General features: G+C 37.7%; 3 protein-coding genes across 6 annotated transcripts; all 3 read left to right on the top strand.

Annotated features, from left to right (window-relative positions):
- Positions 1-657: 657 nt before the first annotated feature.
- LOC129437982 (uncharacterized) lies at positions 658-31,483 on the top strand. The gene is made up of 60 exons (XM_055196431.2): positions 658-694; positions 889-1,122; positions 1,202-1,389; positions 1,490-1,598; positions 1,674-1,824; positions 1,939-2,078; positions 2,169-2,318; positions 3,550-3,678; positions 4,765-4,917; positions 5,120-5,236; positions 5,332-5,493; positions 5,571-5,789; positions 6,683-6,850; positions 6,930-7,061; positions 7,200-7,415; positions 9,154-9,332; positions 9,906-10,008; positions 10,085-10,243; positions 10,318-10,480; positions 10,578-10,681; positions 10,756-10,935; positions 12,028-12,222; positions 12,452-12,631; positions 12,803-12,994; positions 13,111-13,260; positions 13,370-13,473; positions 13,867-14,069; positions 14,464-14,684; positions 14,768-14,914; positions 15,204-15,368; positions 15,763-15,914; positions 16,009-16,177; positions 16,616-16,724; positions 17,102-17,241; positions 17,345-17,470; positions 17,635-17,814; positions 19,911-20,135; positions 20,300-20,426; positions 20,533-20,732; positions 20,955-21,167; positions 21,260-21,405; positions 21,480-21,607; positions 23,254-23,401; positions 23,576-23,708; positions 23,876-24,025; positions 24,253-24,379; positions 24,456-24,667; positions 25,524-25,686; positions 25,794-25,873; positions 25,948-26,108; positions 26,430-26,520; positions 26,598-26,743; positions 27,022-27,235; positions 28,998-29,318; positions 30,150-30,253; positions 30,324-30,430; positions 30,576-30,655; positions 30,747-30,775; positions 30,885-30,998; positions 31,089-31,483. Exons 1-60 carry the CDS (start codon positions 658-660, stop codon positions 31,350-31,352), a joined length of 9,309 nt encoding a protein of 3,102 aa, XP_055052406.2. The 3' UTR covers positions 31,353-31,483.
- A 927-nt stretch (positions 31,484-32,410) lies between these two features.
- scn3b (sodium channel, voltage-gated, type III, beta) lies at positions 32,411-55,599 on the top strand. 4 transcript variants are annotated; one of them, XM_055196428.2, is made up of 8 exons: positions 32,411-32,670; positions 38,351-38,449; positions 39,477-39,640; positions 39,961-40,195; positions 40,484-40,501; positions 43,187-43,325; positions 44,497-44,578; positions 54,813-55,599. In XM_055196428.2, exons 2-7 carry the CDS (start codon positions 38,395-38,397, stop codon positions 44,558-44,560), a joined length of 675 nt encoding a protein of 224 aa, XP_055052403.2. In that variant the 5' UTR covers positions 32,411-32,670; positions 38,351-38,394; the 3' UTR covers positions 44,561-44,578; positions 54,813-55,599. The 4 variants fall into 4 exon arrangements, with proteins under 4 accessions (XP_055052403.2, XP_055052402.2, XP_055052405.2 ...); XM_055196427.2 differs by lacking the exon at positions 32,411-32,670 and adding an exon at positions 37,568-37,864; XM_055196430.2 differs by lacking the exons at positions 32,411-32,670; positions 44,497-44,578 and adding an exon at positions 37,568-37,864.
- A 26,528-nt stretch (positions 55,600-82,127) lies between these two features.
- Positions 82,128-99,953, top strand: drd2a (dopamine receptor D2a). The gene is made up of 8 exons (XM_055196425.2): positions 82,128-82,487; positions 84,776-85,086; positions 86,910-87,019; positions 90,355-90,491; positions 92,330-92,529; positions 97,753-97,836; positions 98,117-98,465; positions 98,737-99,953. Exons 2-8 carry the CDS (start codon positions 84,808-84,810, stop codon positions 98,922-98,924), a joined length of 1,347 nt encoding a protein of 448 aa, XP_055052400.2. The 5' UTR covers positions 82,128-82,487; positions 84,776-84,807; the 3' UTR covers positions 98,925-99,953.
- Positions 99,954-108,385: the final 8,432 nt, after the last annotated feature.

Below are 108,385 nucleotides of genomic sequence, written 5' to 3'. Positions count from 1 at the left end.
AAACAGGAGCACTATTGACTTCAATAGTAGTGAATAAAAATACTATGTAAGTCAATGGTGCTCAAAAACGATTTGGTTACAAACATTGCTCAAAATATCATTCTTTGAAAAATGTATTCAGGTAAATAATGACAGAAGTTTCATTTTTGTCATCCACTTTAAGTCACCCATGCAGTAAAGTTGTCTCTTTCACTAATAAGGGTGTTATAGCTTATGTGTAAAATAAAATAACACATTTGTTACAGAAAGTGCCTGTGAAAATTCAGCTAAAGTAATTTTTTGTGATTTACTGTTTTCTACATAAAATCATCTTACATAACGTAAACAACATTCTGTGAAAATAAAACATTGATTTTTGTTATGTCAAAGATTGAAATTATTGTGAAATTAAACTGCTCCTAATCTCGTATTTGGACATTGAACATTGGTACACATGTGAATTAGTGAATGAGACCCATTATTAGTCATTTATAATAACATATGATCACCAAATTCTAATGTTGTAACATTTCTGTTTATCCGGCAAGTTACTACTGTCCTGCCAATGGTTCTTTCACCGAGGGCATTGCATGTCCAGTGGGTCATTATTGCCCCATAGGCACACATCAACCAAATCAGCACCCTTGCCCAGCAGGGACCTTTAATCCTCATACAAGAATGGCCAGTGATCAAGACTGTTTACCCTGCCCTCCAGGTATAGTTTCTACAAACAACTGAACTGCTATCAAGACTTTTTTTGCAGAGTTATGTATCTGTTATCCTCCAAGGGTGATACTGCCCTATTTTTCACAGCATTTTAGTCGCACCATTTCAGTTGTACTCCCCAGTGCTTTTAGCATCTGTCAAAACTCAGCTATAAAAATATCTGCCATACTTTCTGCCTTGCAGGGCTTTTCTGCGAGTCTCCTGGACAGAGTGCTGTGTCTGGACCATGTGTAGCTGGACACTTTTGTCTCTCAAGAGCTGTGTCCCCCGCACCTGTGGATGGAGAAACAGGTGGCAAATGTGCCCAGGGACACTATTGTCCGGTAGGGTCCTCATATCCAGAACCATGTCCACCGGGCTTTTATAGCAACAGCAGTGGGAACACTAAGCAGTCTGACTGTTTGCCCTGCCCTGCAGGTCAGTAGCTCTCTTTTAGAAACATCAAATGTCTTTTTAAATAATTTCTTTGCACATTTTATCATTTTCTCTCTTGTAGGATTTGCTTGTTCCAGCAGGGGGCTCTCCTCTCCTTCTCATGTGTGTCAGATGGGCTACTTTTGCCCATCGGGTCAAAATTCCAGCCAGCCTGCCCATTACATCTGCTCACCTGGGCATATGTGTCCACCTGGCAGCACCACACCCATCCCCTGTCCCATCGGGACTTATCAGAATTTAAAGGGACAGGTCAGTTGAAAAAGAAGCATGCACCTAAACTCTTTTGGGCAGTTTCCCGAACAGGGCTTAAGCTAATCCCAGACTAAAATCCTGTACTTTATTACCATAGGCAGAATGTTCTGTCTGCCCGGCTGGATTTTTTTGTGCTGGATCTGACACAGCGATAGGTGGAACCTCCACACCTGTTCCTTGTCCTGGGGGATATTACTGCCCTGCGGGTACTGGAAAACTTGCTTTAAAAACATGATGGGAAACCTCATATTATCACTAAATATTTAATGTATTTTTAACAGGTGCGGAGTCAGGATTGAGCTTCCCCTGCCCTGTGGGCACTTTTAATGGTCAGTTAGGCCTGTCCAATGTGGATCAGTGTGTCCCCTGCCCCCCTGGTAAATATTGCAGTTCATCTGGCTTGGACGCCCCAACGGGTAACTGCTCTCCAGGGTAAGTTCATTAGTTTCACTCAGCTGCTGCATCGTTGGCTCTCTAACTTCCTGTCAAATACGACAGGTCTGTTTTTTTAATGCTTTTTTCAAGCTAATCTCCACGATTTTGCAGTTTTGTGTGTCACCAGGGTGCATCTCTACCGGAGCCAGTTGGAGACTCCACTGGAAGCAGATGCACAGCTGGCTTATATTGCCCGGCGGGTGCCAAGCATACGGAGCCCTGTCCTCCAGGCACATTTGGTTCAATAGAAGGTCTTTTTTCAACTAAGGCAGCATATGTATCAGTATGCTCTTGCTGTTAAATATGGATGATTGACACTAACATCATGGGTGTTTTAATAGGAGCATCATCTGTACAGATGTGTCAGCCGTGTACACCGGGGCAGTACTGTGCTGAATCTGGCCTGAGTTCACCCTCTGGTCCCTGTAGTCCTGGATATTACTGTATTCAAGGGTCACACTCCCCTACACCTCAAAATTACAATGACTCTGGTAATTACCACAGTGATTGATCATTCACAAGGTCACGGATGTGAAAGCATTGTACCAGTACAACCCGCATTTTTGCGTGAACATGTGACATATTTCTGTTTATGTGTCATTAGCCTCTTTCACACAGTAATTCTGGTATATTACCATGAATTTACCAGTAAATACAAAAATTTGCTGTTCACACATGCAGTGACGTTCCATCTTTTTACCAGCAAGTCTTTTGATTCACACATCAGTATCAAAAGCCGGTAAACTCGGAAAGAAAGTGGAAGTTACCTGTGGCGCGCGGCCGGCGAGCTCAGTGTCGTATTTGTAAACAATGGCGGATTATGACTTAATATTGTCTGTCCGTATTTTGTTGTTTTCACATCTGTGGCAAACGGTCGCGAAGTTGCTCGTGACCAAACAAATTGAGTGAGGCGGCGTCAACCTGCGTGTGCACATTAGGCTTCACAGATGGTGTGCTAAGGACGTCGGCAATATGGCAAATAGATGGTAAGCTGTTTTAAACAACTTTGGTGAAGAAATGTGGATGTTAACTTCAGTTGTGCTCGACTTTAAGCAGCATGTGTGTGGAAACGTCCGTAAACAGTTCGAGGGTAAACGCGTCACCTGTATAAAAAACGTTCTGATTGGCCCGATCTGTCAGCGCTGTCTGACGTCGTCCGTTCTAAATGCCGGTAATCCTATATTTTTCGTTCACACATAGCGCTTACCTGTAAATTACTGGTAATCTTACAACCTGTCTTACTGGTAAATTGGGAGCACTGATTTACCGGAAAGGTTCTGTTCACACATGACATGTTAACGGCAATTTACCAGTAAATTACCAGTAAAGACTGTATGTGTGAAAGGGACTATTGTCATGTATTGGTTACTCAACTGTTTTGTCCTATTTTCTTATCATTGTCGCTTCAGTTTAGGGTTAGATTTACAAGGAATATATCCTTATACAAACCCAACTCTAACCCTAATGCCAGGCGCCAATGGTTTAAAAATCATAAAATATAAAAAAAATAAATCATGAGAAAAAGGTATAAACCAATACTTAAAGTGACATCCTAACGCAAACACCAAATCTAACCCTAAACCCCCAGTGATTTTAAAAACGGACAAAACAGTTGGAAAAACGTGTCAGTGTCACGGAAAAGTCATGTAAAGACAAATTTACGTGACTACAGGTACATCATTTTTATGATACAGGGTTGTTAATGTGCTGAATGTGTTCCAGAATGTAAAGTATCTGGGACGATTCGTTCAGTCGGGCAGGTCGATCCTGAGATTCGGTTCATTGGGGATGTCTGTCCTGCAGGCCACTACTGCCCGATGGGAAGTACACAACCAGAGCCCTGCCCACCAGGTAAAGTCTGAACAACAATTTGTAGTAGATGGGTGGTTTTATAAACATTTTGACCTTTTGCACTTTGTTTTTATTTTCTTGTAAACTTTTTTTAATATTTCAAATCAATAAACTTTTGAAGTATTTTGCATCATATGTTGGGTGTAAATGCAAAGTATTTTGAAATTGCCTTCCACAGACTGAGTTGGAACTTGGAAAGCAAATAGAGGTCCTAGCCTAAGAAAAATTTCACATTACATTAAAACATTTCACTATGTAAAAATGTATCTTATAATTTCTTTTATATATCTTATAATGTATTTCAGAGAAATTATTTCTTCAACGGGCTATACTGAAGTAAACTGACATTAGTCTAAATTTAACAAAATTCTACATTTATACTAAAATAATACATTAAAATTAATTAATTAATGTTTTTCACATTTACATACATTACTGTGCAAAAGTCTTAGGCCACCACCACCAGACTTGTTGTTTTAGAAGTTTTAATGTCCATACATTTTTATTTTTCAATCTATTTTATTAAGATACAAACAGAAAATACAGGAAATATGTACAAAAAATAAAAATATATTTTATTAGGACTAAATGTCTTCTTTAGGCATCTTCAGTGTTTAGTGTGACCTCTCTGGCACTAAACACATCTTGAGCATTTTTGAGCAGAATGAAGTAAAAATACTAATTTCTTAAAAAAATTTAATTATGATTTAATTTTATTTAGATTTAAGAGATCCTGCAGTTCCCCGCTATTGCTCAAGTGGAAGGGGAGTTTACCATAAAAACTTTTTACATTTTTATACAGTTTTTAATACTATATACACATTTTCTGGATGTATTCTATTAAAGAGACTGAGAAACGATTATATATGATCACTAACAACGAATCTAATTCTGGCATGGTGTCCTAAGACTTTTGCACAGTACTGTAGATTCGGAATGGTGCATTCAATCTGTCTATTTCATGAGATCCTGGCCATCAAACCCTTCACCTTGGTGGTGCTAGTACTGTACAATGCTTTACCAGTTGAGCTACAGGAATTCTCATTGGTGAATAACCAAATAAACTCGCATTGTTCTGTATTACAGGTACCTTCCTGGGCCGATGCGGTGCTATGTCTGAGACAGACTGCCATCCATGTACCCCTGGATTCTACTGTCCAGATTGGGGTGAGAGCTCTGTGATGCTCTGTCCTGAGGGTTGGTTCTGTCCAGCCGGTTCTGTAACAGGAGAACATCCTGGTAAGACTAACAAAGATGAAAAGCATATCGTCCACTGAGCATCAGTTAATCTAAGGTACAGAGTAGATATAAATAGACACAGTCCATTTATGTTTTAACTAGCCACAGCACCTCGACAGGGTTGCCCTACTGCTGTTTGATGTCTAGACATAGCCTATTTATATACTGCCAGTATTTTAACTTTATGATCCTGTCTGCTTAGACCGCCAGTGTCCGCCTGGCCACGCTTGTCCATATGGCAGTGTCGATCCCATCATATGTCCACCTGGTACTTATCAGCCTTTGCCTATCCAGCCTTACTGTCAACCATGCCCACCAGGTAAACATTATATTTAAAAGCAAGGTCACATCAGATACAGCTATAGTATGAATAGGATTTTTTTTGTACTATTGTACATTCTTTCTTTCTGATAGGATTTTACTGTTTGGAGGGTAGCTCTGCCCCTCTGCCCTGCCCTGCAGGTACTTTGAGTATGGTTGAAAGGTTGCGTTCTCGACTGGACTGCACTCCATGTCCACCAGGGTACTACTGTAACGTCAGCGCATTAACCCGCCCTTCAGGTCTCTGTTCTGCAGGTCAGTGGCACAGAGATCGCAAAGAGTCTCATAAGTCGGTGTATTTTCATTTAAAATCAGATTTTTTATTCTGAAAGGTCATTTCTGTTCATCTGGTGCAACTGAGCCTGCCCCCGTCTCACAGATGTTTGGAGATATTTGTCCAGCAGGATACTACTGCCCCGAACAGAGCAGCACTCCGTTACCCTGTCCTGTTGGGTTCATTCTTACAGACAAAGGGGGCACTTCTTTAAAAGACTGCACCCCTTGCCCTCCAAGCAGATATTGCATTGCACCAGGATCCTCTCAACCTTCAGGTTAGATCAGTCTTGAGCAATAAAGGCACACTCCTATTCACTCTTCAAACTAATTGGAAATATATGCAGGAACATTGTGTGTGTGAATTTGGCAAGCACGTTGAATAATAAATCATCTTTAAAGGGTCACTCCACTTTTTTTGAAAATATGCTAAATATGTTAAATATTTGATTTTTACCGTTTTGGAATCCATTCAGCTGATCTCCGGGTCTGGCGCTAGCACTTTTAGCATAGCTTAGCATAATCCATTGAATATGATTAGACCATTAGCATCACATTTAAAATTAACCAAAGAGTTTCGCTATTTTTCCTATTTAAAACTTGACTCTTCTGTAGTTACATTGTGTACTAAGACCAACGGAAAATTAAAATCTGCAATTTTCTAGACAGATATGACGAGGAACTATACTCTCAAACTTGTGTATTAGTCAAGGACTTTGCTAATGTAACATGGCCGCAGCAAGCGTAGTGATGTTGCGCACTGCCCGAAAATAGTCCCATGCTATTGAAAGTAACCAAGGGGACACAATGTAACTACAGGAGAGTCAAGTTTTAAATAGGAAAAATATTGAAACTCTTTGGTTATCTTTTAGCGCGATGCTAATTCAATGGATTGTGCTAAGCAATGCTAAAAGTGCTAGCGCCAGTGCTAAATAACTCTTTGGTTGTTTTTGGGCGCGATGCTGGTGGTCTAGTCAGATTCAGTGGATTGTGCTAAGCTATGCTAAAAGTGGTAGAGCCAGACCCGGAGTTAAGCTTAATGGATTCCAAAATGGTAAAAATCGGATGTTTGACTCTGGGGGAGCTGGAAAATGAGCACATTTTCAAAAAAAGTGGAATGTCCTTTTAAAGTGATAAGGAAAGATCCATGTGTTATTTTGGCCTTCAACAGGGTTTTGCGCACCTGGGTACTATTGCGTTGGAGGTGCGCACACTTCAGCACCCCAGGCAGTGCCCTCTCAGCAAACCTGCTTTTGTGACCTCACACCAGTGCCCCAACTTCAGAAGTATGATCTTTGCATGAAAAAGCACAACCTAACCTGCTCGGTTCACACTCGTGGTACGATTTTATTGTGGAGTCCAAACTGTACAAGATAACTAATAAGTCTGTTAAAACTAATTAACATTTTTTCAAGAAGATGCTGCTGAAATCTGGACTGCTCTGGATCTCAGGCTCGCATTGGATGAAGCCCAATCTGAGCTTTATAGGGAATCATCTCAGGATATTACAAATACATGCGCTGGCTTCAAAGGAGACATTTGTCCTATAGGTAAACAATGCGTTGTGTCAGTCTGCAGACTTGCCATGGCTCTTAACTTGGGTTATATTGGGTGTAATCTGACCACATACACCATCACACCACTTAGTAATTATACTGCATAATTGACTTAGTGAATCATCTCTGCAGGATCATATTGTCCTGTGGGTTCGATGCTACCTCAACCCTGTGATGCTGGCTCTTATTGCAATCAGACTGGACTACACACTCCTGTAGGTCTATGCTTTGCTGGATTCTACTGTCCCACAGGCTCCTCAGATCCAAACGCTGTGTTATGTCCCTCTGGACACTACTGTCCCCGTGGCACACCATTACCCCTGCCCTGCCCACAACGGACACTGAGAAGTAAGTTTACCTACGCTAACAAAGAAATACCAAAAAAAAAACATGCTGTACATTTGATCGAGCACACATACTGAAATAAAATATATATATACTGTACCTTGTAACACACTGTAAGTCACTTTAGATTCGCCAAATGCATGTAAATGTAATACTTTTTTAAGAGTACCTATTGCTTGTTCGATCCAAAGCCATCCAATACTTTTACAATATTCATTATTAAAGCAATAAGCCCCAAGAAGCAGTGGGTTACCAGTGCATTTTATAACAGCTAAGGGGCGTTGTTAGGCACGACGCGAAGCGGAGTTATAAAATGCACTGTAAACCCACTGCTTCGTGGGACTTATTGCTTTTATAAAACGGTTACTTCATATACATAGCAGGATTTCATAAAATAAAACACAAATAAGTTGTAATTATATCAGTACAAATTTTAGTCTTCCGCCAAACAAAGTAGTTCCTCAGAATCAAGTGTGGTTGCAACAGAGCAAAGTTCACAACCAACACAGACGCAGCAAAGACACAATGAAAATATGATTTACGACTGTGGTGTTTATTTTATAAATCAACATTCATCTAATTTAATTTATACATTAACATTTATATCGTGCAACTGTTGAAGTGATGATCAAATATGCTTGGAAGCATGCTGAACTCTTTCCCCGTCAGCGTTTTTTAAAAAGTTACCACCCAGTTTTAGTTTAATACCTTACAGAAAAAATATCTTCTTTAAATAAACATAAAATATCAAATGAAAGAACAGACCATTCGCTTTCAAACAACAACAACAACAAAAAACGTTTCATCCTACCTTCATTTGTTCTCTTATCTGTTATCACCTCTCAAATTTTCAGGAGATAATTCCATTTTTGTGAAAAACTTTTGTAAGAGATCAGATTCAGAGCCATCAAAACTTAAACGTCACGCTAAATCCACCACAACGCTGTTGTGTCGAGTGAATGCGTCTGTGTTTAAGTTGTGTAAGATTGCCATCTAGTGGACAATAGCGGAAACATCATTTTAAGACAAAAACAACTCAGAGAACATTTTCTCTTTATTGACGAAATGACTCAAAAATATTTATTGACATTTATCTGGATATCGCCATAATTGTGCAAATGTAGAAAAATTAAAAAATGATTAAAGACTGTAGTGTTTATTTTCATAAATCAGTATGTAGCAACACTGGCGCATTGATACTTCTGTAAAGCTGTCTGAACCGTGGGGTTACCGGGTATTTTATCACGGCTTAGAACCCGTTTCAACCAATCAGAATGAAGAACCAGAACGAGCCGTTTTATAATCTCTAATAATATGTGACCCTGTCTAATCAAATTATTGGAATTTTGATTTCAATCATTGATTTCACACGTTTCAGTAAGACTCAAATATCTACACTGTTAAAAAAATTATAAAAATTAAATTGAAATAACTTTAACTAATTCTGCTTATTTATTATAATTTATAGCAACTCATTAATTGTTATTCCAAGTTGATTAAAGTGCAACAAGATTTTTTTTACAGTGTTTCTGCCATTTATAATCATATTGCTCTCTAGTTAAGGTTTGGTGTCTATTGATCTCTAGTCTCTGTATTTATTGCCTATAAGCATTATGCTTCCCATTAAACAATTATAAAGCTTTCAGAGCTCTTTCTGTTGGTGTATTATCAATCATTCAATGACAGGGCAAGTGCTTTGACCTCTTCTGGAAGCTGTTTACTGTTTTATAATACTGAACAGGTTCTCCTGGGGGATCTAGTGTTGAAGACTGCCAACAGTGTCCACCTGGGTATTTCTGCGAGCATATAGGCCTAACAGAGCCATCGGGTTTGTGTTCAGAGGGATATTACTGCCCTGGAGGACAAAACTCATCCAGACCAGCAGAGTATCTGTGTGGTGCGGGTCACTTCTGTGAAAGGGTAAGAGTTGCAACCCTAAGAGAGATGTCATGTCAATTCAAATGAAGTTTTTTTATCGAAAAATTATAGCAATTTACAAAAAAAAAAAAACGTATTTTCATAAAATTGCACTTGCAATAGTCTTTTTCAAAGATTTCTGTTGGATAAATTGTACATTATTAATAAACATTTCCATGTCCAACATTATCTTTTCACAATTAATCTTAAAATACTTTCTGCCAATAATAACTGTAAAATTATAAACCAGTTAAAGGTATAGCGGAAGATTTTCCGTAATTTTAGAAAAGACCCGCCTTTTAAATTTTTGTATATTATTAAACTGTACCTGTCAAAATGATTTGCAGCAACCGGGTCACTGTGTGTTATTCGTTTTGAATGGTTGTTATCTGGGAATAACATACCTTGGAATGTCGCAAGTTGCCAATCAGAATCAAGCATTCCAACAAGCTGTGTAATAATCAAAACTAACAACTTTTACCTCCCCCAATATTTATGCAACGACTGCATAAAAAATGTATGATAATGGCAATGTGGCTATCGTGTGACATTGCCTTATGTCATTGCTGTTTTTAGGGAAGCGTTATTGAGAGACCATGTTTCCCTGGAAGCATTCAGCCCAGTGTAGGTCAGCACAGATGTGAGCTGTGCCCTGCCCGCTTCTTCTGCCCTGAGAGTGGTAGGCATAACATTTCAATAAATTAACATATAAACAGTCCTTTGTCTTTGCTTATGGATTTTTGATATTATACTAGGAATGATACACCCCACCCCATGTCAGCCTGGCTTTTATTGTTCAACTGGTTCAGCCAATCAACATCCATGTCCACCAGGGACATATGGAAACCAGTCTGAATTAGCAGAATCTTCTGAATGCTCTCTGTGTGACCCTGGAGCCTTTTGTATGGGGCCAGGTATGAATGTTGACTCCTGTGCACGTTTGGTTACCTGGGTTTTTATTGCGGTGACATTTTTTATTTCTATCCAGGCAATAACTTCCCAACTGGCCCTTGCAGTGCGGGATTCTTGTGTTTTGAAGGGGCCTCGGTTCCATCACCTACCGATAATAAAACTGGAATGACGTGCCCGTCTGGTTTTTATTGTCCTGCTGGTATTTTCGCACCTATACCTTGTCCCAAGGGCACATTTAGGTAACACATAAAAGCACAAAACAATGCTAAATGAATACTGTGCAACTTCTAAACAGTGCCCACTGCTGCTTTTTGTAACCTAAGCTTTATTTTACAGCAATCAGCTTCAACTGTCAGAGCTCGGTCAGTGCCAAAACTGTACACCAGGATTTTATTGCTCAGAGTCAGGTCTGAGAGCAGTCAGTGGACCCTGCTTGCCAGGTTAGAATCCTATTATCTACTGTTTGCATGACTTCTTGTTTGTTTAGTGTTTAATATGACATGTATTATTACAGGGTTTTATTGCAGTGAAGGATCTCCAACTGCAGCTCCTGTTTCGGCCGTGTTTGGAGATGTTTGCCCTCCAGGTCACTATTGTGAGATTGGGAGCCCTGTGCCAACTCCCTGTGCATTGGGCAGCCAGCGTTCTGATACTGGGGGAAAGGGTGCAGAGGACTGCATGCCTTGCCCTGCAGGTAATGGTCTGTTCTGGATATATAATGTGTGCCCCTCCATGCCTGGAAGATAATGCTCCAATAGGGGCGGTTCACATTTTGGGTCTAAAACTTCATGAAACACGCGACCGCACCACTTTCCTCCTTGTTTCCTACCCAGCATTCTAAAAAGTTGAAATATTTTCAACTCGCTGCAGCGCCTACGCCTATACCATGTCATCCAAAATGTTGATGTCTTTCTTTGTTCAGTCGAGAAGAAATTGTGTTTTTTTAAGAAAACGTTCCAGGATTTTTCTAATTTTAATGGACTTTAATGGACCCCAACACTTAACAGTTTTAATGCAGTTTATAATTGCAGTTTCAAAGGACTCTGAACGATCCCAAGCGAGGCATAGGGGTCTTGTCTAGCGAAGCGATTGTCATTTTTGACAATAAAAATAGAAATATGCGCTTTTGGACCACGGCTTCTCTTCTTCCTCCGGTCCTGCGGCGCGCCAGCACGACCTCACGTAATTGCGTAATGCCGTGGAAAGGTCACGTGTTACATATATGAAACGCACATTTGCGGACCATTTTATACAGTAAAATGACACAAAGACATTAATTGGTATCTTTCGACTTACAACAACGTCGGAACGGTCCTCTTTCTCCACACTTGTAAACACTGGGGCGTAGTTTCGATAGGTCATCAGTGACCTCTTGACGTGATGACGTATTACGCGAGGTCGCACTGGGGTGTCACATGACCGGAGGAAGACGAGAAGTCGTGGTTTAAAAGTGCATATTTTTTATTCTTCTTGCCAAACATGACAATCGTTTCTCTAGATAAGACCCTTATGCCGCGTTTGGGATCATTTAGAGTCCGTTGAAACTGCAATTTTAAGCTGCATTGGAACTGTTGGGTGTTGGGGTCCAATAAAGTCCATTGAAATGGGAAGAATCCTGGAATGTTTTTCTCAAAAAACATAATTTCTTCTCAGCTCAACAAAGAAAGACATTAACATTTTGGATGACATGGTGGTGAACATTTTTTTTAAGAAAATGGACTAATCCTTTAATAAAGCATTTCTCATGTGAGAATGGACCTTTTTATGTGTTGTTCTTTGACCACAGGGCAGTTCCAGGATCAGAGAGGGCAAAGAGAATGTAAACCTTGTCCCCCTGGGTTTCACTGCACCAACATCACTGGGGTCAGCACACCTCTCATCTGCCCCAAAGGCTACTACTGCCCCAATATGACTCAGACTGGACACCCAGTTCCATGTCCCAAAGGAACATACAGTGATTTTGTAGGCCTTGTGACAGCAGGTAATATACAAGTATTCTCTTTCGTGTTAAAATGTACATTCATAATTTGCATACACTGTATGCATTTGCTTATGCAGATGCTTATATCCAAAGTGACTTACAGTGCATTAAAACTACAAGAATATGGGCATTCGTTGGGAATCAAACCCATGACAATGATATTGCCAGCACTATGCTTTACTAGCAACATTTACTAGTTTTCTATCATGCATCTTCGATCTCTTTGCAGAGCAGTGTCTGGTGTGTCCCATGGGCCTTTTCTGTGGTTCAGATGGACTTTCTGAGCCTTCTGGGCCGTGCGCTCCTGGATTTATCTGTTTTATCCAGGCCACAGTTCCCAACCCCAATGACAATAGCACTGGTACTCTGTGTCCTCCGGGTGCATACTGCTTACTGGGAATAAGAGCAGGTGCTGTATGGAGGTGTTAAGCTACTCATTTTTAAATATTTTAAAAAATAATTTTATACGACTTTAGAGTAATAGCATAGCACTATCATTAAAACACTGGTAAATGCCAGAGATGCATGTACTATGTATGTAATTCAAGAGACATCTGTCTAATTGTGATATACTGTATAGGTGAATGTTCTGCAGGCTATTACTGTGACTGGGGCTCCAGCAGCCCGGAGCAGAGACTCTGTCCTGCCGGCTTTTATTGCCCCACAGGCACCCCAAAGCCCCTGGCCTGCATTTCAGGCACTTTTAGCTCAGTCATGGGCAACAGCCACAGAGAAAACTGTGAGCCATGTCCTGTAGGCTTCTACTGTCAGGGTGAGTTCATATTTTATTTCTGTAAGCTACGTATTATTCAAAAATAAAATATTTTTAGTGTGAATATGTGTATATTATAAATTTATTGTTATTGTTCCTATTCCTAAACAACGCAGGGGAAGGAGTGTCAGACCCTCTTCCCTGTCCACCAGGATATTTTTGCCCCTCGGGTACAACACAGGGCACTCAGTTCCCCTGCCCTCCAGGAACAGCGCAGCCCCGGTCTGGGGCAGCCAGTATAGATGAATGTTTACCATGTCCTCCAGGTCAGACTGACCACTGTACCCATTTTTGTTCAAACAAAATACCACACAAATTTGGAAAGACGTTGAATTTATTAATACCAGTCTGATTTGTATGATGTCAATCTACTAGGCAAGTTCTGCGCTCATCATGGTCTCTCAGAGCCCACGGGGAGCTGCCAGGATGGATATCACTGCCCTTCAGGTGCCACCAGTCCAAACGGCACTGGAAACATGGTATACTTTGTTATTTTTAGGGACATTCTTCATAGTTAGTTTAGGTTAACTTTATGAAGTGTCTATGAGTTTCAAAATTATTATAGTTTAGTTTTAATTCATAAAGTCTGATGATATATATTTTTGACATTTTATAATATTATAATTGTTTAATTTAATGAAAGGAGCAAGGGTTATGACAGATATTAGAAAAATTGGAAAAAAGGCATTACATTTTTACTATTATACTTTTTTTTTTGTCAAAACCATTAAATATTTAATACATTGCTACTATTTGCTAGATTATAAAAATGTGCTGTTCATATGAAAAATCTTTAAAATTAATTTCTTCATATTACTCTTGATTGATATGGTGTATGTAAGGGTTAAATCCATTAACACTGTAATTTGCAGATTACATCTACAGGCAACAGCATTTGCCCGGCTGGTCATTATTGCCCGACTGGTATCAGTACGCCCCTCCCATGTCCTATTGGAACATTCTCCAATGCCTTGGGGTTGAGCATGGTGAAGCAGTGCCAGCCGTGCCCTCCAGGGTTTTCCTGTGAGGAGCCTGCAATGGTCCATCTCTCAGAAGCATCTCTCTGTGATGCTGGGTAAAACACATAGTCATCCCCACTTGATCAATCTGGTTGCATTCATGTGCTGCTAATGGATCTTAGCGGATGCATTTGTAAGATTTTAGATGTTAGATATTAATGTTCCATTACATAAGGAAGTATTATTGATATTGCCTGTTACAGAAATGATATGTAAGTGCAAATGAGAAGTGAAATGGCATCGGAAGAGTTTTAAAATGACTCATGCATCTAATGTCTGTCCAGTTGTAGCATTAAAGTACAATGAGCTCTACTGACTCAAATATTAAACACAGACCTTATTTTTCTTATATATTGAAGAAACACTATTTAAAACCTTATTATATTCTCCAGATGGAATTCATGGCATTTAACATTTTGGCACTTAAATAGACTTTATTTCTCTATACAGATATGTGTGTATCAATGGCAGTCGTAGTACTAGACCAGTAGATGGACTACAAGGTTATATCTGCCCTAGCGGACACAGCTGCCCCATTGGGTCCCCACTTGAAGTACCATGTGAACCTGGGACATACAGTGCTAGTCCTGGGGCTACCCACTGTCTCACATGCCCAGCTGGTACAATGTGCCCCTCTACTGGCACAAAAGAGCCTTTGCCATGTCCTATAGGTGAGCCATTAGATAATAATGATAATGGGAAGATAATAAATAATGTTTTTTTTTATATTTCGCATTGCTATGTCGTCCATCAGGTCATTTTTGTCCTACTGGCACTGCTTTGGCTCCGCCCTGCCCCGTTGGCACACTGGGTCAGGTTACCAGGGCTCAGTCCGATGCAGCCTGTGTGCCATGTCCTACCGGCCTCTACTGCAGTTCACCTGGTTTATCTCAACCGCAAGGTCTGCTTTTTTTAAAGTTTAAAGGTGGGGTGCATGATCTCTGAAAGACAATGTTGATATTTGAAATCACCTAAACAAACACGCCACTACCCCAATAGAATCTGGACCTTCTTTTGATAGGCAATGATGTCGGTTAGTAGACACACCTCTTACTGTTGATTGGCTACAAGTGTGTTTTGGTAGTCGGCCCAACTCCCTTTTCCAAAGTGTTTTTCAAAAATCATGTACCCCACCTTTAATGTTATATAGTAAGGGAATACAGAATAACTAAATCGCTGTGATCTGATAGGCCAATGCCAGCAGGGTTATTTCTGCCATGGAGGTTCTGCGTATCCTGCACCCTTGATTTCGACTGGCTACCTTAGGAATGGGCCCTGCCCACGTGGTCACTTTTGCCCTACTGGAGCCCTGACGCCTCTTCCCTGCCCAGTAGGCAGCATTCGTAACCTCACTGGTATGTGCAGGCAGAAAACTTTATATAAATCTGCAATACATTAAGGAAAAATGTACATCTATTACTATAGGTGGTCCAACATTTAGACGCAGCTAAATAATTAATCAGTTTCAGCGCAGCATTAAAGTAAATGACCCATCAAATACAACTGAATGTATAACTTAAAGCACCAGCGCACATACACCGTAAACCAGTAATGCACATATTCCCTTTCAGTCTATCATCATATAAATTCAGTAGAAATACACTATTTAATTATTTACATGCCCTGTCATGCTGCTCTTCCATTCTTTGGAAAGTTGGACATTAATATTTTATTTTCCAGTATTTCTTTCTTTGTTTACTAGTATGTAATGCTGTTTTACAATGAACCCATCACTGACCTGTCCACCAGGGGGATACTCCATAGAAAGCTGTCTTCCCTGCCCAGCAGGGCACTATTGTGCCAGCGAGGGTCTGGATTCTCCAACTGGCCCCTGTGCTGCAGGCTTCTACTGCCCTGTCGACTTCTCCTCAACCACCCCACATGCATTCCTCTGCCCCAAGGTCAGTTTTATCTTCTTCATACCACCTACTGTATGTACTTTTATAAAATGAAACCAAACCAGCGGACCTGATTGAAAGGGTTATTCTTTCTCAGGGCCATTATTGTCCTTTGGCCTCACCTCTGGCCTTGCCCTGCCCCACGGGACAGTACCAGCCTAATCCAGGCTCTGACACGTGCATCCCCTGCCGTCCAGGCTTTTATTGCGAGGAGGCAATTATCGGAGACCCTCGGCGGTGCCCAGCACACTCCTACTGCCCTGCAGGTACCGAATTCTTGCTGTACTGTAGATATACACAGTTTCTGTTCATCACAAGAGATTGAAATTAAAGTTATGGCCAATGACAAAAAAACAATAAATGACAAATATAAAAAATGTATGCATTTAAAAACACATCAACTAGATTTATGCATCATAGCACATACTAAATATGTAAAAGTCTATTTTGAGGAAAAAGTCACATTTCAAAGTAACATTTAAATTTGAAAGTGATTTATTTTATACATGAATGTACAAAGCTCTGCTATATTATTACAGTACATGCACACATACTGTTGCAATAGTTTATGATGAAGATTTTTTATCTTAATTTAAAAAAAAATCACTAGTATTGGCCAGTAACTGGTCCTGATATGATCATTCATATTTTTTACACTAATAAATGTTTCATTATCTTTTCATGTTTCGATGGTTTGTTTACAGCCACCATGATTCCACAACCCTGTCCGAATGGCACATACACCCCTCCTGAGGCAAGGGGTCTGCAGGAGGAAAGAGAGTGCTTGCCATGCCCACCAGGAAGATTCTGCAGGTACATCTGGGAATCATGTGCATCATTATGTTTAATGTGTGTATAGTGTACACCAGGGGTGCCCAACCCTGTTCCTGGAGGGCTACCGTCCTGCAGATTTGAGCTCCAACCCCAATCAAACACAGCTGAAGCAGCTAATCAGGGTGTTCAGGGTTTCTTGATAATTACAAACAGGTGTTGGAGCTGGGATGGAACTGAAGTTTGCAGGATGGTAGCAGGGTTGGGCACCCCTAGTGTACACAATAAAGAGTATCTACTTCTCCAATGAGAGCATTGCAGAAAACTATTTAAAAGATGTTAAAGATTGGAAAAGACCTGACACTATGATGCCACTGTGGATTTGATGGCTTTACACTGTACGTCTGATAACTGCACAGGGCCGGCCAGGTGAAAGGTCTGTGTGCTGCTGGATTTTTGTGCATCTCTGGTAGTTCAGAGTTCACCCCACAGGGCTCTGTTCAGCTCAGTGAGGATCATTGTGAATGGGGGACGCCGTGTGCTGGACCCTGTCCTGCTGGTATGTTTGTTAGGGATGATAACAGATTTATTTAAGTGTGTAAATCTTTTTACGGTTATCAGACACTAGATTGTGTGGAGTTTACTCTTGTGTGTTTGGGCAGGATTTTATTGTCCTGAGGGTACAGAAAAGCCCCTACCTTGCCCTGCTAATACTGTAAGACAGACCCCTGGAGCAATTGCTGTACATGACTGTCTTGTCTGTCCTCCAGCACACTGGTGTAAAGAGGGTAAGTCTGCATAATCTTTATGCTTTATGTCATATATATATATATATATAGCTGTGGTGTTGCAGATTTAGTAGCATTGCAGCTTCTACACATCAGTCCAGGAAACTCTACATACATCCATACGTATGTAAAACAAGATAAACATTCTCTCTGTATTCATACAGGTGATTCGATCCTGCACATGTGTCCACCAGGCTATTACTGTGATGGCATAGCTGATTATGAGTCTAAGGGAAGGCCAGGGCCCAAAGAATGTCCCTTATTTACCTACAGACCTACACCTGGGGCGCGAAGCAAAGGGGACTGTCTCATCTGCCCACCTGGAACCTTCTGTAACACCACAGGTCTTTAAAATGCCCTCGTATACAGTATACCCATACAGCAAAAAATATATATATTTTCAAACATAATCTTAAATATATAACAAAATATACAAAAATGAAAAAATATATGTACTGAAATATATTTTGAAATATGTTTACAAAACTTTTTTTCCACAATAGTTTTATAAATATATATATTTATGTTAAAGCATTTATAATCATGTCACATTGAAATAAACACTTTGTATGTAAACATAACAGGTTTGCAAAGGTTAAAATTAAATATATTTTTAACTGCATACATTTTATACTTTATACATTTTATACACACTTTATATTCTGGCCAAGAAAAATACATTTTTATATATTGCTGTATGGGTTGCAAAATTAGAAATGTATTTGTTGCTCTGAAATACATTTTTAAATAAATGTTAAAGGTAGGGTAACACATTTTGAAAAATGCTAACGGTAGCCGCCTAGCAATGAAATCCTGATCCCACCCTAAAGTCAAATCGCCATCCAAAGTCACGCCTCTTTCAAAACGCATGAACACGCACAGATCAGACGGTCACATCTCATGTCTCATTCAGCAGTGAGAAAACTTTGCAGTACAAAGTCGAATAACACTTCCAAAATAACCAAACAACTGGTTAACATCTGAATTAGTTTAAGCATACGTTCGGTTGTGTAGACGTAACTGTTGCGCTAATCCGCAAACGAACACAAATTTCATAAGCAACACAATGTTTCATCAAAGAAGAATATCTGAATCCATCTCAATACAAACATATGACTCTTTCAGACCCTTTGCCTCCTGCAGCTGTTTGCATCTCGTGGTAAAGCAGTAAAGTTACCAATGTTAATTTGGGTTTTTGCTCTTTGCTGATCCAGTTTTTGCTGTTGTTGTTAGAAAAGATGCCTTTAGTTTTGTGCCTCCTGTGTAGGTTGTCGCTTGAGCAGAAAATTTTGCTGTTCTCGCTGTTTACAGGCAGGAGGTGAGCGCACGTGAACGCGCCGATGACGTATGGTCTCTGCGTGGACTCGCTGCGCGGTGGGCATTCAAATTATGCTTACATATGAGGGAGAAAAATGGAAACGTCCGTTCGGACCGAAATCTATGATTTGTTGCACATTTTTTGGTCCTACGCCTTTCACAGATAACATAAATTTCTACAAATACATTTAAACAACTTAACACAGTGATTGCTATCAGGATGTGAGGAGACTTTTAACCAGCATAACAAAAAATGTTTCAGGATCAAATCAGTTACCCTACCTTTAATATATAAAGGTTAAAACAAATAATATTTTTAAATTCAAAAATAATATTTAATTAAGCTTGACTTTCTACAACATGTATTTAGCATATATTAAAAAATAGTTTTGGCCAGAGAAATGTATTATTTTGCCGTGTGAGTATAAATACCAGTGGTGGCTTGTGACTGCTCTTCTGAGGGGCACAAATTCAAAATATGTGTTTGTTGCGTCATGTGAACCATGTGCATCATGTGTTTTGTCAAAATAAGCAAGACACTCCCTTAAAGGGACACAAGGCAGCATTTTTATGTTAATAAATCATCTTCGTAAGTCGGTATATGGTTAAATGACTCATTACATGACGAATGAAGACTCTCGCCCGCCCCTACCGTCTGTAGGAAGAATACCCCACTTGCAAGTTCGCTGTATCCGACCAGGTGTCCTTCAGTCTCATAAAGTCTCAGATATAGAAAGCATTTACTCCCAGACACTAGGTGGAGCTAGTAGAGAAATAATACTCAGACTTGCCTTTGTGCCTTTAATAGTAAACTTTGATTATGCATGAGATTATGCGAGTATCTGGCAAACGCGAGCGTCTCTTTTATCATAAACCCTTTACACATAGGATAGGACATAGGATCACTCGACGCTTCGAACAAATATTTTGAAATCATGAACCACACACATAATGGGCTACATGAGACGAACTTCGCATTGTGCACACTTTAAAAAAGAATTCACCGGCCGCCACTCATACATACCATTTACAGTATAACCATTACCATATAAAATGTCTTAATGGTCAAATGAATAAGATCTTATTTTTAATAAGCACACCTTTACTGTATTTATCTCTCCAGGGCTTACTAACTTTTCAAGCTTCCTGTGCCCTCCGGGTCACTGGTGTAGTGGGACAGGTTTCCCAGTGCTTTGCCCTGCAGGCACCTTCAGGGCACAGCCAGGGGCAGCTTCTGCCAGCCAGTGCAATCTTTGCCCTCCTGGTACCCACTGCCCAGACCCTCGCATCACAGGCCAGCCTAACACAGCAGGCATCTCTTGCCGAGCTTCTTACGAATGTCCTATAGGTGTGTATAACTTTCCATGGCGTATACAAAACCATTAAGTATTTTATTTGTACCATAAATTTGCATGGTACAGTACCAAAAAACCTTGTTGATGATAACAGAAGAGTTAAAACGGCCCAAAATACAGACCTAAAATATAATTAAATGAAATGATTGTGATTCAGGTTCAGTGATGGAGATTCCTTGCCGAGCTGGCTCATACTGCAGAGCTCAAACTGGTGTGCCCACGCCATGCCCTGCAGGTTACTACTGTCCTGAAAGATCTCACACCTACAACTCACCTCAGCAAATGTAAGTCCAACATTTCCCAACTTAACAAGCATTATTACATCAATACAGAGATCCAAATAAGGTACAGTAGCAACGTTGACTTTAATGTGATAATTTATGTTGGCAGATGTCATTTTCCATATTACTGTCCAGCCAACAGCTCTGCTATGCTGACTTGTGCTGATGGCTGGATGCCGTTGAACACCAGCGGGTTAAGGACATCTCAGGAGAGCAGTTGTGTAATCTGTGTCGCCGGCACCTACAGACCCAGCCTGTCCTCGCACCTTCACTGTCTCCTTTGCCCTCCAGGATATCACTGCCCACCAGGTCTTTTGCACCCCAGTGACCCCCGAATGTATTTATTATCAATATAAGCTGTTTGTAATCTTACAAGTCGTGATCTTATGTAATCTTTAAATGAAGTGATGTTTAAACACAAAGATGATTTGTATTATGATGTTTACATTTCTTAAGAATTACAGCATCGTACAATCATTATTTCCGTTTTGCATTGCTCTGTTTTAATCAGTGTAATGCTGTGTGTACTAGGCTCACACCATTATAGTGGCCAGTCATGTCCATTGGGGTACATTTGTCCGCAAGGCACATCCGATCCTATCCCTTGTCCACCTGGCTCATATGGAAACCACACTGGTGCCGAATCACTGCAGGATTGTCACAAATGCCCACCGGGCACCTACAATCACCTGTATGGCCAGAGAGCCTGTTTTCCCTGCGGGAGCTCATCCACCTCGGCTGCAGGTCAGACCACATAGTGGCAATTCAATTGAGTATTTTCTCAAGAACACAATTTAAAACCAACCAAGCATCTTAAATCATATTTGCTTTCATAGGGGCGTCCTCTTGCACCTGTGTTGGCAAGAACCGTGCGTTTCAGCACTCGGATGGGTCATGCTTGTGTAAAACAGGATTTGTTTTCTATAATGAACTGGACTTCAAAATCTCCACTGCGGACAGTGAGTTTAACTGTCAACCTGAGGTGAGGTTTGTTACTCAGTATCCCACTTAGCTCAATTTCTCCATAATGTGTGATGAGACAATGTGTGTTTTTAGGTAAAGAAGCGCTGTTGGGCTGGGCAAGTGAGATTGGCCTCTTCTTTGGACTGTGTTGTGCCATCTTCCTACTCTTGTAACGTGACATGCGGACCTCAGGGTGGGAGTTTGGATGTTGGGATGGGCATGTAAGTTTATGCATATGAATATACACAGTACACACTACTGTTCCCATTAGAAGTAAATCCTACATTTAAAACAACAATACACCCAAAAATGCAAAATTCTCTCATAATTCACATATGAATCACAGATTAATATTACTTTCATTTTATTAACGGGTCCATTGAATGCTTGAATCTGATTGGCTTATGAACATTCTGAGGTGTGCAATTATTTTCTGGGAATCGCATGGCGAACGCTAACTGCATTAGAATGCTATCAACGGCTCTAGCCTCCATTGTCAGCTTTAAAATGACGTTTTGGAGCAAGCAAAAGAGCCGTTGGATGAGACGCGGAAGAAATAGTCCTACTCACAATAGCGATTTAAGTACAAAAACTGGACGAATCCCTTTAAATATATCATCTTATCGATGTCTTGATATGTGGTAATAATTGACTCTGGGCAGTTGAATTATTGAAAAATAATGCACACCTCCTTCACGTCGTGGCTGCATCACCACCTCGGGTGTGCATACTATTATTATTTTTCTAATAATTCAACGGCCCGTCGTGAATTATTCCTTCCTTATATTAAAATGCTGTCGTGTTTTTCTGTCATATGGAAGTTTGCAAAACTCCGAAAGCAAAATACTTCCATCATTAAAGCAACACTATGTAGTTTTTTTACCTTTAAATAATGTCTCTAAAATTATTTCAGTGATAGAACAACTTTTAACTGGACAAATTGTACTGTTGCTGCAACCTGAGCAGCCTCCTAGCTGCTACAAGCACACTCTGAAAGTGGCGGTGAAGGGTAGGAAACACAGCCCCGCCCCTCCCCTACCTGCAGAAGAGTGTCTGATACCAGGCACTGTTGGGCTTTTCAACCACATGGGGGAGCTGTATGTAATTTTTACATGGAAACTACATAGTGTTGCTTTAAAAAAATCTAAATTACTCTAGCAGTTTAATATTGTAAGCTTGTTTATTTAAATTAAAGTGTAAACAAGCAGATATAAGTGCTGATTTCAAATATGGTAACTCATTGGTAACTTCAGATCTTATAGGTTTGTGTTTAGCTGAAGAAAGAAAGAGTTTTCAGATTTGCGTAAACTATTCCTTTAATAGTTTTAACTCATTCCCCGCCAGCAATTTTTTTAAAGGTTTACCGCCTAGCATTTTTTTTGTGATTTTCACAAAAGTTTTACAAAATGCCTTCCACGAAAATTTCTGCTAAAAATATATAAATATACAAATATATAAAATGAAAGAACAGACCATCTGCTTTTAAACAAACAATAAAAAAACAAAATAAGAAAAAAAGTTTCATTTTATCTATATTTTTTTCTGCTTATAAACTCTTAAATATGGCATTTTTGTAAAGGAATTTTGTTAGAGATCAGATTCAGAACGATTATCAAAACATACACAGAGTTTAAAATTAGTAAATACATTTTTTATAAATTGGTTAAGTGCGTCATCTAGTGGATAATCGCGGGATTACAGATTAACATAAAACCTCATCAGGAACACGTTTTTAATGCAATTTTTTTTTCTCTTAATTGACACGACAACTCGTCAATGGTGGGGAAAGAGTTAATGTCAACTCTTGTACCCATACACCTAATGTTGTCTGGTGTGTAAAGTTAAGGTGAAGTGTGTTTTTCTACAGATGTCATTGTGAGAGGTATGTGTCTGTAGAGGAGCTATGTGACTCCTCGTGTCTCTCTACACTGCCTGTGCTGTCAGCCAGGCTGCTTACTGATGGACAGCTGCTGTTGCGAATCAAAGCTTCAGATGAAAGCAGAACCTGGAGCAAGGTGAGCTCTGGTCCTCTTTATTTCATCAGCTGTGTAGATAGATGCATTTCTGTATATGCTAACTAAGCAACCATAATTTTAGTCTATCAGAACTTACAATAGATACCATTTCACTGCTCGGACCCCTAAACACATCCATGGGCTATATATTTCTTGTTTTCTTTTCTCAAACAGAATATGGTAAATGTACTAGGACCTGACATCCACATCAAGAACATCGGCAGGATCCACTTCGTCCAGTTCGCTCCCGATGGAGTATTTGGTTGGATTTTAAAAGACCCCGATCTCATTGAGTCTATACTGTCAGGTATTAGTTGTTGTTGCTTTGCTCTCTTTATATTGTCTGACCTTCACCGCCCATGCTTATCGAAGGTCAGTGTGAAACTGTCAAGGCTTATTTCTGTGATAACAATCGGCTATACTTTTTTCCTTACTTATTGTCCCAACTTTTAACATTGATATGTTTCTTTCTAGAAACAGTTGACATTCTGGAGAGAGATGTTAGGAGGAAAAGACATGTTGATCAAAATGAGATTTCCAATCATCTTCCACGAATTCCAAATCCGATAGCCTGTCTGTCTCCGAATGACATGCTCATCTTTCAACTCACTATCAACCACACTGGTATGTTACTGTCACATATAACATTATGAAGTCCCTCCTAAAAAGAACAGAATATGTTGTGGTTTGGTTGCTGGTGCCCCTATCATGCTTGTTAACCTTTACCAGAAAGCACACATTGCTCTAACCAAGTTTTCCAGCTAAGTTTGTCAGTGAAAAATATGCATTCTGGTCTGCCAGCTACACCAGATCCAGTCTAAAAAAACTGGTCTATTTTCTGATTCATTTAGATCGCCGCCACAGCCACTTTCCAGTGTACCTGAAGGATCATCTGTTCAGCAGCAACCCTGGTTGGGACTTTGGTGCCTTCAGACGTCTAGAGCATCTCCTCAAACACACACAGCTAAACTCCAGCAAGTATGAGCGTTGATGGTTAAATCGTATTCAGCTTCCAGCAAAAAAGATCGATAACTTTTTCCTTTGATCTCATCAGATTTGCACATGTGTTCATGGAACCTGGCAAGTATGTGTTCGTGGATAACGCAGTGACAGACTGGAGTCTTATAGTGGTGGTGAGTGAACCAGGCTCGGAGTGCAGTCCATCCACAGTCGCGTTTCATCCTGCGACCCCCGCGCAGCTAGTGCGACACGGCATCGTAAAACAACACAGCTTAAACCTGCTTCCAGACTGGGGGATCATCACAGGTAAGACAAATATTCACATGTGCATTTTCAGTTTTTTTAAGTGTTCCTGTACCCCCATTAGGAAAAAATGTACATGAAGGTACAAAAGTTGTCACTGGGGTGGTACCTTTTCAAAAAGTACACTTTTGTACCTAAAAGGTGCATATTGGTATCTCTAAGGTACATACTGGTACCTCAATGGTACATAGCTATACCGAAATGGAATATATTACGACCTTTATAAAAGAAAACACCACCGTTTTTCAATATTTTACTATGTTCTTACCTCAACTTAGATGAATTAATATTCCTGCATACCTATCTTTATTCAATGCGTGCACCTTTAATCTTTCTACAGCGCTTCGTGGATGCGTTAGCATTCAGCCCCATTCATTCCTATGGCTCCAAACAAAAGTTTTATTCTGTGCCACCATACCCACTCGTGCAACTACCCATGCAACAGTCCCCAAATAGGGAAAACATGGAAGTCTTTAGTGGCTTCTAAATGTATCCCTGTTTGGATCCTAAGGAATAAATGGGGCTAGGCTAAATGCTAACACATTCACAAGCGCTGTACAACGATTAAAATTGCACGCATTGAAAAAAGATAAGTATGTATTAATTTGTCTTGTTGAGGTAAGAACATAGTAAAACATTGAAAAACTGTGGTGTTTTCCTTTAAAAGGTACCATGCAAGTGACAACTTTTGTGCATTTTTTCTGAGAGAGAAGAGCATTGTGCAAAAAGTCATGCACTCCTATACTGATGAAATATGCACTATAAGTTCTTCTGGATAATAGCATCTGCCAAATGAATAAATGTAAGTGTATAAACAACATAATGGTGTAAACATACCGTACTATGTATTTCTCCGTAGGGGTTTTATCTCTTCTGATGTTGCTAATTATAGTGTTGACAACTTCTGCTCTCGTCCTGAGGCCTAATCGAGCAAACCTCATAGCTCAGGGGAGGCAGAAACCCAAGTGGCGCAGCTTGGGCGAACCGAGTGTTCCTATTGAATATGTTTGTAATACAGACTTGTAAGTCTAATGATAATGGTCCAGGCTGATAATAGCTTTTCCACTGTAACAGTCACATGTACTTCTGACCATTTTTGAGCACTTTGTGCATTTATATTGCTTTTTAGTGTGGACGGCTCTGAGCCTTTAGGTCTCAGAGGAGTGGGAGAGGGAGCTGAATCAGAGGAACCTGCTGTGTGCAAAGGAGGTAAATGGCATCATTCATTAAAGGATGCTCTTTTCTGGTGAATATTTTGAATCATATATATCCAACTTTTAAAGGTTTTAGAAATACACTGATGGAGCTTGAGGAGTTCAATGTGAAAACGTTGTACGACAAACTTGAAGATCAAAACTTACATCTGGCGTCCCAGCTGGCCAAGCATCGTAAAGACACGCAAGACTTCTACAGGAACATGTGCCAGCACGTTGATGCTCTGAGGGTCAGATAAAAGATAAAATGAAGATTGTATTATATATGTAAGGAATAATTGACGACGGGCCATTAAATTATAAGAAAATAAAGCACACCCAAGGCGCAATGCGGCACGACCGGAGTCAATTATTCCTCTTATACCACGGTTACCACAAACATTGCTCTGGTGCCTATTTTTAAGACATTTGACAAGTTAGGTGTGCGGTTATTAGAAATTAATGCATATACACGGAACATTTCTCAGCCAATCAGAATACAGCATTCAACAGACCCGTGGTATAAGTTTATATACTGTAGTTGTACTGTAATCATGGTTGCTTTTTTGTAGGACACACTAGAAAATATGGAACCCTCAAAGATGAACCAGCTGAAAAACATGCTAGAGAATGAAATGCTGGTGAGAAAAGAAACTACTCATGGTAAGATGACACATGCATTCTTAAAAGTCACATGTCTGTGACGTAGTAGTATGTGTATGACTGTAGTGTGATCGTAGCAGAGCCGTGGATGGGTCTGATGGGAGAAGTGCTGAAGTCTCTAGAGGCAGTGATGTGCAGGATGAATGCAGATGTCATGCAGCAACAAGACATCAACGCTACAAACATCCACAGAGAAAGTGAAAGTCACACTGGATACACTCAAGTTAGTCCTTAACAAAAACCGTTAATTGTACAGTTCATTAAAAAATAAAAGTGTTCATTAGTTGTGTAACTTCACACATATGTTAAACTTCAAAATGGATTTTAAAACAGTTATTTTAGATTGTGCCTTAATCCTTACTATTTTGAAGCACAGTAATAAATGTATAATCTTCCTCTTTAGCAGTGGCTCGGAAAAGAAGTCACGGGCTGCCACTGCTCTTTAGTGGATCAAAATTTGTTACCGATTAATTTAAGATGTTTTTTCTTATCATTTACTAGTTTGCAGACATGACAGAACTCAAAGTGAGGACGGACACAGGAGCAGATTCCTCAGATCAATGCTGTCGTGCATCAGGTCACCAGCAGAGCACCGTCCTGTGTGTTAGTGAAGAAGAATTGGAAACATTTGTGTCTGTGACACCTCTATCCAGAACACTGCAGGAGATCAAGGAGTCACTCCAGATGCTTGTTCACACACCCAATCCAGAGGAAGGTTAGCACTCATATGTGTACTTGGACAATACCTTTCATGTAGAAATACAGTTTAAAAATGTATCTGATACTGTAACTCGCTTACAAACAATGTAACACCTAAACCGAATGCCTTGTATAGGATTATTTAAAAAAGTATGTAAGTATTTCAAGTTCAGATATGTATTTTTTACACCATTGGCAAATAGCTACTCTTATTTTAAAAGTAAATCAGACAATTTGTATGTTTAAAGTCTGTGTTATGTACATTCAGATTAAGTATTTGAAATACAGAAAAGTTTATGGCAGTATTTGAAAGTAAGTGACGGCAGCTTTCCCACAAGTGGGCGTGGTTTTGGCAGCGCACACGCCCCCAGCATTTGAGAGCAGAAAATCCAGCCTTTTTCCAAGATTTTAATAACTTATTTTAATTAATTTTCCCATCATTTAAATTTGGGAATTTTTTTATGTGGTCCAATTTAATATTGGATTTTGCACAAACTTTAAAGGTCCACTGTGTAGATTTTTAGCTGCATCCAGTGGTGAGATTGTGAATTGCAACAAACGACTCAGTCCACAGCTCACCCCTACAAACCATAAAGAAGCTACGGTAGCCGCCACATGACTAATGTCATCGTCCGAGGCAACGTAGTGACAAATCACGTTCTGTAGAACAGTTTGTCCATTTAGGGCTACTGTTAAAAACATGACGCCGCGAAATGGCGACTTCCATGTAAGGAGACGCGCAGTGTATGTAGATAAAAACTCATCCCAAGGTAATAAAAACAATACAATTCATTTGTAAGGTCTTAACGCACCACTGATAATATAGTTATGTCAAGAGATTCTTCTAAAAGTTACACCCTTTTTTTAAGTTCTATTTTTGGGCCAGTTTTTACCTTTATTTAACTCTTTCGCCGCCATTGACGAGATATCTCGTCAATCAAGAGAAAACGCTTCCCTGCCAATGACGAGATTTCGGTCTTTCCGCAATACCGCTATTATCCACCAGGCAACTTTTCCGCAACTTTTTAACCCCGGAAGTAATGCCCTATGGCAAGCGGCTGCATGTCCGTGTTTGTTTTAAAGATCACTCTGAATGGGATCTCTATAAAAAGTCCGTCACAAAAATGAAATTATCTCTGCTTTTTGCTCAAAATGTGGTGTTTTTGCAGAAACCTACCCATATTTAAAAGCTGATTACAAAAGAACTACTGAATGTAGGATGAAACGGGGTTTTTTTTGTTTGTAAGCAGAGGGTCTGTTCTTTCATTTGATATATTGTATGTTTATATATTTAAAGAAGAACATTTTCTGGAAGGCATTAAACTTTGGTGAAAATAATGAAAAACGCTGGTGCTGGGTGGCAACTTAAAAAAAAACCTGGCGGTGAAAGAGTTAACAGTGAGTTTAGGAGAGGACAGGGCGGAGAGAGAGGGGTATGGGACCAGCAAATGACCTTGAGCCAGGAATCGAACTCTGGTCGCCAAAAGTGTGAAAGCACCACATGTCGAAGCGCTGCCCACTACACCATCGGCTCCGACACACAATGCACCTTTAAAGCAACCCATTAAAAGTGTTATTCTTTAAATTAGACAAAAATGAAAACATTGAACCTAAATGTTTTACTAAAAACACATTAGAAACACATTAGTCCTCTTATATTGTGTGCTTATCCCTCACCATCTTTATTCTTATTTTAGAAATGTTTTAATATTTTAACCAAGATAAATATACTCTTTAAATCTATAATAATCAGCATCTCTACTTTTTTTCTCCTCCAGTAATGTTCAGTCAAGTGGAGAGTGAGCAGACACACTTGATTCCTGTTGCCCTTGACAACCTTTCCCCACAGCATTTTGCAGTCTTCCTGTTCGGTTGCCATGTTGTGCGTCTGCTGCACAGAGACTGTGCTTTCCCCTCTGTTATTCTCCTATTGGCTAAGACTGTGCCAGTCTCTCACTGTGATCACCTACTCGACTACTGCAATAAAGACTTTTATTATGACACAGCCAATCAGATTCTGTACATCCTAGAGAATAAGCTTCAAAACGCTGGCCAGTTCATCTCTGTTATACTGCACACTATGGCCTATATAACCTCAGGTAAGACGGTGCCCACCAGCCTTCTCTATGTAATCGTTTTAAAAATATTTTTTTTTTAAATCTTAAAAACTTTAAAATACACTGTACAAATTAGCCTACAATCACATATAAGGGAAAAAAACAGGATTGACAAGTGCATATTACTATACAATCTAGACAAAAAGTACACAAAAAGTAACTATGTCACATGCAATATAATGCACAGTGTATTATTATATTAATGTATTTTATTACACGGCTCATTGGAATTCTTGATTCTGATTGGCCAGTCGCAACATTTGCAGGTTTATTATTCCCAGATCATACAACAACTGCTCAAAACTAATAACACGCCTATACATTATCCCTTACATATTGTACATGATCTTATGAAGCAATAGGATGGTGTGCATATGTGAAACTCTGCATATATTTATATATCATTAGTCCCCTTCAAAGTGGACATATCATACTTTTTCCATGTTTAAGTGCTATTTTTGGGTCCCCAAAGCCTTAGTTTCGGTAAACCATTCTCTGCAAGCATGTGAAAAACAGCTCATTGATGTTTGTCTCCCCTTGTGATGTCAGAAGGGGATGTTTTAATAATACTGCCCCATCCAACCAGAGCACTGCTATTTAGTGCAGACATCAGCTCATTGGCATTTTGAAGGACACACCCAAAAACAGCACATTTTTGCTTGCACCTACAAAGTGGCAGTTTTAACATGCTATAATAAATGATCTATATGGTATTTTGAGCTAGAGCTTCACATGCGTAGTCTAGGGACACCAAAGATTTATTTGACATCTAAAAAAGTGTCTTGTGAAATGTCCCCTTTAATACTTTTTCAGGTTCAAAACCTCATGACTTCATGAAAACCTTTCATTTGGCCATATCAGCATTAAGCATGCAGCTTTTTCATCACTCTTTCACTGAGGACCAGAGGATGCAGTCGGTGAGGCATGTTTGGAGTCTGACGTTCATATGAAGTCCAGACAAGTTATAACAGGATTTTATTGTGTTAGATGGATCAGGAGAACACAGAGAAGGCCTTCGGGACATTAGTGGAGGACTTTGTCAGTGTTAAAATTCCTGCTGAAACTCATTTCGCACAACATCTGCTGGCAGAGAGGTTATTATTACATTTTTATTAAGAAAGTTTTGTGTGCTTTTAAAGTCTTTTATGTGTCTTCGGAAGTCGATGTGATACAGTAACTTCTTGTATTTTATTTTTGGGTAAATTATACCAATGAACGTATCTTTGCAACTCATTATAGACTTCAAGCGTATAAATACTTCAAGATAGAGCAGCTCCTGCTGGATTTGAAACCAACATTAACAAACAGAAATGAAGAAGGTGAGAGATTACTTATTGACTCCATTATAAAATTATGCTTTTTATAAAAGCTTTAAACACTACAACTTTATCATGTACTGTATTGTTGCAGGACATGGGAAAACCAGACTCAAAACTGACGTGAGTTCTGTAAAATCGCCAGCGAAAACTTTATTTATTCTGAAGTAAAAAAGGTTGGATATACAGAAATATCTCCGCCATGCACTTGTTTTTTTTACATGTGCTGCAGGTTCTGTGTGAAGAAAGAGAAATAAACAAACTTAATGAAGTTCACCAGGAACTCTTATCGAAGCTCCAGAGCTCACCAGAGAAGAAACCGTCTAAGAAAGACCAACCACTGCAGGTAACAACCAGCCTGACTCTAAACGGTGCTTTTGGTCCTTTACAAACTTTATTCATGCACCAGATATGCTCATTCTTTCCACATCTGCAGGATCAAGAAATGAAGGTGGAGCTTCAGACGTCTACAGTGGAACAGAGACTGAAAGAGATGAAAGAAAGACTTTCTAAACTTACCTCGAGCCAGAAACTGAGTTTTAGTGAAGACACGGCAGCTCACACCAAAGTACAAGCTCGGGAAAACAGCAAGTCAGCAAGCAAACACAAAGCAGACAGCAATGGATTAGAAAAACAGACAGCAACAAAACACCAGGGCAAACATATGGACAATGATGAGGAAAGGGGGATGACTGCTTAAAAAGTAATATAGTAATCAATTTTCAATGCAATCTAACATACTGTTGACCTTTAACATGTTTTTAGACATGCAGTTTGTCTATAACACCAAATTTGAGCATTCTGCTTGACCAATATAATAATTGGATGACATTTAAGCAACATTTTACGGTAGGCATAGCATTCAGTATTTTGTTTCAAACATGCATGGTTGCATAAATGTCTTTTTGAATTTTTTTATTAATTTTGAAACTGACTTTTATCACTAAATAACAATCTGTATTTTAAGTTAAAATGTTGCTCATTAAACTTCTGAGCATAAGTATATCTGGCCTGTTTTATCTTTGCTTCATACTCTGGTGATTTCTCAATCTGTAATCTGCAGTTTATTCAAGCTCATGCACAGAGCAGCTTACATTCGTAAATTAAACAGACCGTGTACACACTGGGGAGGAGCTATATGGATATCATGACCCTCTATCAGTACTACAACTCCATGTCCTCGGGCTGATACGACGAAGAAAGTTCCATTGGCTGCGTGCCGTCTGCATCTATCTCTTAGATTAAACCAACCTGGTGTCTGTGCAGCCCATACGCAGGGTTAATCTATCCACTTAACATACCTGTCAGCCATAGTGTACTGAAGCTAAACTAGGTACAGTTTGAAATGCAGGTTCTGAATACAGACCTTGTTTTGCTATGTTTGGATTGCGCCTGCTATGCAGTATTTGCAGTGATCATAACCTTTAAACTTTTAAGACGTTTCACATTAAAATTCATACATCATCTAATGTCTAAAATAATAATAATGCCATTTAAAAACTTGCATACACTGGAAAAAAATTGTTACTTGTGCCTTAAAATATTGCGTTAAGTCATCTTATTTATTCAACAATATTTACGCTAACATTTTAAGTTGAATTAACTAAAAATTGTAAGGCAACTAGCTTACTTTTTAAGTTGAATTTTTTTTTACAATGTATTGATTTATTTTTAGCCTACCTATTAGCCTACTTTTCAGCATTGCAAGCCCATTTTCTTCAGGAAATTGAAATCTAATTGTTTTCTTTTCAGGGTTTCATTATTATGTGTATGTATATGAATAGGTTGTCGTTCAGTTTGAGGGAGGTTGCTGTGATTGTGTCTATTTCTGTCCTGGCTCTCTTCATTACACATGAACAGCTGCAATACCTGAGACGAGCTCACTTGTATAATAAACTCTGAATGTATTCGGGCAACTGTGTCATATATTGTGTTTCATTTGTAGAGATACTGGGCTGAGGATCTCTTTTTACAGCAGATCAATGATCAATTGTCCATTACGTTGGGCTCGTCCTCCTGTAAGTGTTGTTTTGTGTGAATTATATTTTTGAATGTAGATTATTCAGAATGTATGGCTGTTGGTAGATCTATAATATTCTAGAAAGATATGTTATGCTTGTTAGTAAACAATAAAAATGACTGATCTGTATACATCATTAAAGGCAGCAATGGGAAATATATTAGCAAAAGTCATTTATGAACAAACAAATAAAACCCAAAATGTCTTTATATAAATTGTAATCGTGGATTGATTGAATTAGTTCTCGGTTGAACCAGTCGTGACATAATCATGGTTGCCATAATATTACAGAGGTCTTACCGTCACAAATAATAATGTAATCTTGAAATCTCTTTAATCTCTTAACATCTGCCCTCATTTACGTCACTCCTCTCTCTAGTAAACAAAGGGTCTGATCCTCTAAAGATTTGAAGAAATTTCATTTAAAAGATTTATTCACAATACTTGCTATAAATAACAATGTGTAATGCAAGAGACTGCATTCGCATTAGGACTCTGCAGGAAACAAAGAATTATTGTTTTTTAATAGCAGATATTTATCCTTTTGCTTTGATATGAATATTGCATAAGAATTGCTTGTATTGATGCTACAGTATTGCTGTTAGTGTGTGTTTGTGTGTGCGCAAATCTTGTAAAGTTGCTTTGTAGCAATAAATACATTTAATTGACTCATTGAAAGGCAAAATCTATAGTTATGCACCATACACACACACATTCAGTACAAACTAGCAGAACTTATTCAGACCAACATTTTATTCTCCTTATTTTGATGACCTACAGTAGACAAGCTTCTCATGCAGAGAATCTCAAGCAGCTCTAGCCTGAAACAACAGCATGACCCATTTATGAGCTGAAAGATATGCAGGTCATGACTGGGGCTGTGTCCTAAAATGATCTTCTCCCACTGTGTGGTAAAATAATTACTTGATTTTTCCATCAAGGCACCCCCAATACGTATATAAGACCCTGCACCTCAAACCAGTCATTATTCGCGCAGGTATACTGTATTTGTCGCAATTATTGTATTAATATTGTATTGTATTATATTGTATTAGTTTATGTGCCAAAAGTCATCAGGATATTATAAATATGTATCTTCATCTGTTACAGGCTCAAACATAAGGTCTGTGCACACACACAGAGCAACTGAAATGAGCCGCTTTGAGAACAGCCAATCAGAGCAAAGCTCAATATTATTTTTCATTACCCTATCAAATAAGATAATAATTAGGGCTGGGCCGATACCACTTTTTTTCATGTCTGATACGATGTCGATACCACAACCTTGAGTATCTGTCGATACCGATCTCTAACGCCCTTTTAATTAATTAAGCTGCAAATAACACATTTGTTAGCCATAAAAATGTAAAGTAAATGTGTGAAGTAAATCATAACTTATATGATAAACATAAAAAGTACCTCCCAACCGGTCTCATCTATTGCTTACGCTTTAGCTACGGTTTCTACTTGCCGCGCTTTACAGCATGTTCCTTATGGCATGCTTTTGTTGCTCAGTAAGTCACCTTTATGGCAAGTTACCATGACAGTTACGGTCCGTGTTGGTATCGGATCGAATTGAACTCTACTACTATATTTGATTCAGCCATTTTCGCCAATATCGGACCAATATCGATACAAAATATCGGATCGGGCCACCCCTTGTAATAATAGACCATTTCATTCTAAGGGCAAAGTTGTAAATGGACATTTTTGGATAATATTTGCACTTAATAAGCCACATACTTTACATTTAAAGGCGATTTTCGAATGTTTTTATTTTTTGCATTCCTGATTTTTTAAATAGTTTCTCAGCCACATATTGTCCTATACTAACAAACCATACATCAATGAAATCTTATTTATTAGGTTCCAGATATTCTTTGGTTGAAATTAAGATGTCTTAATTGACCCTTATGACTAGTCCAGGGTCACATATTTGCTTAAAATAGCTCACAAGCCCTTAGGTACTCATGGGTTATTTATGTGAACTAAATAAAAACCAAAATAACAAAAAAATATCAGAAGCATTTGAAAGATGTCCTGATGATCTCACCCATCACACTACTGTAAACATACAGTATGCATTATAATTTACAATCTAAATTAAAACACGCAAACGTTTAGAAACACCCTTATGTGCAGTGTACAATAAATACACAATATTAAACATGTATATTTTAAATAACTACATAAAGTAATATTTTATACATGATAAATATGTATGATGATCTAAAACTAATAATCATTCTAGCAGGGTTTGCATCCTCCACTTGTAGATGAAGGCATTACTTGCAGCTCCTCTCACCATGCTGTCATTTTGCGTTGCTGTTGCTATGGTTTCCCTTCATCGTGGGTATAGCAACCACCAGGCCTGCCATTTTTAGTCTGTGCTGAGACAGAGCCTGCTGGCAGCATCACCCTTGCAACACAGAGCACTCTACAGTTGTTATTAGTGCTCTTTACAGACACACGCTTCAATCCCTCCAGAATTAAATGTTAAAATAGACTGAAACTTATCTGGAAAGGCGGAAACAAATGCTCTGCATGTTGTGGAAAAAGAATTCTAGGTCTGAGGGTCATATACTCTTTATTCCTGGTGAGGTCAGAATAATACAGCAGTCTCAGATCTAAAGTCATAATCCTAATCTGTAATCCTTTACTTAATCTTCACTGCATCTATACATTACTACTTTGCTAGATTAAATCAGGGACGTTCTCATTTTAAGATTAGACACAAATATTCTGTGTTGGAGATCAAGCAAAAATCTTATCCAAAGGAATAGTACAGTTTCCCTGACAGGGTTTAGATTAATCTAAGACTAAGCCCTGGTTAAATATTAGGACATTTAAGTAGTTTTCACAAAAAAACTTACAAAAACAATACTGGTGTGCATCTTTAGATAAAATAATAGCATTGATATGTTAAAGGTGCAGTGTGAAATTTTTAAAAGGATCTCTTGACAGAAATGCTAAATAATATTCAAAACAATCATATCAGGGGTTTATAAAGACCTTTCATAATGAACCGTTATGTGTTTATTACCTTAGAATGAGACGTTTTTATCTACATACACGGAAGTCGCCATTTTGGGACGCCATGTTTCTACAGAAGCCCTTAACGGACAACATTGTCTCCGACGATGACATGTTTGTCCGGTGGCGGCTATCATAGCTTCTCTATGTGTTTCAAAAGCGAGGGGTGAGCAGTGGACTGAGCCGTTGGTTGCAATTCGCAACCTCACCACTAGATGCCGCTAAAATTTACACACTGCACCTTTAAGATAGTCAGTGCAAGATGTTTTTAAATTAAAGCAGCTCAAACGTGCATTTTAGTCTGAGACTAGGATAAGCCCTGTTCGGGAAACCATCACTTATTTATTTAGCTTTTTTTAAGCAAGCAAACTGTGCGACAGCAGCAAAGAACCAAAACTTCACTTTAAGCCGTGGCGAAAAAATCTTGTTAGAAACCAAACAGTTCTCCGATGGCCTGGTACAGCTGTTGGTTAAAATGGAAGCTTTTAGGCGCAATTATTTCATTACTAAAAACAATGTTATTTTGTGTATTTGGTATAATATAATGTGTTTGCGTGGTTTATGGTTAAAAACACAATATTTTCCACATACCGTACATTTTTGTAGCCAGATTTCACTTTCTTCCTGAAACGCACGGATTTGAAAAGCTGTGTCCCTGATTTGCCAGCTAATCTGTACGTTGTGATTGACCTGAATACCTATGATGTCAGCCGGAAATGTGACGCTCCTTACCATGTTTGAAAGATTAGCTCAAAATCCAATGCTAACCGGAGTTAACTTACATGCTGTGAGTCTGAAGCGGGAGGAATTATGATAAAGTCGGTCTTGTCTACATCACCAATCCCAGGAAGTAAACTGTTGCCTACAATCCCTGTGTTTGTTGTAGTCCAAGAAAAGAGATTTACATTGGAGACGATAACTCGACAACTAATACACACTTACACCCCAAAGGAAATTTGAAAGCGTGAAACCGACAATTGGTGCTCTTTAATAATGATCATTAATTGTTTAAAACAGTCAGGCCTTTTTTGGTTGAATTTAAAAGGCATGGATTGAAGAGCCGTGTGACTAAAGGAACCTGCATTTCAGTGTTAAACATGTGGCACATATAAGCATAAAATGGCATTTTCTTGCAAAAAGCTTAAATCCAGTGTGAGTCATGTAATAATTGCATCCCGACCACGCACAGGTTAAGCAGGACCAGTACGTGGGTTTGAGCATTAGAATGACGAGACAACTGTGGATGGGTCATTAAATGTATTTTTTTTAGCACTGATGGATGTTGTTCATGAGAGCTGGATGGCAGAGCTTTTTGTGTTCAGGGACGTCATATTTGCTGTTGTTATAGAGAAGTTAATGACTGAAGGATGGACGCTAATGTAAAACTCACTTTCTTTCTCTGTTGCATAAATTGCTTGGATGTGGGAGTTGCATAATCTCCACTCCCACCTATGAACAAATCGCATATTATGAATTCGGGGCCTTACATAGAATAATCTGATATCACATAAAGAATCATATCAGGAATCCACCTTGTAAAAGTGGATTTTGCATGATATGAGCCCTTTAAAACAAACCAGCATAGGTTCGTTTAAACCCAACTGATGGGTTTGTCCATATTTTACCCTTCAGTGGTTTAAAACAACCCAGCATATTTAAGAGTGTTAAACCCAATTGATTATAATAAATGAATCAGTGGTTGTAAGGTACAAACAAAATGTTTTTAAAAGTGAAACCACTTTTAATTTAAAATAAAAAACAGTTTTGTTGTTTTAAGAATGTTTAATTATTAAATAAATCCCTTTCATAAAACCTTTAAATGACGCATGCGCACTAAAGGCGTGTGTCATAACGCGAGTAGGTGGCTACTTACTAGGAAAACAAAGACAGGCGGCTGTGCGTCTACAGCTACAGAGGGCGCAGGTTTGACGATGGACTATCTGTACTACTCATACAGAAAGCAAGTTAAACACTTAGAAATAACTATCTGACACCGACAGCTACTTAAAAAGTTTGATTTATAGGCGTTGGGTTTCTTTATTGTGAGACATTTTTATCAGGAATCCACAGGTCTTACATTCATGAATATCGCCATGAAAGAAAAGCCTCCACTTTCAATTTAAGAGACGGCGGTTATAATTCACAGTCTGGATGTTTCGGTAAGAAGTCTTTTTTCATGAATAGCAAGAAACCTTTAGTTAGTCCTGTTAGTTCCAATGCCAGTTTACGACCCTATAACAGTTTATTTTTAAACTCAGGAAATGTAATCGCTACTACAATCGGTGACTTTTATAAACAGCATGTATTACAGGTAACGGGCAGTGGCGCGATTGTCCACGTGCAGTTTTCTGTCATCGATTTATTTTCTTTATACTGCTTTCTTTGTCTCGCGATTGTTTGTTGTAAAATATATTTAGTTTAAAGCTGCTTTGCAACAAGGCAAAATTGCGAAAAGCGCTAATAAAGGTGAATTGAATTGTCTGGACGCTGTCCGTGGTGCTGATTTACTGATCTCACATCAGTTACGCGGGCTTTATATTTAAGTAATGTACATAATATACAGAGAGGTATCGTATTTAAAATAGGTTATTATGTGATTTACACTGAATTTTTATGTGTGTTTTTTTTTTTTTTTTTGATAACAGGAAGACTCAATCTGAGACGCCGCCCTATTATTAGAGTTCCCAGGATGGCAACTCAAGCGAGGGTTGCGTTGCATTTATTGTTGCTTTACTTATTTGCTGGTAAGTGTTTTACATTTTAAATGTCTAATTTAAATGAAACCACTTTTTGTTTATGAAGCTTTTCTTATACAGCGAAGAAATAAAGACAATACATTACACTTCAGAGGAAATAGTGATGTTAAGAAAAGATGGAGTTGTTAAGTTTTAAGATTCTTAAAGTGAAATGCATTTTTCATCATTACATTAAAATATATGATTACTGTATATTAAACTAATAATAGTAATATGCATAATGCTGTGCACTCCAAAACAATTTTAGGACTAAAATTACCCAGGTGTTGGTTGTTATTCTAATACGTATTCTTAATTATACACCAACATAATTGTACAGATCTACAGTTTTCATACACGTTCTTCATGCACATTAAGTCTCAAATACCAAGTACCACAAAAATGGCCAATCCTACAATCAAAGAATAAACCACACTGCCTCTCTTTACAGATTGTAGTCAAATTGGTTTACAGTCAGATTTTATCTGGCACTAAGTTCTACTATACATAAGTGGTGCTTATGTCATCATAATTGGCAAATCACATTAAGGGTTTCCATTGGACCATATGTGGCCCACATCAAAAGAAAAGACAAAATCATTGCTGACAGCTTGTGCTTGAGGCTGTAAGTTATATAAGGTGGCCTCTATTTCCACAGTGGCAGAGGTTGTGCTCATGGTTGAACACTGTTATAATATACACATCACTGACTCCTGAACCCAGTTCCTGTCAGTGTACTAAAAGGAGTAATGTTGTCTGACCAGTAGTCTGTAGTGTGAGCTGACCTCAAATGGAGATGGCTCTTTTTGGAATTGGAGCTTGTAATGGATAATGATCTCCTTCCTTTTCTCCCGTAGTCCCTTGACAGATCTCTGCCACAGATTTAATTGACCTCCATAAAATATGCGCAAATTGAAGCATGTTTTAGGAACAGTGTTAACTATTTACGACAAAGACCAATGTAACTTCACTTGTTCAGTAGTACAGTGTAAAGGTGTGTGATTGGATAATGATACACTTTGGGAATTGTGTGCAGTGCAGGACGGCATTCTGGTTTGTGTAGATGTGCCATCGGAGACGGAGGCTGTCAAAGGGGGTTTTATGAAGTTGACCTGCATCTTCTGCATGAAACGAGAGGAGATCAATGCCTGGACCACAGTGGATTGGTACTACATCGGTGCAGATAAAAGCAGCATGCTTGTGAGTTCATCTTTTACTGTAGATTCTTCTTTAAAACAAACTAAACCAAAAACAAAAAAACGTATGCATTTGGCATTTATGTTTGTTTGTATTGTATATGACCGATAACTGATGGATAATTCATGACGTGTTGACCTTCGACCCCATACACATAGTTCTACATGACTGACCACTTTATATGTGTTTACATTGTGTTCACTAGAATATAAATTTAAAATATATGTCTAACAAATGTGCTGCATGGACCAGTACTGTATTTAATATTATCTTCTTTTGTGATACTTACAAATTAAAAGTCAAATATAAAATACATATTTCAGATTTTTCAGTACAATGGTGAGCCGCGTGAGCCGAAGAACTTAAAGGACTATTGGAGGGGTCGTCTGGTGTGGAACGGCAGCAAGGACATGCAGGATATTTCTATCGGCATTCAAAATGTCAGTTTAAATGACACTGGCACTTATGAATGCAAGGCGTTCCGCCTATATAAGTATGAGTCATTCACACTGTTTGGCAATAAGACGATTACCATCGATCTACATGTTAAAGAAACTGGTGAGTGTACTTCCCAATGCTTTAACTACAGTACAATATCTCATCTAGCAATTATTTGATTTGATTACCTTATTTTGGCACTTCGCCTCTTACTGTATCTTACTTTACATTTAGATGATGTAGTCCATCTTTACATGTTTTCTGAATAACCTAAAATAATTTGTGATACATTTATCTTCCATCCAGCTTTGACCATCGCTATTCCTTTATATATGCCCTATCATATTCTTGTATTGTTTGTGTTGTTCTAGTAATTGTATGTTTTGTTCTGTTTTGCTGTTATTTAAGCTTACTTATTGGAAGGCAGTAAGTTGTTTTTAGGGAATTGGTTTAATCTATCCAAACACTTACTCTATGTGGTGTAAGGGGGTAATGTGAAAGATTCTGGTTTGTATGCTATTCTCTAGATGCCTGAGATTGCTGAATGCAGAGTGCTTTAACCGAATATACTTTATCTAATGTATATTTGTGTAGAATCACGCCACCACATTGCATTATCTCTCTAATTGCTCAAAGATTTTGCATATAGAAACAAACAATATTGTAAGTGATGGGTATAGAAGATGTTTAGACATACGACCGACCTGACATACAACCGTACAACCAGTGGCGGCCAGTGACTTCTGTTGCGAGGGGCGGGAATTCAAAATATGTGTTCGGTGTGTCATGTGAACCTATGTGGATCATGCGCCTTGTCAAGGTATGTGCCTGCTGCACACGCACCGGGGGGGTTTGTGGTGGGAGAGACGCTCGCGTTTGCAAAATACTTGCAAGACACTCACTTAACACTAATCTCTGATTGCACATGAGACTAAACGAGTATCTGGCAAACGCGAGCGTCACTTTTATCATAAACCCCTTCGAAGTATGTGCAGCGGGCATATGTTTTGACATGACGCGTGATGCACATTTTGATGAGCTTCGCATTGTGCGCCTTTGAAAAAGAATTCACAAGCCGCCACTGTTTACAACTGATCTCACAAATTTCCGTGTTATAGTCACAGAATCTTTTGCTGGTTTGTCCGTGTCATTGTCAGGGATCTCCGCATTTTTCCTTTTCCGTATACAACGGACTTTCTTTTCCGTGTCAGTTTCACCTATTGGTTGCTCAAATGTTTTTCCTATTTTTAAACCATTGTTGCTTTGGGGTTAGATTTGAGGTTTGGGTTAGGATGTCACTTTAACTATTGGTTTACTATTTTTTCCGGATTTTTAAACAATTGTCGCCTGACGTTAGGGTTAGAGTTGAGTTTGGGTTTGGATGTAATTTTATGTATCAGAAAGTCCAACCTAGTCTCACGGAGTTGCGTATGGGTGGCGCGAGGTGTGAAAATTGTGCACTACACATATGATGCGCCAGTCCTCCCCATTTCCTTAAACAGTGCATTGTCGTTTTATTTATTGGTTTCTCAGTTTGTTTTGCTGTTTTTTACCATTGTTGCTTGGGTTTAGGGTTAGAACTATATTTTGTTGTATAAAAATGACATCCTAACCCCAACTCCAAGCAACCATGGCTTAAAAATAGACAAAAACCTTTATATTAAATAAGCTCCTAAAGCAAATCTCAAATCTAACCCTAAACCCAAGTGAAAATGGTTTAAGAAACAGAAAAAAATTGAGAGGCCAGTGGGTGGAATGGCAAAGAAAGATTTGGGTGAATGGGGAGGACTGGCGTATCAAATTCCAATTTGGCTTATGTGTTGCGCGATTTTCGCACTTCGTGCTATTTGTATGAATCTACATGAGACTGGGTAGGAAAGTCGGCTTAACCCCAAACCCAAACCACAGTGGTTTAAAAATAGGAAAAACAATTGAGTAACCAATAAGTGAAACTGACACAGAGAAGAAGGTCCGTGTTACGGACACGGAAGATGCGGAGATCCGTGACAATGACACGGATAAATGAGCAAAATATTCCGTGACTATAACATGGAAATTCGTGAGTTCAGGCTAGGAATTCCATCCCATTATAGATGTGTTCACTTCAGTGCATGAGACATAAGGAGACTATTATTAATGTTATTTTTTGGTGACACTTCAATAAGTTTTCATTTGTCAACATTAGTTAACTGTATTGTTTAATATAAACTAAAGATGAACAATACTTGTTAAGCATCTATTCATTTTATTTATTGTTAACTTTAAAGGTCCAGTGTGGGTTTTGTGGGTTGAAATGCAAGTTTATGTTCTAAAAATATAATGATCGTTATTAGTTAAGGTTAGTTAATGTATTTAATAATGCTAACAAATAAGAACTTATGGTAAAGTGTTACCTATTTTTAAGCAAATACATTAAACACCTTGTTTTGGTTTCGTAAGATATCACATGCGAATGTCCCATTGACGTGGTACAGCGGTTCTCATCTTTTTCAGAAGGCAAAACTGACTGACCTAATTTTATTATTTTGATTATTAATTTGGCTAATTTTTTATGTTAGGGTCAGTGACCTTACAGATATCAGTCATCTGGTCTGAAGAGGGTAAAGCTGAGAACCTCAATATGCATTGACTTCTTTAAATGTCCAATTGTACATCATGGAAAAGTAGAAATATCTGAGCATGGTTGTTTTATTGGATTGTTATGTGTTTGCATGTGAATCATTTATAGAAATCTTTGGTTTACTGGGATATTTTAGGGACTGCCAGTATGAACTGTAAAGTTATCCAGTCATATATAGCACAACTAATAAACACAACTGAGTTTTACTGACCTAATTCCTGAATCATTTACTGTACAATAGTTTCTTTTTTTAAAAGATCATTTTTAATATTATTTGAATGCTTATTCTAAATTGCATTTATTATTTTTTAACTATTTAAAGTCCTGGTGACCTGCACTACAAGACTGTAGTGATATTGCACACTGCACTTCTGTTCTCATTCTTAGCACACTTGAGGATAAAACCCACTTTCATCAAAGACATTTTTAGTACTGCAGACCTCTTTTGATTGGACAAAGCTTCCTCTGATTGCAAGCTTTCCTTTTTTCAGCTACTACAGATATCACGGCCCTGTATTCAGAGATCATGATGTATGTTCTCCTGGTGTTCCTCACTTTCTGGTTGCTGGTGGAGATGATCTACTGCTACAGGAAGATCTCCAAATCCGATGAGCAGGCGCAGGATAACGCGTGAGTATTAGTGCATGTCTTGGGTCATGCTTCAAGTTCATAAGTGTTAATAAAACATATTTTACAATACATATAAACTAAAAGAGAATTTTCATGATGATTTAAGAAAATTAAACAGCTGTGTTTAAGGTATTAAAAATTGGTTTTATTCAAATATATTGAAATAAAATGCATAAAAAACAAAAACGTCACAGGAGGGCACTAATACAAAATAAAACTAAGCTTCAATATACTTCAAACACCAATTGTTGGGGAAGAGGCAATTTGGTATCTCCAATTGACCTAACTTGCATGGTTTTGGCTTGTGATTGGAAACTGGACCCACGCTGACACAGGGAGACCATGCAAACCCCACCCAGAAAGGCCACCTGACCTAGCCGTGGCTCGAACCGGGACCATGCTGTGCTACCCACTAAGTCACTGTAAGCCGTAACTGTTTTGCTGATTTCTATCAGTGTGTCTTCTACCTGACATATCAATAAGCTCTGCGCTTCAGGGTCTTTAGTCGCCCTTATAATGCAGTTGAGTCTGGGCTTAAAGAAAATGTTGGAGTATTGCTGTTTGACAGATGCATAAAGCATGCGTATGCTCAGCAATGGCGCTCGCCAGATGTGACATTCAATCATTATCGACTAACTTGAAAGTTAAATCATTAGTGATTAATTTTAAAGCTGTTTTCTGGGCTTTATTGAGTTGTGGGGGTGCATGATAGACTACCATGACACTCTATAGTGTGTGGTCCTTCAGGCTTACCTGTTGTAATCTGATACTCGTGGATCTCAAACTGTCGCAACGTTGAGACATATTAACCCTATTTTCTTTTATTTGCACCTTCTTTCACAGCTTCTGATTGTCATTTGTTGTTAATTTGTTTGTCAGTCATATGAATTTGTGATTCTGTTCACCACTGCCTGCAGAAGGAAACACAGAGATCCCCAAACTCACTGAATATGAAAACATATCTGAATATTATCACTGAATGTTACAAACTTTCTATTCACTCGCATGTCATTTCAAACTTGCCATACAGCTGGGACTATAAAGCTCTAAAGTTTGGAATGACATGAAGCTGAGGTAACGTTCCCTTTAATCTGGCAGATATAGGAACTGGTGCGCCCATGCACCTTCAACCTAGTTCTTGCTTTTTTCTTTTGTACCCATGTGTCTACAGGACAGACTACTTAGCCATTCCTTCTGAAAATAAAGAAAACCCGGGCCCTGCCGTAACGGAATAAAAGTCTCACGCCATTACGGTATTTTTTAATTTACCTCTCAGTTAGAAACATCAACAACAATTTCCCGCTCATCATGAGTGGCTTACTAAAACCCCATTACCATCTCATCTGGTTATCTCTTTCCTCGTCCACATCCTCTCTTATCATCGCATTAACGGATCTCCATTTCTATCTTCTCAACCACATGCTCCTCTGTTCACTGTAATATCTGTACGCCATTATTAACCCTTGCTAATCTTATGTGGTAACGTATGGAAGAATTAATGCTGAGCTCATGGATTTATCTCTACTGTCCTTTTTGCTTGAATGGATTTTGTATGATTTGTGGTTTGTAATATGAGATTTACCGTAAATGGAGTGATTTATAATATGTGACCCTGTTTGTAAAATCCAGGCTAAAGTCTTATACTGTAATCTAATTTTGAGATTATAGTAGCAATCAATTAACCATTGATTTCACATTATTTGAATCTGTAATCTCGATCATTATTAAAGGGATAGTTCACTTTAAGGTGAAAATTCTGTCATCATTTACTCATCCTCATGTTGTTCTGGACCTGTATGGGTTTGTTTTTTCTGATGAACACAAAAGAAGATTTTTTTGAGAAATGATGGAAAGCACACAGTTGTCGGTACCCATAAAATTCCATCATATTTCTTTTATTACTACTATGGAAGTCAATGGTCACTATCTGCTGTGTGTTTACCATCAAAATATCTTTGTGTTCATCAGAAAAAAGAAATTCATACAGGTTTGGAACACCACGGGGATGATTAGATGATGACAGGGTTTTCATTTTGAAGTGAACTATCCTTTTAAAGATAAAGGTTGTATTTTCACAGAATGGTCTGTACACTATGATTTCATGTAGAAAGCAGTAAATCACAAGCAAATTACTTTAGCTGGATTTACACAGACTAGGGCTGCGTCCGAAATCGCATACTGTGACAGTAGGTACTGAATTAGATGAAGTACCTACTCATCAACCGTTAAAACAGTATGTTCTATATAGTATGAATATTAATAGTATTAATGAATTTGGACGTACTACATTCGCAATGTTGAAACATCACTTGACATACGTTGTCATAACAATTTAGTCGTTTACTGGAATTATGTTAATCTAGTGCAATTTAACCACAAGGGAAAGCTGTTTAATATATGTATTTGCATTTGAATACACTGAAAAAACGAACTTTTTGGTGTAGTAATATTTATTAGATTAACTCTCATAATTTCTACATAATAATATTAACATTTATTGAGAACTAGATTTTCCTAAGTAAAATGATGATAAATACACAATTAATTCATGTAAAAAATGAACTGTGTGGGAATAGTAAGTCTTATTAGATATTTTCTTGTATTATTTAACTGTTTTATAGTCACTGCACATAGTCCTAAAATAATTAAGTAAATTTTAATCAAAAACTTTAGCTTATCTTAGTTCATTTTACTTAAAAATATTAAATCCATTACACTAAAAAAATCTAAGTAAAATTTACTTGCACATGTTGTAAGGAATACCCACAATTCTTTGCGCCTGAATATTTTTATTTTTTAAGCTTTATCACAGAATAAGAACTGATAAGAACTTTAACTACTTAAATATTTGTTAGCAAAATGTCATAAAGGTTTAAGCTCTTATATTATTGATGTAGTTTTGTTGTAAATAATAATTTTGTGAAGTCACCGTTCAGGTGATCAGTGTTTCTTTACATGAAGCCTGTTCAGAACAGTGTATTGTAATTCTTTCCACAGTGCTGATAATGCATGTCAGAAACACAGTTTGTGTGCGTTTCTGTTCCGAGTCAAGTTTATTCAATGACTGACTTCTTGTCAGTCATGAATTGTGTGTTATAATGCCATTTATAACACTTAAAAGAACTAGGTCCATATTAATATGGTAAAGAAAATAACAAACAGAAAATACGATTTATTTAATATTATTAGGACAGCAATGCTTCAATTTTTAAAAAAACCTAATAGACGTTACCTAAACAATTAAAATAAATCTGTATAAACGGTTTGCGTGGGCGGCCCCTTTAAGACCGTGCGCGTCCCCTTTAAGCCCGTGCGCGTCATGAAGAGACTCAGGTGAATGTGAAGGGAGCTGTGAGGAAGCGCTACGAGCCGTTTCAAGTTCAAGTGTGTGCGTACATCAAAGAAAGTGAGTTATTCATAATTAAAATATTATTCAGAGCATGTTTATGTTGCAGTTATGCGGGATATCACCGTTAGGTGATTTAAACTGGAGTTATTGAGCTCGTTTATCGAGTGTTAATGTATGCGCAATCCTCCGTGCATTTCCCGCCATATCGAGTTTATTGTTTGATTTATATTGCTATTTTGCTAAGTTTTAACACATTGTTAGTTGCTGTTTATATTAGTATGTGTATTTGTATTGCATATGATTGTAATATGAAGGTTTAAGTTGAGCATTTAGATAAGATTTGATATATTTTACAGTTATTACTTCATGCCCATATTGTTAATGCTTCTGTGTGGATAATATAATTTATTCCTAACTACATTTATAAGTACTGGGCTGTATTATTCTGTATTATTGTGTTTGTGTAATTTATCATATCTTATGTATATCTGTTTTGTGTTTTATTTGTACAGACCACACATATACAAACCCTCCTTTCTCCAGTAAAGTTTAATCAATATCTGAATGGTGCTTGACTCAATTCTTGGACTCTAATCGGTTCACCAGGATAAAGTGTACCTATCCAACAGTCCTTAAGTCAGTTTTAATTTCCAATCCAACAACTGGTCCTTCGAGCCGGATATGCACTTCCCTGGATTAAGATGTCAGCCCATTCTAAACCAGGAAATCCTGCGGTTCGTCCTAAGCGTCGTCCTGCCTACTTACAAGATTATGAGGTAGATTTTCTGAGTTCATGTAAATCAATGCCATCAAGTAGTCAGAGAGAGCAAGCAGTGGAGTCATCTGATGATGATAACTCTTCCTCACATATCACAGCATCAGTCAGGAAACCTAAAAGAGCACATAGTTTTCCTGTTCCTTTTCCTCCTCTAAGCCTGACTGCCAGAGATGAGAGTTTCGACACCCCACACAACCCTCAGCAACGTACTTCTCAACGACGCACCCCCAGTCTTTCCTGTCATGCATCATCGCTAAGTCAAAATCGTCAACCACAATCTCAGGTTCATGCAGAGTTTCTTACCTGTGGTGAGAGTGGTGGTTACCAGAGCGACCGATCAGATGCTGGCACTGTAACGCTGCAGAGGATCTTAGAGGAAAATTCTAATCTCCGTGAAACACAGCAGGCCATTCAAGGTTATCTGAAACAGATCGAGACAGCTAAAGACGAATTGGTTCAGCTCTTAGAGAGAGCATGTAATCTCCAAAGGCCTTCAGCTACTCCCAACACCCAGTCTATTCATCCATCTGTTACATTTCACCATGGGGTACAGGCGGATGATGACGACTGGCCAGAGCCTCCTCCGCCTGTTTCCTGTGAGGAGCCGAGATTCGTGAAAATGCGAGAAATCACAGATCAGTATAATGACAAGCACAAGAGTATCAGTGACACCAGAGTCCCACCTACACTTAACTCTAAACTCACCTCTGCAGATAGGTCTATGGACTTCAAGCATTCAAGTCCACGTGAGGAGTGGCTGAGGTATGGTCAGTTTCCTGCCCCGCAGATGAGTTCCCAGTATGTTCATGATCAAACATGGGATACACCGAAACATCCTTATCCTGGGCATCCCCGAATGGCATCCCATAACATATCACCTACCATGGCGTCTGTGGATACTACAGAGAAGTATTACAAAGGACCAAGCCCCACTATTCCTTACCTCCGAAACAAAGATCCGAGTGAGTTCGCACGTCTGAAGATGGCCTTGGATAACCTCTTACCACCTGACAGTACAGAAATGTTCAAATATCAGATCCTAGTTGACCATCTAAAGCTAGAGGATGCTTGTCTAATAGCTGACTCCTACCTGCATTCTCCAACACCGTACCGGGACACGATGATGGCCCTCAACGAGCGATTTGGTCAGCCTCACCAGGTAGCATTGAAGAGGATTGCCACTATTCTTGATTCCCCTGATATCAGCCACAATGATCCATCAGCCTTTGAGAAGTTCTCCCTTCAAGTGCAGTCTTTAGTTGGTCTGCTTAAGACATTAGGCCAGGAAGGTAGCATCGAGTTGCAGTGTGGGTCTCATGTTGCACGTCTTCTCAGTAAACTGCCACCTGAAAGACGGGCCGATTTCCGCCGCCACATGTTACACCTGCCGGGAGTGACATATTCACTGATGGATCTGGCAGACTGGCTCAAATATGAATCTTGGTGCCAAAGTTACGATGATCAAACGATCAGAAATGAGAGCCGACCCAAAACTGAGTCCCGGGTAGCTCAGCGGTCACTCCGAACCACTGCCCCTTTACTGACTGGGTCTTGAAATAGTTCGGAGGCTATAGTTACATATCCTGTGGCCAAGGATGAAGAAAGGGCTAAGAGTAAGCTCGCAGTATATTGCTTCTACTGTCAAACCTCAGAGCATGCATTCAGTCAATGCCCCAAAATCCCGACCCTTACCAAAGACCAACTCTCGGAGTGGATACGCACCAGTCGAAGATGTTGGCGGTGCGGCCGTGCTCATCAGGCTGCCCAATGCGGTTTGAAGAAACCATGTCCGCTTTGTCAGAGAAAGCATCTACGAATTCTTCATGAGGTCCATGAGAGGCCGGCCATTGAAGCATCCAAAACAGAGGCATGTCTAGTTAGTTCAGCAACGCAGACATTGTACCTGAACAAACCAACCAGCAGTAAGAAAGTCTTACTCAAAGTTGTCAGAGTGCTGCTGCATCATGGAGATAACACACTGGACACGTTCGCTATCCTCGATGATGGCTCTGAGCGTACGATGCTCCTAACAGAGGCCGCACAGAAGCTTGGTCTACAAGGGACTCCAGAAAATTTAGCTCTGAGAACTATCAGACATGATGTGCAGACTATCAATGGCGCTGCAGTTTCATTTCACATTTCTCCATACACCAAGCCAAGTAAACGTTATTTTATATCTGGAGCTTTCACTGCCCCTCAGCTTGATCTAATAGATCACTCTTACCCAATTCCTAAGCTGCAGAAGCAATACAATCACCTGGCTGGATTACCACTGCCGTGCTTTGAAAGAGTGAAGCCTCTCATCCTAGTTGGTGCAGATCAAACCCACATTATCTCACCAATCGAACCGGTGAGACTTGGTCCTGCTGGAGGTCCAGCTGCTATAAGAACCAAACTGGGATGGACACTTCAGGGACCTACCAGCTTACTGGAACACAGACTCAAGCCAAACCAATGTCTACACATTTGCACTTCACCCTGTACTGCTGAGGTACTCAAGCATGTTGAAAGGCTGTGGCAAGTGGATGTTCTGCCATTTCAGAATGTAAAAGAGTGCACAAGATCTAAGCAGGACAGAGAGGCCATCCAGCTTCTGGAGTCTAAGACTGTTCGCGTAGAGGTGGAGGGAACAAGACGGTATGCAACACCTTTGCTGCGTAAGGGTGACATGCCCTATCTCCACGCCACGATGGAAGCCGTCATGCCACGTTTACGAAGTACTGAAAGGAAATTGGCAAGAGACTCTCAACAGGCTGAAGCTTATTCTGCAGAGATTCAGAAACTGGTACAGTCTGGAGCTATCAAAAGGCTCAGTCCAGAAGAGAGGGACAAAGATGGTGAAACTTGGTTTATCCCCCACCACATGGTAAGTCATAATGGGAAGAATCGTGTGGTGTTTGACTGCTCCTTTAAGTTCAATGGACTCAGTCTAAATGAATCACTCCTTGCTGGTCCCACCTTGGGTTCATCACTCCTTGGGGTCTTACTCAGGTTCCGCGAGCATGCAGTGGCCATAAGCGCAGACATCAAGGGCATGTTTCATCAGGTCCGCCTTCTTCCAGAAGATAGACCTCTTCTTCGGTTTATCTGGCGTGACTCAAAGGAAGGTGGTGCCCCTGATGTCTTTGAGTGGCAAGTTCTTCCCTTCGGGACGACGTGTAGCCCCTGCTGTGCTACTTTTGATGCGTCAGAAAACGCATATGGAGCAGTCGCTTACCTGCGTACTGAAGATCAGCTTGGTAAGATCCACATCTCGTTCGTCCTGGCGCGTTCTAGAGTAGCACCAAGAAGAGTCCTGTCAGTGCCACGTCTAGAGCTCTGTGCTGCTGTAACTGGTGCACAGTTGGCAAACCTCTTAAGAAAGGAGTTAACGTTGCCCATTCGCCACACACTTCTTTGGACAGACTCTACTACTGTGCTGTCCTGGATACACTCAGAGTCTTGCCATTTCAAAGTTTTCGTTGGGACCAGGGTGGCTGAAATCCACGAGCTAACTAACCTCACTGCCTGGCGATATGTGGATTCAGTTCAAAATCCAGCCGAAGATCTTACACGTGGAAAGACTCTGAATGATCTCTCGAAGCCCAACAGGTGGTGTCAAGGACCCCCGTTTCTGTTTGATCCACCAGAAAACTGGCCATCAAACCCGACAGAGCGCACTACGATTGACAGGTCTGAGCTGAAGAAATCTGCATTCTGTGGAGTAACAACTACAAAGGAACTAATTGGCAGCGAGCACAGAACATGGACAGAACTCATGGAAACTACTGCACGGGAGCTACATGGGGCGGCTGGAGAACCAGGGGAACCTACAGCAGGTACTTACCAAGCAGCGGAGACTTACATCCTCCAGAAGATACAGGATGAGAGTTTCCAAGAGGAATTACAACGACTGAAGACTGGCAAGGACCTCCAACGAAGCACTCGCTTACTCACCGTAGCTCCCGAATATGATGAGGCGTCCAATCTACTCAGAGGTGGTGGTAGGCTGAGGCGTGCTGAAACGTTAGATCCTGCTGTGAAACATCCTGTAGTGCTGGATGCCAAACATCCCGCTGTAAAGCTACTTCTCCAGGACTATGATAAAAATCTCTGCCACCCAGGCCCTGATTGGGTGTTTGCAGAAGTAAGACGGCAATACTGGGTTCTAAGAGGAAGAGAGGCAATTCGTAGCCTGCAGCATGCTTGTACGGAATGCCAGCGTTTGAGAGCCAAACCATCTGTTCCTAAAATGGCAGACCTTCCCTTAGCACGGCTGCGTCTCTACAAACCTGCGTTCTATTCCACCGGAGTTGATTGCTTTGGTCCTTTCCTTATAAAGATTGGCAGACGAGTGGAGAAGAGGTGGGGAATCCTTTATAAGTGTCTTACCACACGAGCCGTACACATCGATCTTCTGCACAGTTTGGACACGGATTCATTTCTGATGTCACTTCGGAGGTTTATTGCACGCAGAGGCTCACCTGTGGAATTACTGTCTGACCAAGGGACGAATTTCCGAGGAGGAGAACGGGAGCTCCGGGAGGCTTTCCAGTCCATGTCACATGATCTTCAGAAAAGACTCGCTCCACAAAAGATAGCGTTTCATTTCAATCCTCCTGCATCACCACACTTTGGGGGAGTGTGGGAGAGGGAGATAAGATCCATAAAGATGGCATTATCTGCAACTATTGGGGCCCAATCTGTATCAGAGGAAGTACTCAGGACTGTGTTAATTGAGGTAGAGAACATCCTTAATTCAAAACCTCTTGGGTATGTGTCTTCCAATGTGGCCGATCTTGACCCAGTAACGCCCAACCTTCTTCTCACGGGGCGGCTGGATAGCTCCTTGCCTGCAGTCATCTACCCTAAGGAGGAAGGCCTGAGTCATCGACGATGGAAGCACTCCCAGGTGCTTGCCGATCATTTCTGGTCCTCTTTTATCCGCCATTACCTTCCAAATCTCCAGGTCAGACATAAATGGCATCACACAGGCCCTGATATAACCCAAGGCACTGTAGTCATGATAATGGATCCCCAGCAGCCAAGGGCACACTGGCAGGTTGGAATGGTAGTCCGAGTGCACCCTAGTCAAGATTCAAAGGTGAGATCAGTGGACGTCCAGGTCGAAGGTAAAATTTATACGAGACCTGTTGCTCGACTAGTGGTTCTACCTCCAATTCCAGAAGAGGACAAGGAGGATCTTCAAACACCCACTGTAGCCTGATTAATGCACACGCAGCCCTCTCATAATTCAAATTGAGCATGCAATTTGGGGGCGGCTGTATAAACGGTTTGCGTGCGCGGCCCCTTTAAGACCGTGCGCGTCCCCTTTAAGCCCGTGCGCGTCATGAAGAGACTCAGGTGAATGTGAAGGGAGCTGTGAGGAAGCGCTACGAGCCGTTTCAAGTTCAAGTGTGTGCGTACATCAAAGAAAGTGAGTTATTCATAATTAAACTATTATTCAGAGCATGTTTATGTTGCAGTTATGCGGGATATCACCGTTAGGTGATTTAAACTGGAGTTATTGAGCTCGTTTATCGAGTGTTAATGTATGCGCAATCCTCCGTGCATTTCCCGCCATATCCAGTTTATTGTTGGATTTATATTGCTATTTTGCTAAGTTTTAACACATTGTTAGTTGCTGTTTATATTAGTATGTGTATTTGTATTGCATATGATTGTAATATGAAGGTTTAAGTTGAGCATTTAGATAAGATTTGATATATTTTACAGTTATTACTTCACGCCCATATTGTTAATGCTTCTGTGTGGATAATATAATTTATTCCTAACTACATTTATAAGTACTGGGCTGTATTATTCTGTATTATTGTGTTTTGTGTAATTTATCATATCTTATGTATATCTGTTTTGTGTTTTATTTGTACAGACCACACATATACAAAACCTCCTTTCTCCATTAAAGTTTAATCTATATCTGAATGGTGCTTGACTCAATTCTTGGACTCTAATCGGTTCACCAGGATAAAGTGTACCTATCCAACAGTCATTAAGTCAGTTTTAATTTCCAATCCAACAAAATCTAACTTCTAAATAAAATAATTAAGTAACATTTAATTAATTATTTAACATGTTTTATCATGCAATTTTAAGCAAATTTTATTTGATTTTAGTAGGTAAGTTTTACTTATAAAAAAGCAGTAAATTTTACTTAAAAAAAGTTCGTGCAAATTGTTACTAGGATTTTTTAAAGTAAATTTTACAAGTTGTTTTTTTCAGTGTAGAGCTGCGTTACCGCTTTTGGGCAATTTTAAATAAAACAAAGCCTCATTCGTCTTCTTCTTCGTTGGATATCTCCCGGGAGCTCACGGGTAGAGCTGTCACGATTATGAAATTTGGCTGATGGTTAGTTGTTTAAGAAATTGTGACGATTATTACGATTATTTGCCTGTTTTAGGGCTTTGATGGTTATGATGATTAATTTATTGTTTTTTTTTTTCGCTTTGACATTTAATTCTCATACATTTTTTGTTTGTTCATGAAATAATTTTCACACATTGTTGTGATTATTCAAATTAAGTCTTTTGCAAGGTTTTTCTGGCAGTAAATATTAAAATAAAAAAAGACATTTTTAAAAGTTATCTGATACTGGCTCATTTATACAGGCACTGCAGCTTCCCCTTGTGTTCTTTAGAGAGATGTGCAATCATTGCGGTGATCGGAAATCATCGCGATAAGACGATTATTTAATCATTGTGACAGCCCTACTCACGGGATAGCAAAGTGTCCATCGAATGAACACTTCGGGATCTTGCCAGAAGTAGTAGGTCATCCAGGTACTTTTCGCATACTGCTTTAGGAATGCTATGAATTCGGACATACTACTCGCCTCACCTAATGCTTTTCACCTATTATATAGTATGGAAGTAGGCGGTTTCGGACGCAGCCTAGGTCACCTTTGACAAGTATTAACTTTTGATTAAGATCAATGTGTAATGTTCTAGGAAATTTCAAGTTTTGTTTTGTGTGGCAGAGCAGATCTTTTGTTAAAAGTTTAGTTTACGTGAAAATTAAAACTGTGACATAATTTACTCACTCTTTCTTAACCGTTTAAATATTTTTTAAGTAGAAATTCACAATAGAACATTATTCAAAGAAAATATTTTGTACATTTTTGTTTCAAGTTTAGTTAAAATAATTAGTTGTACACTCTATAGTTCTAAAAGGGACTAATAAAACCTGCTGGGATGTAATTTAATCTATGCTGGGTTGTTTTAACTCATTGTTGGGTCAAATACAAAAAGCTGCATTCATCTCTTTTTGACCCAACACTGGTTTGAAAATAATTCAGCATTTTTAGAGAGTAGGATTTACTGTATGGTATAAACAAACTCTAAAATGTGCTATTTTGTTTCAGTTACTGACGAGTCTCAAAAGTCTGAAATCTGAAAATGGAGAACAGGAGCTGATCTAATTCACAGACTGCCAGAGAAACCTGCCAAATGAAATCCCCTTTGTCTTGACCGTGTGTTGTCTGAAAGCAACTCTCAATTGGTTCATTATCTTCTGCTGTCTCAATGGAGGTCAGCTGTAACACGCCCAGTCTCAGACTGATGAAGACATGTACTCTATGTATCTGTTCTCAAATTTTGCCTTAGCAGAGACAAGAATACAGCAAACCAGAACTCAAGAGCTGTCAGACTGCCTATGTACGCACTTTTCTTAATCCTAATTGTCAAAAGAAGCCTTTTCCTTTTTGGTATATACTGTTTTAACTCTTTTGATAGATATAGATAATAAGCCTGGATTCTGCTAAGACTAGGTATATTTATTGTGTTTTCTATAAAATGAATCTCATTCTAGGTTTTTTATTATTTTTTATCTTTCGGAAAGCTTTTACGTCCCTTGACTTTGCCACTTTGGAATAAATCGTATGTAAAAGTGTCAAGCAATTAAACAACTTTAATGAGGTCATACTGTACTGTGTATAGCAGTGAGTGCTTTTTGTGTGATTGGAAGGAAAGTTGTGATCCGTGTTTACAGTCAGTCATCGCAGACATTTGCATTTTATAATTTAATGCAAGTACATTTAGACCCTTGAGATTTGCACATTACAAAAACCGCTAGACTGAATGGCATTATTTATTACATTATTTAAAGTAATGTTTTAAGTCATCTTTATACTATTTAAACTTTTAAACTGTCTATGTTTAATTTCTTTTTAACATGTTGATTACATTGACAAGTTATATAGACATTAAACAGCAGCAATCAGTTTCCTTTGTAAGAAAGCAGTTTTGGGGCTGTATTTTGGGTTTGTATTTTCTTTTATTATTTTATTATTACTTTGCTTTTTGAATTGTTTTATACAGTACAGGTCATTGTGATGGTAGTTAGCACTTCGCTTGCTCTGGCTTGTTATAATGGAACTTATTATTCGTAAAAGCTTGTCATGTAACATTAAACAAAGACAATGCATTCCAGAAATGTTTGACTGTTCATTGTTTTTGGGGTTTCGTTTCTTTTCCCAGCATTAACACTTTGGTTAATTTGGTCCGAAAAGGAAAAATATTTTTTTTTTTCTAATGAAGCTAAATAAAAACATCCTGCCAGCCAGGTTGTAAATGCAGCAGCTTATCACAGTATACAGAAGAATGCTTACAGTTCCCACAATCATTTAACACTACCACATTCTTTTGACCTACACTTATGAATTTTACAAAATAATTATGCTAAAATAATAATGATGTAATTGAAAATAATCTCTAATGGCTACAATTTTTAATGCTCACAAAGACATATTGTTTTTGTAAGGCTCAGTATATTTGATGTCAATTTATATGGTTATTTAATCACAGAAGGAATACGTAATGCTTTTTAATCTGTGAACATGTAGTCTTTGGCGCCCTCAGCAGTTTAATAAATGCAACTACAGTCGACTCGGATGAATTATCCGCTTAGTTCATCCTGTGTGATTTATGAGCATGTTCCACTAAATTTGACTAACAAAAACTAGAAAAGTGTCTTCATTTCAAACAGTAGATCGATACTGTATCTATGTATTGTTTAAACTTGTAAACCTTTTTTACATTTGCGCGTCCACTTGAATTCTGCTATGAGGTATTTCACCACATGAGGGCAGTGTTTTTATTTTCATTACGCTACCATAAAATAATTCGGTAAGACGTTTGAAGTCTGGTTTAACGTCTCTTAACTTATTTGCTATTAAAACTCAAGATATTATTTTAAATGAGTAGAAGTTATTTCTGCCGTAGTATTCATTGTTTGCTCACAGTGTTTTGTTGTCGTCATAATTAAGATATCAATGATGATGCGATTTGTTTGGTGTGGTTACTAACACTCACAGATAGTACATTCGATTAGTATAGATCTTCTCTTTATTGTTGTCCAGTGCCCCTGCTAGTGTAGTTTACTGTATTTAGTGTTTAGGTGGGGTTTTGGGTCTTATTCTAGTAGGATTTAAAACGATAATTCACCCTAAAATTAAAACGTGTTGCATCCATTGCGCATTCTCTGTACCCGAACTTACAGGTAGGCAGTTTTAGGATGTTTACTTTTCAATAATGTGTAACAACAACTGAAACAACGATATAAACAATAAGGAAATAGAGTAGTAGGTCACAAGTCAAGAGAGTTTTTGGGTCCTTCTTGCTATGGGAGTGGATGATGACTGAGGTTGGTAACCATAGTAACCAGAAAACCCAAACAAACAAAAAATCTGCGTTTTGGTTCTGAAGAACAATAAAAGAAATTGGGGTTGAAACGATATGAGGATGAGTAAATAATTATCAAATATTTTTGTGAACTATCACTTAAGGGTGTGCTGTTGGTTCCCAACACATTACAAGTTCAGACCATTATAGTAAAAAAAAAAAAAACTATTACGTTGCAGAATGATAGAATAATGTTATTTTGTCTATTTGGTGTAATACAATGACAATGTTTGCTTGGTTTATGGTTAAAAACGTTATTTTCCACATACCGTAAATTATTGTTGCTCCTTTATGCCCTGCTGTTCTGAAACGTGTCGATTTCTACAAAACTCTGAGAAAACGCTGTGTGTTCTTATTGGCCAGCTATCCAGTGCGTTGTGATTGGCCGAATATCTTAAGCATGCCGGAAATGTAACGCTCCTTACCATATTTGGAAGATAACATGGCAAAGATGAATGCACATTTATATATTGATTCAATAGATTTGTAGCATTTTGCGTAAAAAAATTATCAGTTTTTCTAATAAATCTTTGAAAATCTAATCTTGAATAAAAAAAATTATGTTATTATACCTAAATATGCTATGTGAAAGTTTGTAACAGAAAATAGTGGTTTTCATCTTGTCACTTTCTTGGTATAGACGGTTTCAGCAGTAACAACATAAACAAGCGGCTTCCGTGGTCAACGCGTAACTTCCTGTAAACTCTGCTAAGCATAAATACAACAAAGTACTTTGAACGTAGTTTATTTATATAACAAGCAAAAAAAACGTAGGTTACCTAGGAAACCAAAACATTTGTTATTTTCGACGAGGTATTTGTTCAAGAGTATAGCAAATAGTCATTAAAAACCTGAAACCAGAAGTAAAGGTCGAACCAAACGTGTATCGCGTCACCGCACGTGCGTCCGATGAAACGGTCTATAGAAAACAGATTTTTACAGAAATTAGTCAAAATGGATTAATTGCATTTGGAACCAAACTCTTCATATCATCTTTACTTCCTTATCAATACGGCTAAGCTGATTGATCAACTTTCTTAGTGCGGCTTGTACAGAATGCAAAAGATTTTTAAGGTAAGGATTACTAAAATATAAAACCATGTCTGCATTTGTGATCGTAGAAATGACAAACAACAAGCGCTACTCTACACTGCTCAAAACTTGTGTTTGAATCATGGTTTAAATAGGCAGTGGTAAATTCTTTAAATATAAAAACATAAACTACTTACAGGCTGTGAGTCAGTAGCGGGTGGAATTATGATAATGTACATTGAGTCAAACTGTTGCCTAAAATCCTTGTGTTCATTGTAGTCCAAAAAAAGAGATTTACGTTGGAGACTGCTCGCGTCATCGTAGACTTTGGGATTTGTATTTTTACAGATCTTTAACATGCACTAACACACACAGAAATGTAAAAGAATGAAAAGTAAAATTGGGCTCTTTAAACCAATACAATTCCTATTATAATGAATAAATCCATTACATTTTTTTCATGATTTCTTTAGTTTTTTAAGCAGGGTGGATTTTCCTCACATCACAAATCCTTTCTGCCGCACAATCCACATGCATAAAAGCCTCCATCTGTCATATGCTTTGGCCTTGTGTTTGACATTTGTAAAGTGGTCCTGTGAGACAACATCAAACAAATTCATTTTCAGGTGCTTCAGGCGTTTTTACCTCGCCGTTGTACATTTTGATCCGCCTGCTTGTGTCAACATCCTACGAGAGGCTTTGATATGTCCTTCTGGGGCTTTCTGTGACAGTATTTGCTGACCAGTTTTATGCCTGACAGCTCCAATTAAACGAAAAACTTTTCTTTGTTTTGTCTGGTAATTTCCTCTCAAAGTTCAGAGATTATGGAGAAAAAGCAAATAAAGTTCCAATTAGACTGTTCTTTATCATGCAAAGTCTCAATACTCCTTTTTTTGTAGCATGACAATAATGTAAATAGTAGTTAGCAGTAAGTCATGCATTCATTAACTGAGTAGATTTGTATTTAAACAAAGAGATATTGATTGAATTCTAAGATTAATGAGTCAGTTGCTTTTAAGATGTTTGAGGTGCAACCAGTGGCCCGTGAACGTACAGTACGCTGGCGACCCAATTAGAAGATAATTACAATTCGTCCTCACTGTTAGGTCAGTACAGGCAACAGGATTTCCAAACACTATACTTCATTACTGGAAGATTGTTTAAAGAATAAGATAGAGGTTACAATTTATTCTTTATAAACTAAGAAAGATTCATCATGACCAAGAAATCAGCTTGGTCATGGATGATCTGATGTACTCCAGTGAGAAAAATCTTAGCAGTTCAGTGACTTCACTTAGATATGATTCGACTCGCTCAATACTGCTGGAGGAGTCTTATCTTCGTTTTTTTTTTTTTTTTGCTTCATGGAACAATTCTGCATAATAGGACAATCATTAAAATTTGAGGCATGAAATGGAAAAAAGGAGTTCATACTAAATACTTTGCATACTAAATACTGCTGAATACAAGCAAACAATATGTTTGAAATGCATTAGGCCCTGCCACTCAGTTTATCATCACTGCTATCATCAGCTAATGCCAACCAATGACAATTCACCCCAAAATTATTACAGTAGATTTCGAACTTGAACCACATAAAATTAGTAATTTTCATTTAGATACAATGTTTAGATTTTTCTTTTCGGGTGAAAAAAGTGCACTAAAATACTTTTGATTTAAGTACACTTAGTAAATGTACTATTTTCATGCTCTAATTCTGCATTTAATATACAAAAAAGTATTTTGTACTTCTTAGGGTTAGTATCTAAGTGTACTCAACTGTCCTAGTTTGAGACATCAATTTAAAGGAGCTGTAACGTTGATAAACTTTGTACCGCAGTCTAATTTAAAATATTGGAGACGTTTTATTCGCTGCCCCCCTCCCGGATTGACAGTAAGATTTGGGAGCACAACTGACGATGGAAAGCATAAGTTTATTTGCTCATTTTTACATTTGCAATGTTTTTTGTTGTCTGCAAATTGCAAACCCTCTTGTGAGGATTTTTACTACTCAATCTGCAGTTCATTTCGGAGGTTACGTCCATTGGAGGTCACATTTATGGGCCATTGTGGTCTCATTTAAGCAACCGTGATAACTGGCAGCCGAGCTGTCGAAATAAACGATTGGGTAAATTGGCAGTGGGCAGGTTCACGCAGACCATAACAAAAACAGGCACATTTCAAAAAGAGAACTGGCTACAGCATTGTTATTCAGAGAAACAGATACGTGAACCTATCTACAAATTTATGATATTGATAGTATTATTATTTAGTACAGTCAAAAACCTACAGTACATACAGTTATTTTAAGTATTGCTGGAATGTAGTTTACTTTTTTCAATTAGTATGTTACTGAAGTTGAACTATACTTTTAGTTAGTATATGTTTACTGTAACATTTACACTCACTTAAAGGATTATTAGGAACACCATACTAATACTGTGTTTGATCCCCTTTCGCCTTCAGAACTGCCTTAATTCTACGTGGCATTGATTCAACAAGGTGCTGAAAGCATTCTTTAGAAATGTTGGCCTATATTGATAGGATAGCATCTTGCAATTGATGGAGATTTGTGGGATGCACATCCAGGGCACGAAACACCCGTTCCACCACATCCCAAAGATGCTCTATTGGGTTGAGATCTGGTGACTGTGGGGGCCATTTTAGTACAGTGAACTCATTGTCATGTTCAAGAAACCAATTTGATATGATTCGAGCTTTGTGACATGGTGCATTATCCTGCTGGAAGTAGTCATCAGAGGATGGGTACATGGTGGTCATAAAGGGATGGACATGGTCAGAAACAATGCTCGGGTAGATTATCAGGTAGGTGATTATCACGTATTGGTTACTCAACTGCTTTTTCCTATTTTTAAACCATTGTCACTTCGGTTTAGGGTTAGATTTGGTGCTTGCATTAGAATGTCACTTTATATATTGGTTTATATTATTTTTTCGGATTTTTTTTCATGTCACCTGGCGTTAGGGTTAGAGTTGGGTTTGGGTAGGAATGTAATTTTATGTAAATCTTACCCTAAACCAAAGTGGCAATGGTAAGAAAATAGGACAAAACAGTTGAGTAACCAATACGTGATAATCACACGAAAACAGGAATTCGTTCGATCTCGAAAAAATGCGGAAATTTGTGATAATATCACAAAAAAGAATCAAAAAATGACGTGACTATATAACGAAATTTCGTGAGACTGGGCTGAAAGTACATACAAGTTAATGCAAAGACGAGGCAAATGAAGCGATATGAGCGGGGTGTTTGCCGCGAAAACACGCGCTATTCGCCTCAAATGTGTCTTTGCCCAAGTTGAAAATATTCAAGTCGAGCGAAAAATTTGCATGACATGCAGTTAAATCCTGTGATTAATCTAGAGCGAGAAACGCGATGCCCCGCGTTAGGTGTGTACGTAGCATAAGGATGATTTTATGTAGAAAACAATGAATCACAAAAAATGACTTTTTACAGACCGGGGCACAAATGTCTAATAACCACACCAAATGATACTGGTGAAATACACAAATAATGTACTAGAGACACACACTAATACTTGTATTTAATCATATAGAAAAATCGTATTCATTTAAGTGTAAAATGAGTTTCATCCAAATACAAACTTTAATGAAAAATGAATTAAGCAGTGGGCTGTCCATGGACAGTGTCAGGTTTTCAACAGTATCAGAGCGGTTTCCAGACGTCCGTGTAATTGAAGCTCAACGTCATGGTGACTGCCCTTGGGCTTCGCTTTTTACATAAGCTTACAGTAATTCAGTCACCTATGTCCAGAGGTCTTGCCATTACAAGCCATAAAACGTAAAATCGGACATTCATCTAAAACACCCTTTAGCTTCTCACGCAATGCAAAAAGAGACATTACCACAATGTTAAGCAACCCTTTTGTCTTATGCACACTTTCATCCACACCCACTGTGTTTTTATACGTACTATACTAGATATTATTTAGCATTAGTAAAAACATTAATAAAGTGTAGCTTCTTGCCAGATCCACTCCAATTTTGTCTTGCCTAGTTTACAGCATACAAAACATTTGCACTGTATTAATCTAATCTAAATCTACATAAGTGTGATTACTGCTGTGAACATTTGCTGTATTATTAGGTTTTGATACCTTTTAAAAACACTTTTTACTTGAACCCAACCACCAGGATGCGAGGCAGCTATATTTCTCTTCCACATTCTTATCAATTTCACAGAAAGTTAGTGACGCTCTCTCTCGCTGTCCTCCGCTTTGTACACGAGGATTATTTATCAGCTATGTTTTTGAAAACGTTCTCTGAAAATGTCACTACGAATGAGTCCATCACACAGCTTTTTGTAGCACTTTCCACCTGCTTTCCCCTCTTGGTTATGAACAGGTTCTGAATACTAACATCTCACGGTGGGAGAAAACAACAATGTTCACAGCAATCTATTATGCTGCTCTGTTTCCGCATGGACGCTTGGAGGATTTTGTGACAAATACCTCTGGAATTGCTCGGTCTTGGTGGTAATTTAATATGTTAATGGTTTTAGGTAATAGTTTCGGGGTAATAGTGAAATCATTGGCTTAGATCAGCCGAAAGCACTTGTGTTGAAACAAATATTATTCAGTTCACGCACGTGCACATGCATGTATCAACACATGAACTCTACCCTGTGCTAATTTGTTTCATCTGTATTTAAAATCCAGACAAGCGTTGCCTTAAACAAAAAGAGCATTAACCATCCTGGCAGCATGTGTAATGAGTGTGAATGAGTAGCGGGGACTACGGCACACAGTGACGTGTGGACTATTGTTAGTGTAATGAGCACCTGGCATCAGTGTAGTGCTAAATCAGACACAGAGATTCACTGCTGTATTGAAACACTAGATGTTTCCCTTTTATTAAACGAAACCCTGATATGTAAGAAAGCTGTGAAGTGTTATCAGCACCTACGGCAGGACACACGGGTTTCATGCTCCCTTACATTTGTTTGTTTGTTAACTGTTATTTGTGTACATCACAATGACTGCAAAAAAACATCACAAATTAATTTGTTTTACATGTACAGTATATTATAAAATATTTATATAGGAATGCACCGATAGGCAGATTATTGAAAGAGGCCAGGCGAATTGGGGACAATGACAACAGAATTGCAGTTTGTACGCTCTGCACTTTCAGGATTTCATGACATAATAATTTAAACAGGGAGTTAAAAGCAAAAATGTCGGTAGATGTCATTCTAAGTAATTTAATATCGGCATAGAGATTTTGTATCAGTGCATTCCTACATTTAACATTTTTACAACTTAAAGGAATATTCCATTTTCTTAAAAGAAAAATCCAGGTAATTTTCTCACCACCATGTCATCCAAAATGTTGATGTCTTTCTTTGTTCAGTCGAGAAGAAATTATGTTTTTTTGAGGAAAACATTGCAGGATTTTTCTCATTTTAATGGACTTTAATAGACACCAACAATTAACACTTAATACTTAACAGTTTTTTCAACAGAGTTTCAAATGACTATAAACAATCCCAAAGGAGGCATAAGGGTCTTATCTAGCAAAACGATTGTCATTTTTGACAAGAAAAATAACAAATATACACTTTTAAACCACAACTTCTCGTCGAGATCCGGTTGTGATGCACCAGTGCGACCCCACGCAATACGTCATGACGTCAAGAGGTCACAGAGGACGAACGTGAAACTCCGCCCCAGTGTTTACAAGTGTGTTGAAAGAGGACCGTTCCTACGTTGTTGTATGTCAACTGATACTAATTAATGTCTTTGTGTCAGTTTATTGTTTATAATGGTCCGCAAATGTACGTTTTATATATGTAACACGTGACCTCCCTACGTCATTACGCATTTACGTTAGGTCGCGCTGGACTGGATCTAGACGAGAAGTTGTGCTTTAAAAGTGTATATTTGTTATTTTTTTAGTCAAAAATGACAATCATCAATTTAATATACTGATGATTCATCTTGTTGATTCATCTTCATCAATGCGTCTCATCCTCTAAATAAAATAAAAAAATCTGGCTCCCTATTTATTTTTTAAAGTCTTAAGTTAAACATCTCTGCTGTTGTGTCCCGCTGTACAGTTTTGAGTTCCCTCCAAGGACTTCGGAGTCTGCATCCTTCAAAGTCTGCGTCCTTCAAACAGAGATCATTAAAATCTACCTTAATGCAACGCCTTCAAATATTCAGAACAGTGTTAAAAAACCATTAAACAACACAGCAGCGGAGACTGCGGGGGTTTGTTTATAATTTATTATCTTTTTTTTTAAAGGGCTATGATAAAAGATAAAAAGCCATGCTGGGATCAAAAACTTATATCCCATAATTTACAGTTTCACTTCGGTAATCACAGTTAAAATTGACTTGGTGATGATTAATGTCTTTCTATAGATTTGGTGGTCAGTGGTCTGTACCTCATTGCAGTTTTTATGAGCGTAGCTGAAACCAATTTGCCCAAACTGAAGGGACCAATTAAAAAGCATACAAAACTAGCAGTAGTTACGGCTTTCCTCTCTCAGAAAAGTACAAGTGTGAAAGGTTCTTGCTTTGATGATTATTTTATTATACTTCATGTAGTAGTGTAGTTCAATCATTCTTAGATTGTATCTTATGTGAAGGTTTAATAGAATTGTTTGTAGTGTATAGTGTATATAATACTCTATACATGAAATATTATTCAACTATTCTAGTGCTGTGCTGCACATATGTACATATCATCTGCTAAGTATGAAGTAAGAAACGAATTAATAATGATGTGTCAGATGACACTACAGGGTGCCTTTGAAGTGCTGCTCTATGCAGACTCTCATGCATTATAGCTGTCATCCAAATCACATGCAAAAATGTGAAGAGTAAGAACTGACATTATTACTTTTCAACTTTCTTAAACTTATATTCAGATATAACTCATATTTTATGTATAGACCACAAGCTCAGCATGGGCACTCACCCTTAAAACAGACTCAAGCCCATGACATAGTAAATGACAGTACAGAGGGCTACGGCTGAGCTCTTTGGTGCAATCTGAAGTTTCGTATGAATTGCAGCAGGTTTAAAATCTGCTCATTTAAATTACTAAGAAATTAGCAATATATTAACAATGCCTTTAAAAACTTTCATTGTTCTATATATGTTGTAATAAATCATTGGATTCACCGCCAACCATAAGAAATTACAAGTCAAGTTTTCACCCTACATAATTTGTCAAAGCTACATATATTTTTATGTTACTTTAACTTAACAAATAAAGTTAAACAATTTCAACTTTTTGAAGTAGAATTATTTAAATCAACCTTTCAGCAATTTCATGCTGCATATTGCTGAAATCCAAATACCATGTACATCTAATGTTACTGTAGACATAAAATATATTTACTTCTGCTCTGTAGTAATTTTAGCTTTTTACAGTAGATGTCGACTTGTACGCTTTTGGTGTTTCCTGCATTAATACTCACAATAACATGATCTTCAAGCATGTTTGTTTTCTTTGTCATGGCCTAATATTGCACTTTTTCTGATTTAAACTCAGAGTAGGGGTGAGCGGGGCACAAACTAACTCGGGGTTAATTGTAACGCAGCTACTTTACTTATTTATACAGGGCAGAGCAATCTGTGCTTTTTTCTCTTACTGTCAGAAGATGATCATCTGTGAATTAGTGAAAAGTTTTGAGGGCATAAAAGTAAATTTCTTCATCTTATGTTTTTTTCGATTTCTGAGTCGGGTGTGTAAGTCACCAAATCCAAGCTTAAATTATTTTAATCACTGTTTACATAACACAAACATAATATCATTTTGAAACATGTCAGCAACTACTAGTATAACTTATAGCTGGGATTGAAAACATTTTTACACAGCGGAGTTAGTTGTGACACAGCGTTACAACTAAGCCTCCAGTATACAATGATAATGAAATGAAAACAATTTAAATACTAGTTATCAAAATGATAACTGTTAATACAATATCAGGGGAAATAACTGACAATTATAATTTTTTTGTCTTGTGAAGCTCTTCCAAAAAAATCTATTTATATGCATTGATGATTAATACAAGGATGGTTAAATGAAGGATCATGAATGAATGAGTGTGTGGATATCTATCTATTATAGGCAGATATATAAACAATATCCACATTTAGTATATAGACAGAATTGTATTGAAAAAACCCTCTGTTTGTTACAATGAACCCCACCTATGGGGTAAGTTGTAACGTTTGTGTCACTTTTTGTGTAATTGTACGATAATGGTAGGTCCCACAAACAAACTTTGTGTTCATTTGTAGCAGAGATCTGTGTGTGTGTCGATTGTGTAAAAAAAGATTAATCTAACTTAAATATTTTTTGAATGATAAAGCAAAATCAAAAAGCGTTAGGTTGTGCCCCGCTCTCCCCTACATCATGCTGAGTGCTTTGATAATGATTGCTCTAATGAAACGGTAAACATCATTTGTCACAATAAGATATCTTGACACTTTAGATTCATCAATTCTACCCACATGAAGTAGTTTGACTGTCAGTTTCTGTTACGTACTGAACAGTATGTCTACAGAATCACAATGCAAAGCCATATAAGTGAAAGGGACATGATCCAAGTATGGTAGCCCATAATCGAAATAGGTGACCTCTGCATTTAACCCATCCCAGTGAGTAGTGAACACACACACACCTGGAGCAGTGGGCAGCTACAGTATCACTACAGTGCCTGTGGAGCAACTTGGAGAAATCATGTCTTGCTCAAGGGCACCTCAGTCGCAACCTATGCACATGGTCGAACGCACAATCCTTGCAAAGCATAATTTATATGACTTGCATGCATATTGAAACGAAATGCAATGCATCTCCTGCACTGCAAACTACATTCTCCTGTACGTGCATGTGCAACTTACACATAGTATGTGTCGTTACAAAATTCAACAGTGTGCGTATGGTTTTGCTGACGAAATTTCCATCACACGCACTGTATGCAAAACCACTTTAGGCCACAATAATTTATTAGTATTTTAATAAAACAATTTTTTCCACTAGGAGATAAGGATTTATTATTTCCTCCACCAAAAAAACAAATGCTAAATAGACGCAGAAAATGTAACATACACATTTAAGGCTGCTATCATTATACAAACATGCCAAGTTTCTCTCAAATTCACTTCACAAAGCCACACGGTGTTGAGAAACTAACTTTGGCTAAATTGAAAATGCTGGATTTTAAACGCTTGGCAGGGAAACATTTGCTTCAAATGCTCTTTGGTGTAGAACAATTGAAGTCGGATTAGACATTGGCAGAGAGAAAACTTTTCCTTTTCAAGCACCGCATTGGTGTAATGCCATCGTATATCGGTGATGGGGGAAATGGTGGATGGTTTTTAACTCCAAGGCTAGAAAGGTTAACAGCAGACTGTTTGCTTAGCTGTGCCCTAGACGGCATAAACTCAATCATGCAGATTGGGTCTACAGCACTTTTACACACACGCACACACTTAGTGATAACAATTGAAGGAAACAAACCACTCTCAATGGACAACTAATCATTAAAATCTGTTTACATTGAAAAAAAAAATCTGAACGACAGTTTTAGATGTTACAGCAAACACTCAGCATGGTAATGAATTTACATCGGATTTTAATATTTTACAAGGACGCACGAAGCGAGGGCTCTCAGAGGAAAAGGTTATCCCTGTTACAGGACCGAACTGTAATTGCTCCAGTAAGGTATTATGAGATAAGATTTCGTACAAGAACGCAACCTTTAGCTCCATTAAACATTCAGCAGGTCACCTTGTGCTCAGATACCTCTAAATAGACTAAAGTGCTATAAAAATCATCACAATGAATATTTTGGCCCAAAAAGTGTCATCAAGCTGGTATTGTTAACCTGTGGGGCATTAGATGAAATCCCTTGTGCATACCTGTATGAATTACAGTCATTCTGTATTAGGCATATCAGAATTTACTTAAAAGGCCCCTAAATGAAGAAAACTCACAAACATTACATCCGTTTGGCAGATGAAGGCATTATGTAGACATTAGAAAGGTGTTTTAAGGAAGCTAATATGTATTAAACATGCAAAAAGCTAACTACGCAGTGATCTTTCCTTGCATCTGTGACCCAGTCTGTGAAAACCCAGCATTTATAAATCATCCTACATAAAAGATCCTGTAAAAATTTAACCTTGACATCTTTAAAGGGTCACTCCACTTTTTTGAAAATATGCTAATTTTCCAGCTCCCCAGAGTTAAACATTTGATTTTTACCGTTATGGAACCCATTCAGCTGATCTCCGGGTCCGGCAGTACCACCTTTAGCATAGCTTAGCACAATCCATTGATCGTGATCATCAGCATCGCGCTCAAAAACAACCAAAGAGTTTCGATATTTTTTTCCTATTTAGAACTTGACCCTTTTGTAGTTACATTGTGTATTAAAACAAACAGAAAATTAAAAGTTGCAATTTTTTAGGCGGATATGGTTAGGACTATACTCTCATTCTGGTGTTATAATTAAGGACTTTGCTGATGTAACATGGCCGCAGCAGGCACAATGATATTACGCAGTGCCTGAAAATAGTCCCCTTGGTAACTTTCAATAGCAGGGGACTATTTTCGGGCACTGCTTAATATCATTGGGCCTGCTGCAGCCATGTTACATCAGCAAAATCCTTGATTATTACGCCAGAATAAGAGTATAGTTCCTAGCCATATCTGCTTAGAAAATCGCAACTTTTAATTTTCCGTCGGTCTTAGTACATGATGTAACTACAGAAGAGTCAAGTTATGAATAGGAAAAATATCAAAACTCTTTGGTTATTTTTAGGCGTGATGCTAATGGTCTAAACAGATTCAATGGATTATGCTAAGCTATGCTTAAAGTGGTACCGCTAAACACGGAAATCAGATAAATGGATTTCAAAACGGTAAAAATCAAATGTTTAACTCTAGGGGAGCTGGAAAATTTTTTTTTTTTAAAGTGGAGTGTCCCTAAGTAAGTGACTAAGTAAGGTCATGTCAAAGATTGAAATCAATGAGTGAAATCAAACTTAGATTACACTGTCAGAAAATAATCGTCAAAAAATGGTCCCAAGCTGTCACTGGGGGAAGTATCTTTTAAAATGGTCCTAATATTATTTAGGTAAAGTGCAAATGTGCACTTTTTGAAGGGGTACCATGCAAGTGACACATAGGGACTATTTTGCAGTAAGTGTAGTAAGAAAATATGCAGTAGAATAAAATACAGGTCAGAGGATTATATTTTTCTATACAGTTCATTGAACTGAATTAATGCATAAAATTGCCAGATATGAAGTGATTTAAAGGTTTTAAAAGTTTTGCATGCCACATTAACCATATCATCTATAAAGGTGAGACAGAAATGTTCTTTAGACTTTACAAAAATATTCAAATCCATCACAAAGCCTAGCGAGTTGAACACTTAATCTAAACTGCCCGGCTTACCTCTGACATAGCAAAGTTAGAGCATTCTCCCCTGCTCTCCACAACAGTTCATTTCACTATTCAATAATTACTGGGTTCATTGAGCTATGAAAGCCGTGATTTAACTCCTGCAGCAGTTGATGAACGCAGTTGATGAATCACAGCACAGAATACTTTCATCTGTCTCCCAATTACACAGCGAGGTTAAGTGTTGGGCACACCCAGCTTCCAGCTCCAACACTGAAGGTCATTATCTTCCCAGTCTATGTCCTTTCCCCATCTGCCAGTATCCCACTGAATCCCCCTGAATGTGTAATACACCTACCAGATTGAAGCATTGCAGTCATCATTAACATACATATGAGAACCCTGTAGTTCAGTCGGTAGGGCCTGTCCCAAAGATCACACATACTGAGAAAATGTATGCACTGTAAGTTGCTTTGAATGAAAGTGTCTACCAAATTCATAAATGTTAAATTATGTACAATAATCTCACCTGACTGACATGTTTATTTTTTTGACATTCAACGAAACAAAGTTTTGTCCTGCTCAGTCAAAAGCTGAAAAGCTACATCAGCAGTTTCCCTGTTGACACATAAACTATTAAATGCTCTGCAGGGAGCAAAAAGAGGAAATAAGTGAATGTCTGAGAAACATTACTCAACAGAGCAATCAGTCTGATTCGCTATACAAATCGATGACAACACCTGTCAGTCACACACAGTCGACTGGTGGAGTGAAATCGAGAGCCAGCCATTCGTAAATTTTATAATGACTTTCTAGAAGCAGAAGAGATGGAGTTTTTAGACTTACATAGATAATCTGTCAAAGCCAGATAAATAACTGGTATAGCTTTTCTGATTTCTAGTACAATTACCTTTTGCTTAAAGTCACAATATAAACGGAAGTATAGCGATTGTCTTATTTTCCCTGTTATGTTGTATATCAGAGTGAAACGGCTTCTGAAATGAGAAAAAAAGGTGGGGCTGGACTTAAAATTCGTCCATCGAGAATTTATTAGATCGTTGGAAGTATGGATGCTCCGATCAGGATTTTTGCAGCCAATACCGAGTACCGATTAGTTGTCTTCGTGATTGGCCCGAGACTGATGCCTGATAGTGATTCTTCAAGCTGATATGCAAGCTCTTTGATAAATGTAATTTATGTAATTAATGTATTTTTTTTAGATAAAGTATACCACAGATGCTGTAGTATTTTAGTACAGTGAACTCATTGTCATGTTCAAGAAACCAATTTGAAATAATTCGAGCTTTGTGGCTAGAAGTAGCCATCAGAGGATGGGTACATGGTGGTCATAAAGGGATGAACATGGTCAGAAACAATGCTCAGGTAGGCCGTGGCATTTAAACGATGCCTAATTGGCACTAAGGGGCCTAAAGTGTGCTAAGAAAACATCCCCCACACCATTACACCACCACCACCAGCCTGCACAGTGGTAACAACAATTTCTGACTCTACCATCTGAATGTCTCAACAGAAATCGAGACTCATCAGACCAGGCAACATTTTTCCAGTCTTCGACTGTCCAATTTTGGTGAGCTTGTGCAAATTGTAGCCTTTTTTCCTATTTGTAGTGAAGATAAGTGTTCCCCGGTGGGGTTTTCTGCTGTTGTAGCCCATCCGCCTCAAGGTTGTGCGTGTTGTGGCTTCACAAATGCTTTGCTGCATACCTCGGTTGTAACGAGTGGTTATTTCAGTCAAAGTTGCTCTTCTATCAGTTTGAATCAGTCGGCCCATTCTCCTCTGACCTCTAGCATCAACAAGGCATTTTCGTCCACAGGACTGCTGCATACTGGATGTTTTTCCCTTTTCACACCATTCTCTGTAAACCCTAGAAATAGTTGTGCGTGAAAATCCCAGTAACAGCAGATTGTGAATACTCAGACCGGCCCGTCTGGCACGCTCGAACTGATTTTGCCAAGTGGTTGATGTCCTCAGGGCAACATATTGTGTTGACCCAAGGACAACATTTTTCTAAATAAAACCTAAACCTAGCCCAAATCCAAACCCTACCATAACCAAACCCTAAAATCAGAGGGACATGATAAGTGAAAAACAATGGTCTAGAAACAGCTAATCCTTGTTGTAAGCTTAAACTTAAAACAAACTGTAAACTTATTTCTGAAATCTGATTGGTTGATTGAAATGTTGTCCCAGGGTCAACATAATGTTGCCCTGAGGACATCAACCACTTGGCAAAATCAGGAGAGCCGTATGGCACCAACAACCATGCCACGCTCAAAATTGCTTAAATCACCTTTCTTTCCCATTCTGACATTCAGTTTGGAGTTCAGGAGATTGTCTTGACCAGGACCACATCCCTAAATGCATTGAAGCAACTGCCATGTGATTGGTTGATTAGATAACTGCATTAATGAGAAATTGAACAGGTTTTCCTAATAATCCTTTAGGTGAGTGTATTTCTTCTGCAAAAAAAATTCATATGCCTTAAAAAGGCTTATGTCTGGTAAAAGTAATGAAAAGTAATGAATACAGTCTTTACTGTATAAATTAAATATACACACATTTGTATGAAGTACAACAGTTCTTTAGTGAGGAGCAGAGAGTGATTTTAGATTAATTAGGTTACTGTAGCTTTAAGACGTGAGAGAGACCGAGAGCAGCTGTGAGGAAAATGTAAGTTTAAACTGTCAAAACTTTAAAAACGCTGTTTGATGGAGATGTAAAGACGCCTGGTGCTGTTAGGACCAGAGCGCGTCCTCATAAAAAATATATCTCTGTAAAGGCATAGAGAGAAATCCAAATTTGCTGGTCACACATGAGCAACGGGTTGTTAGAATGCTCGCACTGTGTCAAAATGGTCTCTAATTGCCGGCTGATCGATCGGAGTATAGTTGGAAGTTGGGTCATGTTGCTATTTGCTAATCACTGCTATCCTTTTCCGTGCCCCTCCCTCTTGCCATTACTGACTGGAAGTAAAGAAAGATCGTTTCGAGGAGGGGAGGAGATTTGTATTTTTGATTAAAGATTATGGGGGCACATACATTTTTTAAATAATGAAGCTCACAGATAAGTCATTTGTAAAAATACCACAATATTAAAAAAATAAAGTTTTTAATTTCAATTTCATTTTGACTTTAAAACAAAAACAAGACACTGAGGTTCTTAATTGATATAGTTAACAATCACATGAGTCAGAATGCTGTTGAACTATATCTAATCATGCCTGTGATTAGATACAAAAAAAGATGTCTAATACAGTAGCAGTCTAACCACAGCCCAGACATCTAGGCTAAAACAAGGCAAAATTTGGGCTGCCTAAAAATAAATAAATAAATAAATGAAACGATACACCTTGTAATCACGGTTAACTTTGCTTACATGATGGGATACCATACGTCTCACAAATTATTTTTGCAAAAACAACATATTCAAAATTATTTTGGCCAGAAGTGTGTCACTCATAGCCAGACTATATCAGATCTACAGAATAGTTAACCCAAACTGTGAAATGATGGCTATTGCTTGCTGTGTAAAATATCATCACTAAATATCATCATCTCATCCAACAAAGGAGTGTTGCATAAAATAAAATACTGAAACAAACAGGTTTGTGCTTTGTAATGTCTTTATTAGAGCATCCCACAACTTAATATTAAAAGGTTTGTTGTCTCAGTATCAGATTAAGGAAGAAGGAGATGGATGGAGAGTGTTTCCTCTGTGCTTTTTTATTTAGTTCTTATCACTTAGCAGCAGCAGGCTCACAGCCTTGACAGCGCAGCGCAGCTTAACAAGCTTTAAAAGGCAGATGCACGGCCAGAGCCAGATCACCACATTCTGGGTCAAAGACCTGAATGTGATGTGGGAGATCTGGGGTGCTTGGCAGATGTTCTCTTATCAATACTTTCTCGTGATCTCTTTTGAAAAACTATCCTTAGCAAGGTGATGGCGTGTAGTGTCAGATGAGAGATAATAATAAAGTTATGGTCTTGTTAATGATTGAATGATGTTAACTTTTTAAATATTGAGAAAAGGTCACACATCACGTATGCGAAACTACCGCTACAGTGTTTACAAGTGTGGAGAAAGAGCACCGTTCCGACGTTGTTGTATTCCACAGTGATACTAATTAAAGTCTTTGTGTCAGGTAATTGTTTAAAATGGTCTGCAAGCGTGTGTTTTACATATTTAATGTGTGACCTTTCGAACATTACATAAGTAGTTCTCAAACTTTTTTAGCGTGCGGCCCCCTTTGTGTACGTTGCATTCCTTCGGGTCCCCCAAATAAAATTTATGGGGAAAAAACTGTTCTAAAATGTAAAATATTAAATTATACAAATTAGTGCTGTTGGTTAATAGCCTTATTTTTAGATTTAATTAAACAGAATTCATTATAAATTAATGTATTTTAAAAAATGTCATAACACTGGGGGCCCCCTGGCACCATCTCGCGGCCCCCCTGGTGATAGGCCTTATGCAGGGCAAGCACGAGTGATTTACATGTTAAGTTAATGCAAAGACACGATTAGACATCCTGCGACACGGTAGGCGTGGCGCGAATGGCTCGGAAAGCGCGGCAGGGATGGCAAATTGAGTTGAAAAAGTTGAAAAATCTGAACTTCGACGGATTTCCGCGCCGCGTTAACCAATCAGGACATTGCTGTATTACTGCCGTGATTACAGAAGCGAGCGGAGTCTCAGCGAAGACGCAGATGCCCCTCCCATGATGCAAATTTCCACGTGAATGTCTTGAATGACTAGAATTTCACACGCAAATGAAACAAGTAAACTGAAATATTCAATTGTCCAACTACGCGCGAAAAGCGAGTTTTTGCCGCCTCTACCGCGGCTGATGTGAATGGCCGAAGTTCAGATTTTTCAACCTGCGCCCCATCCTCACCGCGCCGAACGCCCCATCCTCACCGTGTGGAACGCCCCATTCGCGCCGTGCCCACCGTGCCGCAGGATGCTTAATCGCATCTTTACATTGACAGAAATCACTCGCACTTGTCGCCTCTACCGCTTCTGACGTGAACCCCGCATAAGGGAGCCCTGGCTCCCAGTTTGCAAACCACTGGATTATGTAATATGCAAGCTCGCGCTGGTGTGTCATACGGCTAGTGAAAGATGTTTTAAAAGAACTTTTTGGTGAAAATGATGATCGTTTGGCTAGATAAGACACTTATGCCTTGGTTGGAATATGCATTGAAACTGTAAACTGTTGAGGTTCCATAAAGTCCTAAATGGATTCCTCAAAAAACTTTAAATTATCAGGATTTTTTTATGAAAGTTGAGTATTCCTTTAACAAAGATTAATAAATGCTAAAGCATTATATTATTCATTGTTAATTCATGTCAGTTAATGCATTTACTAAAATAACAAATACAACCTTATCATTTTAATTTTGTGATGCCTAAATTTGTCCACATTAAAATATCATTATCAGACCCCTTAGGCCTATCACCAGTGGAATCCCTTTAAAAAATAACGAGTGATTCAACCAAAAATAAATCATTGATTTTAATCTGATCTATCAGTACTTATTCAGTTCTGTTCCGTTCAATCTACAGAATGATTAATTGACTAGAACCCGATTTACATTATATCAGTCTGTGCTTTTATCAGATCTCTGCTTTTTAATAATCTATTTAATAGACAGTTGGGGCATAATCTGATCATTATACCCAATACATTTTAATGAACTCATGGACCGGACACTAATATAGCATTATGCATTGATATTCTAAGACGTTCAGAATGGTAGAAAATGACTTTTCGCAGATGCAGTGCATATGCATTTATTATGCTAAGTCATATCCTAATTAAACTGTAATTGTAATCTTACTGTTTACTGTAGTTGAATACTAAGGGTCACCATAGCCCTGACAAACATCAACCTTGATGTTATCATTCTGTGTCCTTAAGAAGATGACTCATCATGAGTAATGCTCGGTTTAGACTCAGTGTAAGGATTAAATAAAGTCACATTGGAGTCAAATACTAGAATTTTGCACATTCTGTATGTGACTTCCAACCAAACAGGCTTTTTAAATAGAATTTATTGTCATATAATCAATAAACTAAAATTCTGAATTTAAATCAATGTAAAGGTGTTTAGACATATTGGCAAAATGCCAAGATAAGTGTATATACAGTACTGTACACCCAAACTCAGTGTTGTAGTCATGCCCAGCTCATTCAAGATCAGACCAAGTCAAGTCTGAATCAAAACCTAGATAAAGTCTTGATTTAGGTTCGACTTAGACTCAATAGTTTTTTGGTAGGGGTGTGCTGATACCACTTTATCCATTACGATCCGATTTCAATACCTGAATTATGAGTATTGGCAGACACCTATCCCAATCTGATGCTAGTACTATTACTATTCTAGTACTTTTCTTTGTGTTTATGTGTTTTGTGTTTGTATGACGTGTTTAAAGGAAAACACCACCGTTTTTTTAATATTTTACTATATACCTCAACTTATATAAATTAATACATACCTATCTTTTTTCAATGCGTGCACTTAATCTTTGTGCAGCGCGTCGTGAATGTGTTAGCTTTTAGCCTAGCCTCATTCATTCCTTAAAGGCCACTTCACACTGGTCAGACAGACTCCAACAGACGCGTCTGTTGGAGTCTGTCTTACCAGTGTGAAACCCCTGTTGGCAGTTGTTGGATCAAAGTCAATGAGACTTTAGAATGTGGTTGTCTGTTGGTGTCTGTTGGGTCTGTTGGTGTCTGTTGGAGTTGGTAGTTGTCTGACCAGTGTGAACTGGCCTTTAGGATCCAAACAGGGATGAATTTAGAAGCCACCAAACACTTCCATGTTTTCCCTATTTGACTAGTTACACAAGTTACACTATTCTATAGCCAGATCCAAGTATGCGATCGGCCCACCCATAGTTTTTGGGCTTGGATTGGACTCGAATGCGCTGAACTTACAGTATAGAAGAAATGTTCTTAGCTTAATGGTTCCATAAAGAACCCTTAACATCTGAAAAACCTTTTTCTTTATAAAAAGGTATAAAAGAAAAGATTTTTCTAAGAACATTTGACTGAATGTTGTTTGAGGAACTTTGTTTAAAGCATTGCTGTGAAGAACATTTTAAGCACCTTTATTTTCAAGAGTGTATAATTAAAGGGACAATAAGTAGGATTTTCCCCCATCTAGTGGTGAAATTGTATTTTGCATTCAAACCAATTGTGCTCTCTAGTGCCTCGCTTTTCCAAATGCGCGTTGTAACTACGGTAGCCGTTACGTACTCCGTGATCTCCTTGTCCGTTTCAGCTGCTTAATGTGTTTTGAACGAAAACGCGTTGCGGTAGGCTAGTTGTCCCTTTCTGCTATTATAGTTCTTCAATATGACGAAATGACATGGACGCCTTTTAGGACTTACCCGTGCAATGTAAATAAAGAGAAGAAATTCTAAGCTTACAAAGAAAAGTCAGTTCATCTGCAGAGGTAATTTGACACCAATGAGGACATATTTATGAATAAAGACATTGATTTTGACTAATAAAATACTTAAGAAACTACACATTGTCCTTTTAAGAATTTTTTTTCAGATGGGACGAATGCTTCATTTTGGACCGCATAATGCTGTCTTAAAATTCCATTCACAGATAAATAAGATGGAGAAAACAGGCAAAGGAAAGCAATCATGTTTCTGTGCACCTTTCTAAAGATGTACCGACATGCTTGGTCAAAAGCTCATTGCATCAGCTTACTAGACAGACTGCTCTCAAGTTCTGGATGTGACACTGTCAACCCCTCACATCCACCCAGTCAGAAAAAATAACTTATTTTTCCTCCACCATCTGTTCTTCTGAGAACTCCGGCTTCACGCAGCCAGACTGTTTTCCCGTGGCTTTTCATCCCACTTTCTCCTGAACCAGCAACATTAACAAAGCTGCCTATTTAAAGGGTCTTTTCATAGCGTGTGCTGGTCGACAATAGCGCATCAGGTTTAGCATAAAGTTTAAAATCACATCATTTTCAGAATGGCTACCATTTAAGTTTGTTTTGCGTTCTATATAAGCATGCTTATCAGCAGGTGTTAATAGAGGCCACTCAGTCTGACTTGTGTTATAATAGTAGCCCTGTGGCTTTCTCTCTCCTATGATTTGCTGGTGCCCAGGGTCAGTCGTTTAAATAGCGAAGTTTCATTGTTACGAGCTCCTAAAGTGGAGGACATGTTCCTGGTCGGGCTGTACTGTATTCTCCCGAGGCACGCAGGCAGGTTGTTATAGTTAATGTAAGGCCGTCCCTCAATACTTTAAAGGACATTAGTCTCTGAAAGTTCTGCAGCTCTGTGTTGCAAGGTGATTTATCATCTTTATGGGATGGCATTTCTGATTTGTGATGCTACAAAAAATCCATTGTAAAGTTTTTAAACAAGCTGACCTTTAAAAATGACTTTGGAATTCAGTGTTACATGCTTGCGTGATGGAGCTCCGCACACCCAGGTGACCTTACTGAGATACATCAACATCAAAATGGCCACCAAAAACATGTCTATTTTGTGCTACACAGATGAAAGCAAGCTATACAGGTTCAGATGGGTAAGTAAATTACTCAAGGCTGTGTGTCTTGAGGAGTAAAGTGCAGTACTGGAGTTCCTCAATGAACGGTTTTGGACCCATTTTTGTTTTTCTTTTTACACCTCAGAGGACAATTGTTGGTTGCATAACAGACCACGAGGAGAGTACATACAGGTATAGAGAGGTTATAAAGCAATTTGTGGACTGATCTGAGATAAATGGTCTCAGAATAAATGCTACTAAGACTAAAGAATTTGTGAGTGATTTAAGTAAACATCCTCAGCAAGCATTACCATTACAGCCAGGTATATATAAAGGACTCAGAAATAGAAATTGTAACATCCTATGAGTACCTGAACAATAAACTTAATTGGTTTGACAATACAACACAATCTCACGGAAATTTGTGTATAGTAACTAGTGATTTAGTACTCGAGTCTGGTCTCCGATTTCTGCTTTCTCGGACTTGTCTCGGACTTGTTCCTTCAAAGACTCTGTCTTGACTTGGTCTCGAAACACAGTGGGAGGAGAAGGACTCATAATTTCAGACCGAGTCCTCGACATCAATGCGTCTTTTATGTTCATATAATAAACAATAATAATAAAATGCAATGTTGACAATCATTATGTGGAAATGACATCCCATGGTGCGTTGGGAAATATTGGAAAATGTTATAAAGTAGCTAAGCCTACTAATTTAGACATACCACTAGAAATTTTTTATTTGCTTTGCATGGATTAAAAAAGTCAGGGTGGGCTTAACATGTTGATGGCAGAGCAGCACTGTTGAAGTAGTTTAGAAAAATAGGCAGAAGATGATGCATTTGGTAGAGATTTTTTTAATGATGGTAAAAAGCATAGTCCATATTAAGACGTTAAGACTGCTTCCAATTCCCAATCTAGCTTAGTCTGGAGGCCTAACTGTTGATTATTAACTGGGGTGATATTAAATTATGAATATCAAAACTGACATGTTTTTATGGTCTTGGTCTCGACTCTGTCTCGACTCCTAAAGGACTCGGTCTCGACTAAGACTTGCTACCTCAAAGACTTGGTCTTGACCTGGACTCGACTGTATTTAAAAACCAACGGTCTCGACCCTTCAAAGACTCGGTTTTGACTCGGACTCGGCATAGACCCCATCGTCCCCATCACTAATAGTCAAAAAAATTTTGATTTATTCATCCTATTGACACAATTTTCCACTGTTTTTCATGCCACTGGAGCACGAATTTCTATAAACTGTTTTTCGTGTCTGTGGAATGACTTAATTACCAAGCCCCTAAGTTGCATCTAAAGCTTAGTTTCATGTTCTCACGTGAAACTATCTGTGCCCACGTGAAACTTTCACGTGTGCACATGAAACTTTTGCTTTCACGTGCGCACACGATAGTTTCACGTGTGCATTCGAAACTAAACGGGAAAGTTTCACGTGCGCACGCGAAACTAAACTTTATTTAATTTTTTCTCCATGTCCCCTTAGGGGCTCCGTACTTTCTACATCGTGTCATTTTATATTTTGTTTTCTCATTGTTTTTTTGTTTTTTACTTTTTTTACCATTGTCGCTTGGGGTTGGGGTTAGAATCACTTTCTGCGACATCCTAACCCAAACCCCAACCCTAACCCCAAGTGACAATGATTTACAAATAGGAAAAAAACAATGAGAAAACAAAATATAAAATGACATGATAAAGAAAGTCGTGCCACAGACACAAAAAACAGTTTATAGAAATTCGTGCTGAAATTAATTTTTCCAGTAAAGCACGAAAAACAGCAGAAAATCGTGTAAATAGCACGAATAAATGAATAAAACTTTTTGTGACTATAACATGACTTGCTGTAAGATAGTAGGCTACAATATGATTCAGGTATACAAGAAAGGCCAAAGTTGTATTCACTTGGGGAAGATCGTGTGTAAGACTTTTTATAAATCTGTTTTATAATCATCTGTGATTATGCCATCACCTGTTGGGGAGGGGGACTATTGAAAAAGAAAAATAATAAATTAAGAAGGCAATTTCAGTTGTGGACTGTGTTTTACCCACTTTAGAGGAGAAATCTCAGATAAGAATGAGTGACAAATTGGTTTCTATGATGAGCCAAAATGACCACCTCCTTCATGAAATAGTTAAAGCTCACATACAATACCAACACCTACAGCATAAGATTAATTCAATCCCGTTGTCTTATTTACCAACTTATTGTACAACCAGCATTATAAGATGATGATGACTTCAATGACATTATGTGGATGTGCTAATTGATACTGGACAAAAAAGTGAATGATATTTTTTATGATGTATTATTTATGTTTTTACTTATAAGCACATTTTATACTATCTGGTAGGCTTGCTGCTGTGACCTAAAACAATTTCTTTCTGGGATTAATAAAGTTTATCAATCAATCAATATTTTTGCGCAAGTAAATTGGTAGCTGTAACAAGGCTCCTGTCTGTTGGCTTTACTCAAATGTGCCTCATTTATTTATGCACAAACCTCTGACACTCTGGGCTCATGGAGGACGATATTTATATTTAACACATGAATTTATGCATGGAGTTCAAACGAGTCAATAAAAGTAAGGCTCTTCATTCTAGACGTAGTCTATTTACTTCAGTGCTGGCAGACTTATGGTCTGAATCAACTTTACTTAAATCACTCCCAAAGAAATTGCAAGCCAAGAGGCCAAAAGTCACTTTTAGAGCCAAATGAATGCTGACTCCTACATTTTCCAACAGACTGAACTTGAGCACTAAACTTTTCAGCTTTCCTGAAAGCTGTACAAATAGAGGTTTAGCTATAAGCTTCTGGTAGGGGGTAATTTAACTAAAATCAATGGTATTTGAAAAAAGAAAAAAATAATTTGTGCATTTGTTGTTTTTTTAGGGCAACAGAGTTTTTACTGTATGTCTCAGGGAAAATAATAGCTTATCTTTTTGTCGGTCAGTAATGCACTAGAGGCATGATTATGCAGTATACTGTAGTGTGTTTTGTCTACTCATGTCTATGCATTTACAACCTTCACATTTCTGAGCCATACAGATTCTACATACAGCACCATTATTCCAGTCGATATTATCCACAGATCATTTCATTTAAATTAAACAACAGATATAACCATAAAATGTCTATTTCCCTTTATGGTTGATTACAAATGCCCTATAGGGCATCACAATGCAGAAATGCATTAATCCCTTGAAGTTCACACCCATGTGACTTATGCATTCAGATTCAAGCCTCACATCAGCTTTCTGCTTCACAGATGTGAAGGCGATTGGGGGATGTCGGTGTTTTCGTGTCGCAGAGTCTTGAAGACCATTTGAGGGCATCTAATTCAATCCTTGCCTTCAAGACAAAGCGTAAATCTACTGTGGGTACCAGCAATGTTTGCTCATATCTGGCTGTAATACACCATGTAATCTAGTTTTGGAAAAGATGTCACCTAACAGCTATGAGTAAGACTCTGGGGATCTTGGTGTCCTATTCATAGAGTCCTGGATGATAGATAATCACAATTTAAAGAGATGAAAATAACACGATATTATTTATATAAAACATAATATATTTGAGGTCCAGGATACATATAATAGGATACAAAACACATATTGTGCACATATATTTGTGTCCATAATTGCTTTATTGTTTACATTTTGCTGAAAATGTAATTGTGACTTGCCTTTAAAAGGTCAATTGTGTTCAGTGAGTTGTATTTTGTTTCCTTTGATGAATTTTCAGTTCATCATTTAAAATCAACTTAACACCAAAACTGTTTGACAATTGTGGCTTTCAAAATAAACTCAGCTTTTAAACTGAAATAAAAAAGTGTCACAGCTATAGCCATGGCCGGCCTATTACAAATGAGAGGAACAACAAAGGGTCGATGCAGGGTTTCAAAATCGAGTTTGTGTTGAAAATGCAACACTTTTGCATTTTATTCTCACTGTTTATGTAACAGCCCCGCCTCGTTTTTTTTCCGGCTTCTCCATCTCTGTTGGAGACTGAGCCTCAGTGGATGCTGAAGGTTATCGTGTGCGTAAAGCGCGCGCTCGGATGCTGCGCTCACACGCGCGTCTCGCGCACTCCGCTTTGGAGCGAACTGGATACGCGTGCTCCCGCAAACTGTAGTTCAACAAAACACAATACACAAAACCGGGAAAACATATTTTCACCTTTTGGTTAACCAGAAACATGAGATGTCTTCGTGGAAGTACCTGCCGGTTTACATCTGACCTCAGTCAGAGAGAGGAGGAATACTGTTACATTTATTTGGATGGACACGTGTGGATGGACCAGTGTGGATTTAAAATATAACATATTGGACACTGCCGCTCTTTGAATGAAAGTTGCGGTTTAAAGGTAAGCAGTTTAACTTTTTTGTGAACTGCAGTTATTCTGCTTATTAGTCACTGAGAAAAGCACAATATTTAGTTTGGTCATAACAGTTAAAGTACAGTATAAATACTTTTAAACTTTACGTCACCGTCAGATTAAGAAAACGCAATGGTAGCACGAGCGTGTTAGTGTCACATTCTTGAAGATAAAGCTTCCTAAAATGTTCTCTGTCAGGTTGTTTAGTTCAATTAAAAAACTTTAAAAAGGTAAGAAATATATTATTGTTTTAAGAACATTTGACTGAAATTTGGGGACTTAAATATGTTTTTTAATTGTATTGCAGCAAAGAACCCTTTATAAAAATAATAGGATACAAATCAAATAATTTATACGCCTTCCAAAGTGTTATGCTAAACATCCCACGATGCTTGTGTGTGTTTGCGCGCTGTGTGTGTGTGTGTGTGTGTGTGTGTGTGTGTGTGTGTGTGTGTGAGAGAGAGAGAGAGAGAGAGAGAGAGACACAGAAAGAGAGAGACGAACCTTTCACGTGAACTTTAAACCAACAGTTGCAAACCATTAATGAACTGACTTATCTTTCTGATTTTTCCTTTAGTTTTCTTTTTTTTTTTGAGTTTTAAAAAATAACTATCATTAATATTTCATTAAAAATATTTGCACACAAAAACTGCACTGGTTGGGTGTAAAACCTTCATTGATTCTTTTGTGATTTTACTCTTAAAGATAAATGCACATCCTAAATGGCCCTTCAAAATCCAATTATAGCCCAACAAACACAAGTGAAATGAATATTTTATAAGCCTGCCTGATTGAAAAGCCAATGTGTACTGTAGTCTGTGGAACATTTTCATCCTGTGCAAGCTGTTTCAACTCTTAAAACGGCTTTTATGATCAAAACCGACAAGCTGAGTCTCTAAAGAGGCAATTATGTGGAAAAACCAATAAAGATTCAGTGGTGGTCCATTAAGACAAAAGAGGGAATAACATTCATGATAGTTGGTGTTGTTTTCATCAGATTGCATCTTTACAGTTACGGTATATTAAATGTTTTAAGTGGTGCTTACTGCTATTGCAGTTTTGCTTTGTGACATGTTTTTATCTACACGGCACTGCTGTCGACTGAGACACTGCTGAGAACAGAGTGATGATGTTACACTTATATTTAGGTTCTTATGCCCCTTGTATTCTTATCATTTATATAAATCCAGTCAAGAAAGTTTAGTCGTCAGTGTAGTACAGTAATACATGTTCCATTTAAACATTAAATAAGAAAATACAAATATTTAAAAAATGTGATCAGTCTTAATAAATCCAGCACTGTTGCAATCAAGCATTTGTAAAACATTTTAGTGATTTGTTGTTTTATTTAATCATCCTAAATAATATAAAGAACATTCTTGTGAAAGTATGACCTTGATATCTTTAATTTTGACTGAGTTAGGTCATGTCAAATATTAAAATTATAGTGAAATCAATGAGTGAAATCAAATGCGTTTAATCTCATAATTGAGACTATTATGCTTTAACCTGGATTAAACTTAAACTGCTTTTTTATCCCAAGTTTGACTTGATATAATATATAGTCAGGCATTTACTGTACAAAAGTTTGATATGCATCTTCCATCTCAAAGCCAAAAGGAAAAATACAAATTCTCCTGACAAATGCAGTAAAATGAATAATGGACTTCTGTCCTGTTTCTGATATCATTTAGACCTCCAGAATGGGTCCATTTGTCATCCACTGCAAATTTACCCCATCCATTTCCACATTGTCTATAATAAGGCTTGTGCATGAGCTCCCTCGAATTTAGCCAAATCGCTCAAGCTCACACATTAATCTGTAATGAATAACAACTGCTCACCGAGTAGTTTCTTTTATTTTCCAATTTGCAGAGACAGTATGACCTACAAGCTCTCTTGTCGGGATAGTTTGTAAAACGCTGTTGCCCCGCAGCATCCACTTGTTATTTAGCTGATGCTGCTTATGTTTCTGTCTGTTTTCCTGGACGTTGTACAAGACAGAACAATAGGGAGGGAGGAGACTTTCGTCCTAGTTAGTCAAGTCACATCCAGAGTTCAACCACGGGCTCTTCGGGACAGCTGTGTGAACCATCCTCCATAAATAACAAATAGCTTTAGCGTGTCCCTGTGCTTCCCAGTGAAAGCTTGTATTCAGGTGTTCCAATGAAAAAACGAATTTTAAGGGTGGGACAGCATGGTTGTGCAATATGGTCTACATGATGAGATGCAAATGTAAATAAAGAAAATGAAAATATATTTGTTTGTGGTTCTAGGTCCTCTGCTTGGCTTCGGGCATCTCCATCTGATGGACGTCTTCACGCAGTATGCCTACAATGAGAGCTTCTTTGAAAATGTATCCAAGGACTTTAATGCCACGGGACAAGGGGGGAGGCACCAGTATAATTATTACGCCATGCTTCTCACGCTCCTCATTTTCGTCATCGTCTTTGGCAACGTGCTGGTGTGTATGGCAGTCTCCAGGGAGAAAGCCCTGCAGACAACCACCAACTACCTGATCGTAAGCCTGGCCGTGGCTGACCTGCTAGTGGCGACACTTGTGATGCCATGGGTGGTTTACCTCGAGGTGGGTTTGGCTCTGGTCCTTTGGTATTGGCATTGCAGAAATGGCTTTACTTTGAGAAAGCTTGTCCAATGTTTGTAATTATGCCTGATGGTCATGTCAGTATATTTTTATTTTTCCTTATTTAACCTTTATTTTTCCAGGAAGGTCCCATTGAGATTAAAGAAATCTCTTCTTCCAGGGAGTCCTGGCCAAGATGGCTGTTCCAAAGTTTTATAACCTCTATTTAGACTACATTTTACAGTTAACAGACATTTTTATGCAAAGCGGCTTGCAGTGCATTCAATATATTTTGGGAATCAAACTCGAAACCTTTGCACAATGCAATGCAATGATTTGTAATAAAGCAAGGACCGATTTTTAGATTATTAGACTGTAGTTTCTTTGCCATCTGTTTGGTAACCCTTAAGAGTCCATATGTTCACAAATTAACAATGAATGTCTTCAGGCACATTGTCTTATACCTCTTTCCACTGTAGCCAATCAATTTACAGTAGCCGCTTGCATACGTCTAAATCTAGCTATATCTGATCCTAGCTACAGATTTTGCTATTTTGAACCATGATGTGTATAACAGAAGCCGCGCTTGTGTATGTAATTGATCCATATGTATTTCCAAAGCTATCAAATTGCATGCAAAATCCATATGCTGAAGTGTACCTTCAGATCTCAGACTCCGGTTTTACTGACACTAATGCAAGCAGGTTAATAATATCATTTAAACCAAAATGTAAACTCAATGTTCTCGCTATTTTCTATTATGTGTTAAATTAGGTTTGCAATCTCTGTGTTGTTTTTCTCCTATGTTGTTTTTCTCCAAGTCAATAGTTTAAGTCCTAATTTATTGAGATTAAATTACTTTTTACACTTGACCAGATATGCTGAGGCAATAAGGAGAACTGCTCCGAGTTCAATCGAAAAGTTGTCATTTTATTGCACAGAGAAGGAGTCTGTTTATTAGCTAAATCAGAAAATATTGCCGCTAGCGCATTGCAACGTGAAAGTCCTCAATATAATTATTAGGAATGATGAGAATATATTAACTGTCAAGAAGACGTCAGCTTTTCGTAAACAACTTTAAAAAGTCTTGAGAATGCGGTGAACACGAGACACAAATTCAACCTAATTGTGCTAGCAAGAAGTCATAGTCAATCAAATCAAGTGCTTTTAGATTAACAGCTTATTATGCAGAGCAATTTACAAAGGTTGCTATACATGCTAGTCTGAATGTCTCTCTCTCTCTCTCTCTCTCTCTCTCTTTCTCTCTCTCTCTCTCTGTTTTTATCATCAACTATGTCTGAGCTGGTAGAAAGACTCATCTCATCTGAGTTAGGGGATATGGTGATGAACCGAGTCCCAGCCACTTTCATTAGAGGTGTCAAATAATTCTTTAATCAATGACAGTGAAGTAAACTCCAGAGGCAGGGACTGAAGCCCATCAAGAGGTATCTAAGGCTTTCGGCTTGCCTGAGGACATACATTAATCAGAGATACCTCATAGTACTGCCAGCCAACTCTGAAACTGCAAACTGTATGCAGCTGACCCACGCTATATTGCTTCGTCTAAACCAGTTTTACCGCCTAATCCAGATAGAATGCCGATAGCTTATTGGTTAAAACATTACTGAACCTGGCACAAACCGAGTCTTGAACTTTGTAAGCGAGAAAAGCAGGAGGATGTAATCATGGATCTATATAAATATATGGCGATTATGGATTGCTTTCAGCATCTAAAAATGAATTCTGGTTTGCGGTGTAGATTTGGCATTCAGATGCATTGTTTTCTAATCAGAAGAGCTTTTAGTTATCTGTGTCTGTACTCCCAGGTGGTGGGAGAGTGGCGGTTCAGCACAATCCATTGTGACATCTTTGTCACCCTGGACGTGATGATGTGTACAGCGAGCATACTCAATCTGTGTGCCATCAGTATTGACAGGTAGGTGCTACTGCACTGCAATTACTACAGCAGTGTAATGCTGACCAAGATGTTATTTAGTTGTGAGGCTGGAAAGAGGGAATGACTTCTGCACAACATAATTTTGGTGGAGGGGTTGTTGTGTAGACTGTAAACTTTGAAATGGCATGTGAGTTGATGCTTATAAATACTAACTATACTGTATATAGATTGTTGATGTACAGTGTATGTGTGGAGATTTGATCTTATTGGCTGTTGATTGGCTGATGAAGGCTCCCCTATAACAGTGGTTCCCAAACTGGGGGCTGGGTCCCCCTTGGGAGGCGTGAGATGGTGCCAGGGGGGCCCTATTTTATAAAATACACGACTTCGTCATAAATTCTGTGTAATCAAATATAATATAATATACTATACCAACCAACAGTATTACATTGTATAGTTTAATATGTTTTGTTTAATTCAAATTATATATTTTTCCCTACATACTGACATGTCAGTTGTGCAGAAAGGTTTTTAAGCCATCATCTGATGCATAAATTCTCATGTTTTTGGTAGTTCTTTAATGTCTCTTTCTTGAAATTTGGATTCACAGTTTTATATATTTAAAGTTATATGTAATATGTGTAGGTTCAGAGTCAGTATAAAAGTATCAAAATATGCTACCGTTCAGAAGTTTAGGGTCACTTGACTGAAATGTTTCTCATTATCTTTAAAGTACGCTTAAATGTTTGAAATTATGTGTGTATACTAAAGCAATAAGCCCCAAGAAGCAGTGGGTTACTCCGCTTCGCGTCGTGCCTAACAACGCCCCTTAGCTGTTAAAAAATGCACTGTAACCCCACTGCTTTGCGGGGTTTATTGCATTTATAAAACGGTTACTTCATATGCATAGCAGGGTTTCACAAAATGAAACACAAATAAGTTGTAATTATATTAGTACAAATATTACTCTTCCGCCAAACAAAGTAGTTCCTCAGAATCAAGTGTGGCTGAAACAGAGCGCCATTCTCAAGCAACACAGACGCAGCAAAGGCACAATGAAAATATGATTAAAGACTGTGGTGTTTATTTTTATAAATCAACATTCATCTAAAATATACATTAACATTTATATCGTGCAAATGTTGAAGTGATGATCAAATATGCTTGGAAGCATGCTTAACTCTTTCCCCGTCAGCGTTTTTTTTAAGTTGCCACCCAGTTTTAGTTTAATGCCTTACAGAAAAATCATCTTCTTTAAATAAACATAAAATATCAAATGAAAGAACAGACCATCCGCTTTCCTCCAACAAAAAAAAAAAAACGTTTCATCCTACCTTAATTTGTTCTCTTATCAGTTATCACCTTTCAAATTTTCAGCTAAAAGATAATTCCATTTTTGTGAAGAACTTTTGTAAGAGATCAGATTCAGAGCCATCAAAACTTACACGTCACGCTAAATCCACCACAACGATGTTGTGTCGAGTGAATGCGTCAGTGTTTAAGTTGGATAAGATTGCCATCTAGTGGATAATAGCGGAAACATCAATTTAAGACAAAAACAACCCAGAGAAAGTTTTCTCTTTATTGACGAGATGACTCAACAATATTTATTGACATGTATTTGGATATCGCCATAATTGTGCAAATGTAGAAAAATTTAAAAATGATTAAAGACTGTGGTGTTTATTTTCATAAATCAGTACGCAGCAACAGTGGCGCAGTGATACTTGTGATGCGGTCTGAACCGTGGGTTTACGGCTTAGAACGTGTTTCAACCAATCAGAATGAAGAACCAGAACGAGCCGTTTTATAAAAAATATAACTGTGCCATAATTTCACACAAAATCTAAAAGTCTGCCAATATTTACTCTTCCTCGTGTTGTTACAAATCTGTATAAATTTCTTTGTTCAGCTTAAGACAAAGGAAGATATTTTGAGCAATGTTTGTAACCAAACCATTTTTGAGCACCATTGACTTCCATATTAGGATAAATACTACTGGAAGTCAGTGGTGCTTTTGTTTTCTGCTTCATTAAAAATATCTTTCATATTTGTAAAGCTTCCAGCAGAACAAAGAAATTAAAACACGAGGGTGAGTAAACGATAACAGAATTTTTTATTTTTGGGTGAACTATCCCTTTAAGAGCCCAAAAAAGATAGGATCACCTTTCGATGCTGCAAGCATTTTAGGATGATACCTCAACAAAATACTTGATAAAATAAGTACAGTTTAACAAATTCTAGTTAAACGGTGACTGCTATGAACATGCTAAAATAACAACATAGTTTACAGTGTTATGTTTGTGTTAAGTTATATAGTGTTGTTGATGTGTCAAGTCAGATTTATTTTTAGCACTTTTTACAATGTTGCTTTACATGAAAGTCGAAGACAAGAAACAACAGTATACATGAAAATGATTTTATATTGTATATAGAATATAATATATGGCAATATTGCACATTTTATAGTCATCATAAATATATGGTATATTAAATGGTATAGACGGTTTCATCGGACACAGGTGATACACGTCTGGATCCGAACTTTACTTCCGGTTTCGTTTTTTTTTAATGGTCTGACTAGTTGTTAAACTGATCCCTTGAAGAAATGCCTCGTCGAAAATAACAACACGACAGCCGCTTGTTTATGTTGTTACTGCTGAAACCGTCTAAAAACATTTTCTTTGACTATCAGACATTTAGTCAATTAATATGCAAAATAACAGGCATCATTTTAATCTACATGCCTTTCCAACTTTTGAATATGACGAGTTTCGTTGCAAAACGAGATAAATCCATTTTTTTACATTTTTGTCAAAACATGTTTATTATTATGTTATCATGTTATTATTTTGTTTGATGGTGCTACTTAGCTGTATTTTGTAAGTTATGAAGGTTTAAATCAAAACAAAAGAACTGCAGTTGCATTGAAATCAATTGGAATGCACAACCAAAAAACGAGATTTCTGAACAATTAAAAGAACTGTGGTTATCTCGTTTTGCAACTAAACTCTTCATATACTAATATTGTCAAAAGGCTAAATATGCTTTATGTGATATAGAGTTCCTGGCACTTCTGAATGGCAATTTACAGTAGGATGATATGTGCAGATGTTTAGTGATAACAGCAAAGGCTAACTAGATCGTGCTAAACATGCAGTCAAACCTTCAGCCCTGGTTCAAAATTTAGAGTGAACAATAAATCTCACAACACTATTCTACTACATAATACTAAATAGAGTGAATAGAAAACTTTCATATGATGCACCATGCAGTGCAATACATCACAGGTCACAGTCACATGCAGTATAAAATAGGTGATAAGGTGACAAGAGATTAACCCATAAACCCAATCTGTCTGTTATCTTCCACAGGTATACAGCTGTGGCCATGCCGATGTTATACAACACACGCTACAGCTCCAAAAGGAGGGTCACAGTTATGATCTCTGTAGTGTGGATTTTGTCTTTTGCTATATCGTGTCCACTGCTCTTTGGACTTAACAATACTGGTAAATATTCAATTTTACTGCATTTTAAACATCATACCAAACCAATTTAAAGTACAAAAGCAATTTTATAGGAAATATTATGTGAAAAATAACCACAAGGTAAATACTAGATAAAGTTGCACTTAATTTTCATATAAAAGCTGGATTTACAGTATAGTGTAAGTGTTGCATAAAAATTAAGTTCACCAATTCATTTGAAAGTTAAATTAGAAGTAATTTCATTAGCATAATCTGTCTGTGTGCTTATGGTGGGAGGAGACGGTCAGGGACAATGTGGACAGATTTTACAGGATGACATGTAACTGCTGAGTATTGCACTCCACAGGGCATCTGCAGTGTTAGGATACAGTCTTGTGACATGCTAACCTTTGAGCTTACTAGACTCTATGGCTTGGTTTCACAGACAAGACTACCAAGACTAGGCCTTAGTTAAATTAAGGATGATTAAGCATCTTTTATAAACATGCCTTAGAAAAAGACATTCATTGTATGTATTGAGACAAATTAACGGCACTGTCATATTTTAAGATCTATACGTGCAAGTTAATATCAGTTGAGACAGCTTAAACATGTGTTTTAGTCTACCCTTATGCCTTGTCTGTGAAACCAGGTGTTTAAGTACGATCACCTGGTGTTCAATAAACTATTTTATATAGCCCAACATCAGTGTTTCTCAACTAAATCTCAACAGTATGTCCTAAAATATATCATTGACGTATCTCTAGACATTTTAAGTATTTCTAGCATTTTAACCATTGTTATTTGTGTTATTTGCACAATATTAAATGTTTGCATTCATTTTTATAAATTTTTGCAAAAAAAAAAAAAACATTAAATTGCAGGTTATTTATGTTAAGTGTTATAATTAAATGATGTCCAACTGACATTGCCCACAAAATAAGACCTGACATCTTAAATTATAAATCATTATAATATGCACTTAGCATTGCAAATTGGAGTAAGGTAGAGATACTGTTATTATCACTGATTTTAACAGATTTTCTCAACAGATTTTTAACCATAAAAAGTTATTGATTGCTGGTTAATATACTGTAAGAAAGAATAGTCAAAAATCGTCCCAAGCATCACTGGGGCAGTACAATTTAAAGAGGTCCAAATATGCCCTATTTTTGTATAGATATGTATACATTTAATACCAATATGTACCTTTGAGGGACTAATATTTACTCTTTAGGTACAAATGTGTACGTTTTGAAAGGGAACCACCCCAGTGATAGCTAGGGACCATTATTGACCATTTTTCTGCCAGTGTACATTTAACTTCTCTTTCCCTGCCAGCATTTAAAAATAAGGTACCAGCCAGCGCTAGCATTTTTTTATGATTTTCACAAAAGTTTAATGCCTTCCAGAAAATTTTCTTCTTTAAATATACATACATACAATATATCAAATGAAAGAACAGACTCTCTGCCTTAAAAAAAACAAAAACAAAAAAAAACATCCTACCTTCATTTGTTCTCTTTTAATTATCTCATAAATATGGGTAGGTTTCAAATTCATTTTTGTAAAGGACTTTTGATACAGATCAGATTCAGAATGATCATCAAAACATACATGGAGTTTAAATAGTTTGCCCTGATAGAATACGGACTGCCAGAAAAATTAAGCGTTTTTTCTGAATTGACAAATTAACTCGAATTGACAAGTTAACTCGTCAATGGCGGGAAAAGATTTAAGAACATCAAAAGAATTATTTTTTATAAGAAGTTTGCTTTTGGTCCTTTTTGTCCATTTGAGAGCTTATGATGGATAAACCGACTGTGCCCATGTCATCAACCTTCATCACTGGTTTATTTTTACTCTGTTTTATATTGCAGTAACCCATGACGATGCCCTGTGTGTGATTGCCAACCCTGCCTTTGTAGTGTACTCCTCCATTGTTTCCTTCTATGTACCCTTCATCATTACCCTACTAGTATACGTACAGATCTACGTTGTACTCCGTAAGCGACGGAAACGTGTGAACACCAAGCACACATGCCCTGTTTCAGACATGGATGTGAACTCCACTATAAAGGTAATTTATAGGATTATGAAGTGAACAGATAATTTCTGCTTTTATACTATTTGCTTGTCTCAACAGTTCAGTTTAATAAATTGGGATTGTTAAAAAAACTGCAGTGCTGATAAATTCTATTGTAATTCATGAGCACTGTCAGTCCCAATGCAAACTCATTTCCATCTGCAGAATAACAGTAATGAACACTTGGATAGTTGCGAACAAACTCATAAAACATACTGTAGCGGAGATATTTAATGTATTCTGCAAATTATTACCGTAAATCTTTGAAACATTACATGTCGGTACTTGTGTATTTGAATGTATAACTCAATTAATTGGTAACAGTTTACAAAAAGGGTGAAGTAAATGCATTAGCTAACATGCTATTAAAGGAATGGCTCTTTTAAGTACATTTGATAAAAAGTCATTTTGGGAAACAAAAATGGTTCTTCTCTGACATGTGATGAATCCTTATAGCATCTTTATTTCTAAGAGTGTATCACATAAAGACAGACATTATGTAATGTGTAATTGTTCCTGTTGTGTAAGATAAAAGTCCTCTTAAATGATTAACATATAATGTGAATTTATTTTATGTTTACACACAGTACTAATATTAGTCATCATGCTCATTTGGTTGCCATACGTAACTCTGCCTACATTTCTGCATAACCTAAAATACGTGGTTTCTGTCCGTTTTGACCATAGACTGTAAAAAAAGATGGACGTATAGTGTCCGTGACGTCACCCATAGGTTTCTAAAGATCGTTTTTGAAGCTTAAAGTAGTGGGTGCCTGCCGTGGCCATCTTGTCACCGCAAATCACCCGCGGATAACCGAACATGGGTAAAGAGGCGGGACATCGGTGAAGCTGAGGTGATTGGTTGCCGAAACCACGCCCGCCTAGCTCGACTCCAGTGACAGCAGTGGCAGTTCAACCGTCACTCAAGTGACCACGCCCTTAATTATGCAGAAGTTTAAGGCTTAATTTCATTTAAACGGATGATTTACAAAATAATTCACCCCCTCACAGTTGTCATGAAGGGCAAAATTAGCTATATAGACCAAAAAAAAAATTTTGTACCAGGCTGTAAACATTTTATTTTCTACTGTAAAGTTGGCCATTTTAACATGGAGGTCTATGGGAATTGACTCAATTTTGGAGCCAGCTTCTAGTGGCCAGTCGATGAATTGCAGTTTAAATCACTTTCGTAATAGTTTCATCAGAGATATTGGAAAGTTGCCCCTCTGTTTTGACACAGGATTTTTAAAAGTTACGAAGCAGTACAAAACCTGCTTGTCTTTGTCATGTAGATTTGTGCCGTTTGTACAGTTAACTGTTTTGTACGCCTAAAATTGAACTGGTACAAAATTGTTGCTTATGGTACATAGCTCCTTAGGGCATAATATTGTACCCCAAGAGGTATATAATTTCTCTTGTGTTGTATACCCATAAAAGTACAAAAATGAACCTTTAAGGGTACCACCCAGCGACAGAAAATAAGTTTTTTTCAACGTGATCTCACAAAGTTCCTTGGGATAGTCAGAGAATTTTTTCCTCATTTTTCCGTGGCATTCTCACGGATCTCCGCATTTTTCCGTGGCCGTGCTACGGACTGTCTTTTTCTCACAGATTGGTTACTCAACTGCTTTTTCCTATTTTCAGACCATTTTCGCTTCAGTTTAGGGTTAAATTTGGTGTTTGCGTTAGTATGTCACTTTAAGTATTGGTTTATACTATTTTTTCTGATTTATTCTTTTATATTTCCTAAACTTTAAACAATTGTCGCCTGGCGTTGCGGTTAGAGTTGGGTTTGGGTAAGGATGTCATTTCATGTAAATCTAACCCTAAACCGAAGCGACAATGGTATAAAAATAGGACAAAACAGTTGAGTAACCAATCCGTGAGAATGCCATGGAAAAAGACAGTCCGTAGCAGGGCCACGGAAAAATGCGGAGATCCGTGAGAATGCTACGGAAAAATGAGCAAAAAACTCAGTGACTATCAGGCTGTTTTTTTACCATTTTTCTAACCGTGTGGTGTCCTTTTATAAAAAAACACAGCTAGACTAAATCTGACAGATGATCAGTCATTACTGTCTCTTTTGTAAGTCGTCACTATGTTCTTGTAAACAACAAGTTCTTGACATACCTTGGCCGAACGCAATCAATTCTAATAGTAATGACATCAGACGCCAGTCACACAAACGTGAAGTGAAGGATATACGCCAATAATGTTCAGTATTACCTGCTTTGTAACCTTGAATGAACTCAATCAAATCAAAATGGTGCCTCCAGTGGGCACTCTGATCGAAAGATGCAGCGATATGTACCAGGAGAAATGTATTTCAGGTCATGAAGAAGTTAAGGCAGTGGTATGTAATTCCAATCAGCCTGTGTAATGGCCTATATGAGTATGAATACCATAAAGGGCACGTTTCATGTTGATATCAGAATACATTAAACAGAGCTAGCAAAACAAACAAGTTGATATGACAAATACATATGAGCCCAAAAATATTCATGCCTGCTATGGCAGTTGTGAGTGCATTGTCCATTAAGTTATTACCATTGTTACATTTATTAAATAAGCATCTCTGATCTACCCTATCTGTGTTTGGGGATTTCCTTGCCTTATACTCATCATTTCTCACCATTTTCCTAGAATGGAAGCCACCTACAAGCTGCCCTGCATCTGTGATCTTAGTGTTTTTAAAATGACCATTTATTCCTGTATTGATTTCCCGGTCATACAGCAAATCAATGAGCGACGTGCAGGAAATGGCCGCTGCTTCATATCTATTGTTATTATAATGCATTGTTGGTCTGCACATTTTTTAAACAGAGCAGACACATGCAGGCTTCACCGTGGAGCATATTCTGGTCCAGGATAAATTCAATATACCATTATTCAAAGAAACTGATAGCTTATCTAGCCACCCGAGCCTCTGCAAGGGCATCAGTGCATTATAGAGAGCCATTTGTGGTTAGGAAGCTCTGATACTCTGACAGTAGAAGTAAATACCAAATCTCCTATCAGCGATTGCTGCCAGCGCTCTTCCCTCCATAGCATTCTGATGCAGAAAGAAGCTTTAGATGAACGTTAGATTTAATTTAAGAGAGCTTTCATTTTAAAGTACAAAACGTTCTTATCTTTTCATTCTGTTTATCTTGCAAATGTACACATTGGAAACCCTAAACTTGTGATTTAGATATGAACTGATTTTCATAAATGTGTGCTTTTAACTGCACTCTAAAAATATGCTGGGTTGTTTCAACCTGTGGTTGTGAAATAAGTGGCCGTTTCTGTTACCAGTTACCAGTTTTACCAATGGTTGGGTAAATTATAGACAACGACTAATTTTTCGTTTCAAATTAATCTATGCTGGGTTGTTTCAAACCATGATTGAGAGAAATAAGGACATTTTCTATGGTTATTAAAAAGCAACAGTTGGGTTTGTCCATATTTTACCCAACCATGGGTTGAAACAACCCAGCATTGTTTAGAGTTGTAGAAGAACCATTTTGGTTCCCCCAGGAACAATTTAGTGAACGGTTCTAAGAAGAACCATTTCTTTTCTTATAAAATATTTTTCACCAAGAATCTTTTGTGAAACCTTGTTGGTTTTTTAGATGTTAAAGGGTCTTTAAGGAACCACAGAGCCAAATGTTTTTCAACCATTTTAAGAGTGTTCAACATATGGTTGGGTCAAATATCATATCATATCAAGTTAATTTAAACCAACAGTTGGATTTCTCCATCTTTTACCAAACCATGGATTAAGAAAAACAGTGAAAGAGTATCAAAAGGTCCAGTTTATAAGAAGGCTGCGGGATAAAATGTTCCACTAATAATTTTTTTTAATGTATTCATTTTAATATTTTTATTTTTACGTACAATATTCTGACTCTTAGGACGAACGTCTTAAAACAAACATCTAATGTGTTGCCCATAACTGGACACATCTCTGTGTTATTATTGGAACAGCACACTTTGTGTTGTTTTAACAAATCTTGTGTTGTCCCAAAATTAACACGAAATGACACATAATGTGTTAAAATAACACAAAATGGGCCCTATTTTAACAATCTAAGTGCATGCCCTAAAGTGCAAGGCGCACAGTCTAAAAGGGTGTGTCTGAATCCACTTTTGCTAATTTAACGATGGGAAAAATGGTTTGTGCCCCTAGCACATAGTCTAAAGCCCTATTCGGACAGGATTAGTTTTACGGGGTAGATGGCGTAATGTAATTTTACCACAGGACGTCTGTAATATTGATGGACGTGCACATTACCTTGCTTTCTGATATTGCATGTGCAAACAACATGACACAGACATAAAAAACAATTTCAGTTTAGGAAGGAATGTCAGTTTCAGAAACAGTTCCGTGCTTCTTTAAGCGCTTTTATATATAAAAGAATATATTTTAAAGGAAATTACGAACTTTGTTTTTATTTGTATTGAAATTGTTATTTTTTGTATTAAAACCGTTAGTTCTCTTTAAAAGTCGTTTTCTTTAACCCTCATAAGCCCCTATTTTCCTGTATACGTTAGAGTTCCTTAGGGGTAAAAATGACCCCAGAAATTAAAAGAGTGATTACAAAAAATATAAATTTTTAATGATACAAATAATATATCTTTTTTCTGTTTACTTCCCATCTGTACATTAATGCTGTGTTTTGGGAGATATGAAGTATTTTTGTAACTGTTTACCACTTTCCTCAACTACACCATTAGCTTACCTGTAAAATATAAAATTTTTATGAAAAATTCACAGAAATTTTGATCTAAATTTGATTTAAATTGTTTTTAGATATTGATCTAGATGTTGAATTCGGCCATTTGGTGTTTAGGAAAAACATAAATGAATTACAGTTTAGGAAATAAATCACTTCGACCAGCAGATGCCCATAGAGACGCATTCATTTTACTGTATGTGGCCAACTGCTCAACATCAATACTTTAGTGAAACATTTTATGTTTATATAAACATTAGAAAGGACATTAAAAATAAATATTATTTCAAATAGTTTTTGTGTGTGTCTGTCTTTATGTAAGTACAGTAATTTACTGTACTTAGGGTATTTTACTGTCTTTTTAGCATAGCAACCATAACCATTACCTAAAAGCTCAAAGTTGCAAAATACTAGCAACCTTTGCTTCTAGTATTTTTCAAACCAGGGATGCAACATGTATTCATGTCTGCTCCAAATCACTCTGATCTCCTTTGTGTTTCAGAAATGCACCCACCCTGATGATGTGAAACTGTGCACTGTGATTGTCAAGTCCAGTGGGAATTTTCCTGTGAACAACAAAAATGTGGTATGACCAAATTACTTCTGGCTTTCAAAAGAATGTGTTTTTAACCTCTAACAGTCCGTCGCATCCACCAGTAGCTATGGATGACAAAAATGAAAAATGACAGTGTGACAATATTGCAAATGTGATTTTAATTATTCCTTTAAGTTATTATTGACTGAAACCATACAGGAGTCATGTTAACAGTTACTTTGCCGTTTATTGCTATCATATGTCATGATAATGTGCACTTTAAAATGACAATAAACCTAAATTACTATTCTGCTTACTCTTCCGTTGGCAGATTTTCATAAAGGAGGTAGTAAACAATGCGGATGACATCCAAATGGATGAAATCACTGACTTAAACCCCCAGAGACAGAGAAAGCAGGATCAGTCTGGGACAAGTCAAGAACACAGCAGGCTGGTTAACACTAATCTAAGAGAGACTGACATATCACCCCCATCGCCTAAAGCTGCTGTCAAATCCGAAAGAAACGGAAACACCGGCAATGCTACAAAAGTGGTCAAAGCCTTTGAGATCCAGGTCTCGCCCAACGGCAAAACGCAGGCGTCGGTAAAGTCTCTTAACAAACGCAAGATCTCCCAACAAAAGGAGAAGAAAGCTACTCAGATGTTAGCTATTGTCCTTGGTAAGCATGTACCTGATGATTTACAGTAGCAATTCCTATATAGGTGCTACCCTGTCTGTGAATTTCAGATTAGGAGCAATAAAGTTTGATTTCACATGTCTTTAATATGACCATACTCAGTCAATATTTAAGATATCAAGTTTTTTTGGCACAGAATGTTCTTTACATTATGTAGGATGATTTTATTTAGAAATTTCCCCTCAGACTGCTATTTTGTATTGACTAGCAATCCGAGTATACTTCGCTTCACTTCTGTCTGCATTACTTTCAGGTGTGTTCATCATCTGCTGGCTGCCCTTCTTCATCACACACATCGTGAAAACGTACTGTCAGGTCCCTCCTGAACTCTACACTGCCTTTACGTGGTTGGGCTACGTGAACAGTGCTGTAAATCCAATCATATACACCACGTTCAACATCGAGTTTCGTAAAGCTTTCATTAAGATTCTTCATTGTTGAGCAGGACTCCGTTCACAGGAACAAAAGATAAGGAAACGATACCTCGTAAACAGTGGATGCACTTTATGTAACGGATCAAAATGAAACGGTGGATTATGGTCTTGTGGATACGTCGGTTACATTTCAGTGGCTAAAAGAATGTATATAGTTTGTATTACAAAATTTATTTTGTGGTGAGATCATTGCACTAAAGAAAATGCGCTAAAGAAAATGCATAAACGAAGCAAACAGTGGGAAATACAATAAACCTCGAAGCAGCATCAACTGCTCAGACTTTCTTTGAAGTCATGCCTTTCCATTATTATTGCTTTTGTTTCTCAATTTCATTATTTGCCCAAAACCTAACTGTACTTTAATGCAAACATGCATTACAAAAATAAGCATTTTAAATCATGGTAATCCCATACTGTGATACGAGTGGCTTCTTGTAGTATTTAATAGGCCATGCATTGCATGGGAGTTGTATTTTTTCTGTTGAAAAACTTTATGTCAGTAATGTCTGCAACTTTATGTTTCATTTTATAATGTTTATCAGATGTTCACATGCCAGCTAACGGCAGCAATCGACTGTAATTTTTGTATAACACAAAAGCATTTGTTCTACAACAAGGTGCATAAAAACATTTGAAGAGGAAAAAACAATTTCTGATGCCGAGACCTGCAAACAAAATAGCATCGACTGTTGTTTGTCAATCTTCCCAGTGGAAAAATCCGGCATATTGATTCCCTGTTTAGGCCTTGACGAAGCAAACAAAATACTTGAGACGCTGAAAGAATATGAACAATCTGCTCACGTCCATGAGAAGTTTTGGTGTAGACGTCATCCGAAATAAAATTTGGATGCAAAAAAAAATTGTTAGCAAAACAGTAAAATGTGTAATTGAACTTCCTTTTATTACTGTTTAAATTGCGTTTCATGCTTTATATGGCACACATTGAATGTGATGGGCCTGCAATGTAATGCATGTTATGTTCATATGTTGCACAATGACTTATTGTGAATAAAGTAATCGTGCACTGGCAGTTGCTGTATCGACCTATTAAAATAGTCAAGAAGAATCATAAAACCATATGTTTCCTGGCCAGAGTATAGAATTTAACCAGCCTGATCTCACAAGAATTCGTAGATATTTTACGAGTTGGCTAATTCGTAGAAATCCGTACAAAGTGAATCACACAAAAATGTATGATTATTATAAAAAAAAAACTATATCGAAACCCCAGCCCTAACCTTGCCCTAACCCCAACGTCACAGCGGCAAAAGGAAATCTTACAAAAATGTCTTCCAGGAGTGATGATGTTACTGCACCAGAGGTTGAAGTGCTGAAGGGAAAAAGGGAAAACATGGAAGCTTCTAAATTCATCCCTGTTTGGATCCTAAGGAATGAATGGGGCTAGGCTAAACTAATGCATTCACGACACGCTGTGCAAAGATGAAGTGCACGCATTGAAAAAAGATAGGTATGTATTAATACGTCTAAGTTGAGGTAAGAACATAGTAAAATATTGAAAAACTGGGGTTTTCCTTTAATACGAATTAGCCACCTTGTAAAATACGGTACGAATTGCTTTGAGATAGCGTTGGGTTTAAAAATAAACTTTATGCAAGTGAAAGAATACTGCATCCATGAAACAAAGTTAGTCCCTATAGCCTAAGGGGTGACTGTAATTGATGTGACACAGAGCATCTTGATTTGCATGCAGATCAAGGGGACAACACAATAACATTAGCCCTATGGCAACCATCGGAGGACAGCCACAGCTGGTGATCCAGCCCATTGCTGGCAATGCAAACTACAACACACAGATTCACGCTGCGAACTATGACTAAACTAAAGATTTTGTCTAATATTAGAGCATTGCATTAGCAGCGCAAATGCGATGGGGTCCGGGAATACACATTATGAAAAGAAATGTAAAGCTTGATTCCACTGTAAGTCACTTTGGATAAAAGCATCTGCTAAATTAATAAATGTACAGCATGCTACATTTCAATAATGCACTATAATGTATACTGCGGTACTCATGGCTTTGTCCAGCGTAGATGTACCTTGGGATGCAAAAGTTTATGAACACTGGTGATAAGCTCCTGTGCATTAAAGCAATAAGCCCCAAGAAGCAGTGGGTTACCAGTGCATTTTATAACAGCTAAGGGGTGTTGTTTCAACCAATCAGAATGAAGAACCAGAACGGGCCGTTTTATTTTATTACTGAAATACATTTTTGTATTCCCATTTTTCTGCAAAACTTTACTTTTTGGAATTAGAAGTCATCTTAAAGCATCAGTAATAAAATGAATAATGTTTTGTGAAGGTACAGGGTCACGTTATAAATCTACGTTGACTGTGAAGCACAGATCACTGTCTTAATTTTCAGGGCCGCTCATAAAGTCATGCCACGAAGGCCTTAGGATTAGATTAAATCTGTAAAGTGCTTGACCTTCATCCCTTGGGATGTGTAAGGCACCAGTCATTCAATATTTATAAAGATGCCACAATCACAATCTAACATTTTTACCATTTCCCTGCACTGCAATCACAAATGCCACACATGCCTTTTAAAGAACAAGTCTGTTTTAAACAATAAAAGGTTATGTTTACACTGCAAGTCTTAATGTACAGATCTGGGGCCTCATTAATAAAGCATGCCTTCGCACATCAGATTTGGTTGTAAAGTGTGCGTACACAAAAATCCACAACAAAGTCCATATTTATAAAAACTGTCTTAGACCCTGACATGGCGCTAAGCACTTTTCCACGTCTGAGCAGATGTACACACTTTTGCTTATTATTACTGCAGGTTTTTGAAATATAAGCCATTCTTGCTGCTTGAAAAGGATTTAAACATTGACCAGCGCTCTTTTATATGTCAATGACATTAATTAGGCATTGTTAAAAGACGGAGATCTGAAACTGCTTAGCTGCGCATAACTTAAAGATCATTTGTGATTTATAGATTTCACCTCTGAAAGAAAGGGGTACACGCGCTTTCTGTGCGTATACGCTTGTTTTATGAATCACACATACGCATTTTTGATAACTGATGATAAGATCAAATGTAGGATAGTGACGACTAGAAACACACAACAGTATACAATATGAACCAGCACAGAACGAAGGAAACAATTACATTAAATAAGGAAACCAAACAAGATAGGTGGGGAGGAACGGGTGAAGGAAGTAACGGGTGCGGGACAAGAGACGAGAGACAGAGGTCACATGACCCGATACGCGAAGTCATGAGCCCTCACATAAACATGGGAGTGTCAGAACCCTGCCCTTATGACAAGACACAAATATTAAACAAGACTCTTCGCAGGATCCTGACAGATAACAACAAATGAGATTTTAATGATATTTTGACCATTGAACTAGGAAAGTCCCCGGTTTTTATTTAAAAAATCTGTTCATCTTACTTTATACACCACTGAGGCCTAGTCCCCACCGTATTTTTATAACCGTGACACTTTTTTACGTGGTTCGGCTGTCAGGGCGTTGAAAGGATTTTAAGAATTGCCGGTTGCAGTTTTGACGTGTAGACAGTAAATTCAGGGTTTTTGCCTTACGACGTCACTTTTAGTGGCTTCTGATTGGCCAAGGTGGCTTACAATTTGGGTTATATCGCCGCCTGCTGGTGTGGCATGCTCTTGACAGCGCTTGATAGAATGTTTTTGCTTTTTCATGAGGACGGAGATTTCATTTAAACAGAGTGTGTGTGGATGGGATTTTTTGGTAGGAAATCCCCGGTTATAAAAATACCCATGTTCGTGGCCTGATAGTTATGTATATTATATTATAAAACGGGAAGTTCTGGTTCTTCTTTCTGATTGGTTGAAACGCGTTCTAAGCCGTGATAAAATACACCGGTAACCTCACGGTTCAGACCACATTACATATGTATCACTGCGCCACTGTTGCTGCGTACTGATTTATAAAAATAAACACCACAGTCTTTAATCATATTTTTAATTTGTCTACAATTGCACAATTAATGGCGATATCCAGATACATGTCAATAAATATTGTTGAGTCATCTCGTCGATAAAGAGAAAACGTTGTCTGAGGAGTTTATAACTCAAGTTCATACGTCCGCTATTATCCACTGGGTGGCGATCTTACCCAATTTAAACACTAACGCATTCACTCAACACTGAAAACAGCGTGTTTTCATCAGGCTCTGAATCTGATCTCTTACAAAAGTTCTTCACAAAAATGGAATTATCTCCGCTTTTAGCTAAAAAATTTGAGAGGTGATAGGAAAACAAATGAAGGTAGGATGAAACGTTTTTTTGTTTGAAAGCGGATGGTCTGTTCTTTCATTTCATATTTTATGTTAATTTAAAGCAGATAATTTTTCTGCAAGGCATTAAACTAAAACTGGGTGGCAACTTAAAAAAAAAACGCTGACGGGGAAAGAGTTCAGCATGCTTCCACGCATATTTGATCATCACAACAACAGTTGTACAATATAAATGTTAATGTATAAATTAAATGAATGTTGATTTATAAAATAAACACCACAGTCTTAAATCATATTTTCATTGTGTCTTTGCTGCATCTCCGTTGGTTGGGAACTGCGCTCTGTTTCAGTCACACTTGATTCTGAGGAACTACTTTGTTTGGCGGAAGAGTATTATTTGTACTAATATAATTACAACTTATTTGTGTTTTATTTTATAAAATCCCGCTAACGTTATGCATATGAAGTAACCATTTTATAAACGCAATAAACCCCTCGAAACAGTAGGGTTACCAGTGCATTTTATAACAGCTAAGGGGGTTCTAACAACACCCCTTAGCTGTTATAAAATGCACTGGTAACCCACTGCTTCTTGGGGTTTATTGCTTTATTGCATTTCGGCCAAGAGATCCTTCTAAAAGTTACACATTGCACCTTTAAAGGCACATAAAGTAAACTTTACATATGGAAAGTAGATGACTTTCGAAACAAACCACCTTCTAAAAACAACTCATTAGCATAAACGCTAACAACTGAGAGCGGCTTGGCAAACTGCATTAAATATCCCGAATGGAACGTACGGCATTCCGTGAAAGAGCTGTTATGGATCTGGACAGTTTCTAATTAACTAAATTGCTCCTTTGATACATCGCAATCAAAGCTATTTTTCTTGCGAGTCAATTGAAAAACAAATGTGCAGACAGGTTTCATCATTGGATACGTAGCTTTCAACAGCTCTTGATTGCCGTTGGCACTTGACAGCAACTGAAGCGGGTCAGGAGGGTGAAACGTTTAGTCACTCTGGAGATGTGACAGAACATAACAAGATAGGAAGGGTACAATTTATGATTTACTTGATAGAGACATTCTAGCTCTGAAACAGCTGGAGAAGTGTGCCAGGATGTCTTTTTGCATATGATCATTCAATTCACCATTTCAACCAAATGGAGTCTCTGTCTCTTCAAACACATCACGCATCATTTTTTCTCTTTGACCGGGACAAGTCTGAGAGTCGAGAGAAAGAGAGAGCGCTCCCATCTCCTATGAACCCAACTATAAAGTGAATCAAGCTGGACCAGCTGAGCCACAGGCAGGTGCTGTGTTTGTTTTTCTGATGTGTTAATAAGACTTCTCCTGCAGCCCGCTATACTGCACACAGCCAAACCTAATACCGCTGATTCATTTAACAGGGCAGTGCTGTCAAGAATTGCAAATAGAAGCAATTTGTCTACACAATTATGTAATTATTTGAGGAAATAGTATTGAACTGAAGCTTTCCTATCACTTCACTTCAGGTAACAGCGAAGCCATTTCGATTTTAAAGGGATCAGATGGGGCAGAAAGACACCACATCTACATCTACATTTATATTCACTTTATAAGAAAACATTTTCTTGCGAAAGCAGTTAACTGGTAAGTATGCACTTTGTGGAGACTATTACTTTGAGAAGTAGGAGATGCTAATGATTAAAGAGCAAATTAAAGTTTAAACTGTGGTTATAAACAAACAAGCCCTATAAAGATCATTTATTTGTTTCAATAATTTTATGGAAGTGCTAAAGGGAAGTAATTTTATTATTGTCAAACAGTAGCTTTAGTGTAGTTCATATTTAAGGTATATCTCTTTTACAGTAAAAGGAGAACTGGATGCAAGTTTTTTACCCAACTAATATTTTTAAGAGACAATTATTACCATGTATTTTTGTATAAAAAACGTTTGACATACTCCAAAAAATAATTCAGGGGATCTGTTGCCACTATTTAATTTAATGCATTGGTGCAAGTTAAAAATTCTAAATAATTGATTTATTGAAAGATTTAAAGTTGCAAAGTTTTTTATTGAGTAGTCCAGACATGATAATGTTGATAGTTACATCAAGTGAATATTGTGTGTAACTCCAAATTAATTATCTGTGTTAGTTTGTTTAAAACATTATTTAAGTTCAATTTAGCTTGATAACTTCAGGTTCCCAGCATGCTTTGCATGGGACTTGATAGTGAGAGTAAATGTAGAAATATGGTGTTGTTTTATGCATTTCTAATCAAGATGAAAACATGAGAAGACTTTTAATGATTATTGTTCTGTACTTTTGGTATTTAAAGATTTTCTGTTATGTTGTTGATTTTTTAAGAGGTTACCATTGTGCTGAAGCATTTGCTCAAGTTAAGAACAGACTCACCGAGCATTATCAATCAGATGGCATTTTGATAATAAATGCTAAAACTGGTTGTCTTCTGCAACCTGACAAGTGTTGTTAAATAAAAAAGTTTGAATATTTTAGTAGTTTTGTGTAAATCAGTGTCCACAATTGAATCAAATTTAAAATGCAACAAAAACCATGTTTAACAAAGTTAAAACAACTTAATTTTTACGAGTATTCAACGCAATTTTTTAAAGTACATCCAACTTATTATAGTTTGCTGGCTGGAATTAATTTCAGAAGTAGTTGTCTTAACTCAAAATAATTGATGCAAACTGTTGCGTTCATTTTTTTGTTGAGTCCAAGCAATATTTAAGCTTTGTGCACGCCCCCTAACACTTTACAATAAGGTTTACCATTAGTTAACTACATTAGTTAACATGAACTAATAATGAACTGAACTAATACAGCATTTATTAATCTTTGTTAATGTTAATTTCAACAATAACTAATACTTTATTAAAATCTTGTTAACATTAGTTAATGCACTGTGTGTGAACTAACATGAACAAACAATTTAAAGATTTATTTTTATTAACTAACATTAACAAAAATTAATAAATACTGTAACAAATGTATTGTTTATGGTTTGTTCGTGTTAGTTAATACATTAACTAATGTTAACTAATGAACCTTATAATCAAAAAGCAAAGGCAGTGTCATGATTTCATTGCACGGGGGAAACCTACTTTCCCCACTGGGTATATGACAAAACACTTTCAATCATGATTCTGATGCAGATGGACAGACAGTCAAAGTCTGGCCTTTTGCATAAAAGGAAGAAAATTAGCCATTTGCATGCAAATAAGCAGCGTAGAGTGAGTTATGAGTTATAAATCTAATCAAATGATGTCAAGTCTAATCGAAAATCTGCAGGATGAAAAGAAATAAAGCTGTGGCTTTTGCTCAGTGCACATCAGATAGTGCTGTGAGCAACGAAGGCGAATTCTACTGTTAAGAAACTCTTTTGTGTTTTATATCAGTAGGTGACATTGTGACTTTTAACCAAGATGAAAGGAGATTGAACCAAGGTCTTGGACGGAGGAGGGCAGCTCAGTCCTGTCAAGGTTCAGTTTGAGGAGATGTGGAACCATCTTAAAATCTTTGTACAGTAATCTGATAATGCAGTCCTCTGAAAATAGAGAGTAACACATGTCCTGAGTGAAAACCCATGTTAAACTTTTATATGAGCTTAATAAAGTGACTTTGTCATAAAATACTATACACTTTCATTCTGTCATATTTCAATGTTAAATGCCTGACATTGGAATAAAAAATCCAGTTAAAATTATAAATTAATTCGTTTGTACGCCTGTAGGGTCTTGAATTACATGCAGCCATGCTAACTTCAATCTTGTGCAAGGTCCAAACTGGCTTCAGTTAAAGTTCCTGTAAAGTCAGATAGGCCTATTACATGTGTTTGTCACACCACAGAAAAATGTGATTTTAACCACCAAACCAAATTTCAATGATGGAAAAAACGCCCAAAAAGTAACAAAGTGTTACATAAAATAATAAAAACATTATTAAACCTTAATCACTATCAGTTTGAATACAGTAAACATAGATACTGACATTGGGTTAAGAACAAATAAACATGTTTATCTATTCCAGTTATTCAAATCAAAACAAATATTAATGCTATTTTTACTTCCATGACTGAAAGAAAATGACTTTTAAAGAAAACCAAAGGTTTTAATACAAAAAATAAAAATTTTAATACAAATAAAAACAATTCCATCTAAATAGGGAATCAGCATGGCACGAGCACACCTGGCTTTTAAAAGGGATAAGAATAAGACTTCATTGGTTTATTTTGTTTTTACGCCCAAAACACACAGAATAGCAACAACCCTTTTAGACTGTACTCTAGGCGCACAAACCATTTTTCCCATCTTTAAATTAGCAAAAGTGGATTGGATTTGGACACACCCCTTTGCGCTTTAGACTATGTGCTTAGATCATTAAAATAGGGCCCAAAGACTTGTTAATTAATGTTAAACGTTCATTTAACTGCTGCCACCATATAACATAAATTTAAATCTACAGTAATTACTGGCAAACAGCTACATAACTACAGCAAACATGTTTACAGTATACCTTACAAAAACATTACTGCTGTGCATTTTAAGACAAAACAATGGCACTGATATATGTTATGTTAGTGCAAGATGCATTTTAGTCTGAGATGAACTCTGTCTGGGAACCACCATTAAAATACTTTGTTATAATATTAACACAACCTTTTGTAATGTTCTGAGTTTGTTATGTTGACAGTGTTGAGATTCTCTGGTATAAAAACTGTGTTTGATTAAAATGACTCAGGCACTCATTAGTAAAGCTGTGTGTGCTTGACTGGAGGATCCTAAAGTATTGAACTGAAACTTGAGGCGATCATTCATCAAATGTCTTTTAGAAGCTTCACTGTATTTTTCACATTTTTTGAGGTGTGCGGTCTTATATATAAATCCATTTTTATCAAATTTTCTGTGGAGATTTAAACCTAATCCGCATATAATATTTTCCGGTGGATTAACAATAAACCCCAGGAAATATTTTGGACTGTGGTATTAAATAACCTTTTGAAGCTAGAAATGAAAAAATTAGTAACACTTTACAATAAAGTTGTATTTCTTAACATGAGTAAATGCATTAGCTAACATTAACAATGAATAATACAGTTTTCAGCATCTGTTCATCTTTATCGATGTTAGTCAATGTCAATACATTTGTTCATGTTAGTTATTGTGTATTAACTAATGTTAATAAATACTTTTTATTTAAAAAATGCGACAAAAACAA

Source organism: Misgurnus anguillicaudatus, chromosome 24, assembly GCF_027580225.2.
Source record: "Misgurnus anguillicaudatus chromosome 24, ASM2758022v2, whole genome shotgun sequence".
NCBI classification, from domain to species: domain Eukaryota; kingdom Metazoa; phylum Chordata; class Actinopteri; order Cypriniformes; family Cobitidae; genus Misgurnus; species Misgurnus anguillicaudatus.
The sequence above is the reverse complement of the archived record's forward strand: the minus strand, read 5'-3'. Positions and strand labels throughout refer to the sequence as shown.

Excerpts from the sequence above, each read along its gene's own strand:
- drd2a (XM_055196425.2), top strand. The coding sequence starts at position 84,808 with ATGGACGTCTTCACGCAGTATGCCTACAATGAGAGCTTCTTTGAAAAT. Across the intron at positions 87,020-90,354 it reads TGTGCCATCAGTATTGACAG|GTATACAGCTGTGGCCATGC; the intron begins GTAGGTGCTACT and ends TATCTTCCACAG. Across the intron at positions 98,466-98,736 it reads GATGTTAGCTATTGTCCTTG|GTGTGTTCATCATCTGCTGG; the intron begins GTAAGCATGTAC and ends CATTACTTTCAG.
- LOC129437982 (XM_055196431.2), top strand. The coding sequence starts at position 658 with ATGGCCAGTGATCAAGACTGTTTACCCTGCCCTCCAG. Across the intron at positions 14,685-14,767 it reads GCCTTTGCCATGTCCTATAG|GTCATTTTTGTCCTACTGGC; the intron begins GTGAGCCATTAG and ends GTCGTCCATCAG. Across the intron at positions 16,725-17,101 it reads CCACCAGGAAGATTCTGCAG|GGCCGGCCAGGTGAAAGGTC; the intron begins GTACATCTGGGA and ends ATAACTGCACAG.
- scn3b (XM_055196428.2), top strand. The coding sequence starts at position 38,395 with ATGGCAACTCAAGCGAGGGTTGCGTTGCATTTATTGTTGCTTTACTTA. Across the intron at positions 39,641-39,960 it reads CAGATAAAAGCAGCATGCTT|ATTTTTCAGTACAATGGTGA; the intron begins GTGAGTTCATCT and ends TACATATTTCAG. Across the intron at positions 43,326-44,496 it reads GAGCAGGCGCAGGATAACGC|GACAGACTACTTAGCCATTC; the intron begins GTGAGTATTAGT and ends ATGTGTCTACAG.